At 43.8% G+C, this 108,076-nt stretch overlaps 1 protein-coding gene across 3 annotated transcripts; it reads left to right on the top strand.

The window, feature by feature from the left end:
* The first annotated feature begins 30,560 nt into the window (after positions 1 to 30,560).
* LOC135914282 (uncharacterized) lies at positions 30,561 to 107,790 on the top strand. 3 transcript variants are annotated; one of them, XM_065447065.1, is made up of 14 exons: positions 30,561 to 30,658; positions 33,069 to 33,095; positions 40,004 to 40,024; positions 42,319 to 42,331; positions 46,864 to 46,976; positions 51,264 to 51,382; positions 52,635 to 53,637; positions 56,414 to 56,636; positions 61,138 to 61,300; positions 67,893 to 68,005; positions 74,409 to 74,571; positions 86,612 to 86,803; positions 105,024 to 105,161; positions 107,533 to 107,790. In XM_065447065.1, the coding sequence occupies exons 1-14, from the start codon at positions 30,655 to 30,657 to the stop codon at positions 107,743 to 107,745; spliced, it is 2,505 nt and encodes an 834-aa protein (XP_065303137.1). In that variant the 5' UTR covers positions 30,561 to 30,654; the 3' UTR covers positions 107,746 to 107,790. The 3 variants fall into 3 exon arrangements, with proteins under 3 accessions (XP_065303137.1, XP_065303136.1, XP_065303138.1); XM_065447064.1 differs by having other exon boundaries at positions 51,195 to 51,382; XM_065447066.1 differs by lacking the exons at positions 105,024 to 105,161; positions 107,533 to 107,790 and adding an exon at positions 70,768 to 70,816 and having other exon boundaries at positions 51,195 to 51,382; positions 86,612 to 86,752.
* The last annotated feature ends 286 nt before the right edge of the window (positions 107,791 to 108,076 follow it).

Here is a 108,076-nt window from a genome sequence, read left to right as displayed (position 1 = left end):
GCGTTTGTATGGAGGTAACTCTCCATGTCTAATAACTAGCGCTTTCAATTTTCTTCGCAGGAAAAGTCATGGCATCTATCACCCACATTCTTATGCTTGCTGTTCTTATTTTGGGTACGTTAACACTACCTTTCACCTTTGCACGAAAAGCTCACTAATATGTTCAATATGTTGCAAAATATACCTGTATAGGAAGTCTATCATTTCTGCGTAAAGAAAACGTAATACATTTAGGGATGGAACAGGCAGACATGGGCAAGTGATAGCTTGCAATTTCTAGGAAGAATTGCTTTCCGATGGCTTTGAACAATGTGCCAGCTTCAACTGCGTCCTTAAAGAGATGCAGCCACGGTCCACTATTGCCTTATCTTACTTTTGTGAAGTGCAGTAAGTAGCCCCGTAGGGAGTTTTCTACTTTCAATGTGAAAAAAAAGGGTATTTTAAAGCTGATAACGTGCATAGAAACTTACTAAAGGGCAAAATTGTACTTACAAGAATGGCACTAGGAGGTGTAGGAAACCCAACATGGGTTTCTTGTGTAGAAAGCTTCACGCTTCAATGGATATTGGACCAGGATAAATGTTTCCTCTTGTGCAATGCTTCCATTGTAAATAAAAAACCTGGCTTTGTATTTCGTTTGTAGTCTCGTGCTACGGTCAGGTGGAAAATACAAATAATTTTTTCTTTAATTACGAGAAGGCTGGGGCATCCGCTAAACAAGGAACTTGAGGAGGCGACAGCCAACATATGGCATATCAAAGAACCAAAGCATATAGAAGATAATGTTCACTTCATGCGGTACAGACAAATATAAAGGATGTTTGTTCAGCACAGTAAAACAATTGAAGATAATCCTAACCCCTAAGTCATACGGGGGGATTTTTCTTTGAACAGCAAGACCAAAGAAGGTGACACATTTTAACAGAAGTAAATAACTTTGTGACATCTCAATAATAAATATGATTTCAATGAATCGATGTAAAATTTTTCTTTAATTTTCTTTGAACATAACCCGAGATTGATGGTTGCTACTCTATCCTAGGCAGCTTAGGGGCCTGAGTTTCTTTCCATTTATTATTTATCCAATCGATGCATTTTAAATGCTGTTTGCGTAAAAACTGCATACTGATTCCCACTGTTTAACTAGGGATTTATAAACAGTGTTGAACGAAATTTTTATTGTGCTCTAGTTTGATTCACATATTTGATATGGTTTCTTTGTCTATTTGGTTTACGTTCCCTTAGGTATCGTTTAAGCAATCTTGTTCTTCTCGCCATAGTTAGGTGCTATGTATATTCTATGTCGATACTGTTCTACTTCTTCTTGTGTAAGAACTTTCACGAGCTCCAGCTTTACGCAAAAACCTTCTCGTGTAGCATCCGCTTCCTACATCAAGCAGAAGAAAATAGAGTGACTGTCGCATCTCCAGTGTTTAGAAATCTTGTAAAGTCGCCCCTTATTAGATGCATGCGCCTGTCCAGATGTCATTTCGGCTTCCTGTAAATGATGGCACATCAGTGAGTGGAAGAACGGTAGTGCCATCCAATTACACACAGTTGTAATATACTAAAAGTATTGCGCCTGTCATAAAGAAACAAATTGACTGACCTCTGTTGTGTTCCTCCTCTTTGCTTGCATGTTAGAAATCGCGTGTACAGGAAATATTGTGCTACCACATCGAGATCTTCAAGAAATAACACGACGCTATTTACCTGCACTCTAGTGTTATGCTGTTTTCATATATACTCAATAGTAGATGTTACTTTATTTTGGTATATTTCATATGGAATAAATCTTCAAATGATGCCTACTAGCTTCGACTACACACCCTATAGATGGGTGTTTTCTTATTGCTGTGATTAAGCAAAATAAAACGATATCAGTGAACGAATGAAAGGCAGTTAATACGATATGTCTCATATCATTGCTTACAAAGTATTCGAAATATAAAGAAATCCCAGTATTCCCTGAGGTATTATATCATGGGCGTTTCCTGTTTACCGAAACACACCTGGCTGTAGCGCACCCTTGTTTAGCGAACTACAACATATTTGCCTACAAAAAGTTCGGAAAGCAAATTCAAACCACAGGATACGCTTCGATTGCGGACGTACCTACTAGGTGCGATAAAATATTCTACGAGAACACCTAGCATTTTGTCCGATTATTTTATTGGATCATTTTATTTCTTCCAGCAATGATGCTCCATGCTACAAATCAAGTGCATGGCGCCTTCCGGCTTCCGCGTGCTGCATCTGACGCTACTGGATCGCGTTCGCATGATCGCTCGGATGATGCGCAAGAGCCAGAAGCTTGAAATCCCGGACGCAGACCCGGCGTTTCAGGCATCTTCTACGATTTGTCTTTAATCGCTATGAAATAAATAAAGAACGTTTCTCTACATTAGCGGCATGCTACCCAATCAATTTCGCCGTCCTCAATGTTCGTTTGCGCACCTATGCCAGGAAACAGAATGCTATATCTGAGTACGCCGCAAAACAAAAGGTTACTCGCTTTACTTTGATAAAAACTGGCCGTAGATGTCACTGAGAATGCTTTGTTCTCACGAATAAAGAGGAAATTCTGAAATTCATGCGTCGTTCATTCGTGCACAGCGTACAGATGCGTATTTAAGACAAAGTCCGTCTAAGCGAGTTATCAACACTTTTCCGTATCCTCTGTGCTTCTAGTGTCTTACAAAGGCTGATACCAAAGATGGTGCAACATAAAGCTTTCGGCTGATATGTGCTACTGGGCGTGCGTTTTTCATATAGTTTTCATGTTGCTCTAAAAAATTTTGATATACAATTTTCAATTAATTATGCTAAAGCAGATGTTGAATAGTCGAACAAAGTTCAGCTTCGTCAACGTTGGTCGCTCGCAAGCATATGGTTGTTGTTGCGGAGTTTCTAAGCAATGCTTCGTTCCTAACACACCCGTATTGCCATCAGCCATCTAGCATGTTTTTCGAGAGTCTGCTTGGCAAGTGTTATCTGCGTCTTTTGCGGGTCTTGTTTAGCTCATGACCGGCTCTTGCTTCGGGGTCGGTCGGCTCGCGCTCGACCTGCCTCTGCTTGCGTTTCTGCTCCCTCCTTCTCGCTCGGCGATCGGACGCTAAATCACCAGAGGAAGCCCGTGCATATACAGCGCACAATGAGCCCGCTTCGCAACTGCCAGAGCAGATGAACCCGGGGCTCACTCGCATACCCTACCCCTCCGTTACGCTCCACCTCTTCCATCTTGCCACAACTCCACCACGCGCTCCTCCATAGCTTTCCTGGCGCTCGCTCCTTTTCCTCACCTCCAGACGCAATACTCCTCCGGCACTCGCTTCCCTCTCCCAGTTCGTCCACTAAGTTGCCCATCAAGTTACGGGCAATTCGCTCAATTTGTTGCTCCCCCTCTTCTTTTCATTGTCGTATTCACATTAGGCATTGACATGGAGCACTTGACGCTGAATACAGCTATTAAGAACGTCTCGTTTCAAAGTAATACATTTCTCTTAAGAAGTTGAATTAGGACAGCAGCTCAGCCGATCACCTGCAGCTATAAATGAAGAGGAAGTGAAACCGAATTGTGACTATCTATTCGCTACAGCAAAGAAGTTTCAAAAGCGTAAGATGGTTAACTGTTTAATATATATATATATATATATATATATATATATATATATATATATATATATATATATATATATATATATATATATATATACCCCCAATATGAGTTAGAACTGACTTGACGTTATTTTATATTCCTTGAGACATGCATGTAGCGTGGGAGTCGTTCACAGACTACCGAAGGCTATAAACGTATTGTCTGTATTGACGTATGATATTTTCAGCCATTTTTCAATCCAGTTCGTGGCGGCTCCTCCAAGAAATTTCAATTCACATTCGGCTAAAATATAGCCGGAAAATAACAGTTGACTTTCGTTCCAGTCGAGCTCCATATTTCCGCTCAGCTACTATTTTAAGCTAATATTCAGTTTGTTTCGGCGTCCGGGTTATTACACACGAACTGCTTCCTGCCTAGATAATACGTATACTGTCCTAAAGAACAGAATTAGGATGCGAGCGAGAAAATTTTAATTCGGAACTGTGTCAAACACCGTTGCAAGATCCATGAAGGGGGCACCCCCTGGAATTCCAGAACGACATTACAGCTTACTACGTTCATAAATACAGTTAATGGGTGTCGCGACATATACCTATTGCGAAGGTACGTTAGTTAGGGTGCAGCAAGATTATATTTACCCATATCGTGCACGCTGATGGTACGCAAACAGAGATGTACACAACAAGCAAGAAGTGGCACAGCTTGCCTTCATGGGACACTCCTCAGCATCTGGGACCAGATGAAAACCCTTCCGGACCGAAGAACTGACCCCGCAAGTAACCTGATATAATAAAGATGTATCCGGGAACAACCCATGCTTGATTACAGTCTCCTGTTCTGGTCCATTATGCTCGATCACACAGCCATATATAGAAAGGGTGGGGGGGGGGCGAATCGTCAAAGAAAACTGATTCATGGCAAGCACAGATGTTTGCTCCGGGGGATAAGAGCAGCTGACAGGGCTTTCCGGCCTTAAGAATGCCGGCTGGGGAAGCTAACTTTTGTGAGCAAGTGGCGAGATAAGTTTTACCCGCTCCTGAGTTATACTTCTGAGAGTGTAAAAACTATTAAAGGAAGAAGCCCCTTCGATTACTTTCTTTCGACATATAGTAGCACTACATCATGCGCGTGAAGATAAAGGTAAACTCAGCACAGAACATAAGACGCCGAAGATAGTCTGCCTTTTCTATCTCTGGTTAACCTCCCTGTCTTTCCTTTGCCTTTCTCTCTCTCTCTCTATCTCCTATTATCGTATTTTTTACTATAAATGACATCCCATTTCTTGAAAAGTTGTACAAAGCGTTTATCCAAAACATCTGTTCTTTACCATGTGCCTGGAAGCTGTTTGGGTACTAGGTGTGACAAGGGTAGCTCAAGGGCGCGTTACAGGTCCCTGAGCACACAGGGGTATGTGCCACTGAGGTCGGACTTCTGCACTCTCACCAGAATCGGCCCACACAGATGCCACGAAACGATGGAACATACACCTATAAAGCTTCGCTGTAAAAAAAAATTATAAGAAGGGAGTGAGAAACAGAAGACATGGTTAGCGTTATTGTGGTCAGATTAAATGTTGAAACAAGTCCTGTATCTCACTCGCTTGGACGAAGAGATGCAAAATAAGCGCGGAAGTAGGTCCATCTAGTTACTTCTTTGGTATTGGAAAAAACTCAACGTCCACTGTCTCTATCGTCAGAAAGCCTTCTCCATCCCCTACAGATACGCCTGCTATCCCAAGGAGAATGCTTCACCTTTACTCCATGCCACACCTATGTCATGCAGATTCTCGGCTGTTTGCTGAGATGAATGCTCCCCCTTTTTTGTGATATTGTATGCCCCAATGACAATGCCGTGCATTGCTTCTTTGTTATCTTTGTAGATTGTTATTTTCGTAAAGAATGTTACATATTTCTCTTATCCAGCAATTGACTGTAGTTGTAGTCCTTGCAATGTTGAATCAGGAGTAATGTGGATTTCCGGGAATTAGTTTTGTGTTCTTTATTTTGCGTTACTAGGCATTTATTTCCCGCAACAAACATCGCAAAGGCTAAACGCAACGCGCTATCAACTGTACATAGAATTTGCCCAAAAGGTGATTGTCTCTAAGCACTCATCTTTGTTTCCTCGCTTTCTACTTCGAAAATTTCGGGTGGCTACCGTTTCTTGAGTTACAAAGCAAATATCCACAACACTGAAACCACACTGTTTGACATTAAGATCTATCATGCGATAATGTCATCAAATGGCCCCGCAAGCCGTTTATTCTCCAATAGACAAGCAGGTTATGTATATTAGCCGGCCAATGCCAGGATGCGTGCCCTATATGTATCACTGTATTGGCAGTCATACCTCCATGAAGAGTTTGCTGTGCTAAGTTGTGTGACCCCTCCATTAGATAGACAGTGTCATTGCAGCTGTCAAGCCGTCGTTATCATGGCACTTACACTTCTCCAAGTTCAACCTCGCCATCTGACGATTACAACAGAGCTTTGCCGACAAAACTTGATGAGACCTAATCTAATGCCCTTGCAAAACAATCCAATAGTGACATAGATGCACTATTCACTATGTTTTTTTGTTCAGCATAGCCGCTAGGTATATCTTGTGGGATTCGGTATTTTACGCCCACTGTCGAAGTAGTCTCATTTCTTGCATGTATATCGTTGGCCACAACAGGTAGTACCGCAGAAAAGAGGAAGAGCTTGTCTTCTTCGCAAAGAAGAATTGTTTTCAGAAAAAAGTATTGCAATGTCCGCTGTATGGATGTCCTACTTCCACAGTAGATAAGTTCATAGGTAAAGAAATAGCTGAAATTTACGCACTCTTTTTGTATTTTTGTACGGATTATTTTATACCACACACAGCACACGTCATTTACCAAGTCTCACCACTTCATTAGGAACAAGTCTGGCGGGTTACCCATTCTACATCTTTGTTCTCGGCTTTCGCTTTGGCAGATACGACTTTCTTTGTACATATTCGTAGAACATGCTTGAAGTAATAAAATTCTTGTTTCAGGAGGATATCACATTATTAGTATACTTCATTAGAAGTGCACGTGGTTGCGTCACTGAATTCTTTCTGCAGAACAGTCATGGGGGCGTGTAGTAACTATTAGCGCAGTGATAACTGTGGCGTATATAAAACAGCCACTCACCAAAACAATACACTTACAATATTTTGCAATGAAAAGGGGCTACAAGCTAATGTTTGAAGTCTACAACGTTTTTAAGGAATCGTCACATCCTGTCAATTATAGTCACTTGCGTCGTAAGATTTTACAGGGAAAGCACATGCACCGAAGGCTCGTCAACAGTCAGCATGTGCAGCTGGGACATTACGTAATCAAGAGTATCATAGTCACTCAAGAGCAGCAATAACGCGAAATATCGATGACATTCAATGTATTCATTTACATTTTTAATACATAAATAAACGTAGTATGTATCAAGTTTTTTCCTTCAGATTCTTGTACTGAATGCGCTCTCTAACGTTAGCTATGAGTGGCAGAGGCTATGACTAACAGTGACAAAAAGAAGTCGGTGGTTTCACCCCAACGATGAAGATTTGACAATGTTAGCAATGCTTAGCGTTTGCCTTGAATTCCTCAGAAGTTGTTTTAACTACGTACGGGGAAGACATGGCTCGGACTGCATGTAAGCTAACTTTTGCTGGACAAAAGGAACTGCGCTCCGGCGGAGAGCGAGTGTCTGCGAAGCCTAGCAGTTGAGCGCCACCAGTGGCATTGGAAGTCTTGCAACTCGGCGCTGCCATAGGCGAGACTAGACCACCGGCAAACCAAGGGCACTATTCATTGTCCAGTGAAATATTAGATTCTTTAAAAACTTTGATGCCTGCACCAGTTAGATTGCATAACTTTGATATTGCGAGCCGAAATAATGCTTTGAATTCTTAATCGCTTACGAGAAAAGGCATTTGCTACAAGTCAAATATTTCATAGTTTTCATTGCCTCTGCAATTGCTGAAATTCTGACCACGAAATCAATCATGGCCCTAAAATGAGGTCGGAGCAAGTTTCGTGCTTGAATATTATAGCCAGATTCTAGGATACTTCAGAATCAATGCGTAAAAATAAAGTGAAATGGCGAGGCTGGAATGATGACGATGGAACCACCCATACGGCGTACCTAACATGTGCACGACAGCAGCTGTATGTCGACGACTGTGTGAACAAGATGGCGTGAGGATGACAGCTTGGTGAGAGTTCTATGACGAAGCTACAGTTACGACAACGTAATGACCACGATGGTATCAGGATGGCAGTTTGAGAAGGAACGCATAAGGATGACGCAATGACAGCGATCACGTGACGAAGACGGCATGATGAATGTGGATGGAGCAGCTGGAGCGACAAAGACAGAACGGCAACCAATGCATCACAATGATGGTAATGCAACGTATGCATGACGACTGTATGACGATGGCGCGATGACTATGCCATGACGATATTCGGATAACATAGGTGGAATGAAGATGATGTAACGACCACGAGGGCACGACGGCGACGATCGCATACCTAGGGGTCCGAGCGATTAGCCAACTTATTCCACTTGGTCCGCGTGGTAGGCAAGACGACAACGACATGTTGAGAGTCAAATGACAAAGCTGGAATGACGCGATGGAATGAACACGACACCGTCACGACCATGATCGCATACCGAGTCGCCCTGCTGGAATATCATTAGAGTTGACGTGTAGGCGTATGAGGTCAATTAATAGATAGATAGATAGATAGATAGATAGATAGATAGATAGATAGATAGATAGATAGATAGATAGATAGATAGATAGATAGATAGGTAAAAAAGCCTGAAATAAGAAAATGATGTTAATAGCAATAAAACATGCTGATTGCACGCTGTTGCCGATGTGTTCCTACACTGTAAACAAAAAACACCCAGATGGGCGTTTTTTGCTTGTCCTCTAGCGCATTCCCTTTCGTACATCTTTTTCCTCCCATTGAATGGGCGTACGATAAAACTCCCATTGACATGGGCATTAATTGGGCACACAACGAGGGTACCGTAATACGCCCACTTCACCCCCTTCACCCCCATTTGACGGGGAGGTACAATGGGAGTTTTGTGAAGGAATTAAAGGCATTTTAGTTTAGGTGCGCCAAGCACGTAGCGAAATGCTTGGTGGCGCGGGTCCCGCGCTTACGCAGCACCAGACGGAACGCCGCAAGCCAAAATGTCGAACGCCGGAGATCAAGGCTCAAGGGAACTCGGCCGTCCGTGAGCTGCCACCCGAGCAGGCGTCGCACCTGCTCGGAGCGAACGCCGGCGTCCGACACTGTGGCCTCCGGTATTCCGTCTGCTGCTGCATAGGCGCGGCGTACCGCCACGAAGCATTTCGCCGCGGGCTCGCCACACGTGGTCCAATCGACGGCACACGGCCACCGCTGAATCGACCAAGTCACGCGCACACGTGGTCCAATGGTGAATGAACCCGTCACTGCCCGTCTTCATTTTTTCCTTTCGCTGATCACAGAGCCCCTCGTTGCAAAGCTTTTATACAATCGTCCTATCGAAAATGCTAGTTACCGGAAGTTCCTCCGAGGCCAGCAAACGCCTTCGAGATCAGTTGCTACTTGCTGAAAGGAAAAATGCACGAGACACACACTGACAGCAAAGAAAATTTATTGAACGCCAAATGTAAGAAATATATGTTCACTTTCGGGCCCAAAAGAAAGCAAATTTCTGCCCCAGTAAAACAATTGTCTGGATTTTAAAAAAAGAATACTGTACATTGTAGGCATGCATGCCAGTTACTAGTATTCTACATGTCCTAACACAATGAAATTAGCAAATGAAAGAAATGCTAAGAAATCTTATCTCGTTTCATACTGAACTGTAACTACACAGCCATGTGTTTGAACTGTTACTTTGCACTGACGCTCCACACTTTTGCGCAGACTATATTTTGAGCTTACTTGACTAACAGTAAAACTCCATTTGGGCCTAGTTGGTACATAATTCTGAACTTAAACTTACAGCGCAAACACCTAAGACCGACCACAAAAGGCAGATACGGCACACACTGGCGCTAACTGACAACTTCTTTATTTCTTTGTCATCGATGCATATATAAACCCTAGGCCACACAACCGCACAGACTACATTACAGAGATCTACCAAATTACCGCATAAGCAAACCTAGGAAGTCAAATTCAGATGGGTGCAGGGACAAAGATATGTCACTGATGCAATTATCGCCTTGCCTTTTTATGTGGTAGGGCTCTAAGGCAAGCTGCGCATGCTCATTCTTGCTTTTGCCAAGAATCGACGTCCTATCAAGTCGTGTCTCACAACTGTTGTAAGGGTTTGCATGCGCAACAAGGTGCACTCCTCTACCTACATTCTTGTTTACTTTTTTGCGCATGTTCCCTGCGTGGTCCCTTAAATACATAAGGTCATCTATCAACTCAAGGGAGTTCCTTGCAGGCATAGTGTTCCTTTGGCCTTTTCTTCGCAGAACAAGCTTTTAAAGCTATGCTCACGCACCTGCGGAGAGAGCAGAGGAGGAGGCCAAATTCGGCATAGTGCTTCATACGTGTCGCGCGCTGTCGGCGTGGTTTACACCATTCCACTCTCATGTGGTAAGATATAGCTTGGCTAGATAGGGCATTGCGTCAATGAGCTACTCAGGGAACATGCGCAAAAAGTAAACAACAATGTAGATAGAGCAGCGCACCTTGGTGCGCATATAAACTCTTGCAACAATTGTGAGGCACAACTTGACGGGACGTCAATTCTAGGCAAAAGCAAGAATGAGCACGCGCGGCTTACCATAGAGGCCTACCACATAAAAAGGCAAGGCGATAATTGCATCAGTGAGATATCTTTGTCCCTGCACCCATCTGAATTTGACTTCCTACGTTTGTTTATGTGATAATTTGGCAGATCTCTGTAATGTAATCTGATTGCCTGCATGGTTGTGTGGTCTAGGGTTTATATTGCATCGACGACGAAGAAATAAAGAAGTTATTAGCCTCGATGTGTCGTATGTTCCTTTTGTGGTCCATCTTAGGTGTTTGTGCTGTAAGTTTAAGTTGCTTGACTAAGCCATTCTAAATTAACAGTGGCTTGTATAATGAGGCTGGTCAGTGGTATTTTGCATGGACTAGCACACAAATATGATAAATGTCAAAGTACTAAATTAAGAAATTGGGACTCAACACACAAACAAGCTACATAATTTAATGTAGTTATTGGGCTGTATTTCTGAGCAGGCTATTAAAAATAAACCGTATTTTACAAACCAGAACCCACCTGCTGATTATGAGACGTGCCATAGCGAGTAACACCAGATTAATTTGGACAACCTGGGGTTCTTTAACATGCACCTAAATCGAAGTACACGGGTACTTTTGCATTTCACTCCCACTGAAATGCAGTTTTGTTTACGACTAGATTTGCGAAAGTTCCGAACAGGATCCCCCCTATATTTTTTACAGTGGGCACTCTTTAAATGGAGCCTGAAGGGGCCAGGGAAGTTGGTTCCATTTACAAGGCATTCTATTTAGTGCGAGACATTGCAGAGAGCCAACTAACCATCAGGATGGTGTCCTGTTTAAGCGGCAGTTTCGCTTAAGCGATTTTCGTTTATGAAGGTTCCACTGCAGTCCTTAATAGCGGAGGAGTTGTGTTCTGCATGGACACTTTAGCATGGCTACCATGTTTAGTTGAATATTGTGCAAGCAGCAACATTTCACTGTACCCAGTGCAATATATAAAGCCAGCAATGTAACATGCTGCAAATGCAGCCACGAACAAGTAACTCCCCTATCATACCCAATAACAGCATCTTTAAACGAGATTAGTACTGGTTTCTTATGTTTAAGTGCCTTGTTTTCAGAAATCAAATCCTCCTGATCACATTGGTTTCCAATCATGTCATTCCCCGAGCTGAGGTCATTTGAGATTGCATTTAATTGCACTTCAGATAGCATAATGGTCTTATTTAAAACGCACATGGCATCACAGTCACCACTTAGATATAGAATTCAAGCTGCAACGCAGTAGCAGACATTCTGAGGTAGATGCGTAACTATTCTTTTGAATTGGGATGCATACTCAAAACACTGCTATGCAATTGCAGACAGGGCTGGTAGTGTAGCAACCAGGACAGATTTAACGGACATACAGGAGCAAAATTGTGTGAGCTTCGAATAAATATTCTCTCTGAGGAACCATGCTGTCCAGTTATAAAACGGGGATCGAAATAAAGTAGTTGGATAGCAAACCTGCATTTCATTAAGTAAATAAAATACTGTTCATGCTACCTTCCAGGGTGCACACTACATTCTCTTTCCTTGAATGTGAATTTGTTACCTTGCCATGGGTTGCCAAATGTATGGGTGTATTGTTGGTCGAGGATGGATATAGGTCTCAGGCTAGAGGAAATATTTCGACAAGGAGACTTGCCAGGTTGAACAACGAATGTCTCAGGCTGGAGCCATTTGGTTTCCTTGCAATGATGTTGGCTCCAGCTTGAGACTTTTTTGTTGGACAACTGTTGACAATTAATGTCGCCATCTTTTCATTTACCCTCGTCTTATTCAACCCATTGCTCCACGCAGGAGCTGCACTTTCATTAAGAATAAAAATATTAATGAGCTAAAAGGCTTTGTGCATGGCTGCGTCCCCAAGTGCAAAAATTCGTTTTCAATGAATGACAGAGTTGATACCTTTCTTGAGAATTCAATAGGAATAACCAAAACTTAAGCTAACAGACTGGTTATGACGACAAGTAAACATGAATTGATGTGGAGTGCCATTTCTTCATTTCACACGAGGCTTGGGGCCAGCCGGACTTCTTCCTAAAATTGAGAAAAGTTTTCTAATTAATTACATATTAAGAGTATTCTCTTCATAACCTAAAAATTTTTAAAAAATGGTTATTTGGTTATTCATATTTAGTTGGGAACAGCGCGAAGAACACTGACGATGTAAGGGCGTATACAGTAATGACACATAGTGCTGGCTGACTACAGATTTATTATTAGAACAGTCAAACAGTTCAGTACTTTGGAATGCTTCCTAAGAGCCATAAAAAACCAAAGCAGGAAGCAGTTGTACGAAATAATGTATGTGCATGAAAAATGCACCTGATCATCGGTTTGCAGATATGTGTGCCATTTACTTGTCAGTTAACAAAACATGTGTTAAACTGAAACATTTCTCCTACAATTTGGCAATTCTGTGGGCATTGATTATTGCTTGGGTCACTTGGTTGCTGTTGTTACTGCTATTAGTGTATAGTGAAGTGTAATGTAGATGGGGAAGTGCTACTGACAACTACGAACATTGGCAAATTTTGCTGCACCAGGATAATGCACGCATTGTCCTGCTGCAGCGAAACTTTCCAGTAAACTTTCACAGTTCTCTGTAGTACTTTCCCATCTGTCTCACCTCACACTGTTTCATCTATAGCGCTTCACCATACTATAACATGCGCCACCAACTGACACAAAATTCTACACTTCTGAAGTTCCTACTGCTACTTCGCACTCGTCACATTCAGGCTGCCAGCCGTACTGAGCCAAATGTAGTATAACTGCATGGACTGGCGGTTCCTGTCATGGATTTACTCTGGTGTAATGGCACCACAGAAGCAAACGATGACAAAGACATGCAGGACACAAGTGCTTAACCTCAACTCTGACATTAATATGAAAACAGACATATACAACACGTAGTGACACGAAGTGACGTTATTAATTAAAAAACAAATTCTTCGTGCAATTTAACTGAGAATGACCGATGCATTTGTCCTTTTCACGCTAATCTGCCAAAGCTTAATTATCTTATGTACGTTTGCTCATAATTTCTGGCAACGAGTTTCGAAGAACATTGGAACGAACCACTCTATTTTGCAGTGCATCACAATGTGCGGATGAGAGTTGTTGCACACAAACTTCATTAGCCTCAATCTCAAATTATTACAATGCGTGTGTATGCAATGCAAGCATGACTGGATAGGAATGGCAGACTGTACATAACCTCCGTTGCACAGAGCAACGCCTGCAAACAAACAAATTAGTTTGTTTTCCTGGCTTCAGTCTTTTTTTCTCATCAGAGCAAATCTCTCTTCACATGTTTCATACAAAAAAAAAATGTTTGCCCGTAAGGACCAGCTACACAATTACTCACGAAAATCCCAAATGCATACGAAACAACTGCAACCACTTCTTTACTTCATCATCTCGTTCATTATATTCCATAGTCATGCCTGATTTAGTTGCGCAAATCCTTTTTCTCAGGCCCTTGTTAGGAGAGTTTTGTGCTGCAACAAAAGGCAGAAGCCAAAAAAAGAAAGAGGTTGGTTGTGGCTTGAAGCACAATATGTATCTAGTGAGCTAGGCCGCAAGCGTTGCGTAGTCTGTTGCCATCACAAGGCCGTGCCTACATCGGACAGATGGGATGCTCTATTAATGCGAAATCAGGGAGATTGAGGCAGTATGAGTCATCTGTGTGAAACAACCCTCCCTCACACAATGGTAAATGCTGCAAAGAATGTGACCGCCGTCCTGTGTTCTACAAAACTTGCGTTGTAGCGAGGTATTATGACCTGACAACACGGAAGGTAATTATGGTTTGCAACATTTAAAAAGAATGATAAATGTATCAGTGATCCATTAGTTGCAAGGCATAAAGAATTTCTTTTAACAGATATCATCACATAATGTTTCCACCTGTTATTAAATATTGCGTTTCCTTATTTTAAAGCTTGAAGTGAGAGCCGGTGCTTGTGTCATGCGTACATATCTTTCTTCGTTTACTTTTTGTGGTGCCAATACACCAGAATTTGTATAACCAAGTGGCCACACTGCTTTTGTCACGTTATAGTTGTGCTTGCAAAGCCTCGCAAACAGCAGCCTATTTGGTCAAAACGTGCTTTTGTACATATGGTTTTCCAAAAAGAAAAGCTGCGAAAAGGTAACAGAATCAACAGCAGTAGGTTAAATCCACTGCAATGCTTTACTTTTCTGCCTTTATTACTCGTTACACCTAAGTGGATAAGCCAGAGTGTGAATGTTACAGAAATGCACCAAATAAGTTGTTGAAATTATGCAAGAATGTTAACGCAACTAAGCATAGATTTATGTGCAATAATAGACACCACTCAGTTTCTTTCCTTCTGACACAAACGTAGTATATCTTATTTTTTTGGCATGAAGAAAAGCATATGTAGACCAGGCAATATTTGAATGAGAGCCTTCACGATTAAGAACCACTATGTGACCATCAGGGTACATACACTGTAAATAGTACAGATGATGTCCCGAATATCACAAGTGCAACATGTTAGCGAAAGCAGCAACCATTAACCCCGAAACTAATCAAATCCCACAAAAAAATGCCTGTGGCTTAAATAAGGTTAAGCCCAGGATGCGAAGCATACTAGCCTTTATTTTAGTTGTTGAACCACTGTTTATCCTGGTGAACTGCTGTTGCTTGGCTATATTTGGTTCGGCTAGACGAAGAAACAACTCATGGAGGCGAGCGCACGAGCTGAGACCCGGCTATGTAGCTACGCGGCTGCAAGCAAGCGCACGAGTTGAGCCTCCGCTTTTGCAGCTGTTATGTCGTCATATGGTAGCTACGCGGCCGCGGGCGGCGCAGCAAGGAAGAGCGTGGTTGTGCGGCTAGTATGCTTCGCATAATAACAAAAAAGAGATGTATGTGTCAGTGCAGCACCTGTATTCTGAAGTTACAGGAAAGTGGCCAACCCCTGCCTCTTTATGTTCTTTCGTGCCTTTGACAAGGTGTTACTAGATATTTATTTGCTTCTCTGTTGCAAAAACACATCAATTATCAGGTCCGTGCACAGTGCACCATGCCATTTATCTATGTGGACTTACTTTGTGTCCTTAGCACTGCTCTTACCTGTTCAGAACTAACAATCGCAAAAAGACTTGTTCTACTTAAATCTACATGCCTGAACATGTGGGTTCTGCAGTTGAAATAAGGTAATTATAAGTAAAACAAATGACATGTTCTGATGAACTTTGTTTTCATAATCTAATTGCTTATTTGGACACATAACCAGTCAGATCATTTGCACTAACACAAGAAAACAAATTCAACAGACTGGTTTATACTGGTTGGTGCTCTTTTGACTTTAGTACACACTGAACAAACGACAGGCAGTGAGAAATACCAACAACCACTAACTTCCAGACGGCATTATTGGTCACATGTGCACATGATATAACTACAAAAACCCAAACGAAAGTAAACAAAGAAAAAACTAAATTTTAACAGAAAAAGAACAAGACAAAACAAATTTCTTCTGGTAGCTAAGTCACAATCAAGGTGCAAATGCCAGCTATAGTTCGGCAAGCACACATTTAGTTATTTTGCTCAGTCGCTCAATATCACAATTTCTTGTTTGACAGCAACACTGACGGGACATCTGTGCTTATCTTTATTGCACATGCCATTTTTGCTCGCCCCAACATGCCTTTCTTTCAGCATGAAAAAAACATCTTAGATAGACGAAACAAGGCAAAAATGGCTGCTTATGCATTTGTATGATATTCGAACTGAGAGGGGTGAGAAGTAATAAAATGTTCTACTTTCATAATTTTTCTACCATGTGCATAACATTTCTCAATAGGAATGAAGCAATGAATAAAGGGAAAGCCAGACATCCACCCGTTCGTAGCAATCGCTACAAAGGAAACCCATACGGATTCCTCGAAAGAAAGGCCTCATAGTTGAAGAAAAATTCGTTCTGGTCCGGGACTCGAACCCGGGACCACCGCCTTTCCGGGGCAGCCGCTCTACCATCTGAGCTAACCAGGCGGCTAGCAGATGGCAGGGCGAAGTCGAATTTGTCGACAACACAAAGCAAAGGCAAGAGTTTGACGTAGTAGTTCTGCGGAAACCCGCAAGGTGGAGAGAAGTAATGAATAAAGGGAAAATCCTGGTTAGCTCAGATCGTAGACCAGCTGCCCCGGAAAGGCGGTGGTCCCGGGTTCGAGTCCCGGACCAGGACGAATTTTTCTTCAACTATGAGGCCTTTCTTTCGAGGAATCCGTATGGGTTTCCTTTGTAGCAATTGCTACGAACGGGTGGATGTCTGATTTTCCCTTCATTCATTGCTTCTCTCCACCTTGCGGGTTTCTGCAGAACTACTACGTCAAACTCTTGCCTTTGCTTTGTGTTGTCGACAAATTCGACTTCGCCCTGCCATCTGCTAGCCGCCTGGTTAGCTCAGATTGTAGAGCGGCTGCCCCGGAAAGGCGGTGGTTCCGGGTTTGAGTCCCGGACCAGGACGAATTTTTCTTCAACTACGAGGCCTTTCTTTCGAGCAATCCGTATGGGTTTCCTTTGTAGCGATTGCTACGAAGGGGTGGATGTCTGACTTTCCCTTTATTCATTGCTTCATTCCTATTGAGAAATGTTATGCACATGGTAGAAAAATTATGAAAGTAGAACATTTTATTACTTCTCACCCCTCTCAGTTCGAATATCATACAAATGCATAAGCAGCCATTTTTGCCTTGTTTCGTCTATCTAAGATGCTTTTTTCATGCTGAAAGAAAGGCATGTGTTTAAAGAATAAGCTTGGTTGCAACATGTAAAGGAATTGTGTAATGTGACAAAGGTTGCTGAAATCAAAATATATTTGTGATTTCCTTGCGACTGGAACACTCAAAAGGAAAACGACCTTTTAAACAAACTAAGAAAAAGCCACAGCACACGCAAACATACTAAGCCAAGGACTAGTATATCAAACTGATATGAGAAGACTTTCAAAAAAGAATCTTTCCCGGTTTGGTCAAATTTTTAAAACAATGGTTAACACCTGGCCCCACACCTTAAATATAGAAGAAATAAAGTTCTTAAGTTACTCTGTGTTCTTTCTTCAACCCAACAAATCTGCCTAGAAAAATGGGTCAAGTCTACATCTGTGGCAAGGTGTGAACAAGAAACTCGCTTTAGCTGGCTGCAGTGCTCCCTGCGAAGAATATTCAGGCAGAAAATTGTTACTCCAATATGACTGTGCCCCCAAGAAAACCAAATGTGGTAGACTACATCAATGCACATGGAAAATCTTTAGTCCATGCTTGCTGGCACTTGTCTGTATTGGCCTCTAGAATAATTGTGGCCCCCACGTGCTGTAATCTTTCCGTGGCATAGAAAACAACATTGTGTGATACCAGCTGTGAAGTGTTAATCAGTTTAATCAGCAGTTTAATCATGGCAGCAGTTTATTCACAGTTACTTCCAAGTGTTTACATGTTTTAAGCATTGCTTGTGGGCATCATGGCTCCAAAACAACCTAGACCTTACATCCCAGTCTGGTGTGTAGTGTAACAAAGGCTTTTATTGGAGCAACTTGATGCTTTTATATTAGTTATTCAGTTGGCATGATCTTTAACAAAAGAGCTATAGGCAATTTCGCTGCAATAACCCTACTGTTTTTATAGCATTTGTCGTGGGGAGTGCTTCTTGCCCCTTTTGTCAGAGTTCTTGCTGAACGACGATTTTTTATCAGTCTGTTATATGTGGAACTTGAACAGCTTATATTTTTCTTCTCAATCCACACACCTGCCAGCATCTCTACGCAGGGTTTCCTAGGTATACTTTGTGGCGCAAAATATATTTCTTGAAAAAGGACAGAAAAAAGGAAGACAGTGAAGTGCCAAACTACCAACTGTTTAATGACAGCCTGAACAAACGTATACAAGAAAATACAACTTCCGCTCATGCGCAGGGAGCCAAGGTGTGACAGAACAACATGGTCATGGTAACATACATTGGATGAAGCACATTTCTGCGGAATATAGTACGATAGATGTATCGCTGACACAATCAGACCCTTTCTTTTTAATATAAAACGCTTCCAACAACTCCCTTGCAGTTCCGCAGAAATGTGCAGAAATGTGCATTTTTCCGCAGAAATGTGCTTCATCCAAAGTATGTTATTGCGACCATGCTGCTCTGTCGCACCTAGGCTCCCTGACTTGAGCGGAAGTTGTATTTTCTTCTATACGTTTGTTCAGGCTGTCATTAAACAGTTGGTAGTTTGGCACTTCACTGTCTTCCTTTCTTCTGTCCCTTTCAAGAAATGTATTTTGCACCACAAAGTATACCTAGGAAATCTAAGCATCAACTTGCCCAAGAAGAAGTCCTTTTGGAACATCTACACAGGGTGTTTTGACTAATGTCATACCAAGTGAGCACACTACAAACCTTGCGTGCATCGTTTTCATGACTCTTTCGATGACCATATTTCGTTTTCAGTGACTTTATCAACTAAGTATCTAGCGGCAGCTTGAACATAGGCACTCATGAGAACTCGCACCAGGCTTGGTTGAATACGTCCAGCACTGCATCACTGAGTAGTGAACCATGCTGTAAGAGTTGGCAACTAAATTGCCACCTTGAGATTGAAACTTTTCAACCTTACAATCAAGGCTTCAATTGCCCAGCCAGCGAGCTGCAGCAAAGGTGTGAACTATAGTCATCTAATGTCACATTCTATGTAATAGCGATAGCAGCTGATCTCTCTAGTGGTGGCCCTCAAGGCCAACAGGCGTCCCTTTCTGTGCACGTGCTTGTGTAGGACTAGGCAGGTGGTGCCAGTTTATTCTTCAGCATTAACACTATGTTCACGCTGTATCGGGAACACATTTTCTTACTCAGTGCAATAGCCCTTGAACCTACATAATAGCCACCAAGAGTCCTTTGTCCATCGACCTTTCCTTTGCCATGCCATTTGCTTTTGCCTTGATATCATGGAGCAACTTCAGCTAGCTGAAGCATTGATGTTGTTTGAGTGCCCACACAGCCTTGCAGTTTTCCAACCTGAACATTGCTTCATTAAAAGCTGACATGATTTGATCTCAGCAGACAGATTAGAGTTAAAAAAGAACACTCATAAACTTCTTTCAAAGTCATTCTAACCTCGTCAATTATCCCGGGCCTTTTGATGTGGTATTCAGCATTGTCCAAAGCAAGTTGGCTCCTAAAAATCAAAATAACAACTTTGTGAGGGCAGCTACTGGGCTACCTGTCTCTTCAGCGAGCCTGAAATGTCTCCTAGCCATCAAAGCAAGAGCGCAAAAAAACGACAATGAAAAGTGTGGCAGAAAAAATGTTCATGTAAATCCATGTTTATGGACTGTTACACTAACTGAAAAAGTACTGGCTTCCCAGTACAGTCTTGATGTACGTAGTTGTTTCGGTCACGAACAAACAGCCAGTTGCCCAGTCCTGCACAAGCACAGTGTAAAGATGCTTATGGATTAAAATTTGTTGTGTGTGCGTGTGGTGCAGTGTACCACATTTCATTTTCCTGAGGCTGCAGTACACTGGGAAGACTGGTTGCTACTTCAATAGGAAGCCCTTACAGTATTGCAGCCCTTTGTTCAGATCTTGCTGCAGATTGTATCAAATGCGAATGCAAACTGTTTTGCAAGACACGTCAGTTCAGTTCAAGCAATTAGACCGAGTAACCCAAGAAATACTTCAAGCCTCCAAAACGTTTTAATACAGTCCCTAGTTTAGTACAGGTTTTGGCCTGATGTTTTGGCTTCTACGGTATAATGCTGTGTATAAGGCTTGCTAGGTACTAGTGGTTTGATGTGCACACTCTCTTGTGTTGCTATAATTACAACTTGTAACAAAGATTTCCCTTCCTCACGAACGTTTGGACACAGTGCATGTGAGCTCATCTTTTAACCTGTTTTTCATTCGATCTGTGCATTTACATCGAACGTAAACTACAAAATATCAGTACAGAGAATCACAAAAGAACACACCTGCGTAACGATTCTGCCAAGATCGTTGGAGTGGTCAGTCACAGGATGCAACACCGGTAGAAAGGCACGCTGAGGTAAAGCAAAATAACAATCGTTGTAAGATGCGGATCAAAAATTTTATTCAGTGAGGCTTTTGGCATGTATACTAATTACTACATTTGTATGTAAAATAGTTTTGCATAATAGCTGAGCAAGGTTAACGTCTCGCCCTGTGACTGTCAGCCAGCGCTACTCATGGCAATGGTGACAAATATGGCACATCCTTTTCAAATGGAACTTTTGTGCATTACATGAATTGAACTTAGGTTCACATAATACATGACACCTGTGGTTAGAAGGATGTGTTGCATGCCGCACCAACGCCACAAGTGGCACTGCCTAACACTTCCAGGGCCAGACTTAGTACCTAAACAATACAAATGTGCAACAAAGTGAACAGGTGGACAGCTGGTGCTATAACTCAAAGATTACATGCACCATGCTGATGTGAATGCAGCTCTCATCAGGATAGAGTTGCGCTTTGGTGCACTTCATTTCTCTTCCTCTTTTGTCTTCATTGCAAGCTGGTGCCATATGGTAATAATGAACAAAAATTAAGCACCTCAGTTCCCATTCTTGTTTTGCTACATGATGTAAAGTCATCCAAATGCGCTTAAGACTCTTAAGGATGTACTTTAGCCATTTTGTCTTGACAATATTTTTCGCTTGGCTTCACTACACCTTAATGTAGTGCAAATTATAGAGAATGCTTACAAAAAAACCTACTCCACAAAATAACACCTTCAATTAAAATTACACAGTCTATGGCTTCGAGATGTGCACATACATATTTTATACATGGTTACAATGAAAATATAAATGACTGTTCTAATACGCATACTTAGCATACTGCATAGCAGTCACCTGGTTCCAAAATGTTTCTTTCTTATCGCACATAGGACGGCCACAACTATAAATTTATTTCTGGCAGTGACTTAAGTCACTGCCAAAACCTTCATAGTGCAATCAATGAAAATTTTCGAAGTTAAAGCAGTTAGACATAAACAGGGCCAACAGTTTTAAGGTGTTAAATAATGAACTGTTATGGAATATGGCAGTAGAAGGCCATGCACCTGAAACATGGGTACTGTTTATCATATAAGCACATTCTTATATTTTTGCTTACTTTCCTAGGGATTGCATTAAACAGTTTGCTGATGTGTAAATTTTGCTACATGACTGTATCGTATTAGCCCTTATCTTTTCACATTTGGCTTACTGCAGCTTTATGCACATGCAAATGGGCCACTACTACCTTCAGGTGAAGGCCAAACACTATGCTGTCCAACATACATGCATTTTACAACACCGAACAGTAGACTTAGAGAATGAGCAACTCTTTTAAAAAGTGCAGTTCTTTGGACACACATTGATATATGAAGCGGTCTGCGCTGGACGCACGAAAGAAGACGAAGGAGGGTGCTAGGGGAGAAGTGAGAAGGAAGAAGTTGGAATAAAATGGCGGACGACACCCGTCTCACTTAGATGATGTCATTTCTGTTGCCGTTCTAGTTAGGAACGCTACATTTTGGCGCAGCCGACAGTTTTCGAAGACCAGCGATGCGGGTGACGTTTTTCGTCGACCAGGCGTCATCAGAGTCTGTTGTGTTCACCCGATACCAAGTGCACGGTGAGCCAGCGACGGACCTTCCTCTTGAAGTTAGTTCTACCGCGCTGATCAACGTGGTACTGCAACAAGCTGCAATCAGCCGCCAAGCCCTCGTGCAAACAGGATCGGTGACAGTGAATCTACAACTGCAGACACTGAGCGAACTCGTTCTGGAACCCATACGACGTGGCACCCTCAAAGAGGAAATGCCTGCCGGGAAGGTGAGCCTAGACTTGAGTGTTATGGAACTGCAAAGGAACATTATACAACAGATCGAAATAATGAGAACTTTCGTCCAAGCGCTTAGTCGAGAGCAGTCAGCACGAAGTATTGTTGAACCAGATGTTTTTGAAGGAAAATCGCAAAATGCACACTACTGGCTGTGTTTTTTCGAGTACGCCTGTGACAAGAATCTGTGGCACTCCGACGACACAAAGATTTTGCATATGCGTCGCTATTTGGGCGGTATAGCCAGAAAATGGTATGACGTGCAACTCATGGATTATGGAACAACATGTTGGGAACTGTGGAAAAGCAACTTTTTAGGGGCTTTCGAAGGCAACGCAGTAGAAAGATGGGATGCGGCACTGCGGTTCAGTTATACAGGTGGCTCTCTGCTTGAGTACTGTCTTGAGAAGCGTCGCCTGTTGTATTCTGCAGAACCGAAGCTGTCGTCTTCTGCTGTTGTAGCTTTGATAACGCAAGGGTTGTGTATCGAGATCCGTTGTCATGTCCAGCTCAAAGGTCCAAGAACGTTTGATGACCTTCTGAACTTTCTACAGACCTCAGTGCCAAGAATTACATCGAGAAGACAGCCAGATGGTAGAACAGAGCAACTTGATGCCAATCTAGGGTCGTTGCCGTCAACTGAATGTGAACACAGCTTCATAAACAAATCTCTGGGAAGCGTAAATCATGACTGTGAGGATGGTGAAGAACCAATTACCGCAGTTCACGGCAACCTACTTCCACATAATCTGTCTACCGTGCATCACAAGCCCCAGAAAAAGAGCTTCAGTGAGACAGTATATTTGGTGTCGTCAAGCTTATTGTACGCCCCCATTAAGGTAGATGGCATTGAAGTGAAGGCTCTCGTTGACAGTGGAGCTTCGGTATCTATTATCAACAAGACTCGAGTGGATGCCAGTCGTCTGCACGCTGGTAGAACATTGCGTGTCCAAGCCTACGATGGGTCAGTGACCATGCATAGCGAATGGGTAACCCTGGCTATTGAATTTCAAGGAAATGCTATTACCAGTGACGTATTGGCCATTCCCAATGTCACCTACGATTTTCTTTTGTCCCGTCCAGACATGAAAAAACTTAAGATGAACCTCTATTGGGATGACAAGGTAATGGCCGAAGACACGATAAGAACAGAAGACCCTGGTGAAGAACCTAGTGTATCAAGGCTAATTTTTCACCACGAAGACATCAAGACTAAGTACCCAGAGCTTATATGCGTAGGAAGCTACCCTCCAGCAATGAAATCCCATGTCGTTCCTTTCGAGCTCGCAGATAAAACAGTGGTTCGTAGAACCCCCTATAATATGTCCAGAGATAAAAAGGTGTGGCTGAAAAAGGAGTTGCAAGAAATGTTAGACGCAGGTATCATCCGGCCTTCTGTATCCTCATTTGCTTCTCCTATCACTATTGCACCTAAAGAAGACGGGACATTCCGCCTCTGCACAGACTACCGGGCTCTCAATCGTCAAACTGCATTGATACCTTATCCAATGCCGAGAATCGACGACATCATTGACGAAACCGGTGGTTGCCATTGGTTTTCACGAATAGATCTCTGCAAGGGCTTTTGGCAGATTCCACTAAGTGAAGAAACGAAGAAGTACACCGCGTTCATAACCCCATTTGACTTGTTTGAGTACAACCGCCTACCATTTGGTTGGAAAAACTCCCCTGCGTGGTTTCAGAAGATTATGACGGACATTCTGAAACCTTACCTGGGCACATTTTGCAATGTGTACATCGACGACATCATCATCTACTCAAAGACAAAGGACGAACACCGTAGTCATCTTTCAAAAGTTCTTCATGCACTCAGTCTTGCCCAACTCAAAGTCAACTTCAAGAAAAGTGCGTTCTTTCAAGATACCGTAGTATTTCTTGGCAGGGTGTTTGATGGACAGACTAAAAGCACCAAGCAAGAATCGGTAGAGAGAATCTCCAAGCTGGTAAAGCCTTATGATGTGCACTCCCTGCGCGTTTTTCTTGGCCTTGCAGGACACTTCCGGGCGTTTATCAAAGACTACGCACTGAGAACAAGGTGCCTCACACGTTTAACTCAGAAAGACGTGCCTTTTCATTGGGACGAGAAGTGCGAAGCTGTCTATCGTGAGCTTGTAAAACTAATATCGTCGGACCCCATCTTGCGAATACCGGATTTTTCCTTGCCTTTCGTGCTGAACACGGACGCATCACATTATGCTACCGGTGCAGTTCTATACCAGAAGCCATCCAAACAAGCTGATCAAACCAAACACTACGTCGTGGGGTACTACAGCTATACCCTGAAACCCGCCGAAATCAATTACTGTACCACAGAAAAGGAAGCTCTGGCCGTATTAAAAGCTGTGCAGTACTTTCGTACTTACCTGGAAGGTGCCAAATTCATACTTTTCACGGACCATCAAGCATTGACTCAACTTCTGAGCATGGCCCAGCCAAGAGGCCGCATTGCTAGATGGGTGAACTATCTGCAACAATTTGATTTCGTAATTTCGCACCGTCCTGGCCCACTCCTCACTGACGCTGACGCACTATCAAGATTACTTGTACAGGAATGAAGCAATAATCCAGTTACAATCAATCATATTAAGCTATGGGAAGGTACAGAAGAGCTCCAGTTTATCAATGGAAAGTATCACGTACCACCAACTATGATTCCAAGGATTCTTCATCTATACCACGACACCCCTGAATCGGGTGGACATGATGGCTTCTGGCGCACTTATAAGAAATTGCTCATGAGATTCACATGGCCGGGCATGAAAAACGACATCAGCCATTACATCCGCACATGCCACCTCTGCCAGGTGAACAAAGTTAAATTCAAGCAATCGACAGACGTTATGACAAACCCTGAATATTCAAGCATCCCGTTCGAAGTAATTCATTTGGACTTCGCGGAGCTCAAAAAGAAGGGGGAAGGAGTCAAGCGAACGCAAGCTTTCTTGCTCTCCATAGATGAGTGCACACGGACGATTGCGGCTAAAGCTGGCAAAGAAGACGCAAACAGCGTAATAGACCTCCTCAAAGCTGAGTGTTTTAAACACACAAAGACGCTCGTCTGCGACAACGGGCCGGCTTTTCGGAGTGCCAAATTATCAAAGTGGGCCCAGGAGCACGGCATCATGATAAAGTATTCTTCTCCATACCACCCGGCAGCAAACGGCCTAGCGGAACGTGCCATACGAGACATCAAACAGTATCTGAAGATGTATCCAGACTTTGCCGGTGGCTGGAAGTGCTGTCTCGAGGCCGCTGTGAAGCATCACAACAGATCATACACCACGAGTTTAGGCTGCAGCCCTCATTTTGTAACTTCAGGTACAGCGCCCATACTTCCTGCAGATCGTGAGCTAGGTCTCCTAGAGAACCTCCAACTTGCGGAAGTAAGGAAAACTGTCAAAGAACAGGAGATCTACAAGCGCCGCATGAAGCGAAACTTTGATAAAAGGCACAGTAGCGAGATACCGGACATACAGCCTGGAGACTATGTCCTTGTAAGGAAAGGAGCTGTGCCCTCAAATTCAAAATATTACGGACCATTTCAAGTTATTAAGACTGCATGCCGCATGGAATATTGAAGAATGTCTGGTACACCGGAGCCTCGGGCCAAACGGAGTGCGCCGCAATTGGAAACGTATTCAAGTATTACCCCAGGAGGTGTAATTAAAAGAAATCCGGAAGAGTGAAGCGGTCTGCGCTGGACGCATGAAAGAAGACGAAGGAGGGTGCTAGGGGAGAAGTGAGAAGGAAGAAGTTGGAATAAAATGGCGGACGACACCCGTCTCACTTAGATGATGTCATTTCTGTTGCCGTTCTAGTTAGGAACGCTACAATATATATCTGGAAAACAAAGATTTTTGCTAAAATGATAACTTAATCTAATTGGTACTGAGCATAATGCATCATGCAAGAAACTTGCATATACCGGACACCGCTATAGACACTGCGACCTCTGCAGTTTCTTCACAATCTGGCATAATGTGCTCAAGCTGCCTGTAAACACTGGAGGGTGTCTATGATACATTAAGAATCTCAGCAAACATGAGAAGGACCTAAAATGAAGGTCAGAGAAGCAAAGCAAATTTTTAACCATTCCTCTCTATGTTGCTATGAATGTGAATGTTCCAGCAAATGATGTATTTGAACTGTGTTTTTAATGGTGCAATACTAGAGAGCACATTTTTGCAATAATAATGTGACAGAGAAGAATGACAGAAACTAACTTAATGAATATTTTCTAAACTTGCACGAGGGTTTCGTCATTATGCTGATGCACACACCTGCATATCTCTACTGTGAAGTCTTGTTTCGGTTTCCTATTTTATTTTCACATAGTAATTTACATCATACACTTGTCCTGAAATACATCACGTTAGGCTCCTTCAGTATTTTTTTTCTTACTGGAACACACATGCCTATACAGGGCACACACTCAAATACATGCAAAGCTGCCACGGGACTGGCCATTTGAGGTCGACATGTTTGTACAGCGCAAAAGACGAGGACCGAAGGAAGAACACAACACAGGTGCTGTCACACACACACTCAAGGCACTCTGCGGGATTCTCAGGCTTCTTTCATGCTCCTACAAACACGTTATGTAGCACATATTGAGCCACAAAAAAGCTGTACTGGAAAATGTTCATGTTGCACTACAATTTTATAATTGAGACTTTTTATCTAATAATAATATCTGAGTTGATTATTTGATTAAGAATAATTAGGTAATTAGGCAAAATGCAGAAAATCTAAGTATTTCCAAGAGACAGGAAACAACATTACCTAGGTTCTGTGCAGCTAGGTGGCACATGCATATTTTTTAAAGTCTGCTAAAGTTACGTGGGATCACCTGCATACGTCCCATGGAACAGGTGTCACACCAATCACTCTAAGTGATGCCGCTAAACTAGCCATTGCACTTAAAACATATAGGGTAATAAAAGTAAACTCTAGGTAAGAGCATACCAAGACCTCTATTGCTGAAAAGGGAAACTGATGGGAGGCGACTGATCTCCGGTTATGAAGATGCTTCATCCTCACAGCTGGCAACGAAACGGCCGCAACCACAGTCCTGAAATAAAAGCGAAAAAGTTGACACTACAATGATCACATGGAACACGAAAAAGCTGGTCGCCAGTTTATCTTGGAGAGCATCTGCTGCTACATTAGGTTTTGTATATATGTCAGCTTATTGTTAAACTAAGCTTGCCAAAATTTTATACCTTAATGGCTTTGTTCTTTACAAACTAAAACCTTTGCCTAACTCATACACTTATGCACTACTTAAGCTATGAGATGTTTACTGATCTCTTACAATGGATGGCTTCTAAGACAAATTATTTCACACAAAAGGATGCATAACTTATGAGTGTTACTGACATTGAATACCAAGGTATTACCTTTTTATAATAGACGATGGCAGACCAAGCACATTTTTCTCACAGATACAGGTTGATCGGTCTGCCTTTCTTTTTTCACCAGCAGTAGAAATTTTGTTATTAATATTCGTGCAATATAGGATGATGCTATGATGTGTGATATGATGCTGAGTTGAAAAGCGCCACTTTTTTGTGTGAATTTGGCACCTAGATTTCAAAACTCCATATCTGTACCCAATACGCAACGGCAAAGCAGCAAAGTAATTAAACATTAAACAAGTCCAGGTATCCAGTGCACAGCGCCAGCTGTTGAATAACAACATTGCATTGCACAAGCAACGACTGTATAGATGTAGCGTAGTATGTGCACGGCAGGCGTAGTGGCGGCCTCCAGCAAAGAACACAGCCATGGAGCGACGCGCCCGTATGAGCCCTCGCCGGCAATTCTATCGCGTAAATTTATATATCCCGTCACGGCACAGGCATCGTTTTCTGGCCGCCGAGGTGCCGGCGCCACTGGTACTCACCTGCTCCGGCCGCCGAGGTTCAAGTGACGGCGTATCCAGTAATCTGAATCAAAGAAGGACACTGTTACCGCCAAGCAGTACGCTAACTATAAACTATAAAGCGTTTCTTATACTCTGACCGGCAGTTCATGCGGCGTTGACCCGTAGTGCCGTTGGAAGCTCACCACACGCTTTTAATACCAGAAACGCGCCGCCGACATTTCACGCCCGTAGATCAAAGTCGACGGGCGCAGGCTCTACATGCTACACGCCGCAGTCGCACACTCCCTGCACAATCAGCGGCGTGGGCGCGAAGAGACACAAACGATAGCACGGAGCGTACTGGCAAATCTGCACAATGCGCGCTTAGTGAGCGACCTACTGCACACAATCGCACGAGCTAGGGGACTGGCGCCGCGTGCGCGCCAGCTAGCAGATACCGCGCACAAAGAAGCGCCGCCGGTTGTCGCTCAAATGATCGCTGTACAAACACTCACACACGCGCACCGCAGTAAACCCTTAACGAGCCGCCACATTTTCAGGCCGTGGTTAGGCGGCGAAGCTTAGCTCACCTCGCACTGCACATAACTATTATGGTAGTGGCTTGCGCTTCGGGGAACATGTCGAATGCCCACATCCACCCTATTAAAGACGCGGCACAGTCCCTCATCATGTAAAATTCTAATGTTTAAGTACAGTCGCTTGACCCTAAACACTCAAGTCACCTCGATTACGACAAAGCTCGAAGAAACACAGTGACCGCGCAAAATGGTTCTAGACGGCCAACTGTCGCGCCATGTTGTACTGAGACCTTCAATAAGTCCTATCAGCGCGTCTCCTCACTTAGAACATATGCACACTCATAGAACGTGTAATAATCGTTCAAAGTCACTTACCGTGGAGTCTTGAGGGTTCAAAGCAGTGTGAAACATCCACCACGGTAGAAGAATGTGCAGCCGCTGACAAAAATGGCTGAACTTTCAACGCGCGCGCGCGAGCGCTCCGAAGGCTTGTGTTCCTCCGCGCGTAGTTCCGACTTTCGGCGTCGCTCTGCAGCACCAAGGCGCGGCCACTCCGAACAGAAAAACAGCGCCGACACACATTGCGCGGGATATTTCGAATCCGACTGCAGAAATAATACTGAAATTGTCGCTGCGGCTGCCTGCCTTGTTGGTCACGGCTGAGTTATTCTTTTCTCTATTTGGCTCGTCCCAGATATGGGTGTATTTCAACACTCCCACGTTCCCGTACGCCACCGTTATTCCTTGAAAACCCCCATTTTACAACCGCAATGGCCCTTCAAATGGGGCCGGTGGTATAATAATGGTTCTAGCTTATTTTACTTCTTCTCGTGGGAGTACTCATTTTAGGCTAGACGGGAAAAATGGCATATCAACTGTTAAAACGCCCATATGGGCTCATTTGTGTTTACAGTGTAGTTTTTGTGAGCCAGCAAGACAATAGGGCGTATTAGGTCGCCAGACGCGTTGAAGATTTCATCGATGCACGTGTCACCCAGCTACCATGGCCGACGTTTCACAGCAAGCAGATGTACCATTGAGCATTCACAAGCGTCCAATGCGAACACACAATGGCCTAAACCCTATAGAAACGAGCCACAGCGTCAGAATACGATCAGAGATGGTCAGAGAATTTTGTCGAGGACGCGTCCCGTAAATTGTTTGTAAGGATAGATTGGTCTGAGGTAAGGAGAGTATAAACCCTATTGGGAAACTCTCTGTAGTATAAACTCATTGATCAATTGCTACTCAAGCTATATGAAGGAGATTAGGGGTAGATTTCTTTCAGCACTCATAATATCAGACCGCTTTTATGAATAAACACAATATTCCCAAAGACTTTCGGTTGCACGTTATAGAGCAAACGGGTAACAATAACAGTTAACGAACAAAATACAACTAACGATAGCATGCAAAGATAGGGAGCCCTGAAGCTGCTACGTTTTTTAGGGCAGGTAAAAATTTATAAAAGAAACAATTGTCAAACGTTAAGTGTTGATGCGTCCTATTACGCTTAATATTTGCACATTTACTACTTTAGATCAAGGTTTTATCATGCCGAGTCATCTTTTTTTACTGCAAGTGATTGTCAAAAATTTAGATTATTTCAATTATTTGTATGATTCATTATTGATCGATTATTCGTTCCGCACTAACATTTTGGAACATGGAGCTCCTTTACAGAAAAATGTATCATGATGTTAAAGTGATGAAACAGCGACGAACACACTGCTGCCCCCGTACGGATAAAATTGTGCTGGCCAAAGTGGATTACAGGTGGGTTCGGCTCTAGATGTGGCATGCGCGAGCACCGCCGAATTGAAGAAGTAGAAGAAGAAGACCGTCACAGCTGCTGCCCGCTGGGTCGCCTCTCGCAGCGAAGATTCCGCAGACGCCTCGTGACGCTTCGCAGTCGTCGGAGCCTTAAACATGGGTGAAAGAATTGTTTCTCATTTTTGCGGTGCTCGGTTGCCTTGCTTTTACGGAGTGAACGTAACCGCAGGGCAAAGCAACAATTCTACAGCTGAGAGTAGCCGGGAAAGTGCCCCTTCTAGGCCAGTACTTTTATTTTAGGCTTTAGCTAGTATTACGTGTTTGCGTAACGCTACAACTGGAGGTGAAGCTGACACTCCATCTATGATGAGAAACACGGTGATGCCAATTACGGCTCGTTCGGGCGGCCTTGCATATAGATGAAGCATACTCAGCATTGTTTACAGAAAACTGCTTGTATGACAATGGTTATAGTTAACGGTATTTGCAAGCTCTGCTTGCGTCCACGGAAGACTGCTTCACACTCTAAACAGAAATGTGTTGGTCACGTGTAGATGTGCAGTAGGACGCAGTTTTAAGCTAGGGCCAGTGTCTAAATAAAGTTTAAATAAACGTTGCTTTATCTATCCATTCGTCATTTGCCTGGTATATTATAATATTTTTGTCGGCGCGGAAGGATTTCCGCCGAAGTCTTGATTAGAAGCGTAATTGATTTACGACAGTATGACAGCCTGCTGTTTTAAGGATTTCCTTTTTTATTTATAGCAAGTACTAACCAACCAAGCAGGAAATATAGTAAATGGAGTCTTTTCGTTACATTTTTTTGTCCTATACCAGAAGGCGGTATCAGATTCTGCATGCTACAAGAAGAAACGCAGTCATCTCTGAAGCGCCCACTTTAGCTCCGAAATGTAGGTTCTGGACGAAAAATTTTATATTTGGCCATGAGCCATGTTATAACTCAACAGGAATTTGTCTCCAATACAAGCTCATTAGTTTCCGCGTTTATTAGTTGCCGAACTCCCCTCACCCTAAACGTGAGGGAAGTTCGGGAGAGCCTGAAAACGCCGAGTTGTAGGTTAATGCCACGCGCAACAAATCTGGTGCTGAATTCGAGCGAAGCGCCTTAGTGGTGCTTAAGAAGGAAGTGACTTGGATATCTAATTCCCAACGCTAGTTGTTTCCTTAGCTTTTCAGACAATGTCTTTACGTAAAACGCTTACATTTTCCACATTAACCGGGATATCTCTTCGTTCAGCTGAATCCATTACCAGTGAAGAACATTGCATGAGCAAAGTGCTGTCGCTAACGATCATGTAGGATTCGCTTCCTTGGGTTTCGTTCCCCGCTTTCTATATAGACACATGTATGCACACACATATACATATGTATATATATAATAGCACCACACATATCCACACAGGCATACATATTTGCGTATGCCTGCACGGGCGTGTGTGTACGTGTGTGGCTTGCCAGTGAGAGAGAGAGAGGAGGCAGAACACGAATTTGCACATGAGGAAGCAGGTAAAGCGAGCGAAGGTGAATGTGCCGCTTAAAGAGAGCGATTTTTTTCGTCGTTATATTTCACGTTTCGTATTCGTAAGTCTTTTGCGCGTTGCTTGGTGTCGAAAGTATTGTAAATCACATTTACTGCTTCTTGTCTACTTATTGGCACAAAGTGCACATGTTACCTGAGAAGCAGTATTGTGCGAAGAACAATTGGGCTGTTGAGGAAACCTGCGGTTTTCTCCTTTTAACGGGGTTAACGTACTTGTCATTGTTTTGGCCGGTTTAATTTTTCTGCTATCTGCAACCAAAAAATGCGCTCCGATCATGACTATATGGAGCCTAAAAACATGTTTCGATATCGAAGTTTGTGGATTCTCTAAATATGGTTTTACCATGTTCATGGCGCTTTTCATCGCTGCAATCGTCGTGCATCGGTGCAATCGAGCCGGTGTCAGATCGGTTCTTAGAGCTCAAGCAGCCTGACGTCGCCGCGCACGGTTGCCAGGAATGCTTGTTTGACGGTAGCGATTAATTCCACAGGTCTGTTCACCCATTGCACGCTTGAGCACAGAATAACAGTTTGCGCAACACCCCATGGACCATTCTTTTTTTTTCCTATTTCACTGGCTTTTCTTTTTTCTCGACAAGTACAAGGATGCAAATGTTATGAGAAAAAAAATATGCATGAGTCGGAGGTTGCATGAGGCGCTCTACAACTCTATAATTTACACCTTGGGGATTCAAGAAAAAGGTAAAAGCAATTGTTTAGTATTTGGTGATAAAAATATTAATTTAACTACACAAGACTACCGTTAATACGAAGTTGGTACGACTTATCTGCATCTCTAGGTTTTCAAGCTGCTATTTCGCCTATCTACATCATTCCTTAATATATCGTTTTATTTTATCTTCTAAAAAAATTCACGTTTTCTCACTCGAATGAGTCAGCACTGTAGAAGAAAGAAAAATGTCAACTGCTAGCCCTTTGGCTATAGAAAATATGCGTGATGAGGGCATCTGTGTGATGTGATATTTTCTTTCTTTCTTCAACAATTTAGATGAGTCCAGCGTTGCATTCACGGAAGGTAAGTATCCACATTAAGCAACAAGAAGGAGAATTGTGTGATTAGATTAGCACCGAATAGGTGAGTGATTTCACAGAATTGTTGTGAACCGTGCTAGTTTTGATAAGATGTTGTTTTTGTTGTCCTATAATTCTTAAGTGAACCTTGAATAATTTTACGGCATTACGAGTTTTCACACAGACATTAAAGGGTAGATAAATTTTCTAAAATTAGGTGTCCTGAAATTTCAGCTTTGAGTAGAATAAACGGGTTGTGCTAGGAAAGAAAATCCTGCTTGTATGGTAGTTTACGTGCGTTGTGAGAGAGTCGTTTTTTCGAAGAAGTAGAGGCAGCAAATACGTACACAGAAAATTTGTCAAGTTTCCAACATTCGATATTATCGTTCGTATTCTAGGACAACTCCATTTGATTTTACACGCCTAAAGCCTTCGTGTCGCGATTATTTATCAGCAAACTTGGCGCTGAAAAGGTTTATTTTGTATTCAGAGACGAGAGTTTAAAAGCAAATAATTACCCTCCTGAACTCTTTATAACGTGGCTGATTCTGCGTATCACGTCTGTATATAAGCCAGGTAGAGCAGATAACATATGCGTTCTCGTCCTCTCGACTTGCAAAAAACAAAAAAAAAGACCGGTCACTTGCGTGGTACGTTGCGTTGTGACTCACGCCTCCGAACGCAAAATCAGCGTACTGAGTGTAAAATTTTGTGATGATTATCTCTTAAGTCAAACGCTTTTTTTCTTGCAAAGTAAAGTGACGTTGCCCTGAAATACGAGTGTCGTCTAGGTAAGTAGGATAGTTTTATCGTTACTTCTTAGTTGACACAACTGGTCCACGAATGCCAGACCTTATAAATCACCTGTGCAAACCTCATGTCGTTAGCTGGCCTTGAAATTTTTTAAATAAATTGGCAGTGTAATTTTGTGAACCCCTTATTCATGATTATGTAATAAATAGTGATGTAATAATGTCACCGTTGTCCTTCAAATCAAGATCCTCCTTCTGTTTAAGAAGTATATCGATACTTTCATTGGATTAGTTCTTGAACAATAGGCAAAATAATGTTAAATCATTTTCTCTTCAGAGGCTCAAAAGCCGCGAAATAATATCGCCTTAACTCGAACATCTAAAACAAGCCTAGAAAGTTAATTGGATCACTTCGCTACTGAATATTTATCTCCCCATTTGGACATCATTGCAATATAGGTAAACAGCCAGAAAAGCAATTATTTCACCTAATAAAATAATTTCAGATGAAATGAAGTTTTACATTATGTAATCGCAAGAAACTAATTTCATCAATAACCACCTTAGTTACATTGATTATGGCATATGTGTGCAAGAGGAAGACAAAAGCGATCGTCGGAAAAGTTCGTTTCCCTGTTTCCCCATGTCGAAACGACCACGTAAAGCGATATAATAGTTGTCAAATTATTTGTTTATTTACGCGACTACACAGCAGTGCTTCTAAATGTGCCTCGCAGCGCAACCGTTATGTCCCATAGCAGCGGCATCTAATGAAGCTTGGTTATGCAGCGTGGTAAAGCGGTCCATGCCACCCTTGCTGTTGAAGTTATTATCTATCCGAGCGCGAGTTACACACATTGACAATCAGAACGATGTCGTGAGAAGACAGCTATGTCATGGCAGCTACTTTTACTCCAAGCTCTTGTTGTGCAATAGAGGGGTTCGGCAAAGAGATGTGGTGTCGGGGTGTCGTGCTGTCTAACAAAGAAAACTGAATGAAAAACTAGATGCCAGTTTAATATTTGGTCTAGGTTTCAATATTGAAATGCACAGACACTGAAACTGAATTTATGACTATTCCTTTAAACTTTCTAATAGAGACCTGCACCGTAAAATCGCTGTGAACGTTGTCATATTACTTGCATAACTGTTCAGTAAATACATTGCTTTGCTTTTTCTTGCAAGTGCGCGTGGGCAGGTAAATAATACTTATTAACTTAATTGGCGAAGCTCTAGTAGTCCTTTATTTTTGATAAATGCATTCAAAGGAATCTTATTACATGGCATTGCTTCCTTCTACATCTGTCGCACTTTTTTGGGACCCTCCTGGATTCATCATCATCATCGTCAGCCTGGTTACGCCCACTGCAGTGCAAGGGCCTCTCCCATACTTGTCCAACTACCCTGGTCATGTACTAATTGTGGCCATATTGTCCCTGCAAACTTCTTAATCTCATACGCCCACCTAACTTTCTGCCGCCCTCTGCTACGCTTCCCTTCCCTTGGAATCCATTCCGTAACTCTTAATGACCATCGGTTATCTTCCCTCCTCATTACGTGTCCTGCCCATGCCCATTTCTTTTTCTTGATTTCAACTAAGATATCATTAACTCGCGTTTTTTCCCTCACCCAATCAGCTCTTTTCTTATCCCTTAACCTTACACCTATCATTCTTCTTTCCATAGCTCGTTGCGTTGTCCTCAACTTAAGCAGAACCCTTTTCGTAAGCCTCCAGGTTTCTGCCCCGTACGTGACTACTGGTATGACAGAGCTGTTATAAATGTTTCTCTTGAGGGATAATGGCAACCTGCTGTTCATGATCTGAGAATGCCTGCCAAATGAACTCCAGCCCTTTCTTATTGTTCTGATTATTTCAGTCTCATGATCCGATCCGCAGTCACTACCTGTCCTAAGTAGATGTATTCCCTTACAACGTCCAGTGCCTCACGAGTCACCACCTATCGTGAACTGCTGTTCTCTTCCGAGAGTGTGAAACATTACTTTAGTTTTCTACAGATTAATGTTTTAGACCCACCCTTCGGCTTTGCCTCTCCAGGTCAGTGAGCATGCATTGCAGTTCTGGATTACTTCCCCAAGAATCCCCCTTCTATGGGAGCCCTTGGGAGCACTTGTATAAGAACTAACTTTCCAGCTTCATCATCCTGTTGAAGACTGCACGCAAGTTTAAAGCTTGGGTGTCTCTTCCGCGAAGAATGAAGACTGACTTAATCAGGAGCGCATAGAGACCTTTAGCACAGAAGCGCAGCTTTCATTCTGCATGTCGAAGCTACACATAGAAATATCTCGTAAGATTGACATCATATATACCGGCTGGTAGTATGAATTGTGAATAAAACTTTAGCACCTAAGGTGGTGAACAAGTACTGTTGTTAGTTTAAGCTGGACGCTTCAGGGTTAAAATAAGAAACCAAAGTATCTGTGTTGATTTCACAGCGTTCGGAGGTGTGAAGACAGGCGGCGTGTCCATAAATAATTAGTCGATGAAATCTTTATGGGTGTCTGATTCTCGGGCAAACAATTTCCATTTCGTTTAGTGTGTGTGCGCTGCTCTTGAAGCAGAACGTGTCCTTCAATTTCACGGCGCACTGAATAGGTCGTGCTTTCTGAAAGTTTTTGCAGATAAGGCTTACGTCATCATACTAACAAGGAGCGACCCTCAATGTACTCCCCGCGGCGAACGAACTGCTATTTCCTAAGCGTTTCCCAGGGTTCGGGCGTGCTTCCAGCTGCATCAATTTTTTGAACTTCATAAAAAAAATATTATTTCCACTATCACTTGCTGCGAGACACATTGTCCTTAAATTGTAGTAACTGTCTTCACACAAATCGTTTATGTATGCCATCCTAATTAGAAATAGCTGCATTCAAGTATGTTCAGTCTTGAATCGTCTCAGAAATCTGCTTTTCAAACAAGCCACAGAAGGCTGAGATTAATGGTGCTGGCGCGTATCTATGATCTTAGTTCCTTGAACGAATTTGAACAGTACGGTTGTATGACCCAGAGCAGAGCTCATAAAGATTGCAACGACACCGTATTTTCAAGATTAGGCATATTCAGTGCCTAAACAAGGCGCTTATATATAGGACGCGCCTCACTTCAAGCAGCCAAGGTGATTTCAAGAAGTGTAACGTTTAGACTATATATATATATATATATATATATATATATATATATATATATATATATATATATATATATATATATTAATAAGAGCATCGCACGCATACTATGAAGACGTGGGATCGTTCCGCACCTGTGGCAAGTTGGTTTTTCAAGTACAAGTCATTTCCCCTATGTGGTTGTTAAAGTTTTGTTTGTTGGCTTCTTATGATATGATTAGTACAATCGCGTCCCCTTGATTCCCTTTTTTCTCATTCATTACATAACGAGGGTCTCTGAATCCCGCTACATTCATGCCTTCAGGTACCATAAGTGCGTGTATTGACGAGTTGCGTTCGCCCAAAAACATCACGTTCTCGTGACGCCGGCGGCAGAAAGGATGCTCCTCATCCGCCGCCAAGACTTATATGAGTGGTGGCACTGGCTAGCGCTCCCTGAATTTACTCTAGTAGGAAAACATAAATATATTATAAAATAGATGGGAAAACGGTGGCGCTGTAGCTCAATTGGTAAGACGATCCCAGGCGTTTGTTGGCTTCTGATTATACACATCAGTTGTGCACATTGTGCACATGAAGCCCTATTGTTCGGAATGAAGTGGCCACACCTCATTCGACATATCTTCCTGCCGCTAGGTGAGCATCGGGACGAATGGAGGTACAGGAAGATGCACGTAGGGGAAGACGAATATTGCGCGCATTGCGGAAGAGAAGAAGAGGTTCCTGCGCTATCGTTTTTCAGTTGGCCTGCAATTAAGGTGTCCTGCCCTTTTTGCTGCTGCTTGCCAATGGTGTCAATATATATATATATATATATATATATATATATATATATATATATATATATATACACACATAAACGAGAAGCAACGGGGTTAACCGAGGAACCGAGGGGCCTGATTTTTATTAGTCAGACCGCAAGAAGAGGCAAACACGGACACAATAAAGGACAACATAGGAGGAATTACTTGTGGTTGCTAAATTAAACATAAAAAAAACGATCACACAATGGAAATGAACGTGGATGAAAAAACAACTTGCCGGAGGGGGGGAACGACCCCACAACCTTCGCATTTCTCGTATTGTTTATTTGTATTTTCTGTTGCGCTGCAGGATGTATTCTAATAAAATTCTGTATCGTAAAGGTGAACTTCTGTCACCTTATCATTCTTCACAATTTCGCGTTTCTATGAGTGAACTAGATACGTTACACATTCAGGCTCATTCACGTTTACTTTCACTGTCTGTATAAACTGATACTCATTCATAAAGGTCAACAGTCACTTTAGGACCCACTAAAGAGTACGAAGACAAAACTCTCCGCGCCCACACTAGATTCGTTAAATGATTTAACAGCCTCTTGGAGTGCTTTTCAACTTCCTATTATTTGTTTTCTCTACTTATTTTTGTCTTTACTATTTGCTCTTGCTCGGTCGCCCAGACATGGCCACTGTTTCTACCTGGTTAATGGCGGGTTAGAACGGTCGTGGCAAGATTATGAAAAGCATTAAGACACACGTACAGGTTCAATGAATGATTTGCTTTTAATTTCAACACTTCAATCCGCCAAGATATATAGCTACAGCGGCTTGTAAATATTGCGTCTTCTGTTTTCTTGTAGCGAAGGAAGAATAAGAGGGACACGGGAAGGCAAATCGGACAAACACGCAGGTTCAACAACAAATTCGTTTCCAGCTTCGCAAGCGTACTAACACTCCTCGAAACGTCATAATACATGAGTGCATTGCTCGGAAAATATGAAGAAAACCGGAAAAAGCGCAAGCAGACCTTTTGTGGTCACACTGATGATTTAAGAGGGTGTCCGTTCAACGCAAGCATATATAACCCAGCTTCGTTATCGATAAAGAAATTGATGACTTACTTGCGCTTGCGCTTGAGTATTGGTGCCATAAGGCCGGACGGTAGTCGAATCTTTCGACCCATGAGCCAGTTATGGCTTTCGCCTCATTAACCCTTTAACTGGCAGCTCACCAATATTTTTGACCTTAGAAAAAATATCTGCCGATGCTATACAAAAGCAAATATTAGCCGGTGCCTTTAAATTTAAATTAAGTTATGTACCTTCTCAACAGTGGTAGTCCCAAAAATATCGACAGTGAGCAGCAGCAGATGTCTTATTGACAAAACTTGAAGACCTTATCAGTATCATCTTAGCAGACGTGGTGGTCATATTATCGCTAGTGAGATTTTTTTCCTTTGTTTAAGAAAGCTATTATTCCTTTTCTCCATTGCGGTACATCTCAAGAAAACACATTTACCTACCGTGCCAAAGCAAGCACCAAACACAATTTTGTACCATACATTTTCATCTAGCCTGATGGTCAACAAAATTTTCGACAGGCTGTGTCTCACCTAGTTTCAGATAAACCCTTTCATATTACATTTGTTAGGTATTTGAACAATAATTAGAAGAAATAAAGCAATAAAAACATTCCATGTCAGGTCTTTCTTATGTTGCCAGCTGACGGGCAGATATCAATCACAGTTGACAAATTTTTGCCGGGTACACCTTGAACCTCACTTAACTGCGTAGCAAGGCTTCATTATGACCTCACTTAAAAATTAATTATGTAGCTAACACTGACATCTATAGCAAGTGCAAATTATTGACAAGATATTTGCGTTCTTCACTAATGACTCCTTATATAGAACGAAATCCTATATATTTTATTCCTTCCTGACTGGTTTGGTGACATTCCGGTTACATTATTGGCAAGATGGAATAGTCGGCCTGATGGAGCAGCATATACAGCAGAAAACACAGCTGTAGAAGCGTACGTAATCTCAAAAAAGGCAATGTGTACAGAACTGACCACATAAAAACTGCTGTAGCTTGTTAAAATGTATTTAATCATGCTGGAACTACAAATATAGAGATGGGTAATAGATATTTAAAAAAAAAACTCTCTTCGTAAGGAGGTACATTCATCAGCAAATTAATAGGCTTGTTAGAAGTATTTGAGTTACGACTATAGTATGCATTCTTCTTTTTTTATAGACACATCGACCTTCAACTCAGGTGGGTTTTGCTTTCCCGAATGGTTGTTCCTTAACTGTATCAGTTTTCGCTTAGCATGCAATATGCGAGTTTCATGCGCGATGGTACCACAAGCCGCCCGCCTTATAATGTTGTAGGATTGGCTGTGGTTTGCGACACAATGGTATGTTAATACGGAACTTAAAGTTAAAGCCGTACTTTTGACGTGGTATGAAGGTTCGAGTTTAAGCGGACTGTTCTTTCTATGCAACATTTCCACTTAGTGGGCGCGGATATATAAAATTGAAATGTACGATTTTTCTCTCGAATTCTCTAGGAGCCGTTCATGCCAATGTTATCGTAATTAGACGCCAGAAGGCACAAGGCGGTGGAGATTAATTTTCAACTTTCAGTTTAAATTCAGGTGAGCGATTCTTGAAGTTCAATGAAATCAGCCTTAAAACAATGCCACGACACGCACTTTCATCGCAACGTGCGTGATTTCAAATTTCGGAAGTGGTTCCCTCATAGCCAAAGGCAGCCTACAGCTGGTGGAAACTGTGGTGCACGAAAAACGCGAGTGTTAATACTGACCTCTAAGCGTACCCTCTATACTGTGCTGCCTCTAGCAATGAATCCGTACAACGTAGGTCGTTGATGCAGTTTCTAGCCGTTTCTTTAAACGTGAGACCTTAATAACTATTAAGCTTGCATTTTTTATAGAAAATAACATACTTCATATAAAATTACTACATACCCAGGTATAGGAAACATCACGGTCGTCGTCATCAGCCTGTGTTTACGGCCACTGTAGTACAAAGCCCTCGGCCAGCGATATCCATTTACCCCCCTCTTGCGGCAGCTTATGCCAACTTGCTCCTGCAATGCAAACATATTTCAAGAAAATTCACGAGCGTACAGTTAGGCCGCTTAACTCCATGAAGTTTTCTATGCCAGCGAAAGAGCACGATAGGCTCGGCACAGGAAGACTAAATTTAAAGTACTAGGTGTGCACGAAAATATGAACATCGTGTTGCGTGGAGTATAGTTATCTTGAGACGTTGTCATAAACGTATGAATGATCGAAACGTGGTAAATATAAAAATACAAGTGTTTAATTGTTGTGTTTAAACGCTATGTAATTATAATTAACAATTACATGTGCTTGGTGTTTCACATTGGGACACACTGATGCCATTAAACGTAGGCTATCGATTACATTTTTCTCAATTAATTTACTCTATAAAATTGAAGAACCATTCCACTATTTGAAGGCGAATGACCAGCCAAGCTGTAACACAGCACACAGGGTTAGTCAACGAAAAATATTTTTTTTTCTTCATCATTTGGTGATGACTGTGCCGATAGCTTTGCGATTACTGTGACATGCACCGATTAGTTCGGTTACAACCTTAGACAGAATCTTGGTCAAAGTTCAATCTGTACAAGATCATTGTTGAGTAGTTCATTGATGTGGATTGGTGTGGCACTTCAAACCAAACTTTAATAGCCAAACTTAGTGAGCCATTCCGTGTTCGGTTTTGAAATCTCCCCATTGAAGTATCCAGCAATGAGCACAGGCGTAGTGTCATCATGGCTAAAGCACACAAGCTACATAGTATGTGCACAGTAGATAACAGAATTTCGTCTTTCCTTTCTACAGCACAGACACCCATCCCCACAGTCACCAGCATTGTCCTCGTGCGAGTCCATAGGACAAACTTTCTTGTAATTCGTTGCCATGCACCTTATGCGGCTATGAGCCATTGCATTTTTGGCTTGCTTACGGGGTGTGAGTCCTTACTTAGGGGTATGATTCTTACTTACGGGGGTATGAGCATTGCTTACGAAGATATAAGCCATTGCTTCCGCGGGCATGAGTCATTGATGAACAAGGCTTTAGACATGCTCTCTCTAAGTTGTATGCTTGATTAGAAATATTGCTAGCACTGTTTGCTTCACGTTGCTTATTGCTTGTAGCCTCAACCTTACGGGGCTGAGTTATTGCATATTTTGCTTGCTTACCGGGGGTATGAGCCATTGATATTGACGCACACAAAAAATACACGGAATCCTAGCCATATCTAGCGTCGCTGTAAAAGATAAGCAATTAGCACAATTTGTGTGTAGGCACTTATTTATTCAAACAAGGAACGTTTCCTATTGTATTGTAATTTAAATTGCCAAAATATTCCTTACAGATTAGTATGCACGTAACGTAGACTTACCAAGCACATATGTAGCGCACCCATGCATAGAGGATATAGTAAAGTGAGTCCATGCTTCTACTCAGAAACACCTACATACCTAAGTTGCTGTTAATTTTTCGCTTTCAGAAGTAACAGAAGGGTAAGAATTTACCGGGCGATTTGGCCCAGGTTCGTGCTTAAGAGATAAATGTAGCATTTTTTCATTACCTGAGTTGGTCTTCATACTATAAAAAACCGTGTTATTTATTTCTTGACTCAACTTTACAAAAACGAGATTACATTTCTAAAAGGAATTCTAAGGTGGTGAATAGAGGTAAATGAAAGGCCATATAATAAAGCACTGTTTGCCATTTGATATATTGCGCAGGTAAGTGTGTATTGCACAGTGTGGGATCTATATTTATGGACATGATGTTAAAAGACTAAGCTTTTTCTAGCGGTTCACCAATTTTTCGTATCAGGCATGAGTCTAGCGCCTTTCATTCGCCAATCCAAGAGATGGCGCAGCCTAAGAAAGGGCCAGTATGTGCTACTTTTTATGTGCCCCTGGGACCATTTGCTGTTATCATATTCGGGATGGATATACAGATACTATATGTATAAATATAGATATAAACTATAAATAAAATTGTTTGAGGGTAGGACAGAAACAGGAACCCTAGCACAGCACATCGATACTGCTACCATTGAGCTAAGACGGGAAGTCCAAGTGGGGGGAACACAACATCCTTAAGAACATCTCGCGTGCAAGCCAGTGCGTTGAATCCCTTGGCGCGTTTTATTACAATGTGGATTCTATGAACACTGCAAGTGATTTTTCGGCGTCACCAGGTATTACACACAAAAAGTTCGATTTGTTCAGTTTTAATACGTTTTCTGAAGAAGATTACTCTCATCAGCTGTACAATTTCTGTTTGCGCCGTAATTTGAACTCCAACTGCCGAATTACATCTACGCATGTTAGTGCTCCAATTGCGAAGGCTGGTGCATAGAAGAAGCTGCACTCTAAGGCCTCATGCTAAAAGAAAATCCAACAGAACCTATCTCACGATGACTGTCGGTGGTAATGCGTTAGCATTGAATCAATATAGCCATAAAACGTATTTACACAGTCGAAACGTGCAATCCGTGAGGCGTCTACGGTAGCAGGACTCCTCTCTCGAGCTTGTTCATCGAAACGTTGGGCCAGCTAGCAGCCACGCCAAGATATCCGCGTGTAGCCTCCGATGCGAGAAGAATGACGCTCCGGTGCCTGCAAAGGCTGAGCATTGTTTCCTCGCTTTTTCATCGACACAGGCTCAGTGACCCAAGATTCCCGGAGGTTTAATTAAGAGCGGAACATACCCACTGTATTCATGACGCAGTTGTCTAAAGTGTTGGCGTGAAAGACGTTCATTGAAGAGCGGCCGAAATCCAGTTAATTTTTGCGTCACCTGCTAAGGCGTCGGGTTGCTGTCCTCGAGGAACCCTTGAGACGGTGGTTGAATACCCCTCAGTGTCGGATACACTTCAGGGGTCTTTTAGTCACTGTAGTGTGGCAAACACCACCACCTACTGGTGCATAATAGGTACCGAAGTTGATATGAAAGGCGTTTAAAGAAGACAAGCACAGAAGGTGTGGCACGTACCCCGTGCTCTAAGGTGGCTTGAAATAATTTAATTGGAGAGTGGTACGTAGGCAGTTCCGCATTCATAGTGACCCATATCGGCGTGAAAGAGGTTTGTTTAGGAGCGCCGAGTATCTAAACATTGCCGTATACTCAACCCGTCAAGTTGGTCGGACGGTTGGTTTACAACACTGTTCCTTCGGAATAGCAACCCGATGTACTCCCCATTCAACCACAGACTACCCAGTGGCACATCTAGGTGGAAATACGGTTCGATATAATAGCAGACAGATAGTCCCCGAGAAGTGCATGAAGTTTCCTAGGAATGCTAACACACTAAAATAAATTCTTGAGTCTTATGGCCCAAAGCAACAATAAGATCATGATGCACGCCATAGTGATGGACTGCGAAATAATTTTGGCCAACTGTTTTTAATTGCGACTCTCCAGGTGCATTGTTTTCCAATGAAAACGCCGTCGCCGTGATGTACCACATAAAACTCAAGGGCGATAACGCCGTCGCCGCACCCCGTATGCTGTATATCCGAATGAAAGCACGCGAGGGGAGCCAACGATCAAGGCTCAATCTGGTGCCCGCGAGGGACGATAGCGAAGGGAAAAATTGGAGGACGCTTGAGCTTCGCCTTCAAGAGTGGAACGCGACAGCGTTCCCGTCGACCCGCCAAGGGGTGTAAGACAATGGGCTACGGCGTAGCGACTACGCGCCCAGCATCGGACGCGGTGAGCGTCGAGCAACGCAGCGTTCGGCGCGACAACGAAATGTGTGCCTGAGCAAACGACGCACGCCTGAGCCTTAGAAACAACTCGTTTCTAAGGCAACACCGCGTTCACTAGAGGCGCTTTTGTACCGCTTTGAAGCATCGAACTCGTGGCTCAGTGGTAAAGTCTCACACTCCGGAGACCCTGATTGGATTTCCACCCAGCCCATCTTGCAAGTTGTTTTTTATTCATGAAGTGCCTGCTGGGATTTATCGCTCACGGCCAATGCCGCCGACGCCGCCGCCGACGACACCGGCTTTTCTGCGACACGAGCTCCTTAACGCTGTCGCGTTAAAACGCGCTGTCTTCCATGGCGCTAAAGGCATGGAGGGGATGGGAGGCCGGGCGGCAGTGTGCTCTTGCAGCAACATCGTATTTTGCGACCGGACGCAAGGGGAACTGAGGATCGCGACTCAATATAACGCGCGAAAGGGAGCGAAGCGAGAGGTAGCAAGGCCGGGAATAGGGAGGCTTGTACTCCTCCAGCAATCGCATACTTTGCACGGCGGCGTGGGCTCGCGCGCACCGACTGTAGGCAGCGATCTGAAGACGGCTCATACTTTTGTGCGTACTGTTTTCTCGACGCTCAGTTTGCGTTGACGCGATGGACAGCACGTCAGTCAGTTCGCTCGCTGCTGCTGCCACACATGCTAATGCCAGTATCCTGACAGCGAGTGCCTGCAGTCATCTATCCTTGCTTCACGCAGCTGTCTACCAATTTGCTATCGCAAACGATGCTTCGCCTTTCGGGCGAAAATATAACTGCATTGTACAAGGGCGCTTTGCATTTTGGCGCTATTAAAATGTGGGTGCTGCGGCAGGGATTTGATATCGTGACGTCGTGCTTAGAAATGCAATGCAAAAGCAACTAAGCGAACTATGGAGGGTCCTCAATGGAGACACATTTACTAGTTGTAACAGATTGTATCAGCCTCTGAAGATGATGCAGACCTGGCTGGTGCAGCTGTTTTCACACACGTAGTAGCCATGGAAGGGTGGCTGGAACCGTATCATGCTGTTGGAGGGTTCTTGCAGCACGTTCCTCGGATCGCCCAAACAAAACCCCGCGTGCTGTCAGAGCACCGGCCGAGCTCGATTGAAACCTCAGTCGCACAGAAGCAAGGCGAGCCCAGATACGCTTGAAGACCATTACGTTGTTGCATCTGTCGCAACATTGCGCTGCTGCGTGTGCCACGCATGCTGTAGCTCAATAGTTCAGTCTAAGCATATAGGCCGATATGAATGGCACTGTAGTCTAAAACTGTGGGCCCGTCCCATAGATAATGCAGTCGAACAAATTGGTCTCCAATTCATGCTGTGAAGGTAGTACGGTGCACAGCGAAGCTGGATGTGACACCCAGAACGATCACCCATTGCGACGTAGCTTGAAGTTATTCACACGGAGACATTCACACGCAATTTAAGTAAATATTAGCATAAGGCGTTTCAACGGCCTATACCTTGGCTTTGGCCGCTACTTCATGCACCCGCAAAGAGGGGACCACAGACAAGAGAAATGCACTTAACCACGCTTTCGCAGCGTCTTGCTTGCACGCTGCTCTTCACCACTGTCACAACACAGATCAGTAGCTAGATGATTTGTTAAGTGCCACATAATCATTTTCTTAATTATTCAATTAATAAAATTACGCCCATGATCAGCGTGTTAAAGCGCATGTAAAATATCTAAAATCTTCAATAAAGAAATGAGTTTTCCATAGTTCTCCGTAATTTTTTCTTAAACCGCCATTTTTTTTAATCGTGCCAATATGGCATATGGTATTTGCATTGCTGATCTGTACATTTTATTTTATTTGTATGTTGACAGTTTTCATTTTGTTCCCATGGTTGTGTAAATATTTGTACGCGAGAAAAATAAAACCTTTTTCAAGTCGCATTTTTCTCTGGCCTCGTCCAGTTGCGCTGAGCTGTGTTATGCAAAACCAAGGGATGTTACAAATTTTACAACCACATTCCCTAGACCTAAAAAATTTAGGGTTGCAGGAAAAACTTTCATACGGTATTTACTGCAATCGGCGCACAATTTGAACTTTGCCTAGTGATAACGTGGCCTTAACTTTGCCACCGAAATGCCGAAAATATATTACTATAATTAAAAGCACTGTTATAATGCTCAGAATGAAACTAGCGCCGCCTTTGGCCCGTGCTAGATTGATTGTTGTCTCCGTCACCACCTACCTCTGTATGTGCCTATCTCTGTAGACAAGAGGATAGCTACCGAGCCGAAAGTTCACCCAAAATCGCATTCTCTTCCTATTCACAGTGAAGGCGATGATGACAGTGATGACAAGCTCTCGCTATTCATGATAGCATGTTGTTTACTGATAATCGGCGTGGTCGTGTCTCTAATGCTGATCATGCTTCAAGATTTGGCTGGTGAGTACCAGAGTTTTCTTTCCTCATCGACACTTCTAGACATATACGCCTATCAATAATTTATTTTAATTTACTGCGATATCTAGCAGTTACGAGATGGACACTGGGTCTGCTCTGTCCCGCTTCTCGTTGCCGTTGGAGGCAGGAAAATACCCCGCTGTTCTCATGGTCATTTGACATCGTCGTCGTGACCATGCTACGTCATCAACATTAGCCAATTCTCAACCATGTAGTGAAGAAATAATAAACGATGCCAGTGGTCGCCCCTCCTAATCATATACTTACGCATTTTTATTAGCCAGGATATTACATACTGAGGGCCACATTTTGATTGCGGCCTATCAAATTGTTAGGCATGGACAGGATGATGTGACGATTAGAGCGTTTTAAGTCAATATGTTAGTTCTAGGAATCAACTGTTGCAGAGCAAGGGTCGACAATATAACATGCGTTTTGACAAGGTGACTTAAATGAGAAGTTCGCGGAAGCATTTGATCCAGCGACATTTGTAGTTCGATCACAGATAATCACGTCAGCGCTCCATCTTCTTGCGAAGGTATGTCTAGTTTATGTATAATATGTAGTGCCTTCACTTTGCACTAAAACTCAACCGTCTGAATATATTCCATGAACATCTTAATATATTCAGAGCGTCGGAACCGCCATGGAGGCTTCCAGCACTTACACTGAATATGAAACAAGTTAATGGCCATAGGGCTCAGGTCATTGTCTGAATTCGAATTAGCCATTGTCACATGTGCTCTTTTGTAATAGCGAGGAAGAAAGTGTAAAATCGGTCAGTGCTAGGTCTAATCACAGGATGAGCACAACTGTTAGGAACAGCTTGTCGTTGTTATGAATTCAGCTGATGGCTTTAACACTCCTAGGCTCACAAATTGCACACCCAGAGTCGTGGATGTGGTTTGCTTTTTATGTAGCAGGAAATCCTTAAATGGTAGCGTTGGTCATGCCTGGACGATATTCAGCACTCTTAATATGCATCTTCAATGTTGTACTGTAGCACGGTATGCGAAGTTAGTGTTCCAAAACTTAAGTCCACATATCATCATCATCATCACAGTTCGAGCTGGCTTGTAGTTTCCGAAAAAGCGCTAGTTGTGAGAAATGTTTTGCCGTCAGTACCGTCAGAATAACTCAGGAGCTTCGGCTTACATCTACACCAACGAAATCCATGCGTCTTCAGGAAAAGGATTTCTTTCCACGACATATAGTTACTATCTCCATAAAAACATTTCTTGGGTTTTTAGATATTCAGCTAAATTCGAAGTTTGAGCTCCGGCAGCAAGTTCAATATCCTCAAATAAACTAGACATTTTGCCGTCTTTGAATGTTGCTAAAATCACAATAAATGCAACGTCCAATAGCACCTTGAGTTACAAAAGTTCCATAAATTCTTAGCAAGAGTGCGCCACATCAGGATGAAATTATGTCACCCGGGTTTCACCCATATTGTACAATGGATCGTTTGAGCAGAACAATGAATGATTATTTTGGGAATATAGCAAAAGAAAAAAGTACATATTCAAGTTGGCAGACTTAGCGCCTCCCCTGTTCTATATTCCACATTGTTTGTGTGGTGTCTGTGGGTGATAGGCCTCTCTTTAGAATGAACAAGGTCCGCCTCAGATGACTGTCGTCCTTTTGCGATTTGCATTACAGCAACTTAGCGGCACACCGTATGGCCACCGACCAAGTGCCTCATGTATAAGCTGCGTACTGTAGTCCCGCTCTCACCCCTTGTGCTTCTCTTCATTGAGTTTGCAAGAAACTATGCTCGTCTCCGCACACGCTACGCCATCTGGAGGCACGCAAGCCAAGTGTTCCCACTTTTGGCACATGGGTTCTGCGGAATCGTGTAAGGCGGCGAAATGTTGACGAAAGAGAACACTTCTCACCCACCCGCCTCTAAGAACATGCTACAAAGGGAACCTGTGCGGGTTTTTGCATTTTTTTCTGTTCCTTCTTATTATTCGTCTTTCTTTTCTGAGAAATCGGCATGAGTTCCCTGTGTAGCTTCGCTCTACACTCGGGGTAGATGGCAATCTTTTCCTACCTTTGCGTGGTCTCATATATTGAGGCGGTGCGCGCTAACACAGAGAATTCTTCATTTACTGCCTGCGGGTGTTCGTGGCGTAGCGCTAAACCCCTGGACTTCTCTTCATGGTGAACGCGTGCGGCATGGGTTCGAATTATTCCAGCACAGAAATATTAGCGCATTTCATTGTTGAAGGGCGATGTATTGAGGCTAGATAAACATGCATTGGCTTGCAGAGCTAATAATGTTTCGGAAATTTATGAAGTGCGTTCCAATATTTTTCGGCGGAAGTGTCAGTAACCAAACCAGAAGTCCACGTCACCTATTTAAGTAGCGCCTCAAATACTAGGCCATAAATATATGTACTGTTTTCAGACCTGTTGAACCTTGTTGCAACGAATCCTACGTTGCCGAATAAATTGATGCATTCATATTTAAACAGCAATCTGAAATGATTTCTTCATAGAAAAGGATTTAGTTGAGCGATGTTGCTGTGGTAGAAAGAACAGGTGTTGTGGCGTTCCGAAACTTCGTGCTAATTGGCTGAGCTGTTTTACTGAAAGACAACTTCGGCGTTTCATAGAAATTTACGCAAGAAACAACCCCCTCCTCCTCTGCTATCCTTAGTTAGAACCACACAACTCCTAGACTGATCATGCCGCAACGTAACCAGGCTAGTTAGGCTCTTTGTTGATTCCACCTTTTCGCTTCTATTGCACGTTTGTATCACTGAAATTGACAAAGAGACTGTATTTGCTAACAAAACAATATCTCAACATTATAACTCCTTCATTTGCGATGTCCAACATAAGTTATAAAGACGTCCGACTAGATTTCTTGCTGCACAGTTCTGTCATGTATGGCTTGGTTGGCGAAAATTAACGCTTGGGAAATTTGATTCATTGGAGAAAGCAAACGCGGTCATTGAATGCGGCATGTGTTTAGCACATTAGCACCATTCAACATTGTGGAGCTGAGGTCTGTCATTTGAGGACAAGTTATGCGGTTTCAGGTGAAGTCGATAGTAAACACGAATCAACAATTATAGCGGAGTGATTATGTTCCTGGATTAAGTGACAAAATACCCCTCGTCTTCCAGTTTCACTGTATGGCGATCGTCCTTCTGAAACTAGTGACGTCCAAAGGAACGTTCACTTGGTTCGTCCGCACTGTAATAGATTGTTCTTTCGTCTTTCGGGTAGCTTCCTTAGCGATTTGTGTTCATGTACAAGCGCGGAAAGAGCCTTGCGAACCAAGGGAGTGCAGATGAAGCGGTGCCTGGGACACCAGATGGCAGGTGACTGGTGTGAACAGGCGACTGGTTCATAGCCTATCGTGCGTGCAACGATGGGTAGAAATCAGTTAGGTCTCGTGAAATTGTGGTAAGACGCGTATTTTGTTAAGGTCGCGAGTTATAAACAATCGGTATCGTTTCTCATGCAACACCCGTTCCAAATTTTTTTTTGTAAACGAAGACAACATTTTCTGAGTACTGCATCCGCAGCACATGATTCGCGAGAAGCGGTACCGTTAGCTTATCATTATAATCTGCGTAAAAGACGCGCCACTATAGAAGCAGGAACGCGCATTGCAGCAGTGTCCGAGGTTAGAAAGATGGCTGCCGGGAGCTTGATAGCTGCCACCTTTGGAGCTTGACAAAACGTGAACGGCAGTCTTGTCATCAGGCGCTGTGCCGTCAGGCGTCGTTGGCTACATCTTGCCACTGTTCCCATGGTCCCACGGTTTGCAGTGCTTTGTGCTCACCCGATCCTTATAGTGACTCCACTAATAATGCTGTAATAAAGGCAACAGAACACTACGGTGCACATGACCCACAAACATTCTACCATAGCGCTGATGAAACGCTTAAACTGTCCTTTAAGGACTAACGTATAAGAGAACATGAAACAGTGAAGCTGTCAGTTTGTTTCATTTCTTAAAAGAAATGTTCAGCTGGTGTGAAGTGGACATCTGATAGGAGGCGCGTGGCTTCAACTAAGCACCAGCTGTCATCCATCCTATATTGACGGCTCGCACGTTCCCACGCCTTGTCATGGCATCTAATGTATTTTTTCTGCATTTACGTGTCAACAGTTGCTTCTCGCCAACAAGGAAAAGAGATCGCCCATTTCTCTCGAACGCATTTTCAATTGCAATTATAGGAATGCAGTCGGAAACAAGGTTGCGTTACACCACCTACACGAGGTGTTTTTTCTCGTGTTTTTATGAAGATGATACCGAAATAGATGACGACGAAGGCGACGCAACTGCGGAAGGAACGTACGACAAGGCTGGCGGTCCTGGAAGAAGCAGCGGAGGTGGGGGTGTCACGAGCACTCTGACAAAGCCGGTGAGCTCGCTCGCAAAGCAATACCTCTAAATCTGCTCCCCCTTTGACTACGCGAATGAAAAGTGATGCTGCTGGTTGCACAAGAGAACATGGCGAAAAAAAAACGGTTTCACAGACGCTTCCCTTAAAAATCCGACAACAAGTAAATGCGGATGTCTTCATAAGTGTAATTATAAGCTCACTCGCTAAGTCCAGTACCGATTGATGGTCGGGAGAATGTCATTGAATGAAACAAGGAATAGCCTCTGTTTGTGCTAAATGCATACGACCAAAAATAAAAGAGTTCTAAAGATACCTCATATTGTACTGGAGAACAGAAATAGCAGCGATTGATAAATATTGTTTGCGTACAAATTGACATAATATATTTCGCATATTAGAACACATAAGTATTCATAAATACTGTGTTCCAATGAAAATAACGTGTCTGAAGCTCAGCGGATGCTCACTATACGTATCATTTCATGGAGAAGGTACCCCACTTACACCTTTTTCAAGAAGCCTGTTCGTAATTCAATTAAATCAAAATTGCGGAGGTTTCGCAGATTGTGTTTGACTGTTTGCTCACTTGATCTTGTAGTAGTTTCACACGAGCTACGTGTCAGCTCTTCACGTGGCATCTGTAATTTGTTCTGCTCAGTTATCCCACATGGTCGCAACATTTTGGTACGGCGATAGTATATGGTGGGTAGAGATATGGAATGCAGACAGTGTTGACTCCTTTAACTAATGATGGTCTTTAAGGGTAAGGGAGAAATCATCATACTTTATTATACATGTAACCGCTGTTCTAATACTTCCAGTATGATTCTCAGTGTCACGTCAGGTCGCATTTATGACAATAAGTGAATGCCACTAGTTTCTCCTGGTTAAGAGACAAGAAAAAGTGGTGCTTATTAGGGGGCACGCTGGAGTGGCCTATATTGTCGTTGACATTTAGACCTCGCAATATAGTTGAGGAAGTCATGTAATAAGTAGGCGATGGTTGATTTTACTATAAGTATTACGAAATGAGTTCGTAGAGTAGAGACGCGCCATCATGGGAATCATTGCAAAATATACAGTGTTATAAAAATCAAAACATACGCAGGCTAAATGAAATGTTGTGTGACCTGGTGCATGACAAACGTCACTAGAGACCTCTGGGAGACGCCTTCGCCCTACAGAGCCCATAAACTGATTGTACAAATGGTTACCGGGGTGGTGATGATGATTATTAACAATGTCGCCTGGAAACCGGCATCCTGTGCAGATAACAACTCCTGTGACATCCGGCCGAGTACAGCGCCCTGCTACCAGAGCGCAGCGGATTCCACAGAGGACCCCCCGAATTCTACCAACACCAAACAAAGGGTTGCCACCGCTACTACCAACCACGCCGGAGAGTGCGCAAGGGCTACCCACGCCCAGGGCAACCCCCTCACCGCAAACGCCGCGACTTGCGACACCGAAGGTTACCCAACTGCGTCCTTCAACGCCGAAGGCCACCCCAGCAACACCAACGCCCCGACCCACCCCGCCAAAGTTGACCCGACCGCCACCGCTGCTACAGTCGACGCCAAAGGTTACTCGAGCGCCGCCAACGCCGCGACCCACCCCGCCAAAGGCCACTCAAGCACCGGCAACGCCGCGACCTACCCCGCCAAAGATTACCCGACCACCACCGCTGCGACCATCGACGCCAAAGGTTACTCGAGCGCCACAAACGCCGCGACCCACCCCGCCAAAGATTACCCGTCCGCCACCGCCGCCACCATCGACGCCAAAGGTTACTCGAGCGCCACCAACGCCGCGACCCACCCCGCCAAAGATTACCCGTCCGCCACCGCCGCCACCGTCGACGCCAAAGGTTACTCGAGCGCCGCCAACACCGCGACCCACCACGCGAAAGATTACCCGACCACCACCACTGCCACCGTCGACGCCAAAGGTTACTCGAGCGCCGCCAACGCCGCGACCCACCACGCCAAAGATTACCCGACCACCACCGCCGCCACCGTCGACGAGACAGGCCACTAAAGCACCGGCAACGCCGCGACCTACCCCGTCAAAGGTTACCCAACCACCCAAGCTGCCACCATCGACGCCAAAGGTTACTCAAGCGCCGCCAACGCCGCGACTCACATCGCCGAAGGTTACCCAGCCACCACCATTGCCACCATCGAGACCAACCACGCCAAAGCCTACCACACGCACACCATCTCCTACGACGCCGACCACTACTAAAATAACAAAGTCGACGACACCGCCTGCACGTACGTGCCCTATTATCATGTTCCTACGATATATATATATATATATATATATATATATATATATATATATATATATATATATATATATATATATATATATATATATATATATATATATATATGAATGCGGGAAAGGTGCTCACACGTGCGCTAAAGCAACTATAATGTTTAATTCCTAAAGTTATAACCGTGTATTGGGACCGTTAGCGCACATATACATATACAGTGTCGCAAACATCATGCACCAAGATTTAAAAGTACTAAATACCAATAAGCTGGAGAGAACTGCGGTAATGTTGTTTGCAGTCGATTACAGATACTCAGGCTACGTTATATACATCCCGCTTCATTAGACAATTTCTCCTTATCAGTTCATAAGCTTGCCAAATATTATAATTAGACGAAAATTGTCAATGAGAAAGTTGCAGAACAACACGAAAATAGTTCTATGCAGGTTTTGGCTGCTCAATACGTGCTACATAAGATTGATTTTACAAGAAAGAAATATGTCCGCCAATACAGACTAAATTTCCCCCTGACAGGCCACTCCAAGCACATGGAAGTGGACCAAAAACAACTTGACAGAAGTAGAACACAAACGATGGTGTTCTCTTTCAGCATGTAATGCGTAAGGAGAACCCCGCTCCCCCCCCCCCCCCTTGCCTTGTTTTAGAGCAGTATTGAGTTCACCAAATTTCCCCAATAAAGTGGAACCTAAATTAATGTATACACTTTACAAAACTTTCCAGCGCCTGGTTGTCAGTGCCAATTACAGCTTATAAAACGAGTTCACTCCTATAGAAGCTGAGAAGTGACGCCATACCTTGGCAGTATCAGAGAAAGGGCTCGGTGTATCTGATAATTTGCATTGGCACCTGTACAGGGTGCCCCGCGTAACTTGAGACAAGAATTTAAAAATGAAAGGCGCGTCGGAAGTTAATTGAACTGAACGTATACTATTCGCAATAGCCTATATTAACTCGAACAATTCTTCGTTTTCCTCATAACTCCCTAATTAAGTGTTTTTTACCCAACTCTTTAATTTCTGGCTGAGGACCCCAAATATGATACGCAGATTTGTAGAGCACCTTCAGAAACCGCCGATTGAATTGCTTCTCTAACGATACGTCACACGTAGTTTTTTCCGGGATGCAAAGAAAGCCCGCCAAATATGAAAAAAAATCCACGTGGCGTAGCGCTTGCGCTGTGGTACCGTGCTGCTCTCAAGCGTGCGTTCGGTGAACAATGTCGGCTCCCGTTGGATGACGGCGAAAATTCATGCTGCTAGCTGAGAGCTGCCAATGAGATGAAAAAACGCCCTGCCGCTTCCTTGTTGCCAGTCAGGCAGCAGCCGACCTTGTCCAGCGAACGCATGCTCGGGAGCAGCACAATACCACTGCGCAAGCGCTACGTCACGTGGCTTTTTTTCACATTCCGCGGGCCTCCTTTGCAACCCGGAAAAAAGCACTACGTGAGACGTATCATGCAGGAAACAATGCGATTGGTCGTTTCTGAAGGTTCTCTGCAGAACTGCGTACCATACTTGGGGTCCTCAGCCAATAATTAGTACTTTGGGCGAATAAACTTACATAATTATTGAATTATGGGGAAAATAAAGAAGACATGTCTGAGTTACCATAGGCTCTTGCGAATAGCCTGCGTTCGGTTCAACTCACTTCCGATGCGCCTTTCATTTTCAAATTCTTGGCTCAAGTTATGTGGGACATCCTGCGTATGATCTGTTTCTGGAATACCTTTTTTTTTTCGAAAGTGCGAAATTACACTCCTCGGCATGTGAACTCTAAAAAGGGGAAAATATTCGCGCAAGAAATGAAATTACAGACACTACTATTTTACAAATTCAAAACTTCAAGTTAGAAGTTGCCCCTGGTGAGTTCGCTAAGCAACTGCAAGTTGCACTAATTCTCAGGATGAGACCAGTTTTGCTGTATTCATTCCCTAAATGTGCGACAATATGCTATCGCGTGTGGGTTATTTACTTCTTTGTACGATCCACTACAGAACAAAGCGCTTCGTTATTGTAGTAATTGTATCTATACTAGATTTTTACAATAAGTTTCGAAGCACTTATCTCACAACTGGTGTTAGCTTCAAGATGTACTTTAAGTGGATGTGTTTTGAGAATCAGTGGGCTTTACTTCGTAAATTTCATACGCACCCTCATCTAATCAGCTAAATATTTGATAAACCACATTTTAAGATAAATACTTCTTAACTTTGACTTCTTGGGATAAGTGCCATGGAATGTGTGGTTTTCCAGCTCCACATGAATACTTATGTTAGATACCACATACACAGCTACATTATTGTAATGTGACTAGGACCTTTCGTTATATATCTGTAAAACGCGAACGAATTAAAACAGGGCGGGACTCTAGGTGTTAGCGTGTCAATGTTTTTCCTGATTTTTTTACGAAACAGGGTATTCATAATGTGTAAAAAATATACACAAGTTCTAACATATTCAGCCTATCCCGAGAGAGCGAGTAACTTAGATGCGATAACTTTGCTACAAGGTTTGGTCGGGCTATTAAGGCCTAAATCAAAAGGGCTGCGGCTGTGTTGGAAATTGCGGGAAAATTATGCTTAGTATACCAATCTTTTAGTCACTATAACGAAAACGTTGCCATTATGAAGTTTAATTGACCTTCAGAAGAATGCTTGAAGTCACGTTAACTGTTTGATCCTTAAAGTGGCCAAACGCTACCGTTGCGAAACAGTAGACTTCTTGTGCGCCATGGGCTGCTTTGTGCAGGTGTACCACAAAAGGAACCGGAACCTGAGAACATCATCTGCACCGTGGCCAGCGATGGCCCGATGGAGATGCCAGAAGACGGGCTCTGCGACTTCATGTTCTACGAATCGCTGGGGAAGCCCTTCGACAAACCGGGCGAGTCGTCCATGGGAAAGTTCACAACCTTTCAATCCTTGGCGGCCAAGGGGAATAAGACGCAGTTCGGCATCTCCATACTCACCTTGTAAGTTCAACGCGCTTCGAGCAGTCATAGAGAAATGGAGCCAAAAAAAAAAAACGCTAGACAAGTAACAGGATGCGAGAACTACGTGCGCTAACTTTCCAGAAATGTTTTCTTCTATCAAGTGGGACATGAAATATATGCCGCATTTTTTTTATCCTTACCATAATTTTTAGGAGTTGCCCGTATAGCACAACTGAATTTCTTGTGCGATGTTACTTTCAAACGTACTCATGTTTTACACAGTATGTTGAAATGAATCGAATAACTATTACGAAACTGCGGCCAATTAACATTCGGACTGAAAAAACTTCGAGGACACCTCAGCACTTCTTATGAGCTGTGAACGCGAAAGCATTAATGTTCAACTGAACGCAGCTGTGTGGTCCTTCGGGTTAGGAACTTCTCCCGGGCGAGGGAGCGCGTTTTGCTTTGGCGTTACCGACGCACAGTTAGAACGCAGGGGAGAGATTGCTTGGACAAGGAACACTTGGGTAACGCAGGCTTTAGAAAGAGAGGGCAATTTGGTGCCGCGGTGATGCCCGCTGCACTCACGCAACACACGGGACGCTGCCGCAGCAGCAGGTGTTCCCTTTCACACGCTCTGTCGAGGCGCACTCGTGATGTGACGTAGCAGGCAATGCGAATTTAGGAGCCGTTTCTCTGCTATAACGCTGGATGCCGGCTTTCTGAATAAATGGGCCATGTGACACTTTCGCATCGAAGTTTAACGCAAATATTGTGTTATAAGAATTGTAAGTGGTTACTTCGAAACTATTATCTAATTGATACGAATTCTGACAATGACACCAGTATGCAGATGTGTCTTTTCAAAGTTTGCTACCATTTGCATCGGTGTTCACGTAAACATTGAGCTTAAAGGCATAAAAAAGGATCTTTTCTAAAACTGGAAGTTGATAAACAGTGCATGGTTATCGGAAGTTTGAAAGCGCCTATTCATTAACGGGGCTAGCGTGTAAATTGATCCCAAATCTATGTGCCTTGTGAAATGACTGGCTTCCATTACTATGTTGCACCAATGGCGCTAAAATTATTACGTAAAATGTTGACTTGTGATATCCTGATGTTCAATGAGTTAAATATCTTTATTCTTCATGGTAACTAGCTTTTGGCTCTTCGACTGTTACAGCTCAATGAGTTATCTTTATGCCATAGGTAACATTTTTTTATTCTCTGGTACAAATATTGACTGAGTCTTCTACAGCTTGTTGAAAACTACTGCTCAACTGCTGAGGAGGTGTGCAGTTCTTTATTGCTCAATTCCTTCTACGGCACATCATTCAGCCACAGGAGCATGTGGACGTGCGGACTCCGAATTCCACGTCAATACGACCAGCCGTAGCACGCCACCACTCGTGGTATGGCCGTTTCTTTTGAAGCGAAGTTTGTATACGCTAGCCTGCGAATGCGATGTAACGCTAAAATCTTTTCTCACAGCTGCGCAAGTCCAGGGATTGCTATAAAGAAAACAAGCAATAGACCCGCTGAACGGAGAATCCTACTGCACCGCCGCGCTACTGACGTCGTTCTCTCTGCCAATAGCAATTGTGTGTCTAGGTAACTTGAGACGAACGAGTGTTTCTTGCGTCAGAACGCTATCGGAACTGCGATGGGTCGGCCGCGCGTCATGCGTTCCACCGAAGAACAGGCAGTGTTTGATGAACGCCGCTGGGAACTCGTTCGAGAAAGCGCTCGTTGTCGATGGGCCGACCTCGCCATGACGGCGCGCGAAGCCGAGGCGTTACGAGAACGAAGACCCGGGGATCCTGAGCTCAGGGAGTGCCAAGCTGACGCCAAAGGTCCACGAAGAGCTGCAGATCCCGAGCTGACGGAACGTGAGACAGAAGATCATCGGCAACGTCGTCGCGGAGTCCTCACCGAAAAAAACTATGACGAAAGCCTCAGCAGTGCTAGCCTCAAGTTTCACGGAGCGATGGCCCGATTTAAACGCGAGTTTCTCTAGCTGAACTTCGGGGCGAGCTGCAATGTATGTGATCGTTTGTGGTTTGATCACGGCGTCGTCCTAGTCAGGGGAATTCATTCCAATGAACAACGACGAAATGCATTCGGTGATTGAGTGAAATATTAGCCCAACCGTAACTGTTTGTACCCTACAACCATACGATTGACTTGTATATGCCTTACCTTTGCTAATGGCACGTGTAGCACACGGGTGATGCAGCCTCAACATGCGTACCATAGTGATCACAACGTAACCAACTTCACTTGCAGTATCAATACCGTGAAATTACCACAATGAATGAAAACCAAAACAAGAAATCAGTGTTGTGTTGTCACGCTTCTATACTTACACAAACAAAAGCAACATAGTTCATCACACACTGTAGTAATAAATATATTATTCTGCGCCAAACTTGTACACATTAAAACACAAGCTTTAAACGAGTCAACACAAGCTTCCCTCGCACTCATCTGCACAGTAGGGGAAGGGCGGTCAATTTCTTTTCCTAGGCCGTTTTGGGTAAGCCTTGCTTACTCATTGCGGTGCTGGAACATTAGTGAAATCATTTGCTAGGCTGGTTCTTTTACATATGACAGGCTAGTGACGTCACTCCCCAAGTCGCAGTCTGCAGTTACCGCGGCAGCTAGGGCAGCAGTAATATTTACCCGGCAACTTATTCAGGGAGCACTACGAGCTTCGCATTTTTATCAGGAGCCGCTCATTGTCAGTGATGTAATTTGGATGCCTTTATAGTGCTTGTTCTTTTGAAACGAATGCTGTGTTGTATGGTGCGTGAGCGATAATAAACAATGTATGCACTTTTCGCTCCAGTCGCGGAGGTTTCCTTTTTTTTTTATTCGATGAACGCATCTTTCTTTTTGTTTACGTGAGGAAGACGCCGAGAAAGTGCCCGACTAACTAGAGACGTACAGGCTATCTGTAAAAAAACACCCATATTTATGCAAAAATTTCAGAGCAAGTGCGCATGTCACACAGCCGAAGGATTAGAAACTGTAAATAGGTAGTCCGAATGAACGCAAGTTCTCAATTACTCTACAGCTGGCAAGTTGACCCATCATGTGCCCAGCCTACCAATCATTACGGCCTCAATAATCTCTCCTACTAGGTTTTTAGCCTTCTCACATACGTCAGTGAATGGAAAGACAGCCACGCATGTCGCAATGAGCAGCAGAGACCACCCTTAAATTTGTGCATGTTACTTGTGCATACCCTGAAGTGATCATCTGAGCTTCTTGAGGACTGCCCGATGTAGTATTTGCCAAAGCTCAGGGAAGCTCAGCGAAAATCAAATATTTCTTTGGTGACTTTTCCTGCTTTCCCAGAGAGAGAAAGAAAAAAAAAGCCAGTGAGCACTGCTATACTTGTGCTGTTAGCATAATAATGACCCAATACGCATCCCTAAAGCACAATGAAACCGAAGTAGAATTCCACAAGGTATACAAGGGCTCTGATGTTCTTCAATGTGTTAAATTATCGGCTGTGCATAATTGGGTCCATCATTTATGCGGGAATACTCACCAAATGCTTCGTAATAAATATGTGCCACTTTGAAATATAGGGTATAGAACACATAAATATATGTATGCATTGTCCTTAAATGTCGCTGCCCCCCTTCACCATGCATCTATCATCACCACTCTTCCCTCAAAAAGCATCGTATGTCTCCTCCTTCCTACTAACATTACAGCATCGGCATCTACAGCTGCATAGCTTGGAAACGGTGCAGCACATTAACACAAACATCGAATGTGATCAAAGTTACGACCTATGTAGTGCCTAAGGATACGCGCTTTCAGGCAGGACGTGAAAAAAGTTGTAACTATAACAATAGTACACATCACGCTCTGTAATTTAGCTTTTATTTAGTCGCTTCTCGAAAGCTTTTTTCAACAACAAAAATGTTTCAATAATGGTCATACTTTTCATTCAATTCCTGGAGTCTTAACCTAGTGAAAGGCCTTCTAGTAGCACGCAGTTATTGTTATCAGCAAGTCGCATTTTGGCCGTACGTGTCGATATGCACATTTCGAGACTTCTCTTGCCAAGTACCTGGATAAAATTGCAGCATCAATGTTTTAATGGAGCTATAGGCTTCCGTTCAGGCATTTTTTGAGTCCGCCTGCAGAAAATTGTAGTCTTCACTTGCGCAGAATATCGACGTGAAATGGAGATCGGTGTTTCTCCCACTCGCGCTGGATAAAGAAATGTGCTCTTGCATCAACCAAGCTCTTCCATCCAGAAATTTGTGCCGCTATGTTTTGTTGCACAGCGGACTACTGTGAAGTGCGCCGTCTTAATGACGGAAATTGTGTTGAATACTGCATAGTGCTTTGGGAAGCTTAGTTTCCGTTTCCTTTTACTGCAGAAGACGGCCATTTCAGGACGGGCTATGCCAATAATGATTGAAATACTCTGCCACTGCTTCCTCTCATAACTTTGTCTTTTGCTCTTGAATGTAAAAGAATGCAATGCTGTCTACTTTTTTGTCCCTGTTTTCAGGGACATAGGCGTTTTCTTGCGTCTCCTGAATGAGGACTCCGCTAAAGCGTGGGCACAGGAGAACTTGTGGAACCACAACATTCACCACTGGGGAGTTCTGAATATTCACCACCCATTATTTGATCTAGCAGAATATTTCGTGAATGCCACATTAGTTTTGAAGGTAAGTGGCATGTTTTTTATTCCGCGTTGCGGCTGCCCTGGACAGTTCATCTTCAGCGAGCATGTTTCTTCGTAGGTCAAGTGAAGCCTTGTAGCGGCATGCTCACCTTGCTAAACTTTATGACTCCTTTCAATCACGAGGAAGCAGAATACATCCAAAAATAGAATTGAATAGAACGTTTGGCGACTGGAAGTCATCACCATCAGCAGCCAACTTTTATGTCCACAGCGGGACAAATGCATTTGCAAACGATCTCCAATTTTCCCTGTCTCGCACTTGCTTCCTACGAGTTATACCTGAAAATATTTCAGTGTCTTCGCACCACCTTATTACGACGGCGCTAAACTTTTCCTAGCCCCTATTACAATAGACCAGGCCACGCATTTCATAGGCTGCCCTTCTCCACTATTTCTTCACATCAAATAGAATATCGGGGACACCCGTTTGCTCTTTAATACAAACCTCTGTCTTCAAGATTTCTCAAGTAAGCGTAACACTATCTTGATTCATGAACCGGGACGATTGCTGAGAGAGTTTGACGTTGCTCAGCGAAATAGTACAAGGTCGCGGAAAACTGAATCCCGGCCGTGGTTGCAGCATTTCGTTGGCGCCGAAATTCAAAAATGCCGGTGTACCATACAAAGGTTCCCATGTACACAGATCCTGGGGGTCAAAATTAATTAGAAGTGCCCCACTACGGCGTGCGTCATAATTACATCGTGGCCTTCATACATAACTGCCAAGGCATTTATTTAGTTTCATCGACCATTGCCCATACTTTAATTCTGTCGCAGCATCTTTGTTATTATCCATGTTTCAGCCTTAGGTCGTAATTTCATGAGAATGCATTAGTTGTACTCTATTATGTCTAAGGATAACGATAAGATGAATAACACGTTACCTTGCAGCATGCGTCGCCGATGTTCTAGAACGCAAAGATTTTATCAATTCCAACATTTCTACCTGTCTCTATCGATGTACGTCTTGTGTACCCTATGCAAGTGAGAAAAGGTGTTCGTCGGTAGTCGGTGCCAGTACCTCCCCAGCCACCTGTTGAGCTTGGGATGGGGACAAGCAGAGTGTTTGCATCTCGAGCATTTCTCGTAGCGTGCCGCTTGGTGGGTGGTGACGTGTAGGTTCAGTGGGGCAGAGTGTTCCAAGGGCCCGACTGACATATCTCTAGCAAGGCGGTCCACTCGTTCGTCGCCGTCCACTCGGGCGTGTGCCTGGCCCCAGGTGATTCAGTGGTCTTATTTCAGTATTAGCCCTAGGATGCGCAAGACACTACTCGGCAAACCGAGTAGTGTCCTACTACTCACTCGGTGTACTACTCAGTGTCCTACACTACTCGTCCGATCAAGTATAGTCGATATGCGTACTAAGTGTCCGTTAGTACGTGTGCCGTTTTCCTCTTCGACGGCTCGTACGGCTAGGGCGATGGCAACAGCCTGCGCTGCTGCGCTGAACTAGGTTTGAAAGAACGCATCGGCGACCACTCGTGCCTTACTTATCGTGTCCGGATGGTTCTGCTCCTGCAGAAAGGCTGTCGCCCTGGCTGTCATCCTTTGGTCGAAGGTGCATTCTTATGGCTGTCGCCAGTTATTGGATCTCAGAGTCGGTGTGTTGCCGGGTGCTGCCATCTAGTTATTTGAACTTGCCGTTAAGTGCGAGAGTCGGGCGAGGTTGAGGTGGATTTTGGGAAAGGAAGGTTTATTTACATTATGTACAGGACTTAGAAACAAGTAAAATAACAGTAAAAATTAACGACGAACGGCGGCAAACTGCACGCTGCGGCTCGTGGTAAGAATAACGTCTCCCCCTTTCTGTTATTTCTCTGGCTTATAACCCCTTACATCACATGAGGTCACGCCCCTTTGAGCCAGTCGTCGAGCCCGTGCAGGTGTCGTAATTTTTCTCCAATAGTAGGGCCTGTGCAAGTAGCTTCATGTTCAGCCAGTGAGGACGCTCGCCACACTCTGCCCTCGGATGGCCGCCTCCGTGCTGCGTTTCCTCCTCACCCGGTCGTCTGTGAACGATCTTTCATAGCTGGGAAGCAACTTTTCTCGGTACTAAGGTCAACAACCTCGACACTTTCTGACCTCCGTGTACACTTTCGGGTGGCGTAACGCAGGGAGGGGTGGGGAGGGGAGAGAAAACAGCTCTCCGTGGGACACACGAAAGCAGGGTAACCAGCCTGGCTGGTGAATCTGCTAGCTCGGTCGACGCGCACCTGCGCACCACAATTGGTAAACGGCGTCGAAGGGTTGCACTCGAGTAACCTGACCAATGCTGAGAAATGGTCCATATCTCATATCTACCAAGGCCACCTTCCACAAAGCCCAGCGGCCGAATTGACTCTTGCGCTTCAGGCAGATTTTGTGAATAACTAAACTCCACTCAAGGTTTCGGTTTTGAGCGCGCGCAGTTTGACCGCTAACTAGCACGTGTTAGGCCGGCTGTGCTGAATGACACAGCATTCTTTTATTACTGCACAACTGCATGCTGCCCTTATGTGGAATTAGTTCTATTATTTAATAAGACACGTAGGATTACTAGCGCCCTTACAAGCTTTCATCGAAGCTTTCTTGGCGCAATGCGGCATGTCATAAAAAAAACACAAAAAGCCTTTTGCAATACGTAACTGATTATTTTGCGCTATAAAACGTTCGGCTTAAGCTTTTCGCATTTTTCCGCTGTCGTGGTGACGTGGTTCCACGGTAGGCAGCAGTACCCGTATGTAGCTCCATCAAGCAGCCTCAGTTGAAAAACGTAAAATACAAGCGTGTCTTCATCTGTTATGCTATGCTAATAGCAGAACAGTGGGTGGAGGCGAGTTGGGCGAAACTGGCGAGTGGGTGAGAATACGAACAAAATAAATTACGTTTCACAAATATGGCGTACAAAATACCTCATGCATCGGAAACAATACAGTACGTCGATGGCAAATAGTAATTTCCAAACATTCCTTCATCACCGGACCGTATCTTCTGACCTCTACAAGCACTATTACACGGACGACTGCGCGTTTTAGACAGAATTTCGCCTCAGGCGACGTGATGCCTCCTACTCGCTCTCCAAGCAAGTGATTTGGTGCAAAGGGCATTTTCTGGCGTTCACAACACAAAATGTTTGACGTAGAAGTTCTTGGTTTTGGAGCTACTGCGCGTTATCTCTTTGCCCGCGTTTCGCCCGTGCTGGCAACATACTACAATGTTAGCAGTCCTGGCAACCAGTGATCACGTTTTCGAGAAGCGATGAGTAGCGAAAGAAGTTACATGTTGCGTGGGATCATCAAAGGCGTTCCGGATATTGCCCCCTTAATTCACTCAACGGCAAACTAATTTGGCCACAATGGTAGACCTGCGCTTTGCCAACTGCATCACAACGACCGGTGAGGCCAGCGTGCCTTGGGAATCCTGAAAAGAGTCCTGCAATTTTGGGGACTACAGAAAGCGTCGTAAACTTGTCTCTGTAAGATTTATTACGTGTCAAATTACCTGCGCCACTGCCGTCGACATGTCCTTCCCTAACACCGGCACAACGGCCCGTGAGGCCAGCGTGCCCGTGTTCTCACCTGGCCGCTGGCAAATACCACCGGAGTGCGCGGTCGAATAGCAGCAGGCGTGCAAAAAACAAGTCGAGAGGACAAAGCTTGCGCGAGTTACAGAGAGAAAAAAACAACAACTTGCGGAAGCGCAGAAGGCTTACGTGCGCGGCCGGATTTCTTTGCTTCAGCGGCCTGTCTAGCCTATCTTGGGGGTCACTTGTTTGTAGCTAGGTAATACAAGAAGTATCAGTCGCAAATTATTGCTTCTTTTATACGCAAAGCATTTCCGTTTCAGCATGACAGAATAAGAAAGAAATTCTTGGCGGACTTCATCTTACCAGGTTTTTCTTTTTTTTATCGATGCTCGCGCAAGGTAGAAGGTCGTGTGAACACAAGGCCGTGACGAGTTTCCTGTTGCCAGTTTTCGCCGAGTCTCCAGTGTCGTTGAATTTGTTTCGCTGTGGCCCACCTCACGCCGGCGTAATAACACGATATTAAGGAAGGACAGGACGTGGACAAACACGATATTAAGGAAGGACAGGACGTGGACGGACGCAGCGCGTCCGCTGCATCCGTCCACGTCCTGTCCTTTTTTAATATCGTGTTTGTAAAACTAAGCGCAATATAACCATGGATATTTCACCGCATTACGCTGCTTTATATCTTGTCATTCACCCATTGCGAGATGGCGCGTGGCACTGGGGTTTCCTCAAGGCCGTCCACGGAGTAGAGATTTGGCGTGCCGTAGTGAGGCTGGCGTGCCGCGTTCACCTGAGCGCATGCTCGAGGATGAGAGCACGCATGCGCAAGGAGACGGGCTTTCTCGACCCAGCTGACTCTCGTCCCGAAGGCTAGGGCACCTCCATGCGCGCGCCCTCTCCCCACTAACGACAACGAGTACACAGTGAAGCACTTTGTTGAACTGGGGCACTGCACTTTATTTAGGAGAGAACGCACCCGATGAGTCAGATGGCACTTGGCGTGCTCCCACGACTTCAGGTGACAGTGATACAAAGATTCACATACCACCCACCTACGGCTAGTTTACACTTTAACGTAAACTGAGATGCTGATTATTGCTTACTTGACATGACACATGAACATGACAATGGCATTTCTGCCATTGTCATGTTCATGCGACAGTAACCGACTGTACCTATCTAGAAGTGGGTCCTGTTGCGTCAGAATCGTCTGAAGTTGGCTAGGAAGACGTGTTTAAAGCAAAATGGCATGGACAATAAATTACTTTTAGGCTGCAACGAGCCTGACTCTGTGTGTGCTTTCTTTATATATCTTCGCTTTCCATCGCAAATACAGCCTTACCTCTTTACTACATATTGAATTAGCGCTTTTAAAACACCGCAATCTTACAATGAGCTCAGCTGCTCCTCTCCAATTCTCAATTTTGGCTATTTGATGCCCTAGTTGATTTGTAAGGTTGTGAATCGTGCAATATTGACGTTGACTTTTGGTTATTCCGGCTATGAGAGAGGCTTTAATTGTTTATCTGTGATTTGATAGAACGCAGTCGTACTTTCTACGATTATGTGCTTCCAACTCTAAACTGCAGCTAAAGCTACTCTTTTCAATTTCAATATGTAGCGATAAAACTTCAAACGAAGAAGATATGTACATTAACGTTAACAACATCGTTACTTTATTCATATTCAAATTCTTTACGGCGTTTCGCAAATTCTTGACTCTTGTACGAGAACTCTAATATTTGTTAAGTGCACATCACTATAGCAGAAACAGCTCTTTTATGATGTGTGATTTCTACATAATGAGTCCTGCCCACGTAACCTACCGCCATGCGCGTCATCACCGTTCTCATTTGCGTTTATTGCTTACCAGATTTTGATAATGTTAGTATAGATGTAACGTCCAGCCACAACAAAAGAACTCCAAATTCTAGCTCAATGACTAGGAACGACGTCGATGGTGATTGTTAGTTTCCTATAAAGGGCTTCACTTATGATGATAAATTGGAGCTGTCACTTTTTTACGTTTAATCCTTTTGACGGCTTGTGATACGTCGCTCTTTCGTTATGTATATTTGGGTCATGCATTTATTCATTGATTTCGACCGTGAATGATAATAGCAGCCAATGATATGAGCAACTCTTCTAAATATATCCGTTATTATGGTGGACATGAAAGGATTGCATTTTCTAGGTAGTGGCGCAATAGCACATTTGCTTAAGAATAGTAATTTGTCTGCACGTCAACGCTATTGCCCGAATCCGCCTACCACGGCGTGCTTCACAATAAGAAAGTGGTTTTGGCGCGTAAAAACCCATATTTTGGTTTATTTTTCCACGGACGCCATTATGTTCATGGTAACAATGCAGAGAAGTTGTACAACGCTGTTTGCATGAGCCACAAGACTGCCGGCGGAAGTGGGCAATGGGCTATGCGAAAATTCGGAATGTAAAAGAACGCTCATTTACGAAGGTATCAGTCGCTCCTATGGACTGCAACGCTTCTCACGTATACCGTAGCTGCCTACTACGACGCTTCTTTTTGCGCGTGTGTAGTTTAAGTTCGATTAGCGCTATAATGTGAATCGTAAGGACTACTAACCTTATACATCAAAAAGTGAAAGCCAGTTAGTTTTTACTGTCGTCACAATTTCTTACAAATTCATATTGAGAGAACAATACCATTTTTTAATAAGACTGTCCTCTTCGCAACAATATGAAATCCTAACAAGGCACTACTAGAGTCGTCAGCGTCGTTAAATTTATTATCGCCTGCAACGCTTCCATAAGTCTAATGGTATTTGCCATTTTACTCATCGTAAGATTGGTAAGCATAAACGTGACGCAGACGCGGATGAATACACATCACTTTCAATGGAACTTGCATGAGACGCTATGATTTTGTTTCTTAAGTTGTTGTGGCGGTTACGTTGATGAAGAGTCCTTGTCCAAAAAAAAAGTTAATGTCCAAAGCTATATTATGATGGACTTCTAGCTGCGCTGTGTGAAACTATTCGTGATGCCAGTGACATTTACGCAATGACCATCTACTTCTTTCCAACAGAGTGCACACCAAATATCACTCCTGTCTCCACCGAAGAAGGTAGTGTCGTACACATTCCTTGGCCTTTACAGTAGGGACACCAGCGCCTGCGATGAAGCTGCACGAATAATGAAGTAAGTAGTTTTCTGTCGTGCAGCGTCTGCGAGGAGGCTCTTTTCAGAAAGTGAGAACTTTCGCACCACGTGCAATAGCGCTATAGTAGTCGTATAGGCAGGGTATCTGAGGTGGCATTTATTTAAAAGTGATAGTGCAGATTACACTGGTACAGTCAAGCTTACGAGAGGCCTTCAGGTTGATTCACAGCGGCGACTCGCAGAGGATAGGCGACAAAGGGACCTGTCGCGAATTGTCGCAAATGGGCACTTTGGCCTAAAAGCCACCGTTCTCGTTCAGTGACTCCGTGCCCTACTTGTCCGCTGCCTCGAGTACAGTAGCAAACCTCCACCCTGCTCAACTAATGAGCGCTGCAGGAACAGTAGGTGTGTGCACGGCCAATTTAGGCAGCGATGGGGGTGCGAGCATCAGAGGCAAACATATCGGCGTGGCGACGGGCGGAAAGCGCTCGGTTGCACGAACGTTGTTATCCGTGAGAAACTCCTTGGGGATCAGTGGTGGTCGGTCACGTGATTTCTTTCACTCGCCAGTATGAATGAGCCCTTAAACCAATCAGATTAGCGAAGCAGTGGACGGCAGCCGGAGAGTTCGCGGCGATCACAAACAAACAGAGCAAGCGCAAGCTGGACAAGCGTGCATTCCGGAGCCTAATCCATCTCGACCTTATAAAGTGCTTATCTCAAGGTTACAGCAGAGTTGCAATACCAGCTGTAACAGCTGTTAAGCGCAAGAAACGACGGAAACCAATAACCACTATGAGCTCATCAAACATACGAAAAAAATAATTCAGTCAATTTCTAAATCACGCGACCTTGAAATTTCGGAAACATTTAAGCAGTTTACGAACGGACTAAGCGAGGAAATGGAAAACGATAAATTTGAGTTTTTCGAATGCAAGCTATGAACTGCTGTCCAAAACAGCAGCGAGATATGGAAGATCTGTCTTGAATTGATGAACACTGCTGCACCATGGGTTGCCATTCTTTTTAGAAATAAACGGTATAAGATATTGGTGGTCACTGTTTAGGTCATTTCATACCCACGGGAAATGGTAATAAAACGGATAAGGATAAACGTCTAGCTTTGCAAAAAAAATATACTACTGAACTCCGCAGATCAGATTAATAATTTGGCCGTTATTACACATTTCAAAGGTATACATTTCGGCCTTATTTGTAAGATTTATTTGGCAATTTATATGCATGCTTAAATATCTGCACACTGCAGTTACTTTTGCCTTCCTAAGCCGGAACACTGGTCGTGATTTACAGTAAAACAAACATACTTAAGGAAAGTGCAGGACCAGATAATGAAAAAGAAACCTAGTAAACTATGTTAATATGAATTTGTGTAATGAGTATTCTACTACAAATGAACCGGCATAACCTCTCACGTGTAACTGCTAAAAAATTTGATATTGAATGTTTGCTGGAATAATATCTTTTTTTTCTTTTTAAATGTAGATAAAGCTAAACGGCCGAGATTAGTAAAGTTCACATATGCGCACTGCCGCCTCTTATACATTTTGAAAGTATTGTGACCTTTGTCTGTTTTGTTTCTAGTCTTGTGAAATGTGTGAAAATAGCGTTTGCTAAATTTGTGAAATGTTACTGCTAGTACTTTGTTATTGTGTAACTGCGAAGTGTGTAATTTTGCCATGTTTTGTGCGACGGAACTACTCTTCATACTCCCTATAATAGTAAAGAAAAAACATTTTCTTCATTTTTTTTACGTGAGCACTGTTGCTGTTGTGACCAAGGCGAGCAGGACCCTGCCAGGAGGTTAATCATCCCCTTTTGTGCTGACCCGTGGGCAATGCAGTGTATTTCTCCCCAAAATTGATAAGTGAAACAAATTAAGTGAACGATATTGGGATGCCCTAGCGAATTACAATGCCTTCGATTTATTGTTGTTTGCGGGAGTACACTTGTTGAAGGAAAAAAAAAGACAGGGCCGAACCTATCTCACCATGAATGGCGAGAGTGATGTGTTAGTATTGAATAACGCTAGCAATACAACGAACTGTCACCGTTGAAGTGAGGTATGCATGAGACGTTTACTGAAGCCGGACGCCTCTTTCACGCTTGCCTAAGAACACTGGGTGCCATCTAGAGTCGCGTCTTGCTGCTGGATAGGTGTTTATTACACCTACCAAGCAGACTGTAGTTTTTTTACTGTAATGCTGAATGTGCGGGAATCAAAGTTAAGGCTTATAAACTCCCACTCCTTGGAGTTTCAGTAAACGATCTCAGATTAGGACAAGTGTGTAGAAATAATGGAATGAAGCTTACATTACCATTCATGCTTTTTGCTCCAATTATTACATATTTTGTTTTCAAAACACTCAGTGGACGTTCGAGGGAGCCGCACGACACAACAAAATCACTCAAGAAAGCGTTAGCGGCAATTTGAATGACTTAATCTTTGTCTAGTTAGCATAAATTGTTATGTCATTGGCATTCCGTATGTCAACTATAGCATTTTTGTAGAGTAATAAAGGACTGAATTCAAAATTTATTGCTGTGGAACGCCTGCAACGATGTTTCCAGGATCAGAGCAAAATCACTTGCAGTAGTATACCGAAGCTTATGATTTACATCTCTGCTCAGTGAATGGAGCCATATTCCTTTAATTCTGTATTGATGCATCTTTCCTAAAAGAATGTCATGGCTGACCGAGTCGTACGTTTCCTGAAGATCTAAAAACAGTGGTAATGGCGAAAATTTCTAGATTCTTTCAATAGCGTCTCCTTTACTCGTAGAGGAAGAACTGACGAAGGACTGAGAAGTGCACATGCTTTGCGTGTCAAGGTAATTAATGAAGTTAATGCTTGTATGCTGCTCAACGACTTCAGTAAAAACCCATTGGGCTGAGATCGCACGTAATACAAATTTGCGCTACGTCGCCACCTGTACATACGACTCAGGCACGAGTTACTTTATGTTCGTAAAAGGAAACTCTCCCGCTAAGCCCACTGTTGGTAATATGAACACGTGACTCAGCAGTGATCTTACCTATTTTCTTAATGGGCCAAATTACAGTATCGACGATAGACGACTTCAGGAGCTCGGTTGTGGCGGAGGGCCAAATGAAGTCCATTACTTCGCTTTTGTAAGAGGTCTTTAAAACTGTTAGCGCTAAAAGCGACGACCACACGGTGAAAAGACGACACGAAGACGAGGAAACGCTTACTCACAACTGGCTTATTTTTGAAAAGGGTTCAAATTTAAGACAAGCACAACACATGCGCAGAACCTAACTGCGCCAGCCTTCTTGTACAAAATATTGATATCTAAATATCACAAGCAGTCAGGGGAAGTGAAATGATAAAAAACCAAGCAGCAAGAATTGAAAGAAATGATCAAAAAAGTAATTTTTATTGTTGCAAGAGGTACAAAGAAAAGGGAGCTCGCTTTGGTGGACCTTAAGATATAAGGCCCTTGTCACTAATATCAGACCAGTTTGTTCTTGCCGATGTAAATAGTGTAATAAACTTGTGTGGTAATTCTTTCCGTGTATAATCAACGCCGCCAATATTGAGCCGCAATGGTGAAGGTTTGATTTTGGCACCAAAAAGGTAGTAAATTATGGTCCAACTTTCTTTGGAGGAAAAAAGAATTGACTGAGCAGAATTGAAGACAATGACGTAGTAAGGGATACGGACAACTGCTAACTTTTCACTAACGTTATTCTTCGTCGCTCCTTAATACATGTATTTAGTCGCACAAGCGCGAAACATGTAATCACATTGTCTATACCACGAATCAGTGCAAGCCGCACAAAAAACGCTTCTCACCATCCAACAAAAAATAGATGTTTCCTGCAAGCCTGCCCTCTAAGAGATATGTAGAAAGCTTCTATCAGTTCCCGGGCTGTGGTACCTTAGGATTTACCCAAGTTCTTTATTTTTCGCAAATCTGGAACCCACATGCAAGCTTGACAATGCGCAGGCAAATGCGCATCACCTTTATTTTTAATTGAAAGTTTGTGTTCTATTGCGTGATTGTTAACACAATATCCGGTTTGCCTAGCACACAACTTTCCACAAGTTAGCCGAATCTCGTAGACGAGGCCGACCACGCTTTTCATATACCCCCGCACGTGCTTATTGCCGCAATCTCCGGGTTCATTCTTCTTTTCAGAAGAGGTTCTGGGGCAAAGCCTTGGATACCGAGTAGTGTTTTTGCGGGGCTTGCCCTAACCTGTGGTAGTGACATTGTGATTACATGTTCCACGTATGTGCGACTAAAGACATATGTTGACGAGTGACGAAAAACAAAGTTGAAGGTTACTTACTACGCCTTTGTCTTGAGATCCGCACAGTCCATTTTTTCCCTCGAATTATGAAGGAACTCGCCCAACAAGTCCTATTGTTTGTTTAGAGCTACTTGATTTACAGAACTTGTTTAGGTAAACCTGATCCCGCGCTTGTTTGATATCAGCTGCCAGTTTATGTTCCACTTTGCTGCACTCACAAGAAGTTCTGAATATATTTTCTCATGAAAGTAGCAACCATATTATGGTTTTTTCATATGCTGCTGTTGTCTGAAGATCCCTTGAAATATTATATTTCTTCAAGAATCATTGTGGAAAAGCTTTGTTCTATAAATAGCTTAGGTCAGATAAGGGCATACCTTACCATTTGCGAATGTCATCTACTGTTAATATGTCAGACCAGTTTGACTACGTTACAAGTCGGTGAAAGTAGGAGTGACATTCGTCGTCAGCGTTCCTCTTTATAATAATTGGCTCATACATGGTAAATCGAGTTGTATGATGTGGTAAAGTGCCAAGGATAGGCACATGATAATTTATTCTTGCGGTTAATACACCAGGAAGAGGTTCCTGCGCGTTGATGATAAAAAAGAAATGTCAATTTAGGTCTTTGAAGTGTCCGTAAGTCTCGTGGGAACTGTTATCGTACTTTCAATGTCATCAGCAATGATGTATATCAAACACATCAGAAATAATGGCAAGACTGAGTAACAAATTAACATTTATGTTATCAATCAGTAGAGCATTGAAATTAGGCGGCAACATAGAATCAATAATTTCATTTTAAAAAGCATCCCCGTTTCTAATCTAACATTCACCATGGTGCTAAACAACAACGACGGTGATGCATGTAGAATTTATAGTCACAACTTCAAAGTCGTTGTTCAAGGCACAAAATCGTTGTACTACAAAATTTCATTTTCTATTCTCCTTTCCCTGAACCCTCACTGAATGGAAGCATGATGAGCAGGAAACATTATGTAGCACCCTTCTCAGAGTAACGGTCCAATAAATAAGATTTTAGGAGGTGTTTATTTCATTCGCCTAGTTAAATATTCTCAAACTGTCAATAAGAGCATGGCAGTGCAGAAGGAACCTTTGCGAGAGTGCGAGGGTTGTGCATATACTATGCGTCTGTTGTTTGCATAGGTATTCTCCTCCAAACACTGTCTGGGACGTGGCAAGGTCGCGTTTTATTTTCTCAACTTTTAGCACTTTCGGTCACCACGTAAAAACGAAGGTAATTTCGCGGGAATGTTCGCAAAAATCCCAGAGACAACTGTCTTGCAACTAATCAGTTTTAATACTGCACCACTAAGTCTCATGGCTATTTCTGAAAGGTGCCTCAGGTTAACGCTTTATTCCGGAATCTATCATTTCTCTCTTTAAAAATACAAGTACTAATGATTTGAATCTGTTGCGGATAATTTGAAAAAGTTTCCTGCCCAGAATCTGCCCCAACTCATATAACTAAGGAGAAAACAAACACATCCCGACGCTGAACTAGGCATCCTGGCTGTAATTGGCTGGCTGCCTAGACCGAATGTTCCCCTGTTGCCAGAACCCGTGCTATTTAAAATTTGATAGCCTGCAATAATCCGTATTTCGTTATTTCGACAAAAAATGAGAATTCATGTGTTAGCTAATTTTGCTGATATAAGAGAAGAATCCAAAATAAATATAACAATTTTCGAAACATCTTTCTATCTATATCGCCTTTGCCTGGCATTAAAAAAAACGGAGATCACTGAGGTATCTCCAGAAGGCATAAGCCTCACATTTCGACGTTCCTTATCAAGCACCCCCAAGTGCATGTTTACCAAAGAGCAGAGCCGTTTTTAACTTAATTGTCTTGAAATTATTAGCGACTTTGCATTTTATTATTGAATTTGGACCACTATTCCTCCTAAATTTACACATTGAACACCTGAGTTGGTGGACTTTGGCATGGTGCGTGAGTCTCTAGAACCAGAGTTGTCGCAAGCTATGTGAAATTTAGAAAGTCGAGTGTCGCCACCTTCGCTCCATGATTTCTTTTGAATGAGGATTCTGTTGCAGGGATTATCAAACATTCCCTTTGCCTGCAATATTCTCAATATGTACCCAGCGCTGCTTAATTTTTTCCAGGATCGTTCACTTGCCCACCGTCCTGGTGATCCTGGGACACATATCGTTCAAAGAACAAGAGATTGCGGCTCTAATACCCAAATTCCAATGCTATATAACGCCGCCTACCATCTTTAAAATTCCACCACGGATCCAGAACTCGTATCACTACCGGCTCACTTATGTGAGTACAAGTTTCATTATGTTATGGTGGTGTGTAAGGTGAGCATTCCTGGCCAGTAACTGTATTCTTTTTTGAGGAAATGTACGTATAAATAATGCAGGGAGGTTTAACACGTCAATTGACTGCAATATTATGCCAGTGGCGAAGAGTGCTTATAGTAATTATATATATATATATATATATATATATATATATATATATATATATATATATATATAAGCATTATTATTGCACGAAAAAACAGCTGTTTTTTTCCTGCAACAGTAATGTATTATCCTGCGTATTAGCTGTGTGTATTAGCTTATTTGCTAATACACAGGATGCCCCAGCTAACTTTAACCAGCATTACGAAAATTCGCAAGTGCCACGTAGGTAGACAGAACAAAAGTACTGTCGTTTGCCATCGCTTAGAGATATCAACACCGTTTTTATTCATCCTGCCTAATTAAGTAAATTGGCTTAAACATCAACCTCTCAAATATCCCAATTACATGAAAAGTGTCAGTGAGAAAACTGTGCAGCGATAAGAAAAACTCTCCATACTGCTTTATGTTTCTCAGTATGCGCTACATAAAAAATGTTTTTCTGAGCGTGAAAGAAGCCCGCGAATGCACGCGAACTGTCTCAGCCACCAGTTGCGCGGCAATTTAGCATGCATTTGCGGGCTACTTTCACGCTGACAAAAGCACTTTGACATATCACATATTGATCAGCATAAAGCTGTAACGGGAGTTGTTCAGGTCCCTCTACAATTTCCTCATTGACACTTTTCAGGCACTTATAATATTTGAGAAGTTGATTAATTAAATAGCCATATTTATAATATAATAGGAATAAGAAGTTTGGGTATGTCCAAGCGACGGCAAACATGACCTTTCATCTGTCCAGCCACGTGGTGTTTGCATATTTTTAAGCTCTTGCTGAAGTTAGCTGGGGCACCCTGATTATATACATATTTATGTATATATCGTAAGTCAATTCGTTATTAACCCAACAGGTTTGGTGTTTGTTTAAACCTCCAGTGCCACCCTCCCAGCAAACAACCATTTGACCGGCTCCTCCTCGCTTGCTGCACACTCAAACTCGTATGGCTGTCCGCTGCTTTTATTAAAGCTAGTGTGCCGTTTGGATGCGCCGTATCTTTCTTGTTTAAGAAAGCTATGAGTCAAATCCTGCTGATAACACTGCAGTGCCTATCTGGGAGAAAAGCTTAAAATAATAGCGGTTACTTTGTTGTTCGAAATATCAAATAGCGCTTGTTATTTGGGCCACTAATATAAAGCCCGCTCACATACGGACTTTGTTATCTGGTACAAAAGAACAAAAAAGAACGCTCACGAAGCGGTATGCAGTATAAATTAGAGACAATTATGTGTCACAAGAGTTCCAAATGCCGGGGCTTGCTATTTGACGCGCAGGATAAAAATCCTGTTCATTTGGCAACCTGTGGTATACAGGTTATAAGCCGGGATAAAGTGCCTCAGAAAGGTTGACCTACTTTTCGATAGGAGGACCTCGACACGCTAGTTTTAAAGGGTTGTTACAGTGATGTCACGTGCGGTTGTGGTCGGTGGCAGCTCGATATAGAGCGAGAAACTACAAAGAAGAAGAGCGCTTTCGCCTGACGTCTGTAAGCGTGGTTCCTAAGACGACGGGACAAGAGCGGGAGATTGGGAAGGCGCGCAGAAAACAAAAGAAAGAAAAGGGAAAAAGACACCAGGACGGGGAAAAGAATAAGGAAAGAAAAAGAAGGAAATGGGAAGGTGTTGGGGAAGCGTGGGGTTAGGGAGCATTCAGGGGTGTCGTTGGCGGCAAGTTTTTGTGGCTTTAGGAGAGCCGGTCAGGCGGTCAGTGCGCGAGTAACAAAAAAGGCCCAAAATACATTAGTTGAACGAATGACTTGAGTAGCACAGCAGCAACGCGTCGGGTCATATTGAAGGAGTTAAGATGTTGACAAGGTGTCTGGCATGCAATCCATGGGGTAGCTGGAAGGCAGCGGTACGGTATTTCATGGGACGTTAGCCCCGTGATTCAACGTATGTGTCGTCACAGCGGTATACAGAATGGCTACACACTGTGTGGCTGAGGCGCCGAAAAAGGTATCGTGTCCTTTGGGATTTTGAATGGGTTGGTGAGGGCGTTCCAAGAAAATATAATAAAAAACAGACGGAAGAAAAAAGGGGGAGAGACCGAAACCGGAACAACAGGAGTGTGACATATGTAAAAGCGGGCGGGGGCAGGTCTACATGTGAAAGGGTGTCGTGCAGTTCATATAAATGTAAAAACATGAAAGAATGTATTAAATTGAGTAGCAGGCAGAGAAATCTGGAAACGAAGGGATAGGTGAGGTTAACGGAATGAAGGTTAACTGGTGGCGCGATTTGTTTCGTACCTTGGTTCATGATATGAGAATTCAGATTGCTTCTCTCGACTGCTGACCGGGTGATGCATTCATGTATTAAAATGCAAGCCCTTCTAGAAGGTGTAGGCCACCTCCGGGGCTCACTGGGTGAGTCTCCTCGCGTTCTATTAGGATGTCCTGAGTGACCTCCGGATTTATGCTGCAGAGTAGATATGCCTTATTATCTTCTGAACATTTGCTCCGTTACGTTTTTCCCTTAGGAAAATAGCTCGAGTAATAAATAGGAGGGATCTCTCGATTGTTGTATCGTGTACATTTTCCATTATATTTTTTTCTTGACATTCTTATAAATGTCCATGGTCTTTTTTTTCAATATTTTCATCCGTTCCACTCTTTCTGTTTCTGTCACGTTTCTCTCTCATGATTTTTCCTTGTCTATATACAATTTCAATTACCATGGACTTGGTTACCAGCTTTTCCATTCCTTCCTCCATTCTGTTTCTACGCTTTTCAGGTACAAATACGTGTGCACTTTAGCCAACAGTTCAACTTGATCCATATTCGGAGTCTTTCTTTGAAACAAATTTTGTTCTGTGCTTCTTTGACTTCAAAAGTGGCATAACCCAAGTCACCTTGCATTTCCTGATTTGTGGTCTTAGCATGGGCTTCCAGAGACAACCGGCCTACGCTTATTTAGTTGACTCTGACGAGATAACCCACTTTAAGCTACGAATGACATTTCCGAACGTTAGTGCAGGCACCACTACTTCTTTACAGACTTCACGTGCCAACTCATACATATTGCGGTCCCACAGTGATCTCTGTTTCATTATTAGTGCATTCCACTTCACCGTTACTGCCAAATTATTTTGGTGGGAGCTAGATTAAATATTTGGTTTGTTTACGCGTACGCCACGTATCCATACTGCTTGGCTGTGGGAATTACTTGCTGTTGACACCACGTAATTACCCGTTCCTTCATTAAAGGTGAAATTTGCTGATTCTTCATTGCTACACTTAAGGCCTAGATTTGTCGCTGCGTTGCGACATATACTCACAAGTGTGTGTAAATCACTTGCACAGTCCGCTAGTAGCAATACGTCGTCCGTATACATCAGTGCGGGGAGCTTCTTTTGCACCATTTTTTCACTACGCATGCAGGGTAAATCAAACCCTAACTGTTTGTTTTCCAGTTGTCTTTCTATGCCCTTAACTTAAAGTATGAACAACAATGCAGGAAATATTTTGCAACAATATATGCCAACAATATTTGCCATTCGTGATGGAGCCCTTTATTGATGCAACTATCATTTCAAGTGGTAATGTAGCGGCAAAAAGAAAGACTAAAGGAAGATTCTAACTAACACACACAAGAGGAAAATTGTGCAAACCCGGCGCTCTGTGGAAATCAATTTAAGCGAAGCCTTCCGTGCGGGATGCTCTGATTGACGATCATTCGCGGTGATATTGACGGCTAAAGCTTAAATTTTTGAACGTTTAGGATAATAGGAGAGTGGTGAGTTGATGGTAAACATTACCTTGCGTTCAGGACTGCTTGTTTGTCTGTGTAGTACAAAGAAAACACGGGTAGAGGCGATTAGTTGAGGCGTTGCGCGCCATATTGTACAACCTCTGAGAGGGTTTCAGTATTGTCATTTCCTCCCATGGCACATCGCATTGTGGCAGAAGTAATAAACTTGAATTGGATTATGGTGCTGAACGTTACAAACCCGCACTGGGCTTATGAGGCAAGCCGTAGTGGCGGACTCCGGATTTTTTTACACCGTGACGTACTTTAACGTGTCCCAAAATCTAAGTGCACGTGCATTTTTTATTTCGCCCTCATCGAAATGCGGCTTCTACGATTGCGATGAAATTCACCGCCTCTAGCAGTGCCTTAGCCGCAACACTAACCCAGCAGGCACGTAGGAGTTAATTTGACGGTTGACCGCTTCCGTAGTGTCTCCTGTACCCTGCGTGGCCCTTTAATTATAGCGGCTCAGCTTCTGTACGCCCTGACTAAGTTGCCCAATTGACATATTTGCATGAAGTTTATTTTTCAAAAATAGCAGTTCAACCTAATGTACTATACTTTCAACTGAAGAGGAAGCTTTAGCGCGGGTGCTCCTATCTAAATACATGTAATAGGAGAATTCGTTTTTCTCGGCAACTACTTCACCAAATTTGACAAGTTTTGTTGCATATAAAACAAAAAGTTAAGATCTAGTGACTGGTTTGCAATGTTTTATATAGGTCATGAATGTTTTATTAAAAATTGGCAAAAATGGAAAGTTTTTGAAAAACGAAACTATCAAATTCAGAACTCTGTAACTCAGCAACGAAAATTTAAAATACAATTCCGTGAATTGCATGTAATAATACATCTAAAGCGGCCAAAATTGATTTGTTACACATGAATCTTAAAAATTTAGTATTATGAAAATATAGCTTTTGCAGAACCCTTGTAAACAACGTAACATATTCGCGTAAGATGACTCAGAAGGGTTTGGGTGCGAGCTAGTTGATACGGATCATTCATATTTAAAACAGCGCCAAAAAACACGGACAAGGGAGGACATAGGACGTCCTGTGTCCTGTCCTGTGTTCTCCCTTGTTCACGTAAGATATAAATTGACGTACTGAATTTGCAGCTTCCAATGACCTAATCGATTCCGTTTGCCGAACCAAGATATCTCTTTTTATGCAGAGCTATGAATCTGTAAACTTCGTGCTTCTATTTTTTTTTCAATCTTTCGAATTTTCGAAAAACTTTTTAGCAAACTTCAGGACCTAAATAGAAATTGCACGACCAACAGTCACTAGAATTTAACTCGCTCTCAAATGCAACAAATTTCGTTACCATCGGTCCAGGGGTTATGCCAGAATAACGTTTTTGCGTTTTTAGATGTATATGAATAGGCCGCGTCGGAGTTGGGCCCGAGCTAAAGCTTCCACTTAAGCTTACCCTGTTTCCGCGCGACCACTGTCGTATAGCAGTGCCGTTTCCTTGCCTTCTCACGTCACCTCCTCCCCCCTTTGTTCTACGGGAACTGCCTCTTCTCCTTCCTCCCTTTCCCCTCTCTACAGTTCTATCTGCGTCCCCTCACACCTCGCATTCAGCAGAGAGGGAAGCGCTGCAGTTTCTGCAATGCTTCTGAGGGGAGTCACGGATAGTTACAGCTGTCAGGCGGCTAAAGTAGCGACGGCCAGGGCGCTCCAGAGGGCATTGTGCACATTCGGAGCGGTGGGCTTCTCAAAACGAGTTTCTCCGGTCGCCTTTCCGCTGTTACTCGCTTCTGTCTTATATATATATATATATATATATATATATATATATACGCTCTGAAGCACCCCACGGCGCGGTATGCGCGACAGCAGCAGCCCTTAGCATCAGCAGCAGCAGGAGTGGGAAAGTCGAAGGAATACGCAAGGAAAGCTTTGCTTTAATGGAAGGCAGCACTATGTCGCGCCGACATTCTGTTCCTCTTCTGTCTGTCACTCAGGATGCTCCGTTTGTGGTTGTTTGCGCTACATTACCACGTCGCTCAGCAAACACCAACTACGCCAAAAAAAGTTACTGTGCATTATCAGAAGCTTGATGTGGGCGATTTGGTTTTGCACACTTGAAGAAGAGAGCGCTGCGAAGACGCCGACTAAAAGATGGAACATGTACGAAGGACAAGCCGTACATGTTCCTCTTTTAGTCCGCCTCTTCGCAGCGCTCTTTTCTTCAAGTGTGCGGTATCATTCGAAAAGCTTGAGGTGTTCACTGTCCTTGCCATATACCTCCACGTTGATGTATGCACCTCTCTGCAGGCTGACCATATGTGTATATGCACCATAGTGGTTATGAAATAGACTTCATTTGTCATTTGATAAGCGTGGTGTTTACGGATTTCGTAGAGAAGCGAATGTGGGATTGCTCAGTGTGCCAAAGATGAAACTTCATTTTACGCATCTCCGAACCAATAAAGCGCGTATCTTGTTTATCACTGCCCGTTAATTGACAGCGGCTTCAAATTTCTCGTTTATTGTTGCCGTACCACACATAAGTGGTGTGCGCAAACGACCCACTAGAACGTGCCAGAACCCGTGAAATTACGCTTTCTCTTCAAAGTTTCATAGTACGTAAGGGTGTTCCTAGTGAAATTCTTTGTAGAGAACGCCATGTCACTTATTTTTTGCTTTTGTGGCAAGTTCCTCAGGCATGTTTCTATTGAATGTCTTGTTTTCACACAAACTAGTGCGCAATACGTAAAATACAGAGGGGTGACAAAGGTATTTACTTCAGTTCTTCCAGGCATGCTTTCGCAACCTGCCACATGCAACCACACTAAATGCTGCCTTATTCAAGGAACCGTAATGTGCGCCTAAACATTGAAGCAGAGAGTAGAATAAGAATTGTCAGGGTCAGCTTCATCCGAAGTGCACTACGGCTGTGTTGGAAATTTTTACTACCTGTCCTTGTCACAAAGGGAAACATATCATGTCCTGCATATCTGCCTGAAGCAACCGCAGCGGAAAAATTCCGCGCACCGTTTTTTGGAAGTTTCGCAAGTTCGTCAACCATCTTACCTCTTCGAAGGGGACAACTTAATGCTGGCTCTTGTCGATTTTTCACCGAAACCTGTTTCTCGACGAGTGTAGTTCCCAGAGGTCATCTCGTTAATAATCCACCTGCTTCTTATGATTATGGGAGCAATATGCCTCATATTAATGCGCGCTGACTTGTACATCAACATTGTCATTGCGGACATCGAGATAATCATAGCGAATAATGCAGCTTGTCTTTTGTTCGTAAACAAAATGAGATGGTTCTACGAAGCCCATAGACAAGGCTGGTCATTAAAAAGCACGAACAACGTTTGTCAGAAGATTAATGAAATTTCGTAACGGGCGACTCCACAGACAATGCTGAATTAAGTATGACTTTACATTCGAGCATATCCTTCGCAGAAGGGCCATGTGCCGATTTCAATGCTGCCTCGTGTTTTAGAAGATTCCATAACATTTGTTTGAGCACCAGCAGGGTCAGTTGCCATTTACATCATTACGGCTTGTTTGGCAATCTTTGTAACGCGTGTTTGAGGGTCCCTAGTTTCCGCTCTGAAGCTGGTGTCTGTGACGCATTTCTGGCACTGCAACTGGTTCCTGTGCATGCAGTAAGCGAAACTACGGCTTTCCAGATTAACTTCTGTTACACAAATGATAATGATAGGGCCTGAATTTGGGCAAATTTTATTTTAGTTGTGCCTCAGTTCCGCTTACCGTATCTACGAGGCGACAGTAAAAATATATATGCGTTTAGAATGTCAACGGTGACACCATGCGAATTTTACTAGCTAAAAAGAAAAAAAAAATGTTTTGTGAGAAACTATCGAGGCTAAAGGTAACATCACACCATATTGTAGAACCATGTCCTCTGGACCGGCGTCAGTCGAGAAGGCCCCATCTGAGCCTCCATTGTGTTCAACATCAACACTACTTTATACCACTGTATTTCCACAAAACTAGCCTGGATGCAATTTTCGTCTTGTCTCAGTTCACCCCGGACACTGGTACTGAATGCATTATGTGGCTCGTGTTTTAAAGGAAGGAAAGGCTATGACAACAATTAAAGGCAGGTGCAGCACTCAAGGCGGTGTACATGCTGTGGCATGATCAAATGACACATAAGGCATGATGTTGCCGTTGACTGATAAATACAAATTCGTAGACAATTCGTGTGGTTATGCCGATATTTTTACATCACGTCATATGTTGGACTGAAGAGTTTTAGAAGATTATACAGAAATTGTAGAATTAGAAATACAGAATTTTTATTTGCAGCTCGGCGCTGGAATAATATATTCAGGGTGCATTAAAATTTAGATTGTGTGGTTTTACGTACCAAAACCACTATCCGATTATAAATCACGACGTAGCGGAGGACTCCAGAAATTTCGACGACCTGGGGTTCTTTAACGTGTACCTAAATCTAAATACACGGGTGTTTTCGCATTTCGCCCCCATCGAAATGCGGCCGCCGTGGCCAGGATTTGATCCAGCGACCTCGTGCTCAGCAGCCAACACCATAGCCACTGGGCAACCACGGTGGGTTGCATTCAAATTAAAAAGATAACAGAACGCAACATTCATCGTTCATTCTCCTGCTGCATTCTGCGAAAGGATGCTAGCACTGTCTGAATATTTGGTGTGACCAGAGGATATTTTTCAGAATACTCTACGTACGACGGATATCCTGCAGGAAAAAATGAATCATTTGCTGTGTAGCCAGGAAGCGACATTCGCGAACAAATGCCTATGTAACTGTCAAGTAAAGCAACAATAAGAAATATCACTTTGACTAAGCGAGAATGTACTGTCCTCTTGCAAAAGGAAACGGTTTTGGCGCATTGAAAAAACGCGTAAAGATGTGGAATATTGTCGACTACTAGTTCCATAGAGTTAGCCACATTACACTACTAAAAAAGCTGCAACAATACATATTTCATGGAAATTTCCGCGATGTTCAAAAGACCGGCCTGCCTCACTGGCAATGAAGAATCTAAATAATCAACGATAGGTGTCGTCATACAGCAATAACAAGATGGAGTGCGTCAAGTTTGTATGTTTGCGCGCAATGTTGTTGCAACTTTTCTAGGCAAATGGTCCACCATTTTTAGCAACTGCTACGATTTATTGGACGTCTCGTGTCCCCCTAGTTGACAAATTAAACTTCGCCTTACAACCTGCTGGCCGCCTGGTTAGCTCAGATGGTCGAGCTACTGCCCCGGAAAAGCGGTGGTCCCGGGTCCGTGTCCCGGATCGGGATAAATTCTGCTTGAACTGCGAGGCTTTTCTTTCGAGGAACCCGAGTAGGTTTCTTATCTAGTAATTGCTAGGATAGGGTGGTTGTCTTATTATCCCTTCATAAATTACAAATTTTATTGCTCACCCAGATGGCACTGGCAAATTTTACGTGAAACGCCATCTGTTAAAACATAGTCAATTCAAATCACGTACTCATGTTGCCCATTGCATAAAACACAAATCATTGAATAAAAATGAACGTAAAGAAACGCCTCCGTACTTTTCTAATGAAAGCGATCCGGTTACTTTAAACATAACGAACGGCATTTGCTTTATCTTTCATTGAGCTTAAACCTGAATTAAAATTTATGGGAGTTCTTGTTTTGTAGAAAAGGCGCTTTGTAATGCACAGAAAGAACTTCTTAATGCAAATTTTTCTCGCACTCTTGACAATCTTTAGAATCGGCTCTTTCTCTTGGGAAGACTTGTAACGCTTCTCCTACATAACATTCTTTCCTTATAAACATGAACATGCGATATCTTGCGTGCAGTACCACAAGAGTATCTAACACATATAGAACAGGTAAGACTACACAAGAAAACTACGCGCACAATTGCAAACAAACCAGGCGACTCGTACACACGAAGTACTTTATTCGTGTTCCTAATTTGCAGGCAGTAGGCGACCTCCTTCCTTTACTCATATGTAAACGTTATCGGACTTGCCATGGAAAATTAGGATTATTATGAAATACTCTACCGGAATCACCTACTTGCACACGCACAGCCACCCACATTTTCATTAATACCACGTGAGCATCGATCGCGCAACGCCTCAGGGCCCAATAACAGAGAAGAGCGGCAAGCTTAGTGATGGTTCGCTCACGACGACAAAGCAAGCACCAGCTCGGGCATTGTTTGGTGTTTGGTTAATTTTATGATGTGCGCAACATAGCCTTGGCTATTTGCACAGTCCAGGTTACAGAAAAAAATGGTGTAAAGCTGAATAAGTGTACGACTGAGGTATGTCATGTGTTTTTTTTACACTTTCCATTTCAGAGACCGTGTGTCTCAGCGTTAATGTTACATCCATTTATTTTTCACTTCGTTTGTGTTTGGGTTGTTCCCCAAGGTAGCATTTAAAAAGTGTGGACCGATCTTGAAGGTAGTTCATTCTAAAGCAGTTCTCGCGAATATGTGCATTCTAAATATGTTGGCCAATCACGAAGACAGTTCAGTGCAAAAAAAGAAAGCGTGTGCAGTTTGGTACTCCTTCAAACGCCCCCACGCGAGTGGAGAGGCGATAGATTGCCGTGCGCAGTAATTGAGCCCCCTTGAAATCCTCCACTCACTCAGGTAGACACTGCCCTCAGCATTTTATCTTTTGTAGTACGATAAACACAGAAGTGCCATGAAACTAAGATGAGAAAACGCCATAACAAAGGAAATTTAGCGTCCCTTACCAGGTAATGTTTGTGAAATGTGAGCTCTCACAAACAACAAAGGTCGGTCGTCTCTCTCCTGAAGTGACCAGAGTCACAGACGAGGTTGGCACTGGAGAGTGCTTGGTGCGCTTGCGCGAGATGATGTCGATTGCGCCTCCTCTCTCCAGTATAGAGCGCTGATAGGCCGTTTGATAAGCCCTCGGGTTATCGTAGAAATGCAGGTGGCGGTTTGGCACCTGAATTTGCACCTGCAAACAAAATTTGAAACATCTGTTTGGCGAACTGCCCTAGCATAAATTGCCTTCGTCCCTGGGGACTGCTCAGCCCACGGGTTAGTGCATTAACCCGTTATAGGGCGTCGGTGCGACAAAATGCACGGATGAATCGCTTTAGCTTTAGTAAAGTACTAGTTTATCTTGTCCAGATATATTTCTTCGGTAACTTCTTTTCGCATTCAGCTCAAGCCAAATATGGCACATTTCTTAAGGCTAAATCTGTAAGACTGTCATTCATTGAATGACGGCACGCCCACGTGCTATCTCGACGTACGGCGAAATTGCTCCATCAACCCCTAATGTTATAGTTGCAAAGATTCTAATGGTGTCTGCGACTCAACCGCTGTGAAGTGTCATGTGTAAAGTAGGTTCCTGTTCATCCAACGTGCTTCCCTTAGTTGTATTATTATGTAAAACGGCTCATTGAATCGCGCCAACTCTATTTAGGTGTGTTTGGTTCGCTGAAAATGAAGACTTTCTGTCGTACACGCGAAACTTAATCATACTACAGGCAAGCTAATTGTATAGCAATTTTAAATCCTGTCACCGACATGTAAAACGATTAGATTGACGTTAGGTTTCTAGCAGCGGTGCCTTGTTCAAACAACATAAATAGAAAACGGTTGCCGCTGTAAAAAAAAATTGCTTACCGTTCGATATGGGACCTACTGACTTTGCTCAGACAGAGTGAAGATTTTCATCCACCCATTACATGAATACAAGGTGCCCGTACGGGCATGAATTGGTAAGTTGCACCGTGTTGCTACTCGTTGGCAATATTTATTATTGCTGTACTATGACTTTACCTGGCCAGAATGTTTTCCGTGAGGCCATTCGCTACATCAGCCATGGTTATTGGGCGGCCTAGCAAGACTATCTCGACTGGAAGGCAAGTTTTTATTTTAAAACCTAGCCAAATGTGGAACATATATCAGAAGAAAACAAGACTGCATGCTGCCTTACCACAGGTAATGTATAAAGTTGTCGCCCTCATTGAATGCTTTTCCATTGAGTTCCGCGAGAGATTTTAAGTCATGCTTTTGACGGTGCTACGTACTTGTACCATTAGGTAGAAATGACGGGTAAATCGCGAAAGCAGTAATTCTTTTGTGAAACAGTTGATAACACTGAATATTATCCAAAACATGTTCATACTTTTTCTGCAGGATGAGGCGGTGCTTTTCGTGGCGTGCATGTGGGAAAAACAGATCTTCCGTCGGCCAGTCTTTGCAATTTCGACCACCATGAAAGGCCGCTGGTACACGCCCAAAATCGATAATTCCCAGAACCCAAAGATAGGCCGCTACGCTGTGTTTGAGGAATGCGAGCGCTTCGAAGGATACGGGATTCCCCAACAGGTGAGCACGATGATGACAAGCTCGGCGATGTACCTTACCCCAGTCTAGAAGACTAGCTAGCTGAAATTATTTGTTGTCAGAGCAAAAAAAAAAAGTAAGTGGTGAGCTGCAGTGCAAATGTCACGTGGAACGTGAATAAAGCGGTGAAATATGAAATCAATGCTACGAAATTCTGCAGCAGAAGGTTGCAGTAGCAAACCACGGAAACAAGACCCTAACAGCAGGCCAGCGAGTGAAAGAGGAAATCCTGGAGAGACCTTAATTGCTGCTCACTTCATACCACCGCAGTGGGAGGATAACCTGATTCAAGCTCCCGTAGAAGTTGTCTCTTGCACTCATCAATGATCTTTATCCGAGTAGTAAAACTAAATATATACAAATCCATATACGCAATGCACTGCTCAGCAGCGCTTCCGACAAAACATCTGTCTTTCTTTTTCTACAGCCATTAAGTTTGCAGTACTGCAGTAGTGTCTGCAATACGTTGACCCTAGCCCGAAATTACACTGAGACACGATATCCATCACATCCACCACTTCCGCAATAAGTGCAATGCGCAGCGACAAAACAAACTTGCAGAAGACAGCAAATTTATGCATCCGATTAGAAGTTCGAACATTGTGTATATTTAGCTTTAGCTTTAGTATATTAGATTTATTATACTTAGTAAGGCACAAAGTGAGAATCTGTGAAAGTTATCCTCAGCAAACTCTGCGGTAGAGCTGCTATGGGTAATGAAATAACATATTTATGAATAAATAAATTAATAAGTAGGTAAATGTTATAAAAACGCCGCAGCATCGCACAAATAGCGACATATCCATGGCGATATCACCTTAGCAGAGAGTCAATGGCACTGTTATCGGCCGTATCAAGCTGTAAGCATGACGTCAGCATGCACTGTAAACATGAATACTTCACACTGGACGACGGCGGACACTCAATGTCAAAACGCTGGCGTGAGAAAACGCAGCAGCAGCCGTGGGCGAAGTGACCTTGCTATCTATCGCTTCAACGCAAACTGTGCGCCGAGCACACACGGCATGCACAAAGCTACGAGCCGCCGACGCACCTAGACTCTGGGCTCAAAGCAGGTCGCGGTCAAGACAAAGGGGTGAATCTCCGCATGTCTGCCATTGGCTGTTTACGAACACACGCTCTGTCGATGCTAGCGCCAAGGTCCCCTTCAGTTACGGTCCTAACAGCAGGGCGAGGCAGAAGCAAAATGGCGGCGCACACAATTGTTTACGTTGTCATGGCAACTGGAACAGCAGCCACGTGGCGCCTCCTCTCTCAAACGTGTTTCTTTTCTTTTTGTTTTTCTTATGCCGACCCGCTCCGCTCCCTTTCCCCCATGCCTAGCGCACGGCTTACTTTTTTTGTTGTTACCTGTATGCGGCGTGTTGTTTTTTATTCTCTTTTTTATATCGCGCGCGGGCGCTACGCCGCGCATTGGCATTGCTTGAGAGCTGGCGCGTGGTTCTCCGGGGGCTATGCGATGACACGCACGCAGTCTTGGCCATACTAACACCAGCATGTGCCGGGGCATAAAAAACTTCCACTTCCAACACAACAGATCTTTGGTCTCGCTCTATTGAATTTGTTTCCGAAAAGAAAGATTTTTCTTACAACGTGGTGTGATATACCCTCAAAAAATGAACAAAAGTGAACGGAGCATGATATATACAAGAGTACTAAACACAACAGTTCAGACAATGAAGTAACAAAAGAAGCGATAAAAAACGTGAAGGCTGTTTCATGTAGACACAAATAAAAAACAAGGCATTTATGTAACGGCCTCAAGACCGAAATGTACACGAGCTTCTGATATTATGCTCTAAGATATTGTACAATACTGGACGACGTGTATGACATAGTCATGACAACTACAGAAAGGGAAAACTCACTGGTAATGGCAAAAACAATGACACGCAATATACCTAAACAATACAACGAAAAGCAAGGATTTTTTACTGACATTCATACACAAAAAACTGGAAATTAATTATTTATATACCTGCACAAAAGTAAAGGAAATGCGCGACATGTTCATTACTAGTGAAAAACATGAAAAAGACATGTCAGAACAAAAATAACACTGTACTAGAAACTCAAATACACATTATCACATTATTTTGCACTTGGCCACAACTTGATTAACGGTGGCAAGGCGGAACAGAAGGTAGTCGGCTTTTCTTTTATTTGAATAAACTGCAGGCCCTTCACGGCCCATGCAGGAGTGGTACAGAAATGCAATGAGAAAATAAAATCATGATGACAAGTCAGTGCACCGAATGCGGTTAATAAAAGAGTCGATGTTATTGCTGCTATGTGCTGCTTTTGCAGCAGCACATAGAAAACATTCAAGAAAGACTTATTCCTCAATAAAAGACCAGGCAAAATAAGCCAACAACACGACTTTTCTTTCGCCCCCAAATGCAATGCATAGCGATAAAATTACGTCACTTAAGGCACAAAGTCGTACCTACTGGGCACTGCTTTGTACAATAAACACGAGCTGCAAAAATATGCACGTAGGACACTTGCAATGCTCATGCTTTCCAGAAGAAAAAAAGAGTATCATGCCTACACATGAAGGTTGTTCGCGCGGTTTTGCCATCGGCGATTACTGAGATAGTACACAAACACGAACAGTAATTTTTCAACTGTTAGTACATTTGTAGAACGTGACACACAGAAAAAGCACTGAGGCCAGAATGGAAAGCTGGGCAAGTTACTGAAGTTGCAGAATGAGACTTGGTACAGAAAAACACAAGTCATAGACCAGGTGACAATGAGGAGGAACATGACTTGTCAGCTTTCTGTACCGGCAAGAGGGAAGTGTAGCAGAGTAAAGGCGCAACGACGTCTGGAGGCTCACGGACACACATTGGACAGGGCTGTGTTCGTGTACATGCGCCTTCTGATGTCTTTGGGTCTGCGCGCTCACCTCTTGTCTTTAGGCGCCTGGAACAACCTTGCAGGGCTTGCTTTTGAGGTGTTTGTGCACCACTGCACGAGCGGCATGAGTCGTGAAACGGTTGTAACATCGCGGAGCACAGGCACACCATTACCGAGGACCACGGAACTGACGAAACTACCGACGCCGATCAAGGCCCATCAGCGCACGCTTCCCGATAACAGCAGATAACGAAAGATGAAACGTCATGCAGCCGGCTGAGCTGGCGCCGGGCCGACGGGGCCGGCGCGACCGCGCGCGCAGTGACAGTAGAAGGTGAGGGAGTTGGGAGGGGATTACGAGGGAGGGCGAGGAGAGAGGAGTTGGGATGGGGGGGGGGGAGGAAGGACTCGGCCACGTGGATCGGCTCGCGTGCTGCGCGACGATCTACGAGGCCATGCAAGGCAAACATATTTTCGACGTCGCCCTCTTCATAGATGGCGCCAATTGTCCCTGCCACCGAAACCGTGGTGTTTCTCACCGCAGGTCAAAGATACGACCGCACGAACGCTCGCAGCCACCGCATACTTTGTTACAGCCGGAGTAGAACGCAGCCGGAGGTTGAACACCTCGCGCGTGACGAATGACAGCGCGTTTCCTGCCCGTTTTCATCCCTTCCACGTGGGCGAGATTCAGCCCCCAATTGTCGCTTCGCCTTACACGTTTTCACTCTCATGTACAGCATACGGCTCGCAGCGACGATATTATCTCCCTTGGACTTTATAGAGAACTTCACGGCGACGTCGATAGCAACGACGTCAGCGACGGCGGAAGTGCGCCTGGAGTGTCCGTACAATCCATGTTGCAATAAAACAGATTATCATAAATGTGTTCAAGCTTGAGGTTATGCCCTCTGTAGACGAACGTTTGGTGCTCGACAATAAGAAGCTTGTTTATTTAAACGTGTATACTTGACGATGACATAAAAGAGTATATGATGATGGTGTACTATACTAGGATACTACGATCTAAGCATGGTATATATATTTCCTTGGATGATGTAGTACAGTAATATTCTGCTGGAAGGTCAACGCTCTTTACTACTTGGTGATGCTTTAAAGAGAGGCAGTTTTCGAGCCGACAAAATACTTGGGGCCACCGCAAGAACAGAGCTTTTGAAGTATGCGAGTGACATCAGATTATTTGGCGACAGTGTTCATGTGGATTTCGTTAGCCCTCGTGAAGAGTGATTTTACAACGGAGTGTTTTGTAAGGTAGACTGTACAGAGTCCAAATGGACGTAGTGGCCAATATGCGCGTATTTTCTAAGCGCACCTCAGGGCAGTCCCGTTCCATCTCGTTTGACGAAGACGTCCAGGTACGGAAGACGGCCGGCAAACTCCTCTTTGACCGTGAATTGTACGGCAGATTTCATGCTGCTGATATGTCTCGTGAAAGAGTGGAGGGCGCCTCCTTGCAGCACACAAAAGGAATCGTGGATGCGCCAAGCGGGAAGCTTCCACACGAAGTTATTAATCGCAAGGGCCGAGTTTAGTGTATGCCATTCCATACATGAGGCCTTCGTATGTTTGCATCGGTAAAAGTGATAACTCCAACAAGGGTATCATGCAGCAAGAGAAAGTAACATCTAGAAGTAACGCGCGTTTTTCGAGCGCTCTTCCTGAAAACTACTTTGAGTACGGTGAAGCAAGACGGCACTGTGTGACGCGGGATGGCCAGCTCAAACACTACTGGTCACTGTGAACATTTATTGGAAGAAAAAATTCACGGTTGAAGGAAAATGCGCGCATGCGCCCAAGATACCTCGAAACCCGCAACAGAGAGAGCAGATGCAAAAACAAAGTGATACGGCAGATGTTGCTAACAACGCAGGCGCAATCTCATCATGAAACGTGAAAAAAGTGTGAAGAGAATGGGAAGCGTGCGTGGTCGGTAAACTGCGCACAACTTGCACACGAGGCATAACAAACAAGATGCAACAGAAATGCAGAGGTAAAGAATCGGCTTAGCTGTGGCTACCCATGAATGGCGCTTTCTTGTTGAATAATGCAGCAGAAGCGACGCACTTCAAAGGAAACTACTGAATCTAGTAAGTGTGCTAGCGAAGCTTTGGTAGCAATTGTAAACAATGAAGCGTGATTCATGGACAGCCACAGCTAAGCCGGTGCATTAACTCTTGTTTCCTTTTTTGCATCTTGTTTGTTCTTCCTCGTTTGTCAGTTGTGAGCAGCGCGATTCATGGGTAGCCACAGCTAAGCCTGTCCTTTCCTGTTTCCTTTTTTACATCTTGTTTGTTCTGCCTCGTTTGTAAGTTGTGGGTAGTTGACAGAGTACATGCCTTCCTCTTTTTTTTCACGCTTTTTCACGCTTGATGAGTCGTTTCACGCAACGTTAGCAACATTTGCAGTGACTCCTTGTTTTGCGCCTCCTCTGTCTGTTGCTAGTTGAGGCTCGTTATGGGCACATGTGTGAATTTTCGAGGTGCTTCGGCAATTTTTTTTTCTACGATAGCCTTTAACATATGGCATTAGCGCATGTCCGGTCCATCTCGCCTCGCATACTCCCATCTTTAGCACTTCCACGTATTCAAATATGCATCACCGACTGGTCCAAAATTCCGCTCTTGTGAATTTCTGAAGGCTGACCTTTTGTCGGAGTAGGCTATTCGCAGATATCAGACAGATGTGATTGATTGCCAAAGAAAGGAATCGAAGCACGCAAATTTATTCAGAATCGCGGCATGTTCAAACCATCAAAATATTCTTAATAGAAATGCTAAAAATTTGAAACCTGTGTCATCATCAACATCAGCGTGGTTACGCCCACTGCAGGGCAAAGGCCTCTCCCATACTTCTCCAACTGCCCCAGCCATGTACCAATTGCGGTCATGTTGTCCCTGCAAAGTTTTTACTCTCATCCGCCCACATAACTTTCTGCCGTCCCCTGCTACACTTCCCTTGGAATCCAGTCCGTAACCCTTTATGACCATCGGTTATCTTCCTTCCTCATTACATGTCCTGACCAACTCCGTTTCGTTTTCTTGATTTCAACTGAGATGTCATTACCTCGCATTTTTTCCCTCACCCAATCTGCTCTTTTCTTACGCCTTAACGTTTCACCCATCATTCTTACCATATCTCGTTGCGTCGTCCTCAATTTAAGTAGAACCGTTTTCGTAAGCCTCCAGGTTTCTGCCCCGTACGTGAGTACTGGTAAGACACAGCTGTTATACACTTTTCTCTTGAGAATAATGACAACTTGCTGTTCATGATCTGAGAACGCCTGCCAAACGCAACCCTGCAAATTCTCATTCTTCTGATTATTTCAGCCTCATGATCCGGATCCGCGGTCACTTACTGCCCTAAGTAGCCGTATTCCCTTACTACTTCCAGTTCCTCGCTACCTATCGTAAACTGCTGTTCTCTTCTGAGACTGTTAAACATTACTTCAGTTTTCTGCAGAATAATTTTTAGACCCACCTTTCTGCTTTGCCTCACCAGGTCACTGAGCATGCAGTGCAATTGGTCCGCTGAGTTACTAAGCAAGGCAATATCATCAGTGCATTGCAAGTTACTAAGGTATTCTCCATTACTCTTATCCCCGATTCTTCCCAATCCAGGTCTCGGAACACCTCCTGTAAGCACGCTGTGAATAGCGTTGGAGAGATCGTATCTCGCTGCTTGACGATTTTCTTTATTGAAATTTTGTAGCTTCCTTTATGGAGGACTACGGTGGCTGTGGAGCCGCTGTAGATATTTTTCAGTATTTCTACATACGACTCGTCTACACCCTGATACCGTAATGCCTCAATGTCTGCTGAGGTTTCGACTGAATCAAAGGCCTTCTCGTAATCAATGAAATCTATATATAAGGGTTGGTTATAATCCGCACATTTCTCTATCACCTGATTGATAGTGTGAATATGGTCTATTGTTGAGTAGCATTTACGGAATCCTGCCTGGTCCTTTGGTTGACTGAAGTTTAAGGTGTTACTGATTATATCTGCGATAACTTTAGTAAATACTTTGTAGGCAACGGACAATAAGCAGATCGGTCCATAATTTTTCAAATCTGTTGCTTCCCCTTTCCTCTATGATCTCTACACTCGTTCTTCGTTCGCGTTCTTCTATGATTCCTGTACACTCGAAGCCATGAGACATTACGTATAGAGAGTGGCCAGTTATTCTAGAACAATCTGCCCAACATCCTTCAACAAAGCTGATGTTATCTGATCCTCCCCAGCTGCCTTCCCCCTTTGCATAGCTCCCAAGGCTTTTTTTGTTTCTTCCGGCGTTACTTTTGCGATTTCAAATTCCTCTAGACTATTCTCTCTTCCATTATCGTCGTGGGTGCCACTGGCACTGTACAAATCTCTATGGAACTCCTCAGCCACTTGAACTATCTCATCCATAATAGTAATGATATTGCCGGCTTTGTCTCTTAACCGAAACATCTGATTCTTGCCTATTCCTAGTTTCTTCGTCACTGCTTTTAGGCTTCCTCCTTTCCAGAGTGCATGTTCAATTCTATCCATACTATAGACAAGAACGGCACCGAGAGCGGCGCTGCTGCGCCGGCGTTGAGAGCGCCGCATGCGGAGCAAAATTCTATTAGCGGGTGGTACCCTTCTCCCACCTCTCGTTCGCACCGCCGTGATTGCCTCCTGCACTGCGCGTGTTTGGGCACGTTTCGTGCCGCGCGCCGTGTGTGCCTGCGTGTGTGCGCGTGGGCATTTGATTCGAAGGGCGATGTACCGTCTCTTTCACATTTAGGGGAAAACTCGGAGCGCATTGCATCGCGATGCGGCGAGCGCTTGAGTCAGGCGGCGGCAGCAGCTCGCAAAGGTGCCCGAGGCACGAGATCTTGAACGGCGTCGTCTGCTACGGCGGCGCGCGCTGGCCGCATTGCCAGGAAACCTTCTACTGTCAGTTGCAGGGCGCCGATCTCATCGTTACTGCGTGAAATGAGCCGGTATTCTTTACTAAGCGTTGTGCGACGCCCACTGATACGCCTGGAAGGTAAGTTCATCGCTGCAGGACAGTCATAGACGACCTACTGATTCCATGCATTCTTGACGGCCTGTTTCAGGAAGGCGACTATATACTCTAACGCGATAGGTCGCCGATCCACACTGCTCGTGTTATGCAAGAACTGTTGGAAGTGCGCGCAGTCACTCTCTTGGAGTGGCCGCCTCAATCCCCGGGCGCCAGCATCATTTAAAATGCCTGCGGCTCGTTGAAAGTATCGCTGCCGCACCATCTCCTCTATCAGTCGCCCGAGGATAGGCTTCGATCCACCATCGCCAGCGACTGAGACATGCTGCGAATGAAAACATCCCTGATCAAGTCAATCTGCACTTCGCTGCCTTCCAGGATGAGCGCTGTCATCGCTGCCGCTGGGGACATGACGAGATACTAACTGACGTTCCGAGCGTGACGTGTCCAATACCCCGCCGGTGGGCAGGGTCTGTCTGGTGTAGCGAATGATTGTCGAGAAAAATCACTTCCAGCTCATTGTCTTAACGTAAAACATTCCTTTAATCGTATCCGTTTGTTTCATCGTGTTCGACCCCCACATTTATCATTGTTGAGTGCTTTGTTTTCCTTTCGAGTCAAACAAAGAGTGAGCACGTTGCGCACACATATTGGTGCGTCTTGTCGGTGCTTAATACGGTAGCACACACAGTGAAGAAATATACGTGCACGCACTCAGTACCCCGGCCTTTCGAAAGAACAAACGAAGCATGCTGTCAAAAGAAGTTTATGGAACTCCATTATCGCCAATGAAGGCTCAGGGTTTAGCGACGCACAACGTCTAGTAAAGGATATCAGCTCAGTTCCCGCAGTACCGATGAAGTCGGTGCACTGCCCCTGACAGCAGCACGCTTTCCGACAAAGCGGCCAGCGCGCGCCGCCGTAGCAGACGACGCAAATCACGACTCCGCCCGTCGAGCGTCTGCGCCTGCTCGAGCTGCTGCCGCCGCACGACTCCATTGCTTGCCGCATCGCGAAGGAATACGTTCCGAGTTTTCCCCTAAGTTCGAAACAGACTGTACACGCTTCTATTTGCCTTTAAGAAGATCGGTACGCTTGACGATTATTTTAATGGCTGCAATGCGGCGAAAGGGCAGCGTCTGCTGAACCATGTAAGTGATTCTGAGCAGGTAATTGGAAACGACATCGTATGTGCCGCCGGAAAAATCGTAAACACATACGATGCGGCACATACATACGGCGCATACGAGCTAAAGTCATTTTTGCAGTTTCCTACATGTTTGCTACAAATCCGTGTTGTCTCTGATGGCGACAACGGATTTCCATCGACAGTGTGCGGAAATAAACAAAATATATCGCTGCATAGCACAAGTACGACATGCGCACACAACTTTAACTAGTACGCCCCTTATAATATGGAATAGAGGCAGCAATGTAGACAGCTTGGCCATTTTTTAACAGTACTCAAGAGACTGAAGTTGGAAGTTCCTGCTTTAGCACTGTCGGCGCGATCAAGACGCGGGCGTGTATCGTCCAGTAACTCGATCGATCGGTGCAGTGGTGAAGCGGTAATGAACTCCGGTCATGTTCAATGCATCGTGCACATATTCAATTTCTCGGCACGCGTGAACTTCGGCCACTGCTAGCGCATACAACAGAAGTGGTTTCCATTCTTGGGCAGCGCACACACAAACGAAACACGAGAAAGAAGACAGGACAAGCGCTCGTCGAACAACTTAAAGGTTTTATATGAATAAAACGATTATGTAGCGAGTAATTATTAAAATCATGTGGGTTACATATAAAAACCGTCATACACTCAGGAGCGATCAATGAACGAGCTCGCTTCGTTTGCCACTTGTTTACTTCGCTCGGCGCCCCGCAGTACTTCATGTCTCTCTTCTGCTTTTATCGTACCATTTTCTTGTGAATCGGCAGAATTTCACTGGTGACATCAACTCTTTCGTGTTTACATTGCTGTCGTGACAGTTAACAACACAATCATAATTTCCGGTCATACGAAGAGACGCCGTTGCAAACAAGAGACGTTCCGCGCGCAGCGCGAATTGTACGGGGGCGCGATCGTGAAGGGAAGCGGCGGCGAAAACCTACACCCGTTGGAGATGAAATCGTGCCGCCAGGGGAGAAACGAGCGCTGGCGTCTAGGATGAAACTTGGCGTGCGGTCGTCTATACTTCCTTATGTGAGCTGTCTTACGCTTGTTGATTAACTTGAACACTTCTGCCAGTTCTATTCTAGCTGTAGGGTTAGAGCCTTTCATACATTGACGCTTTTTGTTCAGATCTTTCGTCTCCTGGGATAGCTTACTGGTATCCTGTCTAGCGGAGTTACCACCAACTTCCACTGCACACTCCTTAAGATGCCCACAAGATTGTCGTTCATTGCTTCAACACTAAGGTCCTCTTCCTGAGTTAAAGCCGAATACCTGTTCTGTAGCTTGATCTGGAATTCCTCTATTTTCTCTCTTGCCGGTAACTCACTGATCGGCTTCTTATGTACCAGTTTCTTCCGTTGCCTCCTGAGGTCCAGGCTATTTCGAGTTCTTACCATCCTATGGTCACTGCAGCGCACTTTGCCGAGCATGTCCACATCTTGTATGACGCCTGGGTTAGCGCAGGGTATAAAGCCTATTTCATTTCTAGTCTCGCAGCACTTTTAGACTGTTGTGGATCTAGCTGTTCGCCGAAAAAGTCAGAATTGCTTATAGTCCGGAAAAAAAATCCCGCAAATGCGGCTGCTAATTTGCCGGCATACATTCAGGTGCAGGTAGCTGGACAATCGGTCCCACCCGTTCCTAAAATCAGAGTGTTAGGATTGTGGATCCAGCAAAACACGCACAACCAAGAAGCCATAGCACGACTCCAAACTACAGCTAGGCAATTACAGAACCTTCTCAGGAGGGTCTCCAACCGACGGCACGGAGTTAAGGAGAAAGATGCCTGCAGGTTAATCCAGGCTTTCTTTCTGAGCCGAGTGGCGTATGTCTGCCCTTACCTGCATCTCAGGAAGAGGGATTTGGAACGGATTAACGGTCTAATCCGAACGTTATTCAAACAGGCTCTTGGGCTACCAAAATGGACTAATACAGAGGCACTCTTGAGTCTAGGGGTGCATAATAACGTTGAGGAAATCATAGAGGCCCACAAAAGGGCTCAAACTGTTCGATTATCCGGCACACATGCGGGACAGCGGATCCTCGACACCTTAGGGTATCGCCCAGCCTTAGACATCCCGCAACGACAGCGAATACCTAACACTATCCGGACCAAGATCATTATTCCCCCGCTTCCGAAAAACATGAGCACTGAAAATAGCGGTAGACGCAAAGCTAGGGTTGCGGCACTCTGGCAATGTTACAAAAACCAACCCGCCATATACGTGGATGCTGCTCGCACCAGTGATGGTCGACACACTATAGCCGTCACTAATGGCGACGGGCACACCATCAGCTGTGCGACGGTAAACACATCTTCCATTGTGGAGGCGGAAGAGGCCGTCATCGCCATGGGCACCTCCATTCCGGGCACCAAGATTATTATATCCGACTCGAAAACAGCGATTCGTAACTACACCTCAGGTTTCATTTCCCCTCGAGCATTCAGAATAATTGACAAAAACCTCAATCTATTGAAATTGGTGTGGGTACCCGTTCATGCGGGCAACCCTGGCAATGAGGCCGCCCATCTAGCCGCCCGAGCAGCTAGTAACCGGGAGGTGGGCTTGCCCGTCGGGGTTGACCGACATGAAGGTATCCACACCTACAACGAAATGACCGTTTATTACCGCGAATCCAGGGGAATATATCCATCCCCGCACGAGACACTGACAAGAATACAGGCCACTAACCTCAGGAGAGTGCAGACTAGATCTGTACTTAGTCCAAAAAGGCTAGCTGCAATGACCGGTGGTGAATATCCACCAAACTGCAAACATTGTAGCTGTCCCCTTGCGGACCAAGATCACATCTTGTGGGGGTGCCAAAAGAACCCTCCCCCGAGAGAACTCTTTAGGCGAGCTCCCTCACATGACGAGTGGGAGAAAAAAACGAAAACTTCCAACCCGCAAGACCAGATACGGTTGGCGGAATGGGCTGATAGCGTCGCGGCTAAGCAGACGCCACGCTAGCCAACACCGCTGGGAATGAAAGCTCCACTAAAACTTTACAATAAAAGTTTTCTCTCTCTTCTCTCTCTAGTCTCGCCATTCGGGCTCCATCTCGTCCACTTTCGGCTATCCCGCTTGCGGAAGAAGGTATTCATTATCCGCATTTTATTCTGTTCTGCAACTCTACTGATAACTCTCCCCTGCTATTCCTAGAGCCTATGCCATATTCCCCCCCCCCCCTGACTTGTCTCCAGCTTGCTTCTTGCCTACCCTGGCGTTGAATTCGGCCATCAGTATAGTGCATTTTGTTTTGACTTAACCCATCGCCGATTCCTCGTCTTCACAGAAGCTTTCGACTTTCATCGACTTTCAGAAGCTTCGACTGGTTATCATGACTGGATGTAGGGGCGTAGACCTGTACGACCTTCAATTTGTACCTCTTATTAAGTTTCACAACAAGACCTGCAACCCTCTCGTTAATGCTATACAATTCCTATAAGTTACCAGCTATATTCTTATTAATCAGGAATCCGAATCCTAGTTCTCGTCTCTCCGCTAAGCTCCGGTAGCACAGGACGTGCCCGTTTTTTAGCACTGTAAATAGTTCTTTTGTCCTCCTAATTTCACTGAGCCCTATTATATCCCATTTACTTCCCTTTAATTCCTCCAATAGTTTCCTGCGATAGTTTACTGGTATCCTGCCTAACGGAGTTACCACCGACTTCCATTGCACACTCCTTAATGATGTCCACAAGATTGTCGTTCATTGCTTCAACACTAAGGTCCTCTTCCTGAGTTAAAGCCGAATACCTGTTGTGTAGCTTGATCTGGAATTGCTCTATTTTCCCTCTTACCGTTAACTCATTGATCGGCTTCTTATGTACCAGTTTCTTCCGTTCCCTTCTCAGGTCTAGGCTAATTCGAGTTCTTACCATCCTGTGGTCACTGCAGCGCACCTTGCCGAGCACGTCCACATCTTTTATGATGCCAGGGTTAGCGCAGAGTATGAAGTCTATTTCATTTCTAGTCTCGCCGTTCGGGCCCCTCCACGTCCACTTTCGGCTATCCCGTTTGCGGAAGAAGGTATTCATTATCCTCATATTATTCTGTTCCGCAAACTCTACCAATAACTCCCCCTGATATTCCTAGTGCCTATGCCATATTCCCCCACTGCCTTGTCTCCAGCCTGCTTTTTGCCTACCTTGGCATTAAAGTCACCCATTAGTATAGTGTATTTAGTTTTCACTCTACCCATCGCCGATTCCACGTCTTCATAGAAGCTTTCGACTTCCTGGTCATCATGACTGGATGTAGGGGCGTAGACTTGTACAATCTTCATTTTGTACCTCTTATTAAGTTTCACAACAAGACCTGCCACCCTCTCGTTAATGCTATAGAATTCCTGTATGTTACCAGCTATATTCTTATTAATCAGGAATCCGACGCCTAGTTCCCTTCTCTCTGCTAAGCCCCGGTAGCACAGGACGTGCCCGCTTTTTAGCACTGTATATGCTTCTTTTGTCCTCCTAACTTCGCTGAGCCCTATTATATCCCATTCACTGTCCTCTAATTCCTCCAATAGCACTGCTAGACTCGCCTCACTAGATAACATTCTAGCGTTAAACGTTGCCAGGTTCATATTCCAATGGCGGCCTGTCCGGAGCCAGTGATTCTTAGCACCCTCTGCAGCGTCGCAGCTCTGACCGCCGCCGTGGTCAGTTGCTCCGCAGCTGCTGGGGACTGAGGGCCGGGGTTTGATTGTGTTGTTCATATAGGAAGTTGTGGCCAAGTACTGCACCAGGGTGGCCAATCCTGCTCTGGTGAGGGAGTGCGTTACCGGTTCTGGTCACCGGGATCAGGCCACACTCCAGGCCTGTTTATGCAATTTTATCAACACGCGGATTTTTTTTTTAATCCGGTGGAAAATTGCCGGCACCGGGATTCGAACCACGGACCTCTTGCACGCGAGGCGGGTGTTCTACCTCTACGCCACCGCTGCAGCGGTGGCGTAGAACTATCACTAATCAAACTATTTACTAAGGTAATCGCAAATAGAATCAGGAACACCTTAGACTTCACTCAAACAAAGGACCAGGCAGGATTCTGTAAAGGCTACTCAACAATAGATCATATTCACACTATCAATCTGGTGATAGAGAAATGTGCGGAATATAACCAACCCTTATATATAGCTTTCGTTGATTACGAGAAAGCATTTGATTCTGTCGAAACCTCAGCAGTCATGGAGGCATTACGGAACCAGGGTGTAGACGAGCCATATGTAAAAATACTGAAAAATATCTATAGCGGCTCCACAGCCACCATAGTCCTCCATAAAGAAAGCAACAAAATCCCAATAAAGAAAGGCGTCAGGCAGGGAGATACGATCTCTCCAATGCTATTCACAGCGTGTTTACAGGAGGTATTCAGAGACCTGGATTGGGAAGAAATGGGGATAAAAGTTAATGGAGAATACCTTAGTAACTTGCGATTCGCTGATGATATTGCCTTGCTTAGTAACTCAGGGGACCAACTGCAATGCATGCTCACTGACCTGGAGAGGCAAAGCAGAAGAGTGGGTCTAAAAATTAATCTGCAGAAAACTAAAGTAATGTTTAACAGTCTCGGAAGAGAACAGCAGTTTACAATAGGCAGCGAGGCACTGGAAGTCGTAAGGGAATACATCTACTTAGGGCAGGTAGTGACTGCGGATCCGGTTCATGAGACGGAAATAATCAGAAGAATAAGAATGGGCTGGGGTGCGTTTGGCAGGCATTCTCAGATCATGAACAGCAGGTTGCCATTATTCCTCAAGAGAAAACTGTATAATAGCTGTGTCTTACCTGTACTCACCTACGGGGCAGAAACCTGGAGGCTTACGAAAAGGGTTCTACTCAGATTGAGGACGACGCAACGAGCTATGGAAAGAAGAATGATAGGTGTAACGTTAAGGGATAAGAAAAGAGCAGATTGGGTGAGGGAACAAACGCGAGTTAATGATATCTTAGTTGAAGTCAAGAAAAAGAAATGGGCGTGGGCTGGACATGTAATGAGGAGGGAAGATAACCGATGGTCATTAAGGGTTACGGACTGGATTCCAAGGGAAGGGAAGCGTAGCAGGGGACGACAGAAAGTTAGGTGGGCGGATGAGATTAAGAAGTTTGCAGGGACGGCATGGCCACAATTAGTACATGACCGGGGTTGTTGGAGAAATATGGGAGAGGCCTTTGCCCTGCAGTGGGCGTAACCAGGCTGATGATGATGATGAATTCCTCCAATAGCACTGCTAGACTCGCCTCAATAGATAACGTTCTAGCGTTAGACGTTGCCTGGTTCATATTCCAATGGCGGCCTGTCCGCCATTGACCGTCATTTGCGAAGAAGCGCCCGTAAGGACGGCCAGATGTTCACCTAACTACGTAATTTGTGGCCATTTTATCATTTCATTTACCCATACCCGAATGTACTGTCGAAAATGTCGAGTATATGTAACGAAATGTGGCGTTGTGCACTGAAAAACATCGCATTTGAGTGCACGTGGTCCGCTGCGTCTCTCCATTATAAAAAACTGTAAAAACGACTCCGTATTATGTAGGCAGTATTTGATGGTGCGCGAGTTGTTAAATGGCTTCGAGAAATTTGATTCGGTGCCTGTTATAGACAAATGCGTCATGGGTAAAAATTCTCTACTGAGGTGCGAAAAATGTTTTCCTTTCTATATGATTCTTTTACCGGCAGTTTTTATCAGGACGAAGTGACGGTACAGGACCATTTGGTTGGAATATGGCGCCGTGGGGTTTCTGAGTTTCGTAATCAAGCTTTTGCGACCCTTTATGCTAATGGTAAATGACAGGAAGCGGTGATGAGTTACCGGTCGCAAGGGCGGAGTACCTAAGGTGGACTGCTGTTCTACTCACGATTCTCCGACAATGTATTCTTCTCGATGCAGACAGCTTCTTGAGAACTGTACATTATCACTGTAGGCTGCAATGTTGCACAAACCTATAATACCAGCACGGAAAGTGTAACAAAATATCGTCACCTGACGGCACGTTAAACAAAGTGCAGTGTTCCAAAACACTTTTCATGCAATATATCCTTTATTTCTGGCATCTTTTCTTTATTCGAAGCAGAACTTTGTCTTCCAGTATACTACACTAACCATAGCATCACAAGCAAGTCGGAACTATACCCGTATATTTAGGTGTCTTCTCCGGTCAGGCTTTATCAGAGATTATCAATCTAATGTATGGTCAGAGGAGCACAGTTTCACATATAAAGGGGCACGAAAGACAACATGGAGACGCCTGTTTACAGCCCAGCAAATCATCACAATGATGAAATCTTGCAGACCATTGTGTCACGAAGAAGCTAACAACTAACACAGAAAACATAAACAAGGCTTTTATGTATCGAATGAACACGCCGTGTGCTGTGGAGATGATCTGTCACAAGGGTAGGAAATGGCGAAAAGATCAAGATGTTTGTAAGGCCAGTGCACATGTCCCAGTGCTGTAAAGCTTGTATAGGTGAGAGTTATAGTGAGCCCAGAGAGCGAGCTCTTGCCGCCACGGCTGAAATATTGCTAGACTTGCGTGGCCCTGCTAAAATTCTTGCTCTTCTGCCTCACAGTTGCTGAAGGAACATGTAGCTTTAATGTTGCCGCTAAATGTACTTGCTCGCTGGCACCTTAAGATATTGCGACGATGTAGACCGCGTGGGGCAGCCAAACGCTTACTGCGATTTTTGGTTTGCCAGCTGTCGCTTTGCTTCCTCTCATTAAGGGCAAATTGGAACCTTTCCTTTATTCATGCGCCGAAAAGTACGGCCATACAATAACGGGGCTGATATGACTCCATGAAGTAAATCATTTGCTGTGTTTACCATTTAGGTCCATTACCATAGGTTTACCATATACGTCCGTTTACCATATAGGTCGTTTTCTTTAAAGAATGAGGATTCTTTTCTGAAAATAGAGAAAGAAGCAGTGAACGCCGCATTTTATCAGATGTGTTGTTTGTTGAGGCATACATACTTTGGTGTTAATAAAGTGAGATTGAGATGAAAAATATTAAAAATGAGTAATTAATATTGTCCCGGCTACGGCGGCCGCTTTTCGATGGAGGTGCAATGCGAAAACGCCTGTTACCTAGGTGCACTATAAAGAACCCAAACGGTCCAATTAAGTTATTCCGTAGTCCTTCACAACGGTAGTGCCTCATATTCACATCGTGGTTTGAATGCGTAAAACTCAATTAGGTTATTTCGCAACTATTTTTTTTGGTTTTGTGGGCAGCTGCGGACATGGCAAATTGGGGGGCCGTTACACTAGCTGACACGCGTATTCCCTACATTTTTAATATCCCACCAAATACGATATAGTTATGAAATTTCAAAGCTCGGTCAAAGCAATACCAAAACCGATCGCGTTCCGGTGTGACGTTAGAAGCAAGCACGCTATCACGATTGCGTGATGATGCTTAAATGATTTCGTGTCGTGGCATGCCGTGACACTCTCCACAACCACGCATGGTTGCGAAGAAATATTTGCGATATCAGTACATGCCACAACTAGCCGAAAGGTTCAGTTTGAAACTTCGTCTTGCTTTTCGTGTTATTCGTCAAGGGACATCTGCGTCTGATATGATAGTGGGACCACACCGTGTTGGTCGGTTACGATAATGGCTGGATTAACCGTTAACTTTTAATGATGTTGATATCAAATTACGCCCGACTCTCAACATAAAAAAACCGTGCTAGAAAATGGGAATGCCTCGCAATTTGCTATACAAAGAATGGCTTACAAGGCACTAATGAAGTGATTATAATATTTTTTCCTTAATGGTATGAAGCTCGTGTAGCTTGCGGCAATGTATATTCACCTCGCCTAGGAGTTCCCAAGACAGAAGGCACGTTCGCAGCATTTATATCTTTACACTGGAATGCTGATTGTATTAAAAAAGAAAATCATGTACAGGGGAAGCAGAATGCAACAATCTGGTTGCACAATTTCACCTTTCCTGAATGAATGATCCTCTTGCTAAAGGTTTCATCATCCTACCAATGACAAATATTTATGCGCGCAATGCCAAACACAATACATTTATAAACGTCTCTTTTGCGCTCTGAATTGATGTAGTATCAATTTCATCAGTGACGCTGGTTTAACTTTCTTTTACAGATTTGCAACGACTCTAGTACGAAATATTATGACAACATATACGTAAACAATAGTTATTTATTTGTGCATACTTTCGATAATTCACCAGGGAGAAAGAAAACCTTCGTTTTTGATGATGCAGCTACTCAAGGACAAAAGGTGAGACACTAGCGAAAGTTTCTATATCGCGCCTATAAAGCATTGGGAGGGTTGGAATTCTAGGCAGTAAATGGAGCACCTAAAGAGTGCACTAAAGACAAATTTTAGGCTGAACTACAATATTCTATGGCGCTTTTATAACATGGAAAAAACGTTCATACCATGAGAAGGTGATAAATAATAAATTAGGTAACACTGAAACGATGGCGCTGACCCCACATTTAGAGAACCTGTGCCAGAAGAGCACGAAGTTATGAATTGCAGTGGCATCTTTTCAGATAATCATATTTTTTATACGCGAAATCTGCTGTAGATTTCGTCCTAAAGAAGCGAAAAACTTGACTCCTGATTTCAATAGCTGCATTTTCACCCCAGCAGGTCGAGCAAAAGAAAGTACGTTGACGCCCGTGTCGTCGCACTAAGTATTCGTACTTTAACTTTGGCAAGAAAAACGAAAAATAATGTTGAACAATAATGTTGAACAAAATGCGCAGCGCTGTCCTAAACTCTCACCGATTGCCCAGCACGAGTCACTGTTTTCAGCGGCACAAGTATTCAAGGGTCATCTATGTCCCTGCACCTTGCTCAACTATTGCACACAACTCCAGCGTGCACGGTGACAAAGTGTAACAGCAGTTATAAGTCCCTCCCAGAGTGAGACACGGTGCGAATGACCAGGAGCAGCATAAATCGGCCGTTTCCTGACTTCATCTTGTTTCGCGGTTGCCACCATCCCTAGCCTTCATCTCACGACATGTACGTGTCCCATTTCAATCTACATCCGTCGAGGTCCTATGCTTGTGAGGGTAAGCAACTCTTCAAGGAGCTCCGGAAGTACCTAGTAGATGCATACGTGACGCAATGAATACACACGCGCACAGCAAAGCACAAAGCGAAAAAAAAAACGAACGAAGCGGAATGCATTGGTAACCCTTCTGCTTCGTTAGTGAGAAACGATAATTTCCTCATAATTAGCATGAATCTACAGAGGAAATCCATAGGTGTTTTCCAGAGTAGGAACGTCGCAGCGGAGCTAAAATTGATCAAGGAGAAAGTTCCCCGTTGCGGCTTCCGCAAAATTAATATGTCAAGTTCTGTTTTTGCACTTGAAACAGGTTGTGCTTCTCGGGGCGTGGATTGTCAATTAGAACTTCTAACATCGGCCAAGTTATCATTTGAGGGTGGGCCAAATAAAATTTCACGGTTGGCCAACCTAAATTAGGGAGCGGGCCAACTTAAAATTTGAGCGTGGCGAAACCTACATTTAGGAGATGGACAAGCTAAAATGTGGGGGGTGCGCCAACGTAAGTTTTGAAATGAGCCAAGTTGAAATCAAGGGGGAGGGGGTGGGGGCGAAATTGAAATTTGGAGGTGGGCCAACATAAATTTGTGTGTGGGCCTACTTCAGATGTGAGGGTGGCTCACTGTCCAACTGAGCGCTGCCGAGTGTCCTTCGAGGTTTGAACACCTTGCGAGCAAGCGAGCGCCTTGAGACGCTTGACGCGTTTTCGTTGGGCCTCAGCGAGGCAAAGTAGGAACGTAGGCGAGAGCATTTGTGGACAAGGAACGCGCACATAACACAGGCTTGATAGAGCGACAGCCATGGTGACATGCTATCGCGGCGATGCACTCTCCCCTCACGCAAGTGCTCACATGCTATTGCGGCAGCTGGTGTTCCCTTTCGACCGCTCCACTTCGTCGAGGCTCAACCGTACCCGGCGTCCGTGCTCAATTGGTGCAATCGCATCGAAGCGGGGAATGCGGCGAACAAATCGGTCAATTGTCTGCTGAAGCCTAAGCAGTCTTTCCCACCAGACAGGCAATTAGTAGAGACGCACAATCTGTGAAAGGGAACGAAGCAAAACTAAGCAACAACGAACGCACAGCTGAGCCAAACAATGATTGCGCTTTAGCAGACAGTTCTTGAAATTTCTGTAGCTTTTTTCTTTATAATGTGTGCGTGTATGAGAGAGAGAGAGCGTGAGTGCGCATGCTATGTGTATGTCGAAGGAGAAGCGGTGTGCGTGTGCTTTTGTGGGCGTCTGTGTACCAGGTGAGGAAGCCCCTTGTGTAGAGTACACATGCCTTATTACGACTTTATCACCTTCTCCGCGAGAGAGGAGCGCAAAAAATGTCTGCGTATCATATTGAACGCAAATAAAGGCGGCGACAGCGGAAGAGAACACAAAAACAACACGGGCGGTTTGTGTTCTCTCCGGGTGTCCCCGTTTTTATTTGTGGTCAATATGATATGCAGTAAACACCAACTAGGCCAAACTGAAGTTCTTCTGAAGTAAAAAGTGTCATACGTTTCCATCGAAAAAACAATGCATTGACTAACTGCACTATATTTGTGCACTCACCCGTACAGGTCTGTTACGCAAGGTACAACTACACGAAGTATGACCACACTCTCGCCCTTTACGACGTGAACTACGATTACGCTCCCAGCAATTGCAAGAAGAAAATTGCCGGTTCATACGCACGAACCCGCGTCTACAGGAAACTCGCCAAATTTATCAACGATTACATTAACAGGGATAAGAAAGAATGCCTTCGTATCGCTAACCCTACACAGTCTTAATCTATATACTCGAGAATACTTGAAGCCATTAAAGGTTTGATGCGAGCACCTGTGGAAATGAGTACTCAGATTTTTTATCAATGTGCTTCTCTTGATAAACTTGTAGCATAAAATGGAACCTCATATTTCGCGCTAGAAGAAAACTTTTATAGCGGAAATTTCTTTTACAATAGGTTTTTTTATCTCACACCACTCGATCAGTCCGCGAGAAACCAGCGAAAAAGTCCAGAGTTAAGTGACAAATGATTTATGACCTTCATATTATATTTTTTTTTCGGTCGACTTGAAAAATAGTGCTTCTTTCTGACCCATGATAAATGTTATCATCATA

The sequence above is a fragment of the Dermacentor albipictus genome, chromosome 8 (assembly GCF_038994185.2).
Source record: "Dermacentor albipictus isolate Rhodes 1998 colony chromosome 8, USDA_Dalb.pri_finalv2, whole genome shotgun sequence".
Lineage (NCBI taxonomy): Eukaryota > Metazoa > Arthropoda > Arachnida > Ixodida > Ixodidae > Dermacentor > Dermacentor albipictus.
The sequence above is the reverse complement of the archived record's forward strand: the minus strand, read 5'-3'. Positions and strand labels throughout refer to the sequence as shown.

Coding starts and splice junctions, on each gene's coding strand:
- LOC135914282 (XM_065447064.1), top strand. Junction 56,637..61,137: donor GGCATCTCCATACTCACCTT/GTAAGTTCAACG, acceptor CCCTGTTTTCAG/GGACATAGGCGTTTTCTTGC. Junction 61,301..67,892: donor ATGCCACATTAGTTTTGAAG/GTAAGTGGCATG, acceptor TCTTTCCAACAG/AGTGCACACCAAATATCACT.